At 44.1% G+C, this 129442-nt stretch overlaps 1 protein-coding gene across 1 annotated transcript; it reads left to right on the top strand.

Moving 5' to 3' along the window:
• Positions 1-47468: 47468 nt before the first annotated feature.
• PLCXD3 (phosphatidylinositol specific phospholipase C X domain containing 3) lies at positions 47469-128604 on the top strand. The gene is made up of 3 exons (XM_083576265.1): positions 47469-47844; positions 102507-103215; positions 121588-128604. Exons 1-3 carry the CDS (start codon positions 47742-47744, stop codon positions 121742-121744), a joined length of 969 nt encoding a protein of 322 aa, XP_083432391.1. The 5' UTR covers positions 47469-47741; the 3' UTR covers positions 121745-128604.
• The last annotated feature ends 838 nt before the right edge of the window (positions 128605-129442 follow it).

Genomic DNA, 129442 nt, shown 5'->3' with positions numbered 1-129442 from the left:
GTTGGGGAAGATTGCTATATTGCATATGACAGGGGTGGGGAAAATCTGCGACTCTCAGTATGTTCTTGCACCGCAACTCTCAGCAGCTCCAGCCAGCATGGCTAATGGTCAGGGATGAAGGGACTTGTAGTCCCAACAACATCTGAAGGGCCACTAGAAGCTGCTCTTTGAGAAGCAAGTCTGATGTTCTTCAGGCCTTTGGATCTAAATCCTAATACTTCATTCCTGTTTGGGGTAACTAGTGTCTGTTTTGGTTCATTAACACACCCTCTGTGGGGAATTGTTTCCTTAATAATATCATTCAGAGTAATTTTCCAAAAGGCTCTTGAGTACAAATAAAATGTCACCCTGTGCTCCTTTGTCTATTATGTTGCTATTACTATTTTTTAATGGATTAATCATAATGGGTTTTTTCTTTCTTTCCCGAAGTGATTATTAGATTGCAATCCTGAATTCATTTGCATCATACAAAGAGCCCAGACCGCTGAACTCTATTACCTGAATGCCAGGAAAAGAGCTTGTAGTATTATTTAAACACCCTCACATCTGATGGGAGTTGTTATGTTGGATAAATTTAAAAGGGGGTTCATAGACTGGAGGTATCCCTCCCTGAAACACAAAAGAAAAGAATGCAGGCTTCAAAAGAAAATATAGGCCTTTGCTGAAACACAAATGCACATAGTGACGGCCTCAAAAATAAAGAGGAGGCAGCAAAGAACCACATCCAAAGCAATGTTTTTTATACACTTCCAGATTACACACATGATTTCTACCCACCCATAAAAGGATCACAGCAACCTTAATAGCTGCAACCCAATGGCATCATCCTGAACCAATCAAAATCATTGATCAGCCCTCGTCATAATTTCATGTGATTACACATAACCATTTTTCAGTGCCTTTCCTCATGAAGACTTTGACTAATTTTCCTATTCATTAAATGTCTCCCAATATCCTCTTTCATCTGTGTACAAAACAATTCAACATTAATCACGATTGTGTCCTGGAATGGACATTCGCTATGTACAGTACCTAAAAGCAGCTGGTTTGTACTACAAAAAAGGCAGGCAGAGGGGCCTGTTTAGTTTAGCTAGGCCATAAGCTTAAAAGGAAAAGGAATCATCAAAATGATACAGTTTAAAAAATTATTATTTTCCCCCAACAGTTATATTCACCATTCAGTTAGTAGTTGAATATACCTCAAAGTGCTACTCCCTGTTAGGTTATAGTGCTGTGGATCAAAATGGCACTCCACACATGAAATTCCATTCTTTTCCCTACAATGTTAGGATTACTTACCCCATCTTGTGACATGATGTTGGTTTGCAAGCGGCTAATGACATTATTTGCTTGTTTGCTTATTTATATATTTCTGCATTCACATTATATTCAGTACATATTATATTCACAGGATGGCTAACGAAGTACAATAAACACAATAAGATCAACAGAGAAATACCAACGAGCGTGTTTGGGGGACAGGCCATAGCTCAACAGCAGGACACATGCTCTGCATGCAGAAGGTCCCATCAGAAACTGAGACTACCCAACTGACTAATAGTCTTTTCTTAGAAGGTGGGATTCCAGCAGTTTTATGAACCTCCAGGTCCCCAGGGTTCATGAAAGCCATAATCTATCTCAAGTAGGCTAGCTCTATAAATAAATGAAGATTGCATAGACAATGAAATACGCTTTGTTAGCCTTTTTATTAGGGATCTATATATATTCCTCATCTATTAATGAAACAGGATGGAGCAAGAGGAAGGCTGGATTAACCAAGTCCATCATCAAACCCAGCATCTTAATCTTAAAGCAGGCAGGCAGATCTGCAGAGCAGTGATATGCACATGTGTCAGATTCATCTGTCACTCACTTATTTTAAAAACCTTCCCTTCCCACCCCCACCCCACCCTGACTGCATGGAGAACTCAGGGTTACTTGGTTACTTCTCTCAGCCAGGAACTCAAGCCTGTCAGGAAAGGCTGGTGGTTTTCTAATGGGTAAGAGGACATATACGAATTATATTTAATCCTCTACAGACCCACATGTGTGGGTTAACTAACAAGGGGGGGGGGAAATGGCTGGTGCCTGTTTTAAAACTATGGGACTAGCACATAAAGATCCCCAGTAGCAGAGTTTAAATCCCATCGTTAGGGAGTTTAATGAAGCATAGGAATAGATTATCAAACCTCCATGATGTTCCATCTGCTTGAGGCAACTGGCCCCCTCTCTACCCTTATGCAATGAAACAGACTACACTTCGAAGTAAGTTTAAAATTGTTTTACTTACTTAATCCAAGGTCACAGTCATGCATTATCCTTTGTGCAGCAATATGAATATGTAGGTAAATATGTAGGTAAATGCTGCTGTTTAGGGAAGCTTTTAATGTTTGATGTATTACAGTATTTTAATATTTTTTGGAAGCCACCCAGAGTGGCTGGGGAAGCCCAGCCAGATGGGCGGGGTATAAATAATAAATCATCATCATCATCATCATCATCATCATTATTATTATTATTAGGTATAAAAATACAAAGGCAGCCTCAGATACATGTTTGAGGCAGGGAGCTAAATTGAGGCATGTCTGCCTCCATTATATGCAGAGAGAAAGGGGGGGGGGATAGAAAAGGAAACGAGCCTTACTTCCTCTCAGGAGAAAAGGGGGCATAGCATCGCTGAGCCTACTCTAGAATTTTAGAACTCTGTGATCCTTAACCCCTTCCCTTACTAACTAGCATTGTTAGGTTTGAATGCAGATCTTCCACCATTTCTACAACAGATGCTAAAAAAACACTCAGACTTGGCATTCCTCAGGTATCCCCATGAGATCTGCTCTGGTCATTAGCTCATCCAAATGGCGCCCCTCTGGCTGTCCTTAGAAACTGCATTTCTCAGGCAGGATCTGTTGTGGTCCTGTCTCTGAAACCCTGGACAACCACTGGAAGTCAATACAGCAGACTGATATTGAACTGAACGGTACAATGGCTCAAAAATGCTTTTCCTATACGTGAACCATCCATCTTACCCATTAGAGCTGGTTGGCAGGCCACCATTCAGATGACAACAGTGCAGAAGAAAACGACCTTTGCTGCTGGAAAGTGTCTATTGGTGTGCTCCTGTTTAAGATTAGGAATAGCACACTCAACCCCCCACATCTCCTGGTAAGGCTGGGGAAAGACTGAAGAGCCACTGCCAGTGAGTGTAGACCGTCCCGAGTTACATGAACCAATGGTCTGATGTGGTGGGAGGCAGCTTTGTTGTTTAGTCGTTTAGTCATGTCCAACTCTTCATGACCCCATGGACCAGAGCACGCCAGGCACTCCTGTCTTCCACTGCCTCCTGCAGTTTGGTCAAACTCGTCTGTAGCTTCGAGAACACTGTCCAACCATCTCGTCCTCTGTCGTCCCCTTCTCCTTGTGACCTCCATCTTTCCCAACATCAGGGTTTTTTTCCAGGGAGTCTTCTCTTCTCATGAGGTGGCCAAAGTATTGGAGCCTCAGCTTCAGGATCTGTCCTTCCAGTGAGCACTCAGGGCTGATTTCCTTAAGAATGGATAGGTTTAATCTTCTTGCAGTCCATGGGACTCTCAAGAGTCTCCTCCAGCACCATAATTCAAAAGCATTAATTCTTCGGCGATCAGCTGAAGGCAGCTATGACTGCTCAATTCCCCTTTCCCCTTTCACACATATATAGAAGAAACACATGTTTGAATGGATTCGCCTTGTTGCTTGTTTCATATTCTTATCTGCTCTTTTGTACTCTCTCTACTTGAGAGCTATATTCCCCACCCCACCAAAAAGGGGTATTTTGATTATGAGCATGTGTTAGGTTCAAATTAATGTTTCTTGTGTTCTCCGATAGATGTGCATTGCAAGAAACATGGCATTCCATATCTGGAGCGCAGATTGTCAGATTGTCTCCTCGTATCAACTTTCTGGAATACAAGAATCCAATTCGAGCTGCTATAATTGCGAGAGCATAAGGTTGCCAGGAATAGCAGCTGCCGGACTTATCTGTTGACAGGCATCTTACTTATGAATTATTGCATCTTTTGCAATACCCACTTTGGTGCATTTTAACCAAGCAGGCTGTTCTCCCTATTGGCCGGATTCTCACAGCTCAGACAGAGCGTTGGCAGTTGTCTCATAACTTGCACCCCTTTTACTTGCAGTTTTACCCGCAATTATGCATGGTGTGTTCCTTCATTGTTTTATTAGGATAATTTGTGTCCCTTCCATATATCATAAAGACACCACAGTCTACGCTGTGCCTTATTTTCCAAAAGGAAACACAGACCCTGGATAAGTGTGCTTGGAATCCCTGGAATCTTGCGCCGCTGTGGAGATTGGAGTGACATATCTACATATTTATGGAGGTAGATTCAATAAATAAAGGAGATTGCAATGGGAAAGTCAGGCCAATGACAGCATGATTCACAAAATTTAATGGAATCAATATAAACAAAACTGCATTCATCTGGTAGCACACAAGTGACTCTGATATGAGCAGTCCATCACGAGTGACTCCGATAATAAAGTCCAGGATGTTTATTGATAAATCATTTAGCCCACTCAAATGTTCTTATTTTGTTATGCACTCCCTACATCGAAGAAGTGAGTCGTTCTAGGGGAGGGTTAGGGAAATTGTGGCTAAGAATGGCCAAATCAGTCAGTGCCAGTTTCTCTCAGTTTTTCATTTATCCAAGCTTAAACTCAGTTCTGTACATTTCCAAGCCAGTCTGCAAAGGTTTTCTTAAAGTCCTCCCAAAAATTCACTGGCATTTTTGTTGCATTTATCCTAATACACATATTTGTATGCAATTTTGCCTAATAGAAGCCTTTTGCTAAGCAAAATGCATATTTTGTATGTTATTGTCATCACAACAGTGGGGTGTAGTGGTTAGAGTGTTAGACCAAGACCTGGAAGACCAGAGTTCATAATCCCCACTCAGCCACATAGCTCACTGGGTGACCTTCGACCAGTCACTGCCTCTCAACCTAACCTACCTCATAGACTTGTTGTGGGGATAAAGTCAGGAGGGTAGAATCATGCATGCCACCTTCAGCTCCTTGGAGAAAAAAGGTGGGATATAAATGCAATAAATTATATAAATATAAATATATAGTATATGGACCTTTGCCTACATCGCTTTGATGGGGAACCTTGCTGTGAAATTGGGGAAGGATTGCATTTTGGTTCCCATTTTGTAAAGTGTGAATTAGGAAGATTTTCCTTTAAGTGCAAACTGAATCAAATTTCTTGCACAACCCCACCTTGTTGTTCCTCATTGTTGGTCTTCCAACTTCCATACACTTAGTCCATCAGCCAATACTGATCTCAGAGTAATAATTTCCAAAGAAAGCTTCCAATAACAGCCAGCAGCAGCATTATGCACGAGCTATAATCCCCAAATGCTCTTCAAAGACAGCCCCATGTGGAGCATGTCTCAATACTTTATCCTGGACGTGACCAAGCCATGTGTCCAGGTTGGCCTTCTCTAGGGAGGGCCACACCTGGAACAATAGCCAGAGCAGTATGCCTTAGCATTCCTGGGCACAGCCACAATCTGGCTACCATAACATCCACACTGGACCTGCCATTTTGCTGCTCGCGCACCACATAGATATGTTGCAGAGGTGCAACACTCTAGTGCGGGGCACTGGTGCACCATCACAACCAGAGATGACATATTGTGTAAATAATAAAGCATATATCATAAAGACACCACAGTCTCTGCTGTGCCTCATTTCAAAAGGAAACGCACCTGGAACCCCTGGATTCTCACACAGCTCGAGATTAGGGTGGCATGCAACATGAGCATGGCACATCTCATCTATAAAAGTAAATGCTTGCAAGACAAACTCACCACATTGTGCTCTGCTGGATATTTTGTTGGAGGACTGAATGTCATAAATGTCTGGAAGGAAGAGTTGGCTATCACCTTTCAGAGATTGTTGATGTTTTTCCAAGTCAAATGATGATTTCAGATATAGAATCACTTATCTGCTATTTAAAATAACATGTTCTCCACATTTAATCCATGTGACGCACATCACTTCCCCCAGATAATATGATCTTCCATAATATGAATATTTGATATAGCATAGTTTAAGCAAGATGGATGGGGAACCCTTGGCCCTTCAGATGATGTTGGACCATTGCGGGTTTAAAATTTTGTAGCGAAATAATGTCAAGAGAAGAAAATGCATATATTCAAAGACCAAAGTGAGAGAGAAAAGGAAGCAAGATGGGTTTAGAGCCATGGTTCCCAACATGGGGCACATGCCCCACAGGGGGGAAATTTGATTTTTAAGGGGGGCAATTTGAGAATGAATTATTAACACATGAATAGTTCGCTTTTTGAATAATAAGAATTATATGTCACCGGGGAGGGAGGGCATCAGGATTTTAAGATGCTTAGGTGGGGCATAGGGACACTGGTGGCGCTGTGGTCTAAACCACAGAGCCTAGGGCTTGCCGATCAGAAGGTCAGCGGTTTGAATCCCCGCAATGGGGTGAGCCCCCGTTGTTCTGTCCCAGCTCCTGCCCACCTAGCAGTTCGAAAGCACATCAAGTGCAAGTAGATAAATAGGTACCACTCTGGTGGGAAGGTAAACAGTGTTTCCGTACGCTGCTGTGTTTCACCAGAAGTGGCTTAGTCATGCTGGCCACATGACACGGAAGCTGTCTGAGGACAAATGCTGGCTCCCTCGGCCTATAGAACGAGATGAGGGCGCAACCCCAGAGTCGTCCATGACTGGACCTGATTGGGGGGGGGACCTTTACCTTTACCTTTAGGTGGGGCATGGCCAAAAAAAAGGTTGGGAACCATTGGTTTAGAGGAAGTTGGATGGTTTCTAAATAGAAGTGAAGAAGAAGAAGAAGGTTAGAATGGATGCATTGATCTTTAAGTGACAAGAAGTGGCATGACAACCAGCCCTGAGCATGACATGCATACTTAAAATGTATAATCACGTGGGAGGAGCTAGGTGTGCTCAGCCAAATTTCAGTCAAGTCCAAATCTAAAGATGCTCCGTTGTCAGACACCATGCAAGATTCCTTTACAGGCACTGCATGATCACGGTTGCCAATCACAGGGAGTACCTGTTTGCATTCAGCCCCCAATGTGTAGACAGTGAGGTGGGCAGGATTGGCAAGGGATATAACGGAGGGGAGCAGCCTGTACGCACAGCCCTATTCTCTCTCATTGCAGTCCTAAGGATGCGGAGAGAATACTGGCCTAACAAGGCTATTGTCTGGATGGATGGCAGCAGGGGCGAGGAACCTCAAACCCAGGGGGCAAATGTGGCCATCAAGACTTCTCTACCTGGCCCTCAGAACTCTCCACAGCTACACCTCTCACCAGCCTTACTTCATATCCTCCTTGAGTGTTTTGGCCTAGCTGGAGTGTGTCCTTGAATTCTTGGTTGCCTGGGGGGAGGATAGAAAGGGGTGTGTGACTGTGTACAGCCTACTGTACAAAAGGAAAAAATTCTCCTTTTTTGAGTCACTTTTGCTTCTAGTGCTGCCCACCTGCAGACAACCCCTGGGAGGCTGACCAGAAGGGAATGCCCTCAGTCTGAAAAAGGGTCCTCGCCTCTGGATTGCAAGTTTCTTCCCAGGACAAGAAGCAACAGAGATCGTGACTCATTATAACTGTCGCATATCAGTTGCCTTTTTTTCTGATACCAGAGTCCCTTAGCCACATGGTGGCATTTGCATCAATGTCTGTCGCTTGATATATCGAAAAATAAAGGCGTCCATGTCAGTGTGTAATGCTCCTCGTAACTGCCTTGCCATTTACACATACCACCCGCAGAGACAAAAACTTGCGCAGGAGTTTCATTGCCTTGGCATTCTCTGGCCTCATTAAACCTCTGCTTACCTTCTCCAACGTTCTGCAGATGCAGCTGTCATGTTAACTCAGTCTCTGATCCTATTAAGCTGTCGTTCTGAAGGTGGCGACAGACGTTACCCCCATAGCAGCCTTTGCTAACCTGTCCCGTCCCCCCCCCCCCCGATGTACAGGCTGGGGCTGATAAGACTGAAATCCAAAATGTCTAGACAGCATTATGTCGGCAAAGGTTGTTCTTGGACTACAACTCCCATCACCCCCAGCCAGCTAAGCCAATGGCTAAGGATAATGGGAGTTGTAGTCTAACAGCATTTGGGAACCTCAGGTTGAAAAACAATGGACACTAATTGGCAGCACCTATCCAGGATTTCAAGGGACGTGGGTGGCGCTGTGGGTTAAACCACAGAGCCTAGGCCTTGCCGATCAGAAGGTCGGTGGTTCGAATCCCCGCGACGGGGTGAGCCCCCGTTGTTCTGTCCCAGCTCCTGCCCACCTAGCAGTTCGAAAGCACATCAAGTGCAAGTAGATAAATAGGTACTCTGGCGGGAAGGTAAACGGTGTTTCCGTACGCTGCTGTGTTTCACCAGAAGTGGCTTAGTCATGCTGGCCACATGACACGGAAGCTGTACGCCTGCTCCCTCGGCCAATAAAGCGAGATGAGCGCCGCAACCCCAGAGTCGGCCACAACTGGACCTAATGGTCAGGGGCCTCTTTACCTTTACCTTTATCCAGGATTTCAGCCAGGGGGTCTGTTTTGCAATAAGACCAGCGCTTCCTAAGAAACAGGCCATGTTTGACAACTCACTTTGTAGAGCCATCCACAGTGGAAAACTCCAGCTTCCTCATGAACTGCAGGAAGATATATTGATATCTCAGTCATAACTTACTTGAAAACTTAGGAGTAGGGGAAAAGGGGGTATTTCAATTTCCTCAAAGAGCGTGTGAGCAAGAGTGATTGAAAATATAGCCAAGGAGGTCTGACATTATGTGTCAGTGCAAAATAAATTTAGTAATAACCTGTCAAATGATCTTCCCACTGCACAGCAAGCGTTCTGACTCCATCATGATCACTAATGTACACAACACCTGGGTTTTTTGATTGGCAGTGGGTTTAAGCAATCTTACGGGGTGGGGTGGGGTGGGGTGAGACATAGGCAAGGAGAGGAAATTTGTAAAGATCCATTGAAGTTAAGGAATTGCCAAAGCAAACCCACATTCTGGATTTCTAAAAGAAAAGCAAAGAGGCTGAATGGTTTCTTTCCCTATCTCAGCAATTTGATTATGTCACATCTGGAGCTCAACAAGAACTGTCTTAATTCATGCCAGGAAACAAACAATTTGTGGACCACAATTATCAGCACGGATGTCAGGGAATAGCAGGACGCTGACGAGTGTGGACTCGGGGAAGGGGGGCTGGAGTCTGAGTTGGGAGAGGGGGCCACTGAGTTGTGGGGGAACTGTACCAGCCAGGAGGCCAGAGTCAGAGGCAGGGAAAGCTTCAGAGATGGAGGGAGGGTGGAACATTGGCTGAAGAGGCAGGTTGAGTGAGTGAAGGGCTGGGTGTTTCCTTACCCTCTCCTGCACCACTGTCTCCTAGTACCAGGAGGGGGTTGAAGAGGGATGAGCAGAGGACGTTTCCACACAGGCAAAGTCTCCAGCTTCATGTGTGCAGCCTGTCGGGGGGTGGGGAGGTACATAAATTGGTGGAGGGGGAGTAGCTCCCTGTCACTGCAACCTGGGAGCACAGACCTGGGAACAGCTGCCTAGACTGGTGTGGGGGGGTATGCAGAGCCATAGAAGTGACTGTGTCATCTTTGACAAGCGAACCTGATTTAGTGGTTTCACTTGTGTTTTGGACTGCAACTCCTATCAGCCCCAGCCAGCATGGTTATGTATATGGCTGATGGGAGTTGTAGTCCAAAACATCCGAAGGGCACCACATTGGTGAAGGATGGTGCAGTGTGTTATTTCTCAAATTTGGGTCTCCAGCCGTTGTTGGACTACAACTCCCATCATCCCGAGCTAGCAGGACCAGTGGTCAGGGATGATGGGAGTTGTAGTCCAACAATGGCTGCAGACCCAAGTTTGAGAAACAGTGCTGTAATGGAAGGACCCTTGGACGTGATAGAGTGGAGATCGGAAGATGGAGCAAAAATAAAGACCCTTTCCTGCCCATTGCATTTTGATTCCCACCATATTGGCAGATACTCCCATCAGCCCCCAGCCAGTATTTTCAGAAGCTGAAGTTCAGCACCACCTGGAGGGCTTCTGGTCCCCCCTTCATGGTCCAGAAGATGCTTAGGGCGACGGCTACTTATTTTGCAAAGATCAAATGTGGATTCTTCTATAAAAGCCTCATTTGGTCCTTTCATTGCTCTGGTCTTGATATTCGCCACTTGATCTTTCCAAACAATAAACAGCAGTGACAAAACAAATGTACGTCCAAGCTGCATCAGATATGGGAGAGAGGAGGAGGCAAGACATGCCCGCAAGTGAGTGCTCTTTTCATTATTCTGCTCCGCTACCTTCCCTTGGAAGCCGGGGCGCTCAGATCTCACAGCTTCTATTTAAAATGATAAATCAGAAGCATTAAGCACAACAGATCTCACGCGCAACGGACAGCATGAAACCGAGCCTGCTCAGCTGCCCAAGCAACCTTTCGGAAATGTCAGCGCCAGCAGAGTTGGAAGAGAGTGGGGGGCATGCGATGGCAATGGACTGAACTCCAGAGCCGTGGAGTTTTGGATGCTCCATCGTTTGACACCCTTCAATGCTGAGCTCTTGTCTAATCATGACAGAGGGCTGTTTGGCATGCTCCTTGCCACAAATGCCTGCCGTCTCGGAGAAACGGATTCCTCTCTCTTTCTCTGCAAATCAGGAGCAGGGGAATCTCAGACCCAGGGGACAACTGCAGCCCTGGGATAGCTCAGCTGGTACAGCATGAGACTCTTCATCTCATGGTTGTGGGTTCGAACCCCACGTTGGGCAAAAGATTCCTGCATTGCAGCAGGTTGGGCCAGATGACCCTTTTGGTCCCTTCTGACTCTACAATTCTGTGTTTTTCTAGGCTTCCCTATCTAGGCTTCCCTATCACTGGCCCTGATTCTAACCTGGGGCATTTTTGCTTAGCTGGGATGTGTCCCTGAACTTGGATATAGTGCCTCTTGCTTGTCTGGATGAAGGATGCAGAAGGGTGTAGAAACTAGCTCGCTGTAGAAATGTAAAATGCACATTGATTTGTCCAGCCACGTTTGCCTTTGCCCTTGCCTACTTCTGGCATGTAGGGACACGGGTGGCGCTGTAGGTTAAACCACAGAGCCTAGGGCGGAAAGGTAAACGGCGTTTCTGTGTGCTGCTCTGGTTCTCTAGAAGCGGCTTAGTTGTTATGTACACACTAAAGAGAGGAAGGGATGTGGGTGGCACTGTGGTCTAAACCACAGAGCCTAGGGCTTGCCAATCAGAAGGTCGGTGGTTTGAATCCCCGCGATGGGGTGAGCTCCTGTTGCTCGGTCCCTGCTCCTGCCAACCTAGCAGTTTGAAAGCACGTCAGAGTGCAAGCAGATAAATAGGTACCGCTCTGGCGGGAAGGTAAACGGCGTTTCCGTGCGCTGCTCTGGTTCACCAGAAGTGGCTTAGTCATGCTGGCCACATGACCTGGAAGCTGTACGCCGGCTCCCTTGGCTAATAAAGCGAGATGAGCGCCGCAACCCCAGAGTCGGTCACGACTGGACCTAATGGTCAGGGATCCCTTTACCTTTACCTTACTTCTGGCATGTGGCTCTCAGAAAGCTGCCCAGAAGGGAATGTGGCCCTCAGCTGATAAAGGCTCCCAACCCCTGCTCTAAAGCATACCTTCCTATAGGACCGCTCACTGTAGCAGAAATGCGGAAGACAATTGTATTTCAAGGAGTTAGATGGCATGTCCCTTTCCCTTTAACATCCCCAGTTTGAGGTCTGCTGAATTCTTGTGTTTCACACACCTGTCGGGAGTTTCTTGGGTTCTTCTGTGTTGCAGGTGCTGGCTGGATGCCCGGCTGCTGGTAGTGGGAGACTCTCAGCCACTCTGTATTAATCCCATCTCAGGGTCCTGGGCTAATCATGAGTAATGCCAGGTCCACTTGATTACATCAAGGCAGGCTATAAAAGCCATAGGTGGGAGGGGCCCGGGGACCTTCTACCCAGATCAAAGGACCTGATGCTGGGAGACCGACAGTCGGGGTCTTTCTCCTGCTGCTCTACCTGGGGCTCCGGGCAGCTGAAGGGGAGATTGGGTAGCCCCTGTTGGGTATGTTTTATTTTATGCTTTGCATGCCTGCTGCTTATTTGTTAATAAAACTGTTTTGGTTCCCCTTCCACCTCCTCATTCCTTTTGTCCTGATATCCTTGGAAAGAACTGCTGTATTTGGCAGCAGACTCACCTATCTTGGTGGGTGGTGTTACGGCCAGGCATCCAAGCCCTTGCGATGATCTGGCTCAGGGATGTGGGATAGATGCCCCCTTCTGCTCTTGAGCCAAGGGTGGTATCTGTTGTTGGCATGCAGAGGGTTGCAAGGCCAGCTGGCTAGCCCCAGCCGTCCCGCTGCGAAGACCCATCAGCCTCTGCTCTGATATAAATCAGCAACCCAGGCTTCAAAGCCAGGGCACACTATGTCAGCAGAGCGCACTGCACACACAGAATAGGCTTGAGGCTTGTGGAAGCGTACTACAACTATGGATTTATTAATCATAAATCAGGACAAAGAAACATGTCATCTCTCTCTCCGTCTTCTCAGAGAGACAGGGAAAAGCAAAAGCTATACACACAACGGAAGTTCCCAGCAAGCTGTGCTGGTATGTAAACAGACATGTGACATGCAACAGTTCTATGTCTGCAACTAAAGGTGGAATGGAATTTTCCAACAGTATCTGTGACACTTTGGGAGAAGATGACTAGGCGAGGCAGACAGCAAGCCTTGTCCTGTAACAAGAAAGCCTCACTCCAACCTCAGGAGAATGGGAGTAGCTGCGGAGCCTCAGGCGGAATGGCTGGACAAGAGAGATGATGAATGGTTCAAAGCCAGTCACAATCACCTCCCAGCATCAGCTGCCGGAAGTGGCCACCTCATTCTCTACCTAATGGTAGGGCTGGCCCTACAAATGAACCAGGGATGTTTTGCTCGCAAAGCTCCTGTTCTAGTCTTGTTCTGCGGCAAGAGGCTTCGTCCTTTTAAAAGGTGTTTTTCGGTAGCACACCAACTGCTGGCAAAAACACAGAAGTATTTTGCAGTAAATGCTTCGTACAACCACAGGCCAAAGCTTCAGTCTCGAACCGTTTGATGCAGAATAAACAGCCAGGGCAAAAAAGGGGCTTTTAGCAATGGGTTCATCCTTGAAACAATCATCAGGGATGTACACACTTGCATGTCTAAAAATAAGCTTGGCCCCATCCCAGTTTGCATGGTTCTTAATGGATTGAAACCGAGATACTTTAGGGACTACGCTACCTCTACAGACCGTTCAAAAATAATCCTGCACTTTCGGATAATCTAGCTGTGGTATAGATTTTTTTAGCTGTTGGGAACGCTGTGTTTCTCACTGCAGAACCTCCACCACAGAGGTCTTTGCTGGGCAGATGCTTTCCCTCCATGGAGCAATATCCATGAAACATCAGTATATCTGCATTCAAAATCTTCAAGGGTATCATGGCCAAACAACACATGGTTTTTGGGGTGCTGTGGGGGAGGAGGGATGTGAATTGCATTCAAGCCTTTGCCTCTGAATAGTGATGTCACAGTGCAAATATCCTTCATTCCTTTTTATTATCAATTTTTTAAAATTAAAATTTCAACAAAAATAAAAAACAAACCACTACAACAACCACAAACAAAGAAAATTATACACAACAATAATATCAAATCGATAAAATGGGATTCTCTGAATCCCATGACTCCCCTCCCCCTGTTTTCTTAAATTCCCTTTTCAACTGCATGTCACTTCTATTCCAAATTATTTTTTCTACCTCAAATTTCCTATATGAATTCTAAAATTACAAGTGTTCTTAAAATCCTGCCAATGTATTAACCTGTTTACAATACTTTTGCAAACACATAATAAACATTTCCCATTCTTTTTAAAACTTCTTATCTTGATTTCTCAGCTTTCCAGTTAGTTTTGCCATTTCAGCATAGTCCATTAACTTGGTTTGCCAATCTTCTTTGGTCAGGACAGCTTCCTCTTTCCACCACATTCCTAATCGCTTAGAAATGTTTCCTAAGACCCTGTGTTTTCAGCTGTACAGGCCAGTTGACTGTGTATTTCCCCCCTTTCTCTCTGTGTGGTATCATCTTCTGCTTCTTCTTCTTAATTTTAATTAATCCCTCCAGTGAGCTCTCTGGTGGGATTTCTCTGTCATCCGTCTCTCCATTTTATCCTCCTAACAACCCGGGGAAGTAGTTTAAGCAAAGAGGCAGTGCTCAAGGTCACCCAGCAAGCTTCATGGATAAGTGGGGATTTGAACCCTGGTCTCCCAGGTCATAGTTCAACACTCTAACCACTACACCACACTGCCTCTTCATCCTGCGGCTTCAGTATTAATCACCCTTCCCCTGGGGCTGCTTTTTGGGAGAAAAATTATATCCCTAGATCTCCGCAGTTTGCCCTTTAGTTTTCTGCCCGCTTGTGCTAACAAGTTCTGCAAAATCGATGTGGATTTTATGTTCTTGACACACATTATTTTTCAAACAGAATCACAGAAGGGACACCAAGGGCCATCTAGTCCAACCCCTTGCAATGCACGAATCACAGCTGACAAGTTGCCACCCAGCTTTTCACAAGTGCTCCATTTAGAATCCCAACCTACGGAGTCTTCTTTTTCGTGTGCCTGCTGCTGGCAATAAAAATGGGTCTTTTGCTCCTCATTTACTCCATGGAGGAAAAACGGCTGTGTTGAAACGAGCTGTTAAGAACGAATAACACTGAAAAGAATAGATGGTGCACACGGATGAAATATAAAGTAATATTGTAGCAAAAGAGCTATTGTGTGGAATAAAGTAAAGAGGGGCCATTATTTGCCTCTTTGATTGCTTTCTAATGGGCACTGATGGTCAGTTGATGTTCCTCAAAATAGCAAAGGATTCTTCTTCAGTGGTTTTTCCTAGTTTGAAGATGAGCTTTTAATGAGCCTTGGTTATTTCTGGTTATGACAAACCCCTATGTTCCTGGAAAGGATGTAGAGAGAAATAGTTGTGAGGAAGAAAGTAGCCAGTGACCGAGACCAGAAATCTGATTTTGATCAGGCTGGGTGCATGACGGGGCACAGTCCTAAAGCGCTCATCCTTTTACTGAATAAGTTATTCATTAATTGCATTTTGACACAAAACTGGTATCCACCTGTGTATATCAAACAAGACACAGCTTTCAATGAGATGAAAAGACTCATACTCACACATCGCCTAATCTTTAGCTAATTTTTTTTGTATTTTTTTTTTGTAATTGATTTCATCTTGATTTCATATTGTTAATGATGGTTTCATGTGTATTTGCTTTTAATTGGCTGGTGGATTTTAGTCCCAATTAGTCCCATAGAAACCAAGGGAACAAGCTCACCACAACAGAAATCCAGGTGCTTTTGATGGGACTTGCAACTTGATCCTGCACATGGGGTGGTATTCAGCTAAGTTTTACTCAGAGAAGGCCCACTGAAATTAATGAACATGACTAGATTAGGTCCATTAATTTCAGTGGGTTCTCTCTGGATAAAGCATAGCTGAATGCCACCCACAGTTACTTAAAGTCCCATTTATATACTGTAAATAGAACTTGATTTCAAGTTCCATTTATATTAGGGCCAGGATTTCGTTGCTGTCACTATATTGCCCCCATAGGACAAACACTGATGATCCATCAACTTTAGGGGGCTGAAGACAGCTCGTCCCTGTCAATATTTGTCGGAAGGGGGCCTGGCTCCCTCAATGTTGAGAGGACCTGGTGTGTGTGTGTGTGTGTGTGTGTGTGTGTGTGTGTGATGTCACGTGTGTGGTGTGCATTTCATGTTGCAGGTCCAGCGGCCAGCTCCTCTAGAGTGCTCGTCCTCCTCTGTTGCTCACGCATTGCGCATGTGATGTCTTTCACATACATGTGACATGCACTGGGCCCCCTCAATCTTGGAGGCAACCTGGTGCCTAAAGGTAAAGGGACCCCTGATCATTAGGTCTAGTCGTGAACGACTCTGGGGTTACGGTGCTCATCTCGCTTTATTGGCCGAGGGAGCCAGTGTACAGCTTCCGGGTCATGTGGCCAGTATGACTAAGCCGCTTCTGGCGAACCAGAGCAGCACACGGAAACGCCGTTTACCTTCCCGCCAGAGCGGTACCTATTTATCTACTTGCATTTTGACGTGCTTTCGAACTGCTAGGTTGGCAGGAGCAGGGACCAAGCAACAGGAGCTCACCCCGTCACGGGGATTCAAACCGCCGACCTTCTTATCGGCAAGTCCTAGGCGCTGTGGTTTAACCCACAGCACCACCCGCGTCCCCATCCTGGTGCCTACACCAACCCAATAGAGAAGTCTCTTTATTTCCACCTTGCATAACAGAACAGCCTAGCTCTAACAGTCTTAGCTGACATGCCTTGATGGTCCATCCTTGACCGCTCCTTCCTCCCCGCATGCCAGTTCATTAAAATGCAGCTACTGCTACCCAAGTCGCCCTTGAGAAGTTGAATTCCCAGTCATTCCGAGACAACCTCATTTTCCTTACAGAAGCCTCCGGCTTGGGCCTCATGCACCCCCCCCAAAAAAACCTAGCTATTCATCATTTTCTCTTTATATCCTTTAACTTCAGGAACTGTCCTTGACCACTATGTTTCAGGCACAGTCCCCTGTCAGCAGCTGGAGCGACATTTGGCAAAGAAGATCCTTAACCAGGTCTCCTTTTGCTTTAGATTCAGCTTTTAAGGCACTCGGCTAGCCGGTCTTTTTAATTGGCACCGGGCCGTGTTGATTTGGATTTCTGCAACCCTTTCAAAGAATGGTCTTAGCGGATCAGGCAGGTGTCTCCTAAGTCCAGCAGTCTGTTGCCAGGAGCAATCTCTCTGGCTGGAGAAAGGCAGTTGTTTTTAAGAGATAAAATTGAAGATGGTTTGGGAGAAGCATTGCCTTCTATGTTGTGTACACTTTTTTTTGTTCCCCCAGGCATCTGCAAGTCCAAAAGCTTCTGGGGGATTTTGAAATGATACAACACCCCTGCAAAACCTGTTTACCAGAGGCCGACATGGAGTGTGTCTGCTGCTCACCTGTGGGCTTCTGTTTCTAATTGGTATCCTGCTTTCTCGGTTCAAGTGTGTGCTGCCTCTACGCCCAAACACCCAGCCAGTTCAGTTTCTCAGCATGCTGTTAGGGCAAAAATCAGATCAGTAGAGTCAAATGAAAGTATATGCAGGTCCCCGCTATCCAAACACTCATTATACAAAAAATCATTACGCATTATACATACACACCACTGATACCCCAAACAGCCAGACCTGCAAGTAATACTGTAAACAAATAAGAAACCTTAAACAAGTATTACATTTTTTGTATTGCTGGTCTAAAGCAGTGTTTTGCCAGAAACCATGGTGTGAGTGAGTACAGAGGCAGCATTTTTTCCTTCCTTGTTTGCCTTTTGCAAAGTTTCAAAGGGTTTTCCTGGTTCTCCCCCCCCCCCCCATCATTTTGGTGTCAAAATTCTGTGGTATGGAACTTATTAGAAATTTTCCCGTGGGAAAATGGGTGACACCAGATGGGTGACACCTGGCTTGAGAGCAGTACATGTGAAAAGGATCTAGGAGTCTTGGTTGACCACAAACTTGACATGAGCCAACAGTGTGACGCGGCAGCTAAAAAAGCCAATGCAATTCTGGGCTGCATCAATAGGAGTATAGCATCTAGATCAAGGGAAGTAATAGTGCCACTGTATTCTGCTCTGGTCAGAGTACTGACCTGGAGTACTGTGTCCAGTTCTGGGCACCACAGTTCAAGAAGGACACTGACAAACTGGAACGTGTCCAGAGGAGGGCAACCAAAATGGTCAAAGGCCTGGAAACGATGCCTTATGAGGAACGGCTAAGGGAGCTGGGCATGTTTAGCCTGGAGAAGAGGAGGTTAAGGGGTGATATGATAGCCATGTTCAAATATATAAAAGGATGTCACATAGAGGAGGGAGAAAGGTTGTTTTCTGCTGCTCCAGAGAAGCGGACACGGAGCAATGGTTCCAAACTACAATAGAAGATTCCACCTAAACATTAGGAAGAACTTCCTGACAGTAAGAGCTGTTCGACAGTGGAATTTGCTGCCAAGGAGTGTGGTGGAGTCTCCTTCTTTGGAGGTCTTTAAGCAGAGGCTTGACAACCATATGTCAGGAGTGCTCTGATGGTGTTTCCTGCTTGGCAGGGGGTTGGACTCGATGGCCCTTGTGGTCTCTTCCAACTCTATGATTCTATGATTCTATGAATTGTTGATAATTGTTGACTCATTATGCAAATGTTCACCTAACAAACAATTTCTTCAGAACGCATTATGTTCATGTAGCGAGACTTCAGTGTATACCAACAGTTCTGAAACATGCCAATCACAGTCGTGATGAATGGTGGGTTATTTCTCTTAGTAAGAAACGCATGCCTGATAAGCTCTAGTTTCAACAAATATGACAGATCTCAAAGAGAGCAGGGGCGACTCCAAACTGTCAGTATTTTGTGAGAGGGATTCAAGCACATACTGGAAATTTAGGTTTGTGCAGCTGAAGTGGTTTAAATGTAACATATATACTTAGAGAGCCAGTGTGGTTTAGTAGTTAGAGCAGGGCTCAGCAAACTTATTCAGCAGGGGGCCGGTCCACTGTCCCTCAGACCTTGTGGGGGGCTGGATTATTTTTTTTTTTGGGGGGCGGGAAATGAACCAATTCCTATGCCCCACAAATAACCCAGAGATGCATTTTAAATAAAAGGACACATTCTACTCATGTAAAAACACGCTGATTCCTGGACTGTCTGTGGGCCGGATTTAGAAGGCAATTGGGCCGGATCCAGCCCCCGGGCCTTAGTTTGCCTACCCATGAATTAGAGTGTTGGACTAAGACCTGGGAGACCAGGGTTCAAATCCCCACTCAACCGTGGGTGACTTTACAGTGGTACCTCGGGTTACATACACTTCAGGTTACAGACTCTGCTAACCCAGAAATATTACCTCGGGTTAAGAACTTTGCTTCAGGATGAGAACAGAAATTGTGTGGCGGCAGCGAGAGGCCCCATTAGCTAAAGTGGTGCTTCAGGTTAAGAACAGTTTCAGGTTAAGAACAGACCTCCAGAACGAATTAAGTTCTTAACCCGAGGTACCACTGTATTTATGTTATTTCACAAAATCTATACACTGCCTGAATGCTTAAAAAAACACCTCAAAGCAGTCCATGAAGAGAACCAAAACAGTTTACAAATAGAATCGGGCCAGTCACAGTGCCTGTCAGCCTATCCTGCCTCACAGGATTGTTGTGAGTATAAATGGAAAGAAAGAGGAAAACATGTTCTCTACCTCGAGCTCCTTGGAGGAAAGGTGGGATTTAAATGAAATAAATAAAATAAAAATGCAAACTGTCTTTTGCCGTTACGGAAGTGAGAGGACCAAGTGAGGTTGCGGGGTTGGGGGAGGCAAGCTGCAAGATCGACTGCAGGCACAGGTTAAAAGCAGCAACTGAGAGTCTGGAAGGCCAGAGTCAGGCATGTATAACCCAAGGGCCAGATTTATTTTAGGGTGCGAAGGAAAGAAGCCCAAGATTTCAGAAGGCTAGATTTCAGAAGGCTGCAGAGGCGAGGCAGGTGGAGATTACCCACAAGAGCCTGGCTACTCTGGCAGCTAAGGAGCTAGGCCAAGCCTAATGTCATTCTTATATAACAGGCACATCCAACTTCAAAGAGACTGTGATCTACTCCCACCATAAATAAACTGGCAGTGATCTACCCATTGGATTGACCAGAGTTGTTCAGCTTTTTTGGGGGAGGATGAGCAAAAAAGCTGTTGAGATTTTTATGGGGAGGGTGAACCAAAGTTGTTGAGCTCCCCCCCCCGGTATTTTTTTTTTTGGGGGGGCGATTGATCAGGATTCCACAATCGACCACTGGCACCCTGCGATCAACAGGTGTATCACAATCAATAGGTTGTACATGCCTGTTATATAAGGTCAGAAGGGCCGTGATTGGCTCTGCAGGTCACCTGATCCCTCTGAGCTTACCAGCTGCCATCTCCTTTTCTGCCAGTATCAAGGTGATGCTGAGGAGCAGCAAAGCCCAGGCCAAACATTCTGTCTGCCTACAAGCTGTTCTGGTGGCACAGAACAGGAGCACACCTGGTCCCTGCTGTCAGATTCCCTGGTTCAAGCCCACCATCACCTTGCACAGGTCAGCAGATCTTGTAAAGACTACCACTAAATGTCATTTTTTCAGACACTTACCATGCCTGCCAGGGGTGTGCGCCCGACTATCCTGATACAGATACCTTAGTGTGGGTGAAGCTTTTAATATCATACAGGTTTTTTTTAATTTTAAAGGTTATTTGCTAATGATGAATCATCCCTACCTAACACAGAACAGCCACTTATATTATTCCCCTGCCTTCTCTTCGTTCCTCAGTTGTCAAGAATAACTACCCTCTAAAATGGCTGGCTATATGCCGAAGGCCAGTAGTTGCACATCACTGTGAACAATGTCCCTTTCCCCCCAACCACCAATCCTCGGTGGGTGGTGGAATTATTCCCAGCCTCTGTTGTATTGTAATAATTTACGCCAGTAATTCTTACAACACAGCACAGTATCAATACCGGGGTGCCTTCAGGGTTCATGCCCCTTCTATTTCACAACAAATAAAGGTTGTCTCAAGTGAAGCCCATTGAGCTCATCTTTTCACGCACTCTTATTTTGTTATTATCCCTTGTGTATTCATTTGCCACTCATTCAATACCGTGTTTCTGTGTGCATCTATCTTATCTGTATATCTGGGTTACTTTTTATGGCAAGCGGAACAACCGATTTTGGTGCATGCTATTTTATTTTCCCAGATTGCCTTGAATATTTCTTCATTCTTGGGGCGTTAGGCAGGGGGAAAAATTGGCCAGTAAGGGATATTATGGGGAAATAAAATGGTATCTGACAAAATCACCTCTGCTGTTGCCAGCAGCCACTAACCAATTTTATGGAACTGCCTTCCAGCTGAGGTTAGACAAGGCTCCTCCCTGCTGAATTTCCAGTGCCTACTGAAGATGACTTCTTCTTCTTCTTCTTCTTCTTCTTCTTCTTCTTCTTCTTCTTCTTCTTCTTCTCCTCCTCCTTCTCCTTCTCCTTCTCCTTCTCCTTCTCCTTCTCCTTCTCCTTCTCCTTCTCCTTCTCCTCCTCCTCCTCCTCCTCCTCCTCCTCCTTGCAGGCATTTTAATTAGAGCAAATTTATAGTTTTAACTAGTGTCCAGAGCACTGTGTAGTGCTGTTATGCTAGATGAGTTTCAGTTAGTAAGGCTCTAGGATGGTGACAACTGCTTGGATCCCTTGAAGACAATATGGGGGGGGGGGGACACGACAGGGACAGTCCTAGTAAGCAGGAACCGCTTGCACAAACATTATTCTTATCTTCATATTGCAGACTGTTGGTGGTATTGGAGGGGAGAGATGGCAGAGGCACTTTGCCAGAGGTTGTGCTAATCAGTTTCAGGGAAATGCTGGGCTCGTATTTTGTTTTTGTTTTTTTTTTAAATAATTTTTATTAACTGGCCAATCACATCAAATTAAATCACATCACATAAATTCCAAATTACAAAGCCAATTTTTTAAATTTTGTTGGGGGAACCCGTACTTCAAGATCCAAAGGGGGATTCAGATCATCTTCTTATTACTGCGTTAATGTCCAAATCAGTCCCAATCAGTCCAGACAAAGTTCATAATTCTATCCAGTCTTATCTTGGTGTTTCCACATCATATCTTGTTCATATAATTTCTATTTTTCCTTTATGATCTCTTCTGTTAGTCTCCTTAAGCCGATAAGCAAAATAATAATCCTGTGTGGATTTCCCGTTCCTCCACTAAGTCCAGATGGTTTCCATATATCTTCTTCGTAGATAGCATCGCTCTTTCCATCATAAATTTGGCATTTGTCGCTCTTAAGTCCCACCGAGGAGTTGATCCACGATATGTAAACAACTCTATTTCTCTCTTTCTCCTCCCAGACCCAAGAGCTCCAACAATGCCTCCCAAAATGGCGACGGCATTTTTAACTGCGTCATTCCAAAACTCTTAGCTTTCCAGCTTCATCTTGAAACATTGCTTTGGTTCGAAAGTTTATCTCCACACAGCCTTAAATCCACAGCTTAAGTCCTTAGTTTCTGACTCATTAGGGGAGGGGATTCTTGTTAAATCACATAAAAAAAAAAGGAAGGCAGGTTTTCCCCCCTCCCCCCTCAGTCATTTGTAGTACCGTATCTTGACGTATCTTCTCATATTTTATTCTTGTCTTGTTATCAGAGATCTCTTCTGTCAGCAGTCTTTACTCCCCTTTTTTCCTTGAAGCATGTGCAATTTATCTCGTCCAAATTGTTTCTTTTGAAGATGCTTGCAACTAGCAGCGTGAATCAGGGACGGCGTCCAGGAGTGCCGGAATCCCACAGGAGGGCTTTGTGCCTAGTGCCCCCACCCCCACATATTCGGGGGTGGTATAGGGCACAGCAGGCAAGGGCCGTCCCCCCCACAATCCTGGGGGGGTTAAGGAGGCTAATTACCCCCATCATAGCCTCCAAATTACCTCATGTGGGTCGGAGAGATGTTATTGTCAGCCATCTTCCGATGCGCCACCTAGTGGCCCCCCATGCTGGGCTTGTATTTTGAAGGCCGTTCTGTAAACTGCGACAGTGCTCTGCGCACCATGCACACAGATGTGGGGTGTGACTCAAACTTCATTTTACAAAGAAAAATAGCGAGGCCATAAAAAAAATAGTGACAAATGAAGAGAAGATGGCAAAAGCGGTCAAGGGCTGCATGTAGTCCAGGTTCAGAAGCCATGGCCTGGAGAATGAGGGCAGCTGTCAGGGACAGGTCCTTCAGCACCCTGGACAGATCCCTGAGAGCTAACTACACACTACTTTTTCTGGCCTGCTCCTAAATCTAAGTGGAAATGCAAGGTGATAAACACATTACAATTTAACATGGGTTCAGAGGCATGTGGGTGAGTGACTAGTCAAGGTCAACAGGCCAATGAGCTTTAGAAAGAAGAATCAACTCTTTTTTCTCTTCTTGGGGACATCACCTTTGCAATTTTATTTTTATTTTGGGAAAAGGTGGTCCCCACAGACAGTGAAGCTCCTTCCCTGTGGGGGACAAAAGAAATATGTCTGGGGACCAAAGAAACATATTAGTCACTGTGTTTGTACAATGTGTCATACCATTTCCCAGATTAGAGAAGGGTTTGTTATGTTACTGCAGCGCTTATGTTTCTATTTTCTCTCTTCGCAGCAATAGCACAATTTGTATTTATACTCTGAATCATATTTTCTCTTCACCTTTCTGAAGGGTGAAAGGAAGGGGGAGGGGACCGGAGACAATTTTGGAGTGAGAAATAAGAAGCAGGTATAAAAAGGCAGGAGGGGAAGCTGAGGTGATGAGTAAGGGGGGGGGAGGAATTCACGGGTTATGCCTTTTGATTCCTGTTTCTTGGCTTCTTTAAAAACATAATATGGAAATGAATAATGCCGGCATGTATTCTAGGTTTTGGGAATCCACGCTTGGCAATATGTACAATTTGCAAGGGAACAGAATAAGAGCTCTTCCGGATCAGACAAAGGACCTGTCTAGTCCAACATCCTGTTTCATGCAACTTTTTTTTTAAAATGCTTCTTGCAACAAGAGCATGCCAAATTTTAACATGCCACATTAAAAAAGACCCACTATTTTTGTTTCTTTCCCAGGAGGTCTGGCCTCCTCCACAATGGCACCTATGGGTTGGCCACTGGGAGAAGAGGATGCTACATGAAATGGGCCTTTGGTCTGATCCTGCAGAGCTCTTATGTTCTTCTTAGGTAAGAGCAAAGCAGAAATTGCAAATGTACACAATTAGTTGGTGTGAGCTTGTTATGATTTATTGGCTATAATTCTGTCAACGGGGTGACAGACCTGCTGTTGAAAGCTTTTGAACATTTCAGTATTTGGGTATTTGGACCACACACAAAATATGAAGAGCACCTGATATCAGCTTTTGGTTTTAAACCAAGCTATGGTCCTTTATTGTAAGGGGATTTTATTTGGCAATAGGTCAAGCCTTCTGTACGAAGCCTTCTGTGTGTGTGTGTATTGTCAAAGTTGTCATCTATCTCAGTACAGCTCACCAAGAGGATACTTTTCTTTAAGCTATTTTAAATCCCCGTTGAAGTTTCCCCATTCCTAGGCTGCTGAAAGAAAAAGGTCACTTGCCACAAACTGTATTTCTTCCGCAGCTCATGGAACACAAGGTGTTCCCCGTGAGATCTGACACTTACCTTTGCAAATCCCTGGCTGCTGCTATTTTCTCATGAGCAAATAAATAAGGACACAAGCTAGGTTAAAAAGCATGCATAGATAGATAGAGCCAGGTCTATAATTTGCTGCGCCAATTAACATACTGCTGACTCCTGGAGGGAATGCAAGAGAGCCGCTGTTGCTTTTTTTGCTTTTTGTGTGCAATCATTTATTGTAGGAAGGTGCTATAAATAGAGTGTGGATGGAATGTATGAATGATTTAATGAGGAGAAAGTAGGGTTGGTCCAGAAGCTGGGTCAAGTCAATGCTTGAGACTTTAAAAAGCTGTTTCATTCCACTCATTAAAAAAAAAGCAGCCTCAGCCTCACAAATATCTAAACAAACAAAGCTCACAAATAAGAATGCTAAATACTAAAATACACTTCTGATGTTGCAGGACTATAAATCCCACTATCCTTGGATTTTAGGTATGTTGACATGGGCTGATGGAAGCCCAGCCACACCTTGAGGCTCCACAGATTTTGTGCAAAAGTGACAATAGACCAATGCCTTTTAAAGGGCCAGCTAAAAACCACCCAAGAAATGAGCAAGAATGGGTTAAATTCTAGCATCTTATAAAACTTTATAACTTGGAGTGTTTTTTTTAATAGCTTTTCAGGAAAAGTGTTTTGTGTATGCGGGGGAGTGTTGCCTACTTTTTTGCCTATACTTTATTCTCTCTCTCTCTCTCTCTCTCTCTCTCTCTCTCTCTGTGTGTGTGTGTGTGTGTAGGGGCTTTGCTTGCTAATTAGAAAAAACAACAACAGAGCACTGCCAGTTTTTCTTCAGTGAAATGAGTATTTTGTGGTGCCCACATCAGTTTCTTAGATTTCCAGATATGACCTGGGCCCAAAAAGGGCTGTGGACTTCTGCATTAACATATAGAGAGAGTGCCAATCTAGCGTGGAGATAATTTGGACCAAGTGAATAATTCCTCCTATGGGGCTTTTTTCAGATCAGGAGACATGGGCAGCTGGGCAGGATGCAGAATGTTGAAGAGATCTTTACTGGAACGAAACACACACACACACACACGCACCAACCTTGGCCACCTTGCAACAATAAGGTAAACCACACATCAATCCAATTCCAAAGAAATGAACCAGGGATGATTTCAATGTTGCAAATAATTTCAAAGTGATAATTCCATCTGGGCAAACATTCCAGCTTACCAAACAGAAGAACGCGCCCTCTCCTTCCTCTACAAACTGTTTTAGGGGTTCTCCTGACCACCCCAAGCCAATTTTGTGGGTTGCAGGGGTGCATGGGGTGAAGAGAGGGGGAAAGCCCTGTTGCACCAGTGGCAGCCCTTGCATAGGGTTCCTGCTGATGCATCTCATTAGCTGACTCCTGCCCTGAAAATAATGAAGAATAAATGAAGAAGAAAAAAACTTTTGAAAAACCAGAGGACAGATTTTAGCAAAGCACTTGGAAAACAGGAGGGCGAGTGGATTCAGCACCTGGGTCAGCAACTTGTTATGGTAAATACAGTGGTACCTCGGTTTACAAACTTACTCTGCTCTGGAAGTCCGTTCTTAAACCGAAACTGTTCTTAAACCAAGGAGCGCTTTCCCCAATGATGCCTCCCACCACCGGTGCCCTTCCACTGTTCGGCTTCCGTTCTTAGACCAATGTAAAGTTTGCAAACCGGGACACTACTCCCGGTTTTGTGGAGTTCATAAACCAAATAGTTCGTAAACAGGGCTGTTCTTAAACCGAGGTACCACTGCACACCTTTTAAAAAGGTGTGCTTAAACTGGTCATTTTCATTCTGGAAAAAAAATGCAGGTGTAGAGCACCTAAACTGATGTGTTCCTGATCTTCATTGGGGCTCAGCATTGGCTGCGTGCAGAAATCCCCTCGACTGTTTCTTGCCCTCTGGGGGCAATAGCAGCACCTTCAAGGGGATGGTGGTAGCAGGAAACTGCTGGCCAGAGCAGATAATATCAAGCTAAGTTAAACCAATGGTCCTTCCTATGGTCCTCTGAAAACAGAACTACCACCTACCAATGTTCATTCAGGAAGCTCAGAATAGTTGGTCTAATTCATTCAAGCTCATTCAAGAGATGTACTCCCAACACTAACGGCAAGTTGGTTTTTGGCATGAATTTCCGGTGCTTCTCTCCAGATAGGTGAGCAAGAGAAGAAAGGCACTGCATGTTATCAAAATAGAAGAAGAGGAGGAGTTTGGATTTGATATCCCGCTTTATCGCTACCCTTAGGAGTCTCAAAGCGGCCAACATTCTCCTTTCCCTTCCTCCCCCACAACAAACACTCTGTAAAGTGAGTGAGGCTGAGAGACTTCAGAGAAGTGTGACTAGGCCAAGGTCACCCAGCAGCTGCATGTGGAGGAGTGGGGAAGTAGCTATTTACACATGTGAGTAAAGTATTTGCAGAGCTATTTCTTGCCGTTTTCCTACAGGCATCCGGTTGACCACTGTGACACTGGACTAGACTGGCCACTGGCCTGATCCAGCAGCCTCTTCTTATGTTCTTATGGCTAGTGGAAAAGCATACCATAAATGAACAAAATGAAATATGCAAACTTGGGCTTCATTTATGGAAATGAAGTAAAAGAGGGATCAAGAGAGGTTGCTATGCAACTGGGTGTTTTCATTAAATTAAAAAAAAGGGAAAGTATGCTCTTGATAATATATTTGACCTAAAAAGGAGCAAGTTTAGAACTGGTAGTAATGAGGGATTCCTGTAATAATTATATTATTTCTAGCTGAGCTGCAGAAAGATTTGGCCATTATTTTACAAAATAGGACTAGTGCTATAGTCTTTAATTACAAGAGCTTTGGCAGCCAGGAATGAAGCTAGCTAATGGAAAGGAAAAATAATAAGTGGATGTATTTAATCCATTGCAAACACAAGGGTAATAATCAGTGTGGGAAGTATCCATAGCTCTCAGCCTTTAAGATGGGCTCTTATGCAACCCTAATGAAAAATGGTTTTGAAATGTGCTGCAAAACCCTTTGGAAATGGGCTTGCAGCAGGGGAGTTCCCCGGTGGATTGGGCCCTGCGTTAATATTCTAGTCCTAACACGTTCCTCTCTGCCAGGAAGGTGTGATGTTCAGCAGATCAAAGAAGAAATAGCAGCTGCTTTGCATGAATAACAACAGTTTTAAACACGTTTTCATTCAAAAACTGAAAAGACTTATTTAGTATTCAGTTGCAGCTTTGACTATACAGGACAAAAAATGAGAAGAGAGGCAAGGGAATTAAAACGGAGCAAGGCTTTGGTGTCAAAAGCGGTCATGACAACTTTGCTGCAGCTTTAGATTGACAGACTAACAGCACAATCCAAACCGTGTCAGAAGTAATGCTTATTGGATTTAATAGGGTCTTGGCATTAAGGATTGCTGCCTATTTTAGCTGAGATGCTAAGTTATCCTATTGCCATTGGATCAAATGGAATAAAAAACAATTTTTCTAAAAAACATTTTTTATCATTGTGGGTGGGTGTGTTTGTACATTTTCAGAACTAGAGAAGAGTAATATTACTTTCTGAACATAAGAAATGCCTACTGGATCAGGCCTTTGGCCAATCTAGTCCAGCATCCTGTGTGGTGTAGTGGTTAAGAGCGGTGGACTCGTAATCTGGTGAACCGGGTTCGCTTCCCTTCTTCTCCACATGCAGCTGCTGGGTGACCTTGGGCTAGTCACACTTCTCTGAAGTCTCTCAGCCCCACTCACCTCACAGGGTGTTTGTTGTGGGGGAGGAAGAAGGGAAAGGAGAATGTTAGCCGCTTTGAGACTCCTTCGGGTAGTGATAAAGCAGGATATCAAATCCAAACTCCTCCTCCTCTTCTTCTTCTCCTCACAGTGGCCAACCAGATGCCTATGGGAAGCCTTCAAGCAGGACCTAGGCAGTCTCCCTTCCTGTGGTTTCAAAGCAACTGGTACTCAGAAACCTTCATCATAGCTAGGAGCTTATCCTCCATGATTTTGTCCAATCCTCTTTTAAAGCCATTCAACTAGGGTGGCCACCACTGTCTCTTGTGGAAGGCAAGTGAAATACAGTCATACCTCGTGTTGCGCTTGCTTCAGGTTGAGCATTTTCAGGTTGCATCCCGCAGCAACCCGGAAGTACCGGAAAGGGTTACTTCCAGGTTTCGCCGCTCGCGCATGTGCAGATGTGCAAAATGACACCACGCACATGCGCAGAAGCGGCGAATCGCGACCCGCTCACGCGCAGATGCAGGTTGTGTTCTGCTCATGTTGCGAACAGGCCTCTGGAATGGCTCCCGTTTGCAACCAGAGGTACCACTGTACTTAGAAAAGTCCCTTTCAGTTATATTCCTCCATTGGGTGCAGCCTGGAAGCTGCAGCTGGCGAAGAATCCCAGCTGCCGGCTGGGATGTCTCCCAGACAGAATAGGACACCTCTGCTGGGAGAATTGCACTGGCTGCCAAGATGCTCCTGGGCTCAGTTCAAGGTTTTCCTTTTAGTCCTTTACATCTTGGGGACAGGTTACTTGACAGGCTACCTGAGGGAGTACCTTTGCTCTGTGTACCCCAACCTGATGGGGTATATTAGGAGTTCTTTATGCCCCAGAGGTACGACTGACATCAGCTAGAAACCAAACCTTTAGGCTTGCACTCCATCTCGATGGAATCAGTTTCTGGATGAACATAGAGAATCACAGCTTTTAGACAGTGATTAACAATTTTTATGTTTGTTTTTGTTTTTTTAACAGGCTTCCCCTGAAGAAACTCAGCCATTTTGTATTGTATATGATAGATAATTTTGTAAGTTGATGCTTTTAAGATCTGTGTTTTAGACTGTTGCATGTATTTCACATTCTTTCTCTTTTGTGTGTGTGTGTGTGTGTGTATACTTGTTGTTTTGGGATATTTCTGTTGTTCAGAAACACTTGTTGGGAAGAAGTTTATAAATCCTTAAAATAGATTGATAGGCACACATACCATTATGCAGACTGCAGAGAGTTTTTTTGTTGTTCATATGTTTGTCTGGCTTATCTCTTGGCTAAGATGCTTAACACTGAATGACACCCCCTCAAGGAGCTGCAATATCATGTAATTTGTTGGGTGCCTCACATTCTCTCTCTCTCTCTGTGTGTGTGTGTCTGGGTACCATCTTATTCCATAAAGAGTTCCACCCTTGGCCCAGAAAAAAAAGGGCAGGGGACTGGTGAGTTCTGGGACCTGTAGTTCCTTAGCACTCTCCTTTGTCTGTGTGATTGAGGGAATGAAAAGACCCTTCTCCTTTTAATTCCTCAGTTGCTGCCACCACTGCTTCTCTGCCACTGACAAGGACAATACAATGCGTGAGGGGAGAGAATTCTGTGGACCTGGAAGCACTGCAGGGATGGGTCCTCTGGTGGTGTGCAGAAGGAGTGGAGACAGGGATTCATCCCTCAGTGCTACAGTTTTAGATCTGAGCAGGGGAGCAGTACCAGGGGTTGGGAGTTTGCCCACTCCCTTTGGGGCAGGCTTTCCAAACTCCCAGGGTTCTTCTTCAGGCAAATTCCCATGATGTTTCTAATTCTAAGATCCTGATGCTCTGGAATGGAGATGTCCAATTTAGCTACTCAACACGGACAAATCTATATTTGTCCTTTTAAAATGTGTGGTGGAAATGCGGATTATTGGGTTGTCTGTTTTTATTATGTGTTTTGTGTTTTGTATACTGTGATTTTATGTCGGGAACCAGCCTAAGATCTATGGGTATAGGGTGGTATACTGAATGAATGAATGAATGAATGAATGACTGAAAATATTTTTGTCAAAAATAGAAGGCAAAGACAGTTCTAAGATAGTGAGCATCCGAGTAGACAATTCCATGAAATGAAGAAAGACACAAACCTTGTGTGAATGATATTTTCCCCACTCTTGCTAGTAGAAATTTAAAGGATCATGTATTCACAGACCACAATAGCACAACATGACAACAGCTTCGTGCTGTCTTTCTTTGTTGATGCTAAATGCTCCCTCACCCAGCTGAAACACATTCTACCTGAATGGGGAGACTGCTTGTTATTCATCACTGTCAGCAGGGTATAGAGAATCCTGGGGTAAATTCTAAAGTGGCACCTCTAAAGAATGGCAAATGTCCTGATTTTGCTTTTGTGTTTGAGCCCAGGGAAACGTTTTCAAAGAGCAGTCCCCAAGGACAAGCATGTTTCTTGTATTATTATTAAATGTTTTTAAAACCACACTTAAGGGAAATTGCGGAGGGCATCCAGAGCACTGAAATTACCTTTATGAGTTGCATTAGGCTTGCCACTTGAAAGGTGACTGCCCTCTCCATGCTAGATTGACAAAACAGGTTTAAACAAAACAAAACAAGAAAGAACCCTGGCTCTTATATATGCGATCTGCACTGTTGTACTTCCTACAGCCGAAGGGACAAGCCCTATTTAGACTCTTCTGTGGCTTGCCTCTTCAGCTGCGGGGATTGCTCTGTCACCAGTGTCAACAAAACTCTGGCTATGCATGAGATTCTGCCCCATCTCTCACTTCTTTGGATTAAAACTCTTCTATTTTAGCCCTTGGGGTGCAGGTGGTGCTGTGGGTTAAAACACAGAGCTTAGGACTTGCCGATCAGAAGGTCGGTGGTTCGAATCCCCGAGACGGGGTGAGCTCCCATTGCTCAGTCTCCACTCCTGCCAACTTAGCAGTTCGAAAGCACATCAAAGTGCAAGTAGATAAATAGGTACCGCTCCAGCGGGAAAGTAAACGGCGTTTCCGCGCGCTGCTCTGGTTCACCAGAAGCGGCTTAGTCATGCTGGCCACATGACCCGGAAGCTGTACACCGGCTCCCTCGGCCAGTAAAGCGAGATGAGTGCTGCAACCCCAGAGTCGGTCACGACTGGACCTAATGGTTAGGGTTCCCTTTACCTTTACCTTTATTTTAGCCTTTGGATATCTTGACTCGAGGATTGTCCAGACATTACACTGAACACAAGCACAAACTGTCGTGACACATGTAGAAGCATTTGTGTGAAAGGGTGTACACTTGTTCATTTGTACAGCTCAACTATGGTGTGCAGACGCTGTACTTTTTTTGAACGTGACATGTAAAAGTACAAGGGTACAAGTGTTTAGCCATTTGTGTGCACTGCTTGTACACTCCTGGATGGTAGACACCCCACAAGAGATTAATGCTGCCATTACCTCTAGTTTCTGGTGGTCTGGCTGCATCCTAAATAACTATGTTTATTTAGTTCATCCTGACACCAGTTCTGTGGATTGGAATAACTTATTTTAAGAATAGGAAATGAGGCCAGGCAATCATGATTTGCTTATGGTCAGTTACTCAGTACACACTAGCTGTTCATGATGCAGACTCAATTTTAAAGAATTTTAGAGTTGGGAGGAACCACAAGGATCATCTAGTCCAGCCCCCTGCAATGCAGGAATCTTTTTGCCCATCGTGGGGCTCAAACCCATGACCTTGAGATGAAGAATTTCATGCTGTTACCAGCTGACCACAGATCCATAGCAGCTCTTAATAACCATGCAGCACGATTAGAAACATTTGATGAAGACAGGCTGTGAAACAGCATCTGCCAAAAAATAGACCTTTCTCTGGCCTTTTCACCCTTAATAAAACAAGATACCTTGTGATTCCATAGGGTATCGTTTGAATGTCTCTTGCGGGAGACATCTAAATACAGCAATGGCATCAATCAGTAATGGGCATCCATTGATTTGATTTGCTAAATGAGGATGTGCGTAACAGAGAAGGTAAAATATTAGCTTGGTAAAAGAATACAATGTTATTGACTACTGGGGCTAAGACTAATAAGAGGCAGCTGTGCACAGCTCTGTGCCTTTTGACGAGAGGATCAGAAAGGAAATTATTCCTCTCTTGTGTTAAAAGCACAGATAAATGGGCCAGTTTAGTGCATTTATGAAGGCTGTTAATTAGATGCATAGAATTACAAAGAAGGCAAAGAAGGATGCTTTAGTGCTGCCCAGGGATATTTTAAGCAGAGCCTCCATGGCCTTTTATTGGCTAAAGTTCTGCTAAGGGTCCTTGTTCTTACTATCACTAGGGGACAAGAAAACTAGGTGGGATCGGATTGCTGATGGCTGCAGAAAGCTGTAGCTGATGGATGAATTGACAAAATGCATATGGCTTAAAATCTGTCGCTGTTGTTATGAAAGTCACTGTTTATTCAGGCACAGGAGTCAAACCTTGATGAGAAAACCCAAAAGCAATTCACAGTCAGTGCACAAACAACAACAACAACAACACACAGTTAAGAGGACCCCGTGTGAGAGGCGGGTAAGGGGAAATCTCACAGGTTGAGAGACTGTGAAAACAGAGGGCTGAGCCCAGGTGAAAGATGGAAGGGTTTACCTTCTTCTGGAGAGGATGAAAGTGATGAGATAGGATCCTGTAGTTTCTTTTTCTTCTTTCTTTGGTTTCTTTCTTTTCTTTATTTCTTGTAGATTAGTTTGTTCTTTTACTCGCATTGTGAAAAAATCAACAATAAATTCTAAACAACAACAACAACACACCAGCTTCTACCACATTACTGAATCAGACCGTAATATTGTAAGAACCCTGCCGGATTATAATATAAGTAATATATTTATTTATTATACCCCGCCTTTTTCTCTGTCAGGGACTCCAAGTAACAGAACACATGGAAGAGATGCAAAAGGGGGTGTGGGAAGCGAAGAAACCATCTTGCAATGAGTTACCCAGACCAGTTGGGGGCAACAAACAGAAAAGCAACCTGCTCTTCGCACCCTGGCTTCCCTCCTTCCTTTCTTCATCAGTGTTAGTGTTGGGTCTTCCTTTTGTTCCCCTCATTGACTCCATGATATGGCCACAAGGAAGCTTGCGCTTGGAATGGCTTTCTTTGCCAGGAGTGGGGAAAAACCTTAAGACACTTTATCCTTTCAACCAGCAGTCTTACAAGACTGCTGTTTATACCAAACTCCCAACAGTGTTAGAGGTGAAAGTGGATGGAGCAACAGATGAGATTCTTACCTTTGAAGACTAGGCTACCTCCTAGCCATGAAAAAGCCATATGTTTTCTACACATGCACATTTCTCCATCCGGACAGGCAAGAGGCATTACTGCAGCTCAGCGACCAGCAAAAGCACTTGAGGGGGCTGGTCTATGGAGAGCTACTGAGTCCAAGGTCCTCTGCCCCTGCTTCAGACATTTGCTCTGGGCATACTGACGCCAGTGGGAGGGGCTGCCCTGTTTGTTTTCTCTCTCTGGAACCTTAATGTCTGAAAAGAGGCTTTTGTCTTATCTGGATTGAGCTCTACATCAGACCCAGTATCCGTGGAGTTTACTGCGCATGCTGCAAGCATCGATTTATAACTCCCTCGTGCGGCTTTCGTGTAGTTTAGGTACAAATCTGTTTTTATAAATATTTCACTCTCATCATAGCAAAATCCCCTTAACTGTCTCTTTCCACTATATCACTCCTTCCAAAACTCGGAACATCTAAAGGCGGTAATCCTTCAAAGCACGCTCTGTAAGCCTCTGTTTCAGTTTGGGGAGCTGTCCTTTACCAAAGAAGAAGAGAAAGGTTCTGAACATGGAGAAAAACTGTGTTGTATTTTTCCACATCTGCCAGCTGGATTAATAATGGAGTGCGGTGGCATTTTTCAGGGACCATGTGTTCCATGAAAGATACCACTAAACCATATCAGTCTGCCTTGGTGATTGAATTGTTGCTGCAAGTTTCGATCCAAGAGCATTTGAAAAAATGCTTGCAATTTGCCACTTAAATGGGCCAATACCATGAACAGTTGCTTTAAGATGAAGGCACATCATACATCAGGAAACCACTGATTCTCTAGCACAGCTGCAAAGACTCACTCCAACTTTCACTCTTGCTTATTACTCCTGACTTTCACTTTCACTCATGCCTTCTACGTATTGTCAGCCCAACTTCTGCGATGGGTCCAAGGCCACAGGAGGGCAGAAAATATTTAGGACAGGTTTCAGTACAGCACCGGGGAAGTATCTTTCCCTGCCTTGGCTACATAAGACAGCCAAAGGAAGTTTGGGTCAGGAGAGCAGCTAATGCCTCTCCCTTGAGGGAACTCTAGTTCCATCAAGCCTTAAAGTGCTCCTGGTTAGATCTTTATTGTGTAGACTCTCCATTTTGAAGAATTCCCTGCCAGTGTTGAGTCTTCAATTTTTGGACTAGGTGTTTGGCTATGTGGTAGCAAGCCATCTTCAAAGGTTGTCAGATGAAACAGATGCACATTCCAGTCCAGCTTCAGGAATGATTTTTTTGGGGAAAGAGACAACTTCAGCCATCCTGGTAGATGACCTCCGCTGGAAGCTATAAAGGGAGAAGAGAGCTGTTGTATTCTCCCTCCCAGTGCTCCCCACTTTTCTCATTTCCAACTGCATCGCATTTATTGGATGCAAAGGCAACATTAAGAATTTATGAAGGAACAAATGAGAAAACTTGAACACATAATTCTTAGATAAGGAAATGCAGAAATGAGAAAAGGGAAATACAAAGGCCAAGGGAAAGAAGGAATGCAGGAAACGGCCTTATTTCAAGTCCAACGCGGGTGGCGCTGTGGGTTAAACTACAGCACCTAGGACTAGGACTTGCTGATCAGAAGGTCGGCGGTTCGAATCCCCATGATGGGGTGAACTCCCGTTGCTCGTTCCCTACTCCTGCCAACCTAGCAGTTCGAAAGCACGTCAAAGTGCAAGTAGATAAATAGGTACCGCTCCGGCGGGAAGGTAAACGGCATTTCCGTGCGCTGCTCTGGTTTGCCAGAAGCAGCTTAGTCATGCTGGCCACTTGACCTGGAAGCTGTACACCGGCTCCCTCAGCCAGTAAAGCAAGATGAGCGCCGCAACCCCAGAGTCGGCCACGACTGGACCTAATGGTCAGGGGTCCCTTTACCTTTACCTAGGTCAGTAATGGCTGCACTGACCTGCTGTGGCTCTCCAGGGTTTTAGACTCAGCAGAGATTCCTAACCCTACATGAAGACGCTGAGGTCTAAGCTGTGGTTCTGAGGCAAGGTTGCTCTCTTCTGCCATTACTTCTCTGCCATTACTGACCTTCTGACTGGGAATAGACTTTTAAAGCGCCTCAGAGACATTAGGAACACGAACACAGGAATTTCTCTTATACTGAGTCAGACCGCTGGTCCATGTAGCCCAATATTGTGACTACAATAATTGGTAGCTGCTCACCAGGGCTTCAGAGCATTTCCAGCATTGCTTGAGGATGCCAAGTTTTGAACCTGGGACATTCTGCATCCAAAACAGATGCTCCACCACTGATCAATGGTTCTGAAGCAAGGGTGCTCTCTTCAATGCAGCCATTTCAGGACACTGCAAGATAGGTAAGTCAAATTATTTGTTCATATAGCCCAGTAACGTCTGCTCTGACTGACAGCAGCTTTCCAGGGTCTCAGGCAGACTTTTGCCAGTCACCTGGTCCTATTAACTTGTGGTAGCCAAGGTGGAGCTTCAGATCTTCTGCATACCAAGATAAATAAGTCTACAAAAATTCTGCAGGGTCAAACCAAAGGCTATCTAGTTTAGCATTCTGTGCCCATGGTGGCCAGCCAAAGGTTGATTGGGAGCTCACAAGCAGGATATGACCACAGTAGCCCTCAGTGCCCCATCACTTGGCTATAGTCTTTCCCATACCTCTCCCTTCATTGCAAAGGTTTGATTGATTGATTGATTGACAGAGGACCAACCTAGACATAGCATTGGGGTTCATTCTTAGGCTGCATGTGCACACACAGATTCAATGTGCCATCTCAGTTTGGACTGAGACAGCATTCAACTGCACTGCATCCTGCCTTTCCCTTTTCCCTTAGTGCAGGGAAGGCTGGGGATGAAACCTGCATCTGAACTTGCCTTGCCAAATTGGTCCCTGAACATCTGTTGGAATTTCTGATGTCTCAAAATTCTGCAGAGTATATTTATTGATATAACATGTCTGACACTTCTCTTTAGAGCTACACTTTAACTAAGCAAAGTACAAAGACATGAAAGACAGGGGGAAAATTCAGTGCAGCACTAAGGAGACTACTCCATTAGTGAAAATATTTCTGTTTGCCTGGTGGTGCGATCTTCCCTCTCACCCAACCTGCACCCTGTTCTGGAGGTTCCAGCAAAAACTCTCAAGGAGGCTGCATATTTAGACCAGTGAAGGGTGTGGCTTACATACCCTCCAACATTTCTCAGATGAAAATAGGGAGGTTCCATTTCACAACGATACTTTTACTTTTTATACCCCACACATCTTACTGAGTTTCCCCAGCCACTCTGGGCAGTTTCCAACATATATAAAACATAATAAAACATTAATATATATTTTTTAAACTTCCCTATACAGGATTGCCTTCAGACGGCTTGGGAGTCAGATAACTCCATACCTTCCAACATTTCTCCAGTGAAAATAGTGACATCCTAAGGAAAAGTGGGACATTCCTGGATCAAATCAGAAACCGGGATGGCTTCTCTAAATCAGGGATGTCCCTGGAAAATTGTATCTCGGAGGGTCTGGTCCTGAGGGACAGAAAAAGAGATTTGCAGAGCCACTTTTGTCCCCTTGGTCTGAGGTTCAAGACTCTCTGATTTAGAGCTTTGAAAAGTTAAGTCCAGCAGCAGCCATGTTCTACACCACCTGTAGCCTCCAGACCATCTTCAGAGGCAGCCCCACAAACGGCTCAGGCCATTATCCACTCTACATTATCCACTGTATCCAAACAAGTTTTACAAGTAACCTTTGGATGGCCGCTCTCTAAAAACACCCAGTGCCTCTTTTTGCACATGCTTCCATTATATACTTGAACTCTATGGTGGAGATGACATGGGCAATATAGAGACATTCAGCGTTAACATGCACTTAAGAAACTGAATGCCAAACAATGTGGCTAATTAAATGAAGGTGCTATGGAATGTCATTGTAAAGACAAGCCTTTTATTTTCTGCTGATTGCTACAGAGAGGACCTGAGCTTTTAAAACAGTGTGTTAGAAGAGTGGTTTAGAGTCTGCAAACCATCAAGGACGATGCTCTTGTCATTGTACAAGTTCTTATTAGAACTATCAGAAATAACAGGATTCTTCATTTGAATTGTTCCGAACTTACCACGAGCCATAAAGATAGAACTTTCTCTACAAAACTGAATAGATCTTACATCATCATGATGCGGGGGCAGGGGAGAGCAGTCTAACATTTTTTACTCTGAAATAAATACCGTATTTTTCTGTGTATACGCCCCCCCGTTTATAACACGACCCCTATTATTTTTGGGGATTCAAATTTAAGAAAATGGGGGGAGATGCCCTAGAGTTGTTGAGCTTTTGCTTTTTTTGGGGGGGGGAATGCCGAAGATCACTAACCCGAGTGACAAACGCTCTCTCTACTTTTACAAACTTTGAGGCTTCTCAAAGCCTGCTGATACCCCCTTTTTGGCATAGATGGTGCTGTACTGATCATTTAGGTATCCACAACTGGAGAATGAGTTTGCTGTTAGCTTAAGATACGGGTTCTTAGTTGACCGGTGCTGTATTATTCATCATGTAGCTGCTGAGTTCTATTGTTCTCCTTCTGTTATTTTAAAATTCCAAACAAGATTCTTACGCTTCCAGGGGAAAGCTGAAGATGTCTCCAAAGGTTAACTTCTTATTTAATCCATGCCTGCTAATAGCGGTAAGTTTACTTTGCAGGAACCGATAGCTGCAATTTGTAGCTCAAACTGAGAAACAATAATGAGATCCAATCCCATGGGGTCTGAGCTCTTTATTAGCAATTCATCCCTTATTTTGTACAATGTTATTACAGTTTCAACACCTAATTATCTGTATAATCCAAAACTATTCTGCATGTAATGAAAATATTTTAACATATTCATCGGAGCTTTTGCATATAATGACAACATCCCCCCACTTTTTTTGAGAAAGGCAAAGTTCAGTATGAAACATGCACATAAATTATTTTTAGGATGAACAGGCAAATGTTATTACAGAAAATAAATAGCCGGTTTTTAAGGAAGCAGGATTTAAAATTGAAAGAGTCAGATGCACATAACTTTATCATCAACCATGGTTCAGGAAACAGGGAACATGGAAATTTCTGCTGATGCTAAGAAGCAGAAGCTAGATCTGGTGTGTGCACGTTGGTGTGGTTGGTCTAATTTGTGCAGCACAAGAGATATGATGGCAACCACACAGATGCCAGTGTAGTGTCTGGGTTTAACAGCTTAACCAGGACCTGAGAGACCAGGATTCAAATCCCCACTTGGCTGTGAAGCTCACTGGGTAACCATGAGCCACTCACTGCCTCTCAGCCTAACCTACCTCTCAGGACTGTTATGGGGATTAAATGAGAAGGGGGTAGAACCATGTATACTGCCTTGAGCTCCTTGGAGTAAAAAAAGTAGAATATAAGTGCAATAAAATAAATAAAAACAACACCTCGATATTTCATTAGTAAATCCCTTTCTTTTTTTGAATTTGAAATACTTTATTGTCACTTGTACAACTTGTATACAGTGAGATTACACGAGCACCCCCCACTCAACTCTCTTAGTCTTAATTCCCCTTGTTTACAGACGCACACCCACCAAATCGGAAAGTCAGTTGCCCTGTTGTTATCTTTTCATTCAGCAGCCTAACAGCCCATGTATAGAAGCTGTTCTTTACCCTGTTGGTGCGACTAATCATGCTTCTATATCTTCTGCCCGAGGGCAGGAGATCAAGAAAGTGCCGGCCAGGGTGTGAATCATCCCTGAGGATTTTCCTCACTCTCCTGAGGCAACGTTCTTCCACTATTTCATCCAGCGGATTCATGGGACAGCCCATATTATCTTGTGCTGTATTCACCACCCTCTGTAGGCACTATCAGATGATGTCAAACCAGCGTACCACACCATGTTGCAGTATGAAAGGACACTTTCTATTGCTGACCAGTAGAAGGAGATCATCAAATGTTGATTGACATCATTCTTCCGCAATACTCTGAGGAGATGGAGTGTCTGTTGGGCTTTCTTAACCACCTGGGTTGTATTTATTTTCCAATTAAGGTCTTCACTGAGATAAACTCCTAGGAATTTTAAGGAATTTTAAAAGGTTTGAGAAGGAATTGTTGGGAAATGATGTGAAATTACTTTCTAAAATGTACAATTTTTTACTGGAATGGTATACTAAAGATGAAGAAGTTAACTCGGTAATGATCCAATGGGTGAGGTATTTTGGATATAATATACATCTGTCAGCATGGGAAAAACTATGGAGAGAGGATTTAAAATTTACGGCATGTTATACATTAAAAGAAATTACATGAAAATGATGTACAAAATGTCTCTAGTAAAGTGTAAAGTGACAAAGTTCATTCTAGGACAGAATGGATTCAAAAACTGGTTGAATATGCGGAGTTGGACAATTTATCGGGGAAAATGAAAAATAAACCAAAACATGTATTCATTTCTAAGTGGGAAGTAGTTTAAATATATTTGAAAAATAATTGTCGCAATCTAAACTCTGTTGTAGCATTTGAATAACATCTGTAGTAGCTGGTAGTAAGAATCAAGACCACAGATAAGTAAATATTTATTTATACTTTTGGCTTTGATAACAATTTGACAAGTTTTGGCAATAAGTTAATAATGAATATGTGAAATATGGAGTGGATGGGAAGTTGTATGTAAAGTAAGAAGATATTCTTTATTCCATTATATTAGATAATTTTTCTTTCTTTTAGTTGATTTGTTTTAGATTTTTGTATTAATGGATGGTGAAGAATGTTTCTTTTGTTTATTTCAATAAAGATTTTTTTAAAAAAAACAACAACAAGAAAATGATGTATTGCTGGTACTTAACCCCAAGTAAATTAGCAAAAATGTATAGGACTAGTTCAAATATCTGCTGGAAATGCAGAGAAAAGAAATGCAACACATCTTCCAATGCGCCCCTAGCGGCCCCCCAAGGGCTGTGGGCTTCCTATCTCCCCCAAAGAACAGGCGCAAAGTCTCTGAGCATATGGGACTTTTTTAAAGGATCCTTCCAGGACCGGCGAGGGCAGAGCCGAGCTTCTGGCATAAGGGTTCAGTAGTCTAGTCTCTGCATTCTGCACCAGCTGAAGCTTCTGTGCCAGCCCCAAGGGCTGCTGCATGCAGTGTGTTGCAGTAATCCAGCCTCGAGGTTGCCAAAGCACGGACTACAGAAGTCAGGTTCCCCATTTCCAGGAGTTGGATAGATGCATATATTAACCCCTCACCACCACAACAACAAACTACAGTCTTGCATAATCAACTTGATTAGGTCCCTCTGGTTTTCAGGCCTGCAAGATGTGCATTGTAGATGGTAACATAACCCGCAAACTGTGCTGTGGACCGAAACCAGCATATTGATTTAAGTAATTTTCATAAAATCTCATTAGGCTCATTGACGGCTCTCCACACCTTTGGGGAGTGTTTCATTACCATGTAAATAGAGATAGGTCCTTTGGGCATCCAAAATTAAGAAACAGTGGAAGCTCGTCAGGCGAGAAGAAAAGCTTCTGTGGAAAGGTACCAATAAACCAAAGTGAGATTTATTGCGGCAATCTGTGCTTCCCAGCATCTGCATGTGTTGCGTTTTGAATTCCCCAAACTCTTTACAATCTTTACGTTGTTTCAGAAGAGATAAGAAGGAGCTGTCTCTGTAATGTTTGATACACGTGGGTGAGAACTTCCAGGGAAGATCCTCAGGGGTCAGTTTCCTTTTGGAGGAGAGAACAACAGAGACTTGTCTTATTATATGATATACGGTATTTGTAAGAAGAAGAGTTCTCATGCAGCTGGAGCGAGAGAGTGAAGCAAGCAGGCTGGTGGCATGAGTGAGCAGGCCAGCAATGTGAGCAGGTGAGCAGGCAATTGAATGGCCCAGGCAAACTTTCCCACTTCCCTGAATGAAGATGAGAAAGTCTTTCTTCCCTTTGCTCTCTATCACCCACAGAAGGAAGTGTAGCGGGAATGGGGGGTGGTTAAAGGAGCTGTGAGGTGATAATGGGTTTGGGCGAGATATAAAGGGAGAGGGTTGTGTCGGATAACCAGCCTCATATAAACAACATGTTTAAGTCTAATTAATGCATGAAGGAGTTAAAATCATAGAGTAAGCTGTCCTGCCAGGCTTAGCTATGCCACTTCCTCTTACCTTGGGAGGAATTAGGTAATCAGGTCTATTGCTTACCGAGAAACACAGAATGTGAAGAGACTTGAGCTGCTTGCTCCAGCTCAGTCACATGGCTCTCACCCGCCACTCTTGAGTTCCTATACCAATAATCTAGGATTTTTTACCACTTTGTAACTAAGCTATGTTTTACTGCCTGTGCAACTTTTTTGACTAAGGTGTGGAATCTGACCTTTGGAGAGTTTGTAAGTAAACAATTTTTAACCAAAGGTGTGGTCTTTTCCTATGCTGGGAGGGAAATTTTGGAACTCATATTTTATAGGTCTAAAGCCTATATTTCTATGCTCTACTTTGCTGTATACTTTGTGACTTTAACTCTCTGCTGGGGCTTTTTCACCAAAGAGTACTTGCCCCAAACTTGGAATTTGGCATCTAGGAATTCTCCTTTCTTTCTTTTTTTTCTTTTTTACACCAACTGGTTGGTGGAGTGGGGGATAGGCAGCATTTCCTGGTTCTGTAATGTCTGTCTGCAGTACAGTGGTACCTCGGGTTAAGTACTTAATTCATTCTGGTCCGTTCTAAACCTGAAGCACCACTTTAGCTAATGGGGCCTCCTGCTGCCGTCGCGCCGCCAGAGCACGATTTCTGTTCTCATCCTGAAGCAAAGTTCTTAACCCGAGGTACTATTTCTGGGTTAGCGGAGTCTGTAACCTGAAGCGTATGTAACCTGAAGTGTATGTAACCCGAGGTACCACTGTAGTTGCCAACATACAGGTTGAGCAGGGATTAACAAGCAATGATAGTCCCAAAACAGCAACATCAAGGCCAAATAATGGCATCGCTCCTCAAGCCTTTAAGGCTCCTATACCTTATGCATAGCTGAGACCATTGCTGCCTCTACCTCAGTATTGTCTGCACTGACTGGTAGCAGTTTTCCAGGGTACCACAATCCCACTTCCTGACTTTTTTTACCTGGAGATGCTGGGGATTGAACCTGGAACCTTCTGCATGCAAACTATGTGCACTTCCACTGAGCTATTGCCCTTTCCCCCAGTGGGCTATGACCCTTCCCCAATCAATTGTCATCTGTAGTGAGAGCTTTCCAGCTTTTGTTGAGTGCGTGCAGCTGCCTGTAATGGTCTGCATCTATTTTTACCAGAGAGTTGATCTTCACTGCTCTGAAAAGTACAAGGCAGCCTTTTCATTAATGGACCTTCAATCCTGCCTCAAAAGACCAAGAAGAAAGAACAATCCATTTTGTTATTAATTAAGCGGCCTTTGGGTCTGCCATTTCATTCAATAACATTTAGTACGTATATGTGAATCCCATGTCAAGTGTCTTTTATTGGCAGCGCTGAGGCTCCATCTGGCTAAGCCTCCCTCCCTCCCCAATTTCACAACTAAGGTAATAAAACAAGGATTTCTCTGGAGGTTTGGAACTGCCTTTCCAATGACCCTCCAATAAAGCAATCAGAAATGCATAAATAATCACTGCTTAAGCAGCATTCAGCCTTAATTAAGATAAATTACAAGGTGTGGCAGCAAACATCTTGTGATAAAACCCACAATGGCTCTCGTATATCAAGAGTGCCACTTCCATAAATATGGAGAACATATCAATTTTGAGCTTAATTTAATAGGTTTATTTTGGAGGAGAGAAATCCTCTGTCCAAAGCAAAGTCTCTTCTTAAAGGACTTTTGTCACTTAAGCTTTAATGCTATAGATTACAGCTCTGGAAAAAGCGGCCCAGTGGATCAATCAGAGTATAGACTTAGGGCACCTGAACACAGACTTAGGGTAGTTCCATTTCCCTGCTGCTGCCAACCCAGGACGTTTTGCTGCCTGAAGCAGACCCCAGATGGCACCTGCCCAACACTTACCAGGACCAACCCTTAAAAAAAATAATTGAAGGACATCCAGGTACCAATTCCTGTTTTCATCTATTCATGGTGCAGCCTGAAGCACATCTCTTTACTGCATGGCAGGCAGGGCCAGCCCATCCATGAGGCAAGGTGAGATGAACATCTCAGGCAGCAGAGCCACAGTGGTGGCAGATCTGGCCTCCAAGGAATACATCGTCCACCACTGCTGCCGCAGTGGCAGTGGTGTCTGCAGCACACTCCTTGAGGCCAGGTCTGCCTCCTCCTCAGAAGCCCCTTCACAATGGCCTCTCGGTGAATGGGAGATGCTGCTGCTCTCCACCCACCCCTAGGGAGGAAATGGCAGGGGTCTCCCTCTTAGTCTCCTGGTGTCAGGGCTGCACTGAGGAGGAATGGTGGGAACCTCCCCCTGCTCCTAGTCAGGATCCCGAATCTTCCCAGGAGCAGGAGGACAGTATAGATTTGGAACAGTGGTTTGCAGAGGGGCATAATTCAGAAGGCAGAAGCTGGGAAGAACTGGGTGGGGAACAGCTAGGAGGAGAAGAACTGGAGGAGAGAGAGTTAACAGACTCACTGTCACTGGGAAGCATTCATCCGCTCTGCCAAAGGTCAAGAAGAGCAGATAAGATGGCAGCCATTTTGAGGGTGGCAGTGAAAGAGGTACATGGGGGAAAGAGAGAGAGAGAAAGCCTCATTGCACAGATAGAAGCCCTTGTGAACGGCTTCCGTTGATGTGGTTCGCTAGGTAAATCCCATCCCATTTATGTCTTCCCTTCCAAGGTAAATGGCAATTAAGAGTTGGGGATGTGTGTGGACTTGATGGAGAAAACAGATGACTAGGGAGGAAGTGGGTGGAACCCTTACTTGGGAGCACCTTCATTCCTAGGAATGGATTCTTTTCTCTCTCACTGTGATCATTAAAAATTCTAACTGGTAAGAGACTCCTTTCTCTTTGCTCTGCTTATCTACTGCCGGGGGGTGGGGAGGAAGCCAAGTCCCTGAAGCCTGCCACCTGGGCTCTGCACTTGCCCAGTGTGATTCAGAGTGCCCCCCCCCTGATTAGCTTTGATTTCCAGTTCAACCATCGGGTAAGGTTGATTTGACCACCACCACCACTGTTCCCAATGTAGATCTTTATTCCCCCTTTGTCCCCATGTTGATCTTCACTCCCCCCTTCTTCCCTGGTGTGTGTGTGGCACACACCCACACCCACACACACCATTTTATGGTTTGCCTCAGGTGCCAAAATGTATTGGGTCGACTCAGATGGCAGGGCTGTCCTGGCAGCTGTGAGTAGTAGGCCTGATCTGAATCAGGACCGTGATGGTGTGGGCGGGAGTTTTGACTAATGCCTCCACCAGTCCTGTGTCATTTCCCAAGAAAAATCAATGCCCCCCCCCCCCAGCTGCTTTTGCCTGGGAGGAAAACAACACAAATGACAACACCACTGGAGGAATTCAGGATTGTGCTATGTTGAGTGTGCAAGCATATCAGCTTTCCAAAGGGAATGGTTCCCCTTCCTTCCCTGCCGTTATAGGAGTTCTCCTGACCCCCTGCAGCCATTTTGGGGGTGGTGGTGAAAGGGGTACATGGGGGAAGGAGAGAGAGAGAGAAAGCCTTGTGAATAGCTTCCACTGCTGTGGTTCGCTAGGTAAATTCCATCCCATTTATGTCTTTCCTTCCAAGGTAAATAGCAATTAAGAGTTGGGGATGTGTGTGGACTTGATGGGGGAAAAGAGAGGGAGGAAATGTGAAATCTTCCTTCTAGCTGTGCCATGGTCCCAGACTGGATCCAGATCCCCTCTAGCTGATATATACAAATATTTAGAAGTCTAAAAAGACAGAAATGGAGTCACATATTTCTCATCTGATGTAGTTTGGCCCTCAGACTACAATGCTAAGGATGCTTATGGAAGGATGAGCAGATCTGGTATTCCAAGTAAGCAAATAGGCTTAGATCTGGTTTGGGATATTTAGGTGATTGCTTTAGTTGCCACCCATTCTCTTCTTCATGGCTTCCTTCTGCTGCTTCACTTAATAAACACACATTATTATTATTTTAGAGAAAGAAATCTGGAGTGAGCCAAGTGTTGCAAACCTACCTGAAGTATTGATATCAGAGTGAAAGTGAAATGTGAAACAGACAGTGGAGAGAAAAAACACACACAACCTCCTCCAAGTCCCATCTCACACATCCTCTTGGTGACTGTTTAAATGTGACACCTTCATGTTTAGCCGAACACTTCGGAGATAAAAATACTTCATTGGGTTCCTTTTAGCTGTGCTGAACAACACAGCTTTGAAAAAAAGGAAGGAGCTAGAGAAAGAGAAAAAGAAGAATTCAGCTCATTGTTTAGTAACACCCAAATGAGGTTTGACTTTGCCCCCAAACGGCAATGAAGACTAGCAAGGACTGGTGTTTTTGTCAGAGTCGCACTTTGCTGAGATCCATAGCATCTTCAAGACAGGTGCAAGAAGGCAGTGGCTGTAAGCGCAGGATGCAGCAACAATTGCTGAGGCAAAGCAGGTGTGGGTCTGGTCAGGGACTGGATGATGCTAGACCTTCTGGATACCCCATGTATATCACCCAGAATTCCATCATGGAATAAAAGTGGGGTATAAATGTTTAAAAGTTGAGGTGTTTGAAGTGATTCAGAGGAGAACTATGGACAGTGTAAGAGTTTAGGTTTTGAGAGCTGGTGTGATGTCGTAGTTAGAGTGTTGGGACCAGCACCTGGGAGACCAGGGTTCATATCCATGCTCAGCCATGAAGCTCGCTGAGTAAACTTGAGCCACTCACTGCCTCTCAGCCTAACCTACCTCTCAGGGTTGTTATGGGGATTCATTGAGGAGGGGTAGAACCATGAATGCTGCCTTGAGCTCTTTGGAGTAAAAAAAAGGTAGGATATAAGTGCAATAAAATAAATAACAAACTGGGTGCTATCAAAAGAAGCTGGACGCTCAAAGACTCAGAACAGGCAAAAGAAAGTACTTCATCAAGCAGCACTTAGATAAACTATGGAACTGGAGTGACAAATTCATGAAGGATAAGGCTATCAGTAGCTACTGGCTGCAATGAATATGTTCTTCCTCCATTACTGAAGGCCGTATACTCTGAATATCAGGGGATCACAAGAGGGGAGAATGTGGTTGGATGGTCATTCTGCTTGTGGGCTTCCCAGAGGCACCTAGTTGTGAGAACAGGAACTTGGACTAGATGGGCATTTGGCCCAATTCAGCAGGACTCTTCTTGTGTATTTATAGTGGCTGAAGGCCCGGTCTTGTGTTGATGTCAGATGAGCATTGCCAACTCAGGGGACAACCAGAGATGCCCCTACAGATGATCTCAGTGACTCAGCTGAAATAAAAGGGTTCAGGAGGTCCCTAAGGTATCTTTTACCTGAGTTGCTGAGGGCATGGACCTTAGACCTGGCTCAGTCATAGCTGGGAAGTTAGTGCAGATGCTTAAACAATTGTGTCACACATTTGTGGCTATCTGCTGCCATCAGTCGTCTAGCTCAGCCATGAAGCTCACAGATGCCCAAGGGAAGCCCACAAGCACGACCTGAGCACAAAATCACTCTTCCCACCAGCAGCTCCCAACATAGGGTATTCAAAGGCACACAGGCTATATAGCCACTGTGGCTAGTAGCTGCTGATAGATTTATCCTGCATAATATATTAAGCAGGCTAGAAATAAATGTCACGTCAGCACTGCACACAAGTCCCCTCAATGAGAAAACGGGGTTGAGATAGACGTCCTCCAACCTTTCTTAATGATCTCGTTGGAATTCCCACTCCGGGGCTGTGATTTGGCCCGGGGGTGGGGGGTGGCAGGGAAACAGGCTGATTGGAGTGGCTTTAGCCTTCGTTGTTTTGCGACCCGGGCCCTACTCAAAAGAAGAATGAAGTCTCCCATTTCCTGGCTGGGTTTCCTCCCTCCAGCCCAAAGGCTTTCGCGGTTGCTTTTGCAGGTTACCAAAAATAAGAGAGAGAGAGAGAGAGAGAGAGAGAGAGAGAGAGAGAGAGAGAGAGAGAGAGTAGCAGCAGCAGCAGCAGCAGCAGCAGCAGCAGCAGCGCGGCAGTCCGCAGCTTGTTTCTCTTCTTGCGCGCAGCCCGATTCGAATTCGTCTGTGCCTGCGCCATCATCGGGTGGGTGTGGCGCAGCGTGGCGCGTAAACTCCCGAGCGCAGCGGAGGCTGGAGAGGAGCGAACAGTCTGGGATTCAGGGAGTCAGGTGGAGGAGAAGGAGGAGGAGGTCGCTGTTCTTGGTACCGCTGCCGCCACCGGCTGGGACCAGAGAGCAGCCGCAGCTTGCGGGGTTGAGTGAGCGAGTGCGTTTTTGCGCCCCTCTCCGACCTGCAAGCATGGCTTCGTCGCAAGGCAAGCTGGAGCTGAAATTCGCGGACTGGATGGCAAGTTTGCCCGAGAGCATCCACAGCGTGCCCCTGACGAATCTGGCGATCCCAGGTAGGCGACTCGAGGTTTCGGATTTGGGGAGGACTGGTTGGTTTTGCCTCAAAAGTCCTTTATAAAATGTGGATGAGCTCTTGGGCTGCAACCAGACAAGGGAAAGGTGACATTGCCAGAGAATCTCTTCGCTTCGCCTGCAAGGAGATAATGGCTTTTCTTCTGGGGAATGGCTGGCGTGTGAGATGGAGGGCTGGGAGAAACTGGCTTGTATGTGAGCCCCTCGGCGTTTCATGTGTGTGTGCGTATTGCGTGCGCATCTGTGCACATGCTTTCCAGAAGGGTAGCTGGTATCAGTCGCGTTGCACCACGCAAACAACAAAGACTCTCGTGGCTCCTTGAAGGCGAGCGCATTTGCAACGCCATCTCGTACATTGTTTACTCAGGAGTAAGTTCCATTGTGGCCAACGGGACTTACTCCCTAGTAAGTGTGGTTAGGGGTTGCAGCCTTGCCGAGGCATAATCTATCACAGGCTGGAGACCGTATATAATATATATGGCATATGGGAAGAAAGTGGATTTGAATCCCAGAAAGCTTACGCCGCAATAAAATTGGCTTTTGCTTAGGGTGCCACAGGCATATAAAGTGTTACTGCAACAAGGAATTCGCCCTCTGGAAATGTGTGTGTAATACTAAAAATCCTCACCTTCTCCACCTGCCTCTGTGGCCAGAAGGTCTGTGTTTGACTTGCATTGGAAGGCTTATGGCTTTAGATAATTCGCCCACTGCCTGGCATCCAGGTTCTTAATATTCTCCTCAAGTCTCTAAAAATGAATCTCTAGTTCCAAGAAAAGGAGGGACAAAAGTTCAGACTAATGAAACCATTTCATTCTATTCTCTCCCTCTTCCATTCCACCTTCTGTTAGAAGCTCAATGGCACCTTGATGTGTGTCCCATAGATCATGTGTTTCCATGATCTAATACATGTGGCAGATCTATCTTGCTTGGTTCACCCATGCATGTCCTTCTCTTCATTCTCTGCCTCTGACTGCTGCATCTTGATGAGTGACAAGCAAGGGTCAGTTTAGATATTTGGCACCACCAACCTCTTGCTGTTAAAATCGGGCACACATGCTTGTTACTACATTATATTTTTTATTTGACTTTCCCCCAAGGAGCTCAAGGTTCTACCTCGCCCAGTTTTGTCCTCACAAACAACCCTGTAAGGTAGATTAGGATGGGACACAACAGCTGGCCCAAATTCAGCCAGTGAGGTTCATGGCTGAGTGGGAGTTTGAATTTGGGTCTTCCCAGTTCCTTGTCCTAAACCTTACTGGCATGCATGACTGACCCCATCCCACCACTCTCTGTTTGCATAATTGAGGTAGTTCTCATCTTCAAATCCACAGAATGGCCACCACAATGTCTAGTGGTCCCAAGCTTGTGAGCTGCCTAAACAGCAAAGCATTGCACCTTTCAGGTGATGTGAGATGAAACCAGTGTTTAGCCTGGGTGGTTTTTGCATCGTTGACGTTGCATGCATGCAACAATATGTTTCCTGGCGTTGCAGGGAAAGGGTGATGGGTGTTCATGCATGAGCTGACCCTTGTAGGCAGGAGTGTGTGCGTACATGTGTGAGCAACCATCAGAGAGCCATGAAGAATAGACAGTTCAAGACCAAGCGCTAAGATCCAGGGGTCAAGATGTTTGCATGCAGCAGGTAGAGGGAAGTCTGTTGGGGTTGATGTGCCTCACTCTGCATTGCTGATAGCCTTGCTCTATAATGGGCTGGGTAGACCTAGTCCTAACAGATGTTGGATTCTCAGCTCTCATCAGCCCTAGCCAGAATGGCCAATGGGCAGCGATGATGGGAGATGGAGTCCAGCAACATCTGGCCACAGGTTTCCCATCTCTGCTTTGTGGGAAACTCATCTATCATTTGAAATCTACCCAAGAACCGTTGACACAGTGCAACTTTTCAAAATGATCTGCCTTATTCCTCTGTTGCAGAGTCAATAGTTTGTAATGGATGGCAGAATTGGGGTTGTAATAGGGAGAACTGAAGGGTCAAAGCCTGTCTCAGCCATGCATCTCATCTGGGGTGGAGGGTGTATATTGAGCAAGTTGTCTCAGCCTTGACTTTGCCTCTCAGCATTGTGAGGATAAATTGTGTAAGTCTTTGATGTCCTTGGAGGAAACAGCCACTGCCACTACTGTAGAACACATGAAAGATTCCTCCCACCCCCCAAAAAAATCCAGTTTAGAAAAAGTACCTTTCGCATGAAAAGCAGAATAAATTTATTTATTGGGATTAATAATAAGCTTTTTTAAAAAATAACAACAACAACCCTTCATTGTCATTTACTATATTGGTGCTGTTTTCCTACACAAGACTTACATTTCCTTTCAACTTATTTCATGCTGTTCGTGTGGATACCTGGAAGCTTTTGTTGTGCAAGACGAAGCAGATGAGCATTCTAGCCAGGGTAGATTTCATATTTTCATTGCAAACTGAGAAGCAAGGAATGTGTTTAACCATTCAACCCTATTCCTATTCAGAAGCAAGCCCCACCGAGTTCAGTGGAACTTGTTCCCTAGTAAATGTTCCAAGTCTCATTGAACTCAGTTGGGCTTACAGAGAAGATTGCGCTCTAAGCCACATTTGTGAAAACGCTCCGTGTGCATGTTGCTAGACCAACATGCCAAATGCATCCTAATGCCTGTAGTCTTGGGATTGCAAGGTGTGTGTGCAAAGGAAGCAGTTGTGGGGACACCACTTGGCTCTGGATGACCTCGGACAAAGGACACAACTTGAAAATGTGGAGTTGCTTTGTGGAACAAAAGATATCTTCTAATTTTGGGATATTGTTGAAGCTGCTGTGCGAAGGAGCGCCTGTGCAGATTGCCAAGGTTATTTGGAATTTGCAAGAGCAAGAGAGAGGTGGTGCCTGATCATTGCAGGAATCAATGATCAATTTGTCTGCCTCTGAACTCCTAGCTCAGCCTTTGCAAACCTGGTGCCCTCCAGATGTTTTAGACTACAGCTCACATTGTTCCCAGTGAGCACAGCTCGCTGACTGGAGCTGATCGGAGTTGCAACCACAACATCTGGAGCATCCTGGTTTCGTGAAGGCTGCACTAGTGTCTAGGGTGTCAGCATGAGACAGAACAAAGGTAAAAATCAGGTGGCTTCTTGGGGGGGGGGGATATATTCTAATATGTTCTTTCCATAATTGTCTGATATGAAAATAACTTGCCCAAAATAACATTTTGGAGAGGAGGGGGAGAAAGGGAGGGAGAGAGAGAAATCCTTTGTATTCTCTGCAGTACAAAGAAATGGATTCTCTGCTAATTGCTAATTGAAATCTAATATATGCTAATTGAAAACTAATGCATGCAAATAGGTTAATTGCTCTGACATAGAAAGTGGATGGCTTGCTGATTGGAGATGTGTTTATCTGGCTAGTTAAATTTAAAAACAAAAACACACAATTATTGCTCTCTTTACACACACACACACACACACACACACACACTCAAACTGAGTTTTTCAAGCACCTTGAGTGCTGAGCGGATCTGCCATGGGAAGTGGGTTGGAATGCCTGTGGTTAGATAAGCTTTCCTGTTATACTGAGCAATTTAAAGGCAGAAGCCAGAACCCATAGTGTAGGGCCAAGATTATGGAACAGCGCAAACTGCTCTTGCAATAACAGATGATGGCTATCTGTGGGTGGATGGCATTTAATCCTGCTCTAGATGCTTCATAGCACAGTGGTCGACTGCATGCTCTGCATGCAAAAGGTCTTGGGTTCGTGCCTGAAACCTTAGAGAGCCTCTGGCAGTCTGCGTACAGTACAATAGTGAGCAAGACAAGCCAATGACCGCAGTACAAAGCAGTTTCCTAGAGCTGCAATGTAGGCTTGATCTGCCTTTGGAACAAAGCACTTTGCAGCTCATTGGTGATCTGATTTAGTATTGATAAGGGTGGGCGTGCGAATCAAGCAACATTAAATAAATACAGGGGATTGCTTACTAGTGCTTTGCTGTTGCAATGGGAGAAATGCTGTTTGCTTTCTTGTTCTTCTTCTGGACCAATTTCCCCAACCTTTCCTGCAGTAGGTGGATGGCTGGCTCCATAATTTCTGGGGGGCTTACTTTGGGCAGGTAACCTTAGGGAACATGCAATGTCCTCTTGTTGCATCGGCCAACCACATGCGCATGGGAAGGTCTGAAGCAGCACCTGAGCACAACAGCATCCTCCCCACTTGCAATTCCCAGCAACTGCTATGCAGAGGCATAATGCCTCCCAAACCAGTAGAGGTAGAACATAAACATCATGGCCGTTAGACATTTATAGTCTTGCCCTCCAGGAATTGGTCTGGTCCTTTTTCAAGGCCATCTAAGTTGGCGGCCATCACGACCTCTTCTGGGTGAAAAGCCTTTCCCTATCTGCTTTCCTCGCACCGTGCATAATCTTATGTGCCTCTGGAACACCCCCTCTTACTTTTTTCCTACACTGAACAGCCCCAAATCATGGAATCACAGAATTGTAGAGTCGGAAGGGTCATGTAGCCCAACTTCCTGGAAATGTAGGAACTACAGGTAAAGAATCTCTTTACATTGCAACTTTTTCTCTTGAGGGAGCTGCTCCACCCACTAGATCATTTTGGTTGTTCTTTTATGGACCTTTTCCATAAAAGAGAAAATAAGAGATTGGTGTGTGTGTGTACAAATGGATTCCCCCCCCCCTCATGTTGCCTGTGACATTGGGTTTTCTTTCCATATCTTGCTGTGGAATGTTGGGACCCCTCCTGCAATCCCAACCATGCTACCTTCTCGAATATAGAGGGAGTTTATTTTATTTTCAGTGCCCGCCACTAGGGTTTTATTTGCCACCGCTTAATCTGAAATGACCTTGGCAGTATTGATTAACGCACTCCAATTCCCTTTCTTGGAAGGTGGCAAAAGATAATATTCTTTTGTTGTAGGAGTTGCAAGGAGATTAGTATCCCCAAACGCTCAGAACTCTTGGAACTCCTGCCATTAAAATGAGAGATAAGGAGAGGAAAGGGAATTAGAAATACACCAGGGCTGTTTAGGCTGGGGCTGAAATCATATATACAAACTTCATGGAGCAGAGTGGCACTTACTTCTGAGTAAAAATGTACAGGATTGCTCTGCACCTAGATCTAAAGGCCCAAACATGCTAAGTATATCATTCTGATTTGGCTCGGATCCACTGAGTTTAAACCCAGCGAGAACCAGCAAAGGTTAGTTGACCAAACTTAGCAGTTGACTACTACTACTACTACTACTACTACTACTACTACTACTACTAATTTATTATTTGTACCCCACCCATCTGCCTGGGTTTCCCCAGCCACTCTGGGCGGCTTCCAACAAAGATCAGGTAAAGGTAAAGGGACCCCTGACCATTAGGTCCAGTTGTGGCCGACTCTGGGGTTGCGGCGCTCATCTCGCTTTACTGGCCGATGGAGTCGGCATACAGCTTCCGGGTCATGTGGCCAGCATGACTAAGCCGCTTCTGGCGAACCAGAGCAGCGCACGGAAACGCCGTTTACCTTCCCGCCAGAGCGGTACCTATTTATCTACTTGTACTTTGACGTGCTTTCGAACTGCTAGGTGGGCAGGAGCAGGGACTGAGCAATGGGAGTTCACCCCATCGCGGGGATTCAAACTGCTGACCTTCTGATCAGCAAGCCCTAGGCTCTGCGGTTTAACCCACAGTGGCACCCGCGTCCCAACAAAGATTAAAAATACATTAAAATGTCACACACTAAAAACTTAGTGTCAGTTTAGGAAAAGCCTTCCATCCTCATTACATAATTCTCCCAACTATCTCCTACATTACTTTTAATTGGTTAATTAATACACTTTTAATTTGTTAATTAATACACTAATCAGTTAAAAGCATGGCAGGGTAATCTCGACAGCAGTGTATATTTTTGTGGCTGGATAAGAACCAATGCCATAGTACAGTGTTTCCCAAACTTGGGTCTCCAGCTGTTTTTGGACCTCAACACCCATCATCCCTAGCTGGCAAGACCAGTGGTCAGCAGTGATGAGAATTTTAATCTGAAAACAGCTGGAGACTCAAGTTCTTCTTGGCCACCTGCCAGTGGTGGGTGGGGCCAGATGCAAAAGTGGGCGGGGCCTTGAGTATGAATGTAAGGTTGTTCAGTAGGCTAGTTTCTGCGCACTGATTCCCCTTCTTTCCTCCATCCAGCAATGGAAGTGTTATCTGAGTTCAAAGACACATTCCAGACAGGCAAAAATGTTTAGGGTTGGGAAGGGCATGGGACCTGGGTAGAGTTCAGACAGAGGGTCCCATTTGGCTCTTGGACCTGAGGTTCCACATCCCTGCCATCAAGGGTGCGCCTAGTGTGGCCACATAGCTTGACAGAGCTCTGACAGCACGTCTGTGTTTATTTCTCTCCTCTGCGGCCAGCTTGGTGAGTTGATTGCCAGGCCCACTCACTGCTCACATGGTGACCCTTCTCAAAATTGCTTCAAGGCACCATTTTGGGGAAGTCAGTGAGTGCTGTATATTAACTGGGAACACTGCATTCAATTCTTATGTGTAAGCCTTTCTCCAGAAATAAATACCTACGCGCGTGGGTAGATTATTTTTGTATAACTTGTTCTTATCACCTTCATTGAAATATTAATCAGTCTGGACCAATGGCAGAATTTAAATTTGTTGTTTTCTCCTCGCACCCTCCAGTAGGAAGAATGTTGATCTTGATATTGGCATAGCAAGAGTTTGAGCTCAGAATGTTATCTGCATCTGTTGTGTGTGTGTGTGTGTGTGTGTGTGTGTGTGTGTGTATTCATATAATAACTTATCTTCAGTTTCCTAATGGATTTGTCTTGACTGATTCAATATTGAAGATGTTCCTAGGGTAATCAGATATACTTGGTTTCCTGATAATTCACTGTGCTTACATGTTTTGCTTGTTCTTTGCACATAGAATGAGAAAGAGTCACGTGGCTCGAGTTAATGTTTGCTTTTAGGGGCGATCTGCTGCTAGTGACGTTGTGGAGACTCGTAATTAGCCCAGCCGCACTGCACATCTCGCCTTTTCACAATTCCCATACGTGTAACAAAACGTGATTTTGATGCGCCCAAAGTATAATAGTCTTGCAATTGAGAAATGAGACTTATCATGAAATAAATTTATTCTGTGCTCCTGTGTGGTTTGCTTTGTGACTGGCATAACAAAGCAGCCCAGGTAGGCCAGGCTGAGAGACAGTTGTTCACCTATGGTGAGCTTTGCGTGGCGAGTTCCTGCCTCCCCCCTCAGAAATAAAGACATGAGACACAAGAATTCGGGTTAATGGGTCAACTTTATTGATTACGGGTTTTGAGCGGTATTGGCTTAGGCATTGGTGCTAACGACTAACCAGCTTCAGCCCTCTTGCTTGAAGACCAGTAATGGTTAACCACCAGTAGGGGGAGTCCTGCTGATGCACATCAACTAGGAGCTCCCCCTGGAGTTACCGCTTGGGGGCGTGCCATGGGCCCACACCTCCATAGGCTCAGGACAAGGCCACGCCCCCCGGAATCCTTTATCGGACTACCCTTTCTTTTGGGGAAGGTGATGGCGCTTCCTTTCCCCCCTTCATCTGCATAACAATAGAACAATACGCCTACCAATGCCTAACCGCCAATGCCGAGAAGTTGTGACGGATTGCTATGAGGTAGGTGAAAACCAAGTGGCTGGTGCCAATCTGCCAAATGGAAAAAATTCCTACCAGGCCCCTTGACGGTGACCAACCGAAGTCCATAGCAACGTCAGAGCGCCTAGCCTAACGGGTGGGAGGAGGGAAAACCTGGCTAGCTGCAGCGCGGAAAAGAGGGAGACCCTCGGCCGCGCCAGACCTAAATGCAGTGAGGCCACGCCCCCCGGGCCAGCCAATTGGCTGACCTGAGGATGATGCGTCCGAGGATTCCCTGGTATCGTGGGGGCTGAAGCCAGCCCCCGCGAGGGTGGGGGAGGGGCATGAAGCCCGCAACCCCACCTCCTCCCTAGCTCGGAAGTGGCTTTGTAGCAGAGTGGAGTTTTGATCCTGGGCTTCCCCAACCCTAGTCTGATACTCTTGCTGCTACATCACACTTGACTTGAAATTCGAACTTTACCGCAAAAGAAGAAGAAAGAATATGTTTCATTCCACTTTTATGTTCTAGTTGTAATGATTACGCCAATAAGAACTACTTAGAGCCTATTTCTCCCCAACGTGTCCATTTCTTCTGCCTGTATTATCTGTTAATGGATCCATTTCTGTGATGTCCAGTACCTTAATTGCCCATTCAGTTGATGCAGATGTCAAGTGCTGAGCGGGAGAGGAGTAGATTTGCAGCTCCTAGGAGAGTTTTTTGTGCGTGTGTGCAATGAAAATAATTTGATTGGCTCTTGATAATCCTCTTCGAGAGAGTTCAATATCAAAGTTAATACATCAGACATCAGCCTTGACACTCATCATTGAAACAATAACCTCGGCAGTCTGGACCCAGAAGGAGGCAAGGGAGGGCGGGGGTGACATCCTCAGCAAAAGGTTAATTCAGTGCAAGGACCAGTCACTTGCCCAGGATTAGGGCTGTGATGCCCATTTGAAGGGGCTTGGAAGCAGGATGCAGAAAAATTGGGAAGTGGGCAAGTAGGAAGGTAAGGAAGCAGATCCTGGATCAGGCCAAAGAAGCGGGGGCTGGTACCCATTGGGCAGAAGTCAGAGAGCCCTACAGTAGGTGGACCCAGAGTCAATGACTCTCAGAGCTGACTGATTTGAGATTTAATAATAATAATAATAATAATTTTTATTTATATCCCGCCCTCCCCAGCCGAAGCTGGGCTCAGGGCGGCTAACAACAATAACATAATACAACATTCTAAAATCATTTCATTATAAAATTAATTCAAATCAAATTGATGGCAACCATTGGGCTAGAGTTCTGTGAAGATTGCCAAAGGAGGGAGTCAGGCTGTGACCTGGCCAAAGGCCTGGTGGAACAGCTCTGTCTTGCAGGCCCTGCGGAAAGGTGTCAAGTCCTGCAGGACCCTAGTCTCTTGTGACAGAGCATTCCACCAGATCGGAGCCACAGCCGAAAAAGCCCTGGCTCTAGCTGCGGCCAGCCTAACCTCTCTGTGGCCTGGGACCTTCACGATGTTTTTGTTTGAAGACCATAAGTTCCTTTGTGGGATGAGTCAGGATGGCCATCCATCAATAGATAAAGTTGGGTGTCATCAGCATACTGATGGCAGCCCAGCCCACAACTCCGGATTTGACCCCATCTTCCTCCCAGCTGAGTTCTTCAAGGGGCAACACTGAAACTAAGGAGAGGAGGAATGTGGCAGACAGTGCCCCTTGCTGGAAATGGTCGTAAGTAAAAAGACAGGAGTCGCTGGCTGAGGGTGGGCAGAGGTTGGTGGGGCAGTGCCCACTTTGCTCTAATCCACCAGCTTCTTTTGCAGAAAGCAAGGTGGTTGCTAACAGTTGCCCTGCAAGTACTGCTATGCTAGATAACCAGCAATGTAACAGGAGTGGGTGGAAAGAGGGTCCTGCCATGGGTGCCACCTGGACAGGGCAGAATGAGCATCAAGGATGGGTTTCTAGACTATCAGTTGATTAAAAAAAAAAAGATGTACATTTTTTTCTTCTTCTTCAGGGTGGAAATGATTACAAATGTTTTCAAGTTGGCTGATATCAGGCGTCAGTTTATTCCGGGGCTGTGTGGGGGCAGCAGGCCTGGCAGAGCGGCTTGTGCAGCTCAAAATGGACTCTGTGACTGCAGCCTGACACAGTAAAACACATTCAGGGTGCTATCCAAGTTAGAAATTTGGGGCAAGTTTACCTGCAGGATCATTTTACTCCCATATCCACCCACTTGACCGCTTCAGTCTGTGGAACTGACACAGCAACTGGTCCTCATAATACCTATTCTGCATTTGTAAGAAATCAATCTTTCAGTGTGGCAGAACTTACACTCCCTGCCTACTTACACCAGGGAGTTGCATTCACTGTACTCTTTTCGGTGCCTGATAAAAACATTTTTGTTTAGACGAGCTTGCCTTGACATGTAGAATGTTGGCGTATGTTTTTAATCTGATTTTGTCTTTTGACTGTTTTAAAGAGTTGTTTTTACTGATATTTTTATTGTTTTATGCTCTTTGAGTTCAGTGGGTCTTCCTCCTGAGCAGTATTGTGCTGTTTTCAGTCATTAAATACTGCTGACCGGGGGACAGGAATGTGGAATTCATTTTAAAGTAAGGCAGCCTTCCTTTCTGGAATGCGCTACATTTTTCAAGAATTGCTGTGTCCATGGATAAGATTATTGTATGTGTTTGCTAAACCAAAATGGGCATAGATGTTACTCATACGCTGGACAGCTTCGCGCTGCTGATTTTCAAGCAGGTTTCGCCTTGCTGCTATTGCAAACAAAATGAACCAGAATGAAAAACTGCTACACAATGTGAATAATGGGTTATTTGAATGCATCCTCTCATACCAATAAGTGTGTAATTTCATGAGCAGCTTGAAATGCCAGTGAAATGTTCAATTAGTCCCCAAATAGCAGCCCAGTGTTGTTGTTGTTGTTGTTGTTGTTGTTGTTGTTGTTTTGTGTGTGTGTAAGAGATTTCAAGAATGTGAAGCATGTTTGGAAGTCGTCACAAATCCCAGTATTGTTTGCATGGTATTAACAGCATTTTGGAATTCTTTCCTTATGTTATTTTCTGGCTGCATCTCCATAATAACATTTCAAACTGCGTGTTGTTTTGAGCAACTCCTCTTGAATGTCTGGGAGATGGGGGTAGGGCATCAGAATGATAATCCAAAAATTGAACAAACACGAATCGGTCACACAGATTTCTCTGAAAAGAGGCTGCATGAGATATGTTCCTGCAATTCCAGCATGGAACCACTGCTGTCTCTTCTGCAAAGCCCTCGGTCCTTGACAGAAACACGTTTGCTTGCACTTATCTCTTACTATTCTTCTCTCTCCATTGTCTTGCTCCTACAATTTCTTCTTCACTGTCTAAATTTAGTCTGTAAAGCTCTTTAGAGCAGGGACATATATTTGGCTTCTGTTACTCTGTAAATCATCATGCACAGTGATGGCACGATAAATAACTATCTCCACAAACTGAAGGGTGGCCTGTGGATATTCTTATTCTTATGAGCTCATTCGGAGTGGAGGTAATTCTGATCCAGGACACTGTGCCCTCACTCTCAGTTGCCTTTCTGACATAGCCAAATCTTATCGGCTCTGTAGTCTTGCAACGTTGTTCACTTCATTACATTTTAGATTGTGTTATGGCTGATGTGTTTGCCTCCCCTGGGCTCCTTTGGGAGGAAAGGCAGGGTATGCAATGAATGAATGAATGAATGAATGAATGATCCTTGCTTGTCTGGATGGATTAATCTTAGCAAGAAGGGCTGTAACCCAAAGGCCTCAGGTGCAATCCTTGGGATATCTTGGTATGGTTGGGAAACTCTCGTTTAAAATCCTGGGGAGCCAGATGAATCAATGGTCTTCTGAGAGAGAGAGAGAGAGAGAGAGAGAGAGAGAGAGAGAGAGAGAGAGAGAGAGAAAGTAGGTTTGAGGGAGTTCTGAAAATAGCCTCCCCTGTGAAGCATTGTTCTCTCCCTGGCCCCTAAAGGAAAAGGCAAATATAGGGTCCAGCCTTACATTTAATGTGGAACATTGTTTTGTTGGCATCCATCTGTCTCGAGAGACATTGGCGTGCGTCTCCAGGGGTGAAGTCAAACCACAGCATTAGCAGCACCAAAGTGACCTCTCTGGGATGCAAGCCTGGGCAATGTGTATGGAGGTCCTGGGTTGCCCAGACAACAAGACCCCTCCCTTGGCCTTGTTGATGTGGTCCAAATGAAAGCAGAGCAATATGTTTGGCACCAGCTTGGCTGCAGGAGTTGCTAGAAGGAGGCGTATAAGGTGCCATCCAACCATCTTAGGGACTCCACTCTGGATTTGTGTAGGGTTTGCTCCTTCTCCTGAAGATGTCCCACAAGCCAGCCGATCTCCTAGATGGGCTACCTCCCCAGGTTGACGAACCCCATCTGCTCCTCACGTCACTCTACAACATGTGCACAAACCCCCTTCCTGACCTTTGGACCCATTAGTGGTCTTGTCCACTCAATCCACTGGAGCCTGTCTTTGCTTGTGGAACATTAGAGATTTAAGAGCAATATTTGGCTGGTGATGCTGAATTAGTTGGTACGGCCCATGTTAAGCATGTACAGCATGTCTAATAGTGCAGGTCTGTGCTTGTTTACTTGAAAGTTAACTCCATTGGTCAGAGGAGTAAGTTTCCCAGGTAAGTGTGCAGTCTTAAATTTGATCTGTAATCAAGCTTGGTTATTATCATTGCCATTATCGTTATCATTGCTTACAAACTACTAGCAGTGCAATCTAAACATGGCTACTCAGAAATAAGTGTGACTAAATTAAGTGGGGCTTACTTCCAGGTAAATAGAATTGTAGCCTAAGGTAGGAAGGGAGGACACAATAGAGTTGTTTGAAATGATGCAATGTGTAGAGAAACCCAATAGGAAACATCTCTCTCTCTCTCTCATAAAACAGTGATACCTTGGTTCTCAAATGCCTTGGCACTTGAACAATTTGGAACCAGAAGGCTGCAAACCCAGAAGTAAGGGTTTCAGATTGTGAACTTTTTTCAGAAGCTGAACATGCTCCGTTTTGAGTGTATGCTTTCGATTTGAGTGCCACACTTCCATTTTGAGTGTTATGCTGATGTCTGTTTTTGCTATTTATTTTGTGTTTTTGTTTTTTGCAGCTTTTTTGTTTGTTTTTGTGACTGTGTGGAACCCAGTTCAGCTACTTATTGATTGATTGTGTGACTGCAGTACATTTTATGCTTTCATTTTATGGATCAATTTTATGGATCTCATTAGATAGTAAAATTCATGTTAAATTGCTGTTTTAGGGGTTGTTTTTAAAAGTCTGGAACGGATTAATCCATTTTGCATTACTTTCTATGGGAAAGCGCGCCTTGGTTTTGGAACGCTTTGGTTTATTTAGACAGACTAAATAAAGGACTATTCCGCACAGTGCATAGTTACTAAATGCCGGTGTTCATTCCCAACGGGAGGCAGCGATGGCCACTAACTTTGCAGGCTTTAAAGGCGGATTAAACAAGTTCATGGAGGCTACAACTATCAATGGCTCCTAGTCCAATGGCTGTGTTCTGCCTCTACTGTCAGAGATGGTATAACTCTGAATATCAGTTGCTGGATGTCACAAGTAGGGCAAGCACTGTTGTGTTCCTGGCTTTCTATAGATAGGTATTGTATCAGCTTGGCCCCTGTGAGGACAGAACGCTGGAACCAGGAAGGCCTCTTAATGTTCTTCCTGTACACACCTAGCGGTCAGTCTCATTGAACTCACTGGGATTTACCTCTGGGTAGACATGCATTGGAATTTCATAGAAAATGTTGCACATGCATTGAAATGTGCGGCAAATGTGGTACGTGGTGTGTATTCCAACACCTGTTTTCTATTGGCTTATTATCCTGCATATTAGTATAGCAGTGGAATATTTTTCTTTGTATAAAATCCTAGCATCATGACGGGTGTGTTTTCTCTCTCTCTTTCTTAATGACATGTTAATTCTAGCCCTCCTCTTGGCATCTACAAATTGCTGGTGTATATTACCTCTTAAGCTGACATTTCTATATGCTTATATTTGGCCAAGATCAAATTTTTTCTTGGAAAGTTTTAGGAACATCTGTTTAGCCATTTGGGGGCTATTGAAGCATGTAGAAATTATACCATTCAGCTGTTTAAATTTTGCTAAAGTACTTCTTCCTATTTTAGCATGGGCATGAATAGAAAATAGATCAAATGCAATAACTGAGAATTTCAAAATGGGCTTCCTCTGGGGCTCTTCTCTCTCCTTTCGCTCTATCCTGATTGCAGCTACTATTCTGCACCTTAGAATATTCCATTTCTGAGAGCCACTGCAGGTATGAAGAGACTGGCTCGGAGTGGAAAAAATTTGGTTCAAACTCCTGGTCGGTCATGAATCTTGCAGTATGACTCTGGGCCAGCCACTATAGGCCAATTTAGACATAAATGCTAAACGTTACTTTGGATCATGGCCTCCTACTTCTATCTCCAGTTTTGGTGTGGGCACAAGGAAGAGTTCAGAAGCTTAGGCTTCCATTTTCAGTTAATCCAAGTTTCACATTCTGTCTAAACTCTAGGCTGTTGTTAAGCTAATTATGGTTTACCACAACCAGCCAACTTCATAAACCACAGATAAAAGATGCCTGAGACTCCCCAGGACTGTTTGAAAACCTTTTTGACCGGACTTCCGGGTTAGCGCCATCGGCAATGGCGGAATTCCTCTGATCCAGAGGAACCCGCTCTGCGAAAATCGGGTCTTGCCGCCGCGGCGAAGGCGGAGACCCTTTAAAAATCCCAGGCGGAGGAAGCCTGGGAACGTGGGATTCGGCTGACACCAGGAGCACCCCCCTACATGCAAGGAAACCCCTTTTTCGGGGATCCGAAGCGACGTGGGGTGAGCGGCGCGGTGTTTTGAATCGACCGCTATTTTTACGGAGTGAAACCGCACAGCCGTTGCCGGAGAGTGCTGACTTTTTCCTGTGGACAATTGGACGCTAAACAAGTACCCGTGAGTAGAACGGAAAATTGGGCTAAGAAATATTTTAATTTGGCACTCAAGCGGGAAGGTCCTAAACAGGAAGTCCGCCTTCCGTTTTTGTAAACAGTCTGAAGCAAAAATTGTGCAAGCTAAAGTCTGGAAAGTTGTACATAAAGGTTTAAAATTCCTCCTGTTTTAACCATCTAAACCCCTCTTGGAGGCACGAGTAAAGAGGGGGAATTTTGACTGTTCAAGCCTGCAGGAGAGAGAGTAAAGAAAGATAATTTCCACCGTCTCAAATCTGGGAACGGGTGTCAGAGACAGAGATTTTTGGTGAAGTTCATTGACTGTGAATGGAACATCTTTTGACAGATAGTTAAGAAGAGAAACAAATTGATTCCAGTGTTGCCTTTTGCATTTAAAAGAAACAAAAAATCCGAATAATGAAAGTAATTTTCTTTTGTTGGACCTGCTTTCAAAAGATGGATACAAATAGAAATTGTCTCCTCTAGAGGGAGCTTGTTAAATTGTTGCTGGAGTCGATCTGGGGACTTTACAGCTGTGGAGATTAGGATCGTGGGACCAGACTGTGACCTTGAATAAAAATGTGTTTGGAAGATGTTTTGGTGCTTGCTTTTTGCAAGACAAGCGCTTTGTTGGAGCAGATGCATGAGAAGATGGATTTGATGACTGTTGCAGTCAAAAACTTTGGACAAACAGTGAATATTTATACAGAAACCATCCAGGAGCCAACCCAGGAACGTGTTTTGATAGAGCAAGTGCAAACGCAGAAGATAATGGAGGAGGCTGCTGTTGAACCTCAAGGAACACAAATGGAGAGGCCCGAGGCCCTACAGGAGCATAAGCCGTTGTTGTTGAAGGCTGAATTCGGAATGGGCCAGGGGGGGCCTGGAGTTGTGGGGGCCCTTAAGTTTGGAGGGGCTTTGAAACATGCCTTTAAATATTTCCTGGACTACACTGTTGACTGTGGGGAATGGGACTGTGGGGAATGGGCCGATCTGCTGAGGAGAGACGGGGACATTTTCGAGTTGGAACATCCCCGAGACCTACTCTTCAATGAGAAAGGAAAGAAATTAAGAAAGAGATCAACAAAAGACAAGGTAAAGTGCAAGTACAAACAAGAAGATCTGCAGAAGGGACATGGAAAAGACTTAAGAGCCTCGGACATAAGATTACCAGGTTGATGGACTAGATGGAATGGACAGTAAGGACTGACATAACCCGTGACCAGGAAGAAGAGACGCTGGAGGAAGATTGGAAGAAAATTATTAAAAATTTATTTTGGGAATTAGTGTAAAATTAATGAGTATTAGGAAAAATGTTGGAATGAAAATATTTGGCTTTAGTAGAAATTATATAAGGAATTATGTACAAACAAATATTAAGTTTTAAGCTTTAAGGTATTTTATGGTAAGATAAGGTTAAAATAAATTAAGGTAAACTGAATGACAGAATATAGTGAAAGATGGAAAGGATTTGCTGAGTTAATTAATAGGTTAGACTGTTAAGACAAACTACTCAATAAAAATTGAGAAAGATGGAAAGAATTTGCTGAAATAAATAACTAAACTAGAATACAAAAAGGGAGGTGTGAGGAGGTCGATGAAACAAGTAAATGAAAGATAAAGATATGGAATATTGGATGTGTGTTTTTATTGTTATTGTTGTATTGGCTTTTATGTTTCCCCCCCCTCTTTTTTATGTATTGTTATGTATGTTTTGTTAAATTCTTTTTGTTGTTTTCTTCTTTTTTCTTTCTCTGTAATTTTTGAAATTTCTAATAAATATCATTTTTTTAAAAATGAAAACCTTTTTGACCAGATGTGTGAGTTGGACAATGGAAACATTTCTGCAGATGCCATGAGGGACAACATCTGTGTTGTGCTACTTTCAGCTCTCCTAAAAGTTATTGTCTGTCTCTTGTCTTGGACCCAATCCCAGCCAGTTTCCAAGGAGGCACTTCTCTGACTTCAATGGCTGCTAGATTTTAATAATAGTAACCTTGGTGGCTTAACCTTGAGTGATTAATTGCTCTTCTCACATTTACAAATCCATCTGCAGCAGCACATCTGCCTGTTGCTTGTGTAGCTCTTGATTTTAATTTCTCCTGGAAAAAAGACCTGGGGTGCCTGTAAAGGTAGAACAAGGAGTGGAATTCAGATATGCAATTTACTCAGAGTAGACCTATTTGAACTAATGAACATGACTAAATTAGGTCTGCTCGGAGTAGGAATCCCACCCCAGGAGGTTGGACATCTGTTAGAGATACTGTAGATTCTTCTACTGAGCAGGAGGTTGGAATGGATTGAGCATCATCCATGTGGTGTCTGCATGCAGGTTTAAAGGCCAGCAGCTGTGAAGCTCTCACTGCAACATGATGCCCTTTTGTTGACTTTCTTAAGACATTCTAACATGATTTTCACCCTCCATTGACGCATGGAACTTTATGGAAAGGCGCTTTCATTGGAACTGCTTTTCTTGGAACGTCTCAAACTACAACCATTGGCTGCTATTTATCAGTCTCTTTTCTGTATTAAGCTCTGTATGAGTACATTTTGTTACTTGACTCTTATGTACTGAGTAGGATCCAAACTGCAGCAGTCTGATTGGTCCTAGAACAATAGGATCCAAAAGGCAGCAGTCTGATTGGTCCTAGAACAATAGGATTCAGAATGCAGCAGTCTGATTGGTCCTAGAACAATGCCGCAGTATGATTGGTTGGCAGGAACCACCCAATCATGCTCCAGATAGAAGTGAATCCACAACCTGATTGGCTTACAGTAGAATTCCGGAATTAGCCAATCATGTGCAGCCCATTGTGTAAATAATGTATATAAAGCAGATACTTTGAGGGGACTTTCATTCATTCCTCCTCACCACTATGAGCTGAATAAAGAGCATGAAATCACTTTGCGACTCTGAGTATATTTCACTGGCGAAGAGGATGGGATCCCGCTGAGCTGACTGCCACACACAGCACCGCAGCACCGCCACCTGCCGCACCGCTGCCTCGCACCGTGTATCCAGGCTTCAGCTCTGGGACACAAGGAACTCAGAATGGCAACCGACAGCAGCTTCTCGCCGTTCAACCCAGCATCTGGAGACTGGGAAGCGTACGCCTCCCGTTTCACCTTCCTCCTAGAAGCCAAAGGGGTCACCGATGAAGAAGACGCCAAGAAGAGGCAATTGGAAAGTACATGCCTTTAAAGCAGTACTATACCACTTTAATGGCCATGGCTTCCCCCCAAAGAATCCTGGGAAGTGTAGTTTGTTTTGAATTGCTAAGAGAACCCTATTCCCAATACAGAACTACAACTCCCAGAGCTCCCTGGCAAGGAGGATTGATTGTTAAACCACTCTGGAAATCATCAGGGGAGGTCTGTGGTGGGAAGAGGCGTCTCCTAACAATTCTCAGCATGCTTAGCAAATTACAATTCTCCAGATTCTTGGGTGGAAACTGTGGCTGGTTGGAGAACAAAATCCACACACATCCCCCACTTTTGCAAACATTTTTGGTTGGAGCACAAAATTCAAAGAAGTTTTTTTAAAAAAACAACAACAACAAAACCAAACCAAAAACCTGCATTTTCATTTGCATGTTGTTTCAGTGCAAATTAAGATAGTTTTGCATTGTCTTTCCCATTACTACTCCTTTCAATAAAATCCCACTGCTATTGATAGGTTCTATGGGGGACAAAATATATGGAATTATTCTTTTATATCTCTTACTTCATTCATTTCCCATATACCATTAAGTCTTGACTGGAAAACTTTCCCCATCTTCTCTCTCTCTCCCTGCAGCTACAAGATTTTCTAAATGCACCATGTAGAGACCGTTTTCTCTTTTACATTTCATCACAGACTTTCATAGCAGCCAAGACTGTATATCGGCCAAGAACATCCACTTGGCTAAACGGTCAAGGAATTTACAAAGGGCATTTTTGCTGTCTAGTTGCACAGCTGTGAACGTGTCATACCTGGAGACGCTTCAAAAGTTTGAGCTCAGGGCTTCCTGTGAAATTGTTGTTAGACATTCTTGCTTGTTGGCATTGGGGAAAATTGGGAGTCCAGCATTTATGTTGTATATAAGTAATAAGGAACCCAGCACTCTAGGTACCCCTTTAGTTGAGGTTCATTGAAGATAAAACCAATGGTGGCTGCTAAGCTACAAACTGCAGCCAACACACAATCATTACTTAGTTTGTGAACCACCCTGAGACCTGCAGGTATGGGGAGTAAAGATCACCAGTGTTGAAGCAATGATTCTTCAACATCAACTTTGTTGGACTGGACATGTTGTGCGGATGCCTGATTGTCATCTTCCAAAGCAACTACTCTATTCCGAACTTAAAAATGGAAAGTGTAATGCTGGTGGTCAATAAAAGAGGTTTTAAAGACAGTCTCAAGGCAAATCTAAAAACAAAATCTTAAAAAAATGTAGTATAAACACTGACAGTTGGGAAACACTGGTCTGCAAGTGCTCCAGTTGGAGAACAGCCTTCACCAAAGGTGCCATGGACTTTGAAGACACTCAAACTCAGGACGCAAGAGAGAAATGTGCTAAGAGGAAAGCATGTGTGGCAAATCCACACCATGATCAACTTCCGCCCAGAAACCAATGTCCCCACCATGTGGATCCAGAATTGGCCTCCACAGTCACGTACAGACTCACTGTTAAAACCGTGTTTATGGAAGACAATCTTACTCAGCTACGAGTGATTGCCAAAGAAAGAAGAAGAAGATAAATTTAATGAAAAATAAAAAAATAGTAACAATAGCCACAAATCTGGATTAAGCCCAGTTCATTATATTGTCTAGTTCCTTGAGAGTTGTTTTATACCTACTTATTTTGTTTTATGTTCCACCTTTCTTCTGTTGAATTCAAATTGCTGCCTAGGAGTTTCCAAGCAATTGCGGCATACCCTCCAACATTTCTTTGATTCCGATGAATCAGAAACCCGGACAGCTTCTGTAATCCAGGACTGTCCCTGGAAAACAGGGACACTTGGAGGGTCTGTTGTGGTTTCCCATCCATCCAGCCCAGACCAGATGCAGACCTGCTTAGCTTCGTAAGGCTTGCTGCCTCTTGTGCCTTCAGGGGCCCTTATGGTGGCTTGAAGTGCCCCCATCTTATTGTGTAAAGGTTGTTCAATCTTTCTTCCGCCTAACCTTCAGTACTGCCTATCTCCAAGCACTCTGGGAAGAGTAAAATACTCTCCACGGTGTCAATTTCAGACTAAGCTGCACTTGATACGTGGCACTACATCTGCAGATTAGCTGAGATGTATGACACACACACAGGCTGCTGTTGCTAGGGAGGGAAGAGCCTGTTGAGGAGGTTTATTGGATTACAAAATTTGCTCTTAAAAATGAGACCGGGAGGAAGTGGAGCTATTCCAGCTTTCGAAATAATTCCTGTAATACAATTTTCTGAAGCAAGGTGTAGCTGGAAAAAGAAACTGATTGTGGCTCAAAATCACCAGGGAGCTAGAATCTGAACTTGGGATCTTGGCGGAAAGCTAGGCTTTATTTTCCTGCCTTTTTACAGTATATATAAATCTAACTCTCATTTTGCAAGATGACCTTTTGTGTGAACAAGAGATTTGAGGAGTTTAGTGGCGGCATACTGTCAGCACAAGCACAAAACAGGACAATAAGCTAGGGTGGAATTCAGAACGGCTCATTTTGGGAAGTGAAATCAAGAGGGTTGTATCCTGCTGGGCAAGCAGAATTCCACTTCCATGCCCATGAAATGTGCTATGGAGGGTCCCTAAATCCATCGGAGCAGATTTTGAGGGTGCACAGAGTAGGGACTGCAAATTGAAGGAGGAGTGGGAGCTCCATTGTGCAAGAATAAGTCTATTGTTTGAGTGGAACAGCAGCCATGCTTACAACCGAAAGATTTACTTCCTGGAGAGATGTTCAAAGCAACGGTGAGCAAACTTTATTTTGCTGTTGGTGGCCCAATTTCCTTTGGCGTAGGTTAGGGGGCTCGTGATGATTGTGGATGGGGCTGAAGGCAATGGTGGAAATGACCAGAGCCCAAAGTAGGTGATGGCATCCTTCCCTCCCTCTCTTTCATTCTCTTTCTCTCCCTCCCTCTCTCTCTACCTCTTTCCCTCCCTCCCTCCCTCCCTCCCTCCCTCCCTCCCTCCCTCTCCTTCTCTCCCCTGTTGCTCAACCAATGGGCTGTTGCAGAAGGGACAGATCATTCTTTCCAGATGTCTGAGCAGAGATCACCTGCAGAGGAGTTTTCAAAGTCAGCCAAGGACTACATAAAATTTGAGTGAATGCCACATGCAGCCTGTGGGCCACAGGCTGCCCATTGCTGGTTTAAGGTAAACCATACATGGACAGGGAACCAAGGAGCTATTCGATTGTTAGGTTCGTATTTTCTCAAACGTAGACAGCATAATGACATAACAGTCCATAAATCATTTTCACGTTCAACTTAATAAAACAGTTTTGCAAATTATGGCTCATGCCCCAAGTGATCAATCTCCCAATCAATATTACTGTGTACAAAGACAAGGAGGGAGAGAGTTACTGGAGGTGAAAACATTCCAAAGGGTGCATGCACATTTTTATAAAATATTACAGGTTTTGGGGGGGTTTGGGGTACATTTTTCATAAGCTGCTAAGATACACAATTGTCCTAATGGTTCCCATTTGTATTTGTATTAAGCTTTCAAGGAATGTGTTTATTTCTAAAACTGATACCTGCTTCTTCAGTGACCATCACCATTCCCTGGATGGCTTATAAACCATAGAAGAACAAAGTAAACCTTTTTATAATAAGAAAGTTCCCTTGCATCTGACTTTGGTAGGGTTAAGGTAATCTCCCAAACCAGGAGGGAAGCATTATAAAGTGGCATGCATAAATGGAAGGGAACCATGTTACTATAATTTTATATGTACAGTATCATGATGGAAAGATGAAAGTGGGTCACAAGCTGGAACATGTGTGGAACAGGGTGACCAAGATGATCAAGGGTCTGGAAACCAAGCCTTATGAGGAACAATGGAGGGAGTTGGGTATGTTTAGCCTGTTAAAGAGGAGACTCAGAGGTGATATGATAACCATCTTCAAATACAGTGGTACCTCGGGTTAAGAACTTAATTCGTTCTGGAGGTCCGTTCTTAACCTGAAACTGTTCTTAACCTGAGGTACCACTTTAGTTAATGGGGCCTCCCGCCGCTGCATGATTTCTGTTCTCATCCTGAAGCAAAGTTGAGCTGTTTGACGGTGCAACAGTCTCCCACGGGTGGTTGTGGATCTTCCTTCCATGGAGGTTTTTAAGCAGAGGTTGGATGGCCTCTGAGATTTGTGGATCACTTTGTGGGGTGTGTTTGTGTTGAACTAGAAGACCCTTGGCGTTCCTTCCAGCTCTACAATTCTGTGATTCTTATCAGAAAGCTTAGGAATATGGGAAGCTCCTAATACTATCTGGCAGTGGCTCTCTATGGCTTCAGGCCCAGGGGCGTAGGAAGGGGGAGCAGGGGGACGGCTCACCCCAAGTGTCACCCTGAGGGGGGATGACAAAATGGCGGCTGGCCAAAGGCTACACTCACTGTAGGGTGGCCAAGGGTGCTGCTCGAGCGCTGTCTGTATTGGTGGTGCTTGATCGGCGCCGTCTGTATCGGCGCCGCACATGCTCCACCGGGTGGTTTGCCCCGCCCCTGTGGGTGGTTTGCCCCACCCCTCAACACCCTGCACCGGGGGCCAGAGAGCCTTCCTTCACCACTGTTCAGACCAGGAACATTCTCAGCTGTACCTGAAGGTGTTGGGGATTTAAAAGACAACGACCCTGTTTTGGGTTTTTAATGTCTGGCGCTGTATTGTTTTTAATATTTGGTTGGAAGCCGCCCAGAGTGGCTGGGGAAACCCAGCCAGATGGGCGGGGTATAAATAATAAATTATTATTATTATTTTGAACTTGGGAACTTCCACATGCAAGCAGTCACTCTGTTCCTGTGCTAATAAGATCCTTCCCACTGACCAACATACCTTGTGCCAGTAACACACATCAAGAAGAGCTTGACTCTGGCCCTGATAGGGATAACTGTTGCAGATCGTTTTGGTGTCACAGATTTGGCAGTTGTGAGAAGAGAGCCAGAAAAGAAAGAATAGGGAAAAAAGAGGAGTGAAAAGAGTGGTGAATCTCAACCAAGTGCCTAAAGAGAACGTATTAATACAAAGGATTGCTTAGTGTATCAACAGTTCTTTTCATCAGAAGCAGCTGCAGGTGTCAATGGACTGAAAGTAAAATCGATGTAAGAACAGAGCTATGAATCTGTCCCAAAAAAAAAGTACCGTAGTCTGAATAACAGTCACAAGGAAACCACCAGCGTACAACTTGCATAAAACCAAAAATTAATAATATGTTGCACATAATTATCTTGATACGAATGTCAAGCTGACATCTAGAATCTCTTAAAAAAATACTGTGAACAGCAGATTTATGAAACAAATAATTAGCTAACTATATATATGAGAGAGGGAGGGAGAGACAAGCCTGATAGTTGGGGGCTAAAATCTCCAGCTGTGTTCAGAATACTCCAACCCACTGACTACAGTCTGAAGCCATATTCAGTTGTTCCTTCATATGCATGCAAAAAAAGGGCTTGAGACTGTGTCCTCCTGCTTCTGCCCCCAATATTCCTGGACACTGGTGGCCCTGCTCTCATTGCCTGCACACTGAGGGGGGGGGGAGTTTGACTTTACCAACACCACTTTGTCCACCTGAGTTCCACCATAACCAGCAACCTCTCAATGGATGCTGAGCTAGACAAGCATATTGGCAAGGCAGCTGCAGCAATGGCTTACCTCTCTGAAAGGGTATGGGACAATGTGATTCTTAACATCCAATACCAAGATTAAGGTCTACCAGGCTTGCATGTTGAGCACATGGCTTTATGGTAGAGAGTTGTGGGCCACCTACAACTGCCAGGAATGATGTCTCGATGCCTTCCACAAGATCACCTCTCAAACTTAATTGCTGGGGTGGAAGTGAGAGTGTGGTTGTCTCTCTGTGTTTGTTGGATTAGGTTTAGGGTTAAGTGTCTGGTACGGAGACCCCTATCTCCTTCACAGAGCTCCAGTACTCAAGAGTTCCCTGGGAAGAGGGATTGATTGTTAAACTACTCTGGGAATCGTAGCCCTGTGAGGGAAATATGGGTCTCCTAACAACTACAAGCACCCTTGGCAAACTACAGCTTCCAGGATTCTCTGTGGGGAAGCTATGATGGCTTAAAATTGTGGTGTTGTTGTTTAGTCATCTTAGTTGTGTTTGACTCTCCATGACCCCATGAACCAGAGCTCTCACTTTCTTCTCAAAGCTTCTCCTTTTTTATGTCCATGGAGTTTTCTTGGCAAAATACTGGAGTTGTTTACCAGTTCCTTCTGCAGGTGGATCACATTTAGTCTAAACTCTCCACTATGACCTGTCCATCTTGGGTGGCCCTGCACGGCATAGCTCATAGCTTCTTGGAGTTATTCAAGCCCCTTCGCCACGACAAGGCAGTGGTCCATGAAGGGGAAAATGGTGTTACACCACTCTAAATGTATAGTACAGATGGAGTTTTAATGGATGTCTTATAGATATCTTTGGAGGACATTCTCTGATCAGTGGATTGAACCTGGAGCTTGGCTGTCATTACTGTGAACTTTTTTTCTTTTCTTTTTTAATGTGCTATGCATTTGTGGTGGAACATTTAAGTAATGAGCAAACATGTGATCATCTAATAGAGAAAAGTGGTGGATGATGCCCCAGGTTATTTTCCTGCTAGCCCATTGTTCAGAAAACAGAGGGAAACAATTGCAAATTGTTCAGCATGGAGAGGTTCTTTGCAAAATACCCTTTGCAAGGGTTGTGTTAGAAGAGCTGCCTCTCTCCACCTCCATTAGAGCTTTGTGCTAAATGTTTTTTGAGGCTGTGCCAAGATCTGGGTGACCTTGATGGTTGTCCTGCAATGGAAAGCTGAGACATGTATGCTCAGGAAAGGCCTTAATAATTGACTTGAAAGCTGGAGATTGCCAATCCTTGAATTTACTACAATAAAAACATACTATTGGGAATGTTGTTGGGGGTGGCCAGGTGTCAAGACTAGAAATGACCTGATATTTGGGAGACATTTCTCCCCTGCCCATATTAGGAAAGAGTGGGAGAAATTCAGTGCCCTGTGGCCTGTCGGTTTTTTTGCTGAATAGCATCATGAGAGAGGCGGGGGACTTGAGAATTCACTCAGACCTGGGAAATATTGTGTAAACTTTCCTGATTATAATGCTAGCACATTTTCTAATGTTCCTTTCACTGCAGTGCCTGTTGCATTATGGAACAGTGGCCCTTTGATCAATAAACTGGCATATCATGCTAAATTTCATTCATACCAGCGGTTGTGCTGTGACACAACAATGGGTGCTGTTGGACATTGTCGCTGTCCCCCCCCACCTTTCCACACATGCATGCTTCTTATTCCCCCACAGATCACCCAGGAAAACCTCAAGAATGAACTATATGTCAGTATGCCACCCCAAATTCCATCATTTTATTCCTGCAGTTTTCTAACTTAATGGACTTGCAGTTAATGGAAGCAATGAGCAGAGAAATGAGCACTAAACTGCCACCAGATTTCTGCAGGTGGCTTCTATTTTGTGTGAAACCTCAAGAAAAATGTGGAAATTAACAGTTAGGGAAAAGATATATAATACTGTGTGGATTCAGCCTGAATTAGGCTCGTGGACCAGATCCTTACCTCTCCTGCTCCTCATGAGGCAAGTTTGGCAGGGGGTCAGAGCCACTCATCTGTCAGTCACCTGGTATTGCAATGTGCTGATTTCCACGAATCACAAAACGCTGAGTGCAGGACTTCAGGGGTGCCACTGGTCAGCAGATTGTCAGTGCCTACAAACCTGCTTTGGTCCAGCTGCATCCTTGCCTTCCCTATCCCTGATGCCATATTTGATGTTAGGTATAGGGCAAGTGGTGGCGGCTTGGCTGAAACGGCCCTGGTGAGCAGAATGACTTAGTTCATTTGTTACATGCTGCCATTCCACAGTGAGCTGTGCCCCAAAGCAGATGCCCCTAAGCATCCACTTATCAAAAAAGCAAACATTAGGTGTAGCTGAGAGAAGCCAGCTTACAAAACGTATCCATAAATTCAAGCAGGGCAAAAATCAACAACGGAACCAACATAGAGTAAATTCCGTATTACAAACGAAACTCTTTCTCTTTAGTGATCACTCGTAGCTGGGTAAAATTGTCTTCCATAAACGCGGTTTTAAAAGTGAGTCCGTAAGTGACTGTGGAGGCCAATTCTGGATCCACACATCCTCCCACAGTGGGGACATAGGTTTCCGGGTGGGAGTTGATCATGGTGAGGGTTTGCCAAATGTGCCTTCCTTTTAGCACATTTCTCCCTTTCATCCTGAGTTTGAGTGTATTCAAAGCCCATGACACCTTTGGTAAACGCTGTTCTCCAATTGGAGGGCTCGCAGGCCAGTGTTTTCCAGTTGTTGGTATTTATACTACATTTTTAAAGATTTGCCTTGAGAGTCTTTGAAGCACTTTTGTTGACCACCAGCATGACACTTTCCATTTTTAAGTTTAGAATAGAGTAGTTGCTTTGGAAGACGATCATCAGGCATTCGCACAACATGACCAGTCCAACGAATGTAGACTTAAATACGTAAGTACTGAGCAAAGGAAACTGAACAGAGAATCAGGTTTCAGTTGTTGCCACTAGTCTTACTGAACTCCATGAGGCAAAACACTACTAAATCTTAGGTTACGTAAATACAATCCTGGTAACAACACACACAACGTAACAGGCTGTTTTTGACTATGTAACTTCTATTTCAAACACAATTCAACATATAATATCTCACAAAGTGTAATTCCATAGACCAACACATCATGCAAACAGAACATACCAAGAGAGATTAAAGTTCAATGGATGGTCAGGAGATAAAGTCCATTCGGTTCCTAAATTGGCACATTGGCAATAACCACAATATGGTATGCTTATCTTCTGATGTTCCACGTACAGTCATACCTCATGTTACGTTTGCTTCAGGTTGCGTGTTTTCAGGTTGTGTCCCGCAGTGACCCGGAAGTACTGGAAAGGGTTACTTCTGGGTTTCGCCACTCTCGCATGTGCAGAAGCGGCGAATTGCGACCCGTGCATTTGCAGACGTGGGTTGCGTTCTTTTCAGGTTGCGAACGGCCCTCCGGAACGGATCCCGTTCGCAACCAGAGGTACCACTGTATATATGTTCTACACTTTGTGAGATATTATATGTTGAATTGTGTTTGAAATAGAAGTTACATAGTCAAGAACAGCCTCTTACGTTGTGTGTGTTGTTACCAGAACTCCATGAGGCTGCAGTAGGCTGCCTTTAAGCACAGTTCAAAGGAGGAAGCACGGCAGGGGCCTAATTTGGCCGACAGGAAGGAGGTTCCCCACTCCTACATTGTGAGGTGGCTGAGTGGTGTCCTTCATTTTAATACTCGTAAAAGTTTCAAACCTGTCTCTAGTGCCCCCACAGCCTCCTGGAAGGACAGGACAACCTCTTATCCAAAATGCAACCTGGAAAATCACTCCAAGAGGAGGTGGCTTTGGGAGGGTGTGTGTCCTGTGTCCTAAGGCTGAGGAAAAGACCTGGAGGGCCACATTTGACCTCCTGGGCATGAGGTTCCTCGCTTCTTGGTGAAACACATCGCTGAGGAAATGGCTCACAATACCTTGTGAACCCAACTCTGGATTCTACTCTTCTTACGTTCTCAGCTGCCTAAGGTCATTTCAACTGGGAACATCAGACCAAGTCAGGGGTCTTCCATATGTTGAAGCTGGTGCTTGATCAGTGAGCTGCGGTGGTCCCTATGGCAGAGCATCACAATTCTAGGCAGCTCCTTCAGGCTCCTGGCTGCAACCTGCAGCTGCCTGGCTCTGCTTTAAGACTTCCTTGTTGCCGAGAAATTCTATGAGCAGCAAAAATAGCAATCTTTAAAGAACTTGCTCGCTTTGGACAACTCTTTTCAAAAATCTGTTCAAAGCAGGAATTCCCCGTGTATAATTTTCTTTTGAGTTAGAAGCCACTGTTTAGCACTCTGAGTGACAATAGTGATTCTTTGTGCCGTAATGTAGAAAACAGAGGTTCGGCGGGGTGTTGCTATCGTTTAAACACCAATTAATGCAGTAATTTCTTGGCTGCAGCAGTAAAGGATTCCTTTTCATTTTTAATTTGCACAGATTCTTGAAAGTGTGTACTGCTATGCTGGTGCTTAGCAGGGAGTCGTTAATGGGTGGGATCGCATTACCATCCTCCCCCTTCCCTCCCTGGTTTCGTATGGTAAGCTTCCCCCCCCCCTGCCTTTGTGGAAAATAAAAAGGGGGTAAGCCCCACCCAAGCCATTACCACTCCGCATGCGTTAATGTTCCTGCTATTCATCCTGCCTGCACAGACATGCTGTCCCTAGTATACTCCCTGTGCCTTGCAGATCTTGAAAAGCATTATGCATTGTGATGAAAGTTTGACATTTATGTACACAGGATGGCATGTTTTGTGTGTGTAAGAACTCAGTGATTTCTATTATTTGGCACTCCACGAGCACGATAATCTAGCTTCATAAGAAGAGTGTGTTAGAGCGCATTGTATGGCAGAGTGAAAGTTCATCTGCTAATGCAAAAGAAAAAGGGAAAGCAAGGACAGATCTTTTAAAAAAAGCAAAAGAAAAGCTAGGTTGTTTGAACCAGTGGTTATGGAAAAGGCCGCTTTGTCTCTCAAGAAGCACATTCCACAGTGAAACAAGAGTCTTGATAAGTGCACCAGCCTGAAAATCCCCCAGAACACTCGGGAATCCATCAGATTCCATCAGTCTTTGAGAGTGCACCAACTCGTTGAGTCTCTCCTGCGGAGTTGAGTTAGCTACATTTAGCCTAAACCTCACCAGGGGATGGTCTATCCATGACAAGTGACTCACACTGAGCCCCACCCCCACTCCATCCCAGTCAATGGAGTATTACTAGTCTGCTCTGAGGAAAAGACCAGGTCTACACCAGATTAGGTGTAGGGGAAGCAGCTGTGGTTTGGGGAATATGGCCTTATGAGTCAAATTGAGACCCATGCTGGGCCAAATTAGTCTGGAGGTTCTCCAACCACGCAGTAAATGAGCTATGCTGGATGCAGAAAAGCAGCAGAATGCTCCAGCTTTCCTCCTCCAGCCCATTCAATTCTCCAGCATGAAATTCAGTGCTCTCACCTGGATGGAATTCCCTGGTGCCTGTAGCTACCAGGTGAATGTTTCAGTACACAGCTGCAGTATAAACAGACTGCTGTGGTCAGACCACTTTGAATAGTCAATAAAATAAGCCATTTCCTACAAAAACTGCTTATCTCTGATGTGCCACCTGACTTTTCAGCTTCCAGACACATGACTTTGTTCTGCTTGGACTATGCCCCCTTCCACACTGAATTTTATGTATTGATTTAACATTTGTTCCCCACCTTTCCTTGAAGGTGCTCATGGTTCTCCCCCCCGCTGATATCATAATGCCGTGATGCAAATATGTGACCATGTCTGGAATACATCTCTGGTCCTCTTGCCTCAAAAAGGAGATTATAAAATTGGAAAAGCTTCAGAGAAGGGTCACTTTTGCAGCTATTGGGACTTTTTAGCTTAGAGTAAAGGTAAGAGGTGACATTATGCATGGCATGGAGAAAGTTGCTGGAGAAAAGTTTTTGCCCTGCTCCCATAGCACTAGAACTTATGACTATCTGGTGAAACTGAATGTTGGAAGAAGCTTCAGGGCAGATAAAAGAAAATACTTATTCACACAGCACATATTAAAATATTGAACTTGCTCCCACAGGAGGAAATGAAGTGATGGCCATCAACTTGGATGGCTTTAGAAGGGAATAAATTCATGGACAATAAGGCTTTCAGTGCAGACGTCCCCGGTTCCTGGGGACAGTTCCCTGATTTGCAAATCTGTTCCTGGTAAACATGGCAGCAGCAGCCTCAGCAGCCCGGAGCCAGCCTGTTAACGCACTTGGCTCTGGCTAGCTTCAGGAGCTGCTCGCTGCCATAGCACCTGCCATTTTCCTGTGCCACGGCAGTGGATGGAGTGGATGGAGCAGTCTGATAATGTGGAAAAAGCACAAAAGCAAGGGGAGAGGGCTGTGCAGAAAGCCATGTTTTAATTGCTCCCCTTATTAGCCTCCCAACAAAAGCAAAATAAAACTGTGAAAACAGATAAACAAACAGAATATTTCAGCAGACACCTGCAGTGTCATATTGTTCTGCAGTCAGGTTGGTGAATAAAAGAAAGCAGGAACCTGAAAACTTGGGGTGGGTGGGGAAGGGACACTGCTATCTAATTAAAGCAAGGAAAAAACCCAAACAGATTAAGCTGAAGCCATCATGTTTCCTACATGCTGTGCTGAGAATAAATTAAATGGCAAAGTTTCAAACATTCCAGGTCCTGGTGCAAAACTAAAATAGAATCATAGAATTGTAGAGATGGAAGAAACCCCAAAGGTCATCTGGAAATGGAGTTCTTTATTGCAGGGTTGGGAGGAGCTGTTTGAAATGGGAGATGTGAATAATAATAATATTAATATTATTAATAATAATGTGCACCCAATGTTCTTGCAGCATTAAATGTGCCTGGGTTTGGCCCCCATTCACTTTGCAGATCAACCATCATGATGCTGGTGCCTTCCAAGTGTTTTGGATCACAGTTCCCATCAGTCCCAGCCAGCATGTCCAATGATAATGGAAGGTGAGAGCTGTCGTCCAGTATTAGCTCAAGGGCACCAGGCATTTTTGTTAATATAAATTCTCCGCAGTGTATTTTTTGAAAAAAGAAAGAATAAGTTGTACGAACATTTAAGGTAACGTTTTCAGACAATTGCTAAGAATAAGCATCAAGGTTTCAAAGTAGCTTAAAATAAGTTGGCTGTATCCCAGTGCGTCTTCTTGGCCACATGCTACAGTTTTCTGGGACTTGTGGTACAAGCAAAGCTCTGGACTCTGAAGTCCCTTTCATCTCTTATTCTTTTAAAGATTCCACAGCAGGAAACTAGGTGGTTTTGACCTAACAGATGCTTGGTATCTTTGCTGAATACAGTTTGTTCCAGTATTTTTTCTTTGGGTTTCAGAAAGGAGGGGAGGGGGAGAACTAACAATTTTTGATGGCACATAACATACCCAACTAGGGACGCGGGTGGCGCTGTGGGTTAAATCACAGAGCCTAGGACTTGCCGATCAGAAGGTCGACGGTTCAAATCCCCGCAACGGGGTGAGCTCCCGTTGCTCATTCCCTGCTCCTGCCAACCTAGCAGTTCGAAAGCACGTCAAAAGTGCAAGTAGATAAATAGGTACCGCTCCGGCGGGAAGGTAAACGGCATTTCCGTGCGCTGCTCTGGTTCACCAGAAGCGGCTTAGTCATGCTGGCCACATGACCCGGAAGCTGTATGCCGGCTCCCTCGGCCAACAAAGCGAGATGAGCTCCGCAACCCCAGAGTCGATCACGACTGGACCTATTGGTCAGGGGTCCCTTTACCTTTAACATACCCAACTAGCTAGCTAGATACAGATATATTGTAAGCAATAGAGACTCTGATACGTTCTGGATATAAAATATTACTCTCTCTCTTTTTGGTGATCACTCATAGCCGAGTAAGATTGTCTTCCATAAACATGGTTTTAACAATGTGTCTGTAAGTGACTGTGGAGGCCAATTCTGGATCCGCACGTCCTTCCACAGTGAGGACATTGGTTTCTGGGTGGGAGTTGATCATGGTGTGGATTTGCCAAGCATGCCTTCCTCTTAGCATGTTTCTCCCTTGCTTCCTGAGTTCGAGTGTCTTCAAAACCCATGACACCTTTGGTAAAGGCTGTTCTCCAACTGGAGTGCTCGAAGGCCACTGTTTCCTAGTTGTTAGTGTTTATACTACATTTAAAAAAAAAAATTACCTTGAGACAGTCTTTAAACCTCTTTTGTTGACCACCAGCATTACGCTTTCCATTTTTAAGTTCGGAATAGAATAGTTGCTTTGGAAGACTATCATCAGGCATCCACACAACATGACCAGTCCAACGAAGTTGATGTTCAAGAATCATTGCTTCAACACTGGTGATCTTTGCTTCTTCCAGTACACTGATATTAGTCCGCCTGTCTTCCCAAGTGATGTGTAAAATTTTTTGGAGACACCATTGATTGAATCTTTTGAGGAGTTGAAGATGGTGTTTATAAGTGGTCCATGTTTCACAAGCATACAGTAAGGTTGGTAGTACAATAGCTTTGTAAACAAGCATTTTGGTTTCCCTGTGAATGTCCCAGTCCTCAAACACTGCACTTCAATCGGGAGAAAGCCGCATTCGCAGAGCTCAGGTGATGCTGGATTTCGGCATCAATTTTGGCCCTTGTTAAACGATAACTGCCTAGGTAGAAGTGACTGACATTTTCCAACGTTACACCATTGAATTGGATTTGTGGCGCTGCAGAGGGGTTATTTTGTACTTGTTGGTGTAGCACTTTGGTTTTTTGAATATTGAGTGATAGGTCAAGCTTTTCGTAAGCTTCTGCAAAGATATTTAGGATGGTTTGGAGGTCATCGTCTGAGCGTGCGCATACTACGTTGTCATCAGCATATTGAAGTTCTGTGATGGAAGTTACGGTAACCTTACTCTTTGCTTTCAGCCTGCTCAGATTGAAGAGCTTTCCATCTGTTCGAGATATGATTTCTAGTCTGGTGGGGAGTTTCCCTTCGACAAAGTGTAGGATAATGGCAATGAAAATAATTAATAGAGTTGGGGCAATAACACAACCTTGTTTAACACCAGATCCCACTGTGAATGGTTCACTTTGAGAGCCATTGTTATCTGCAATTGTTGCTGTCATATCATCATGGAGGAGCCAAATGATGTTTACAAATTATCTGGGCAGTCAATTTTCAGAAGGGCAGTCCATAGGGCATTATGATTTACAGTGTCGAAAGCCTTAGTCAGGTTGATAAACACCATATACAGGGGTTGGTTTTGCTCTCTCCATTTTTTCTGAAGCTGTCGAGCGGTGAAAATCATGTCCACTGTCCCCCTAGAAAGCAAGGGTAAAACAAGATGGACAGGATCCATAGAGAACTGGTCTTGTTGGTTGCTTACAACAGTAACCCTATTCAGAAGTCATACCCAGGGTGAGTGATGAGAGGATCTTTGCATGTTCAGTGTAATAGTGTGTTTAGTGTGTGTTTGAACATGAGTAGAACACCCTGTACTTTATCAGTATCCCCAACAGTGCTCACATTCCCGCTTTCTGATTGCTTAGCAACAGTGATTTAGGGACCAAACATCCTTAGCAGCACTAGAGCAGCAGTAGTGGCCCCATGTCTGCCTAATAAACCTTGGAACTTTCCTTCCACAGTTTGCTTTCTAACTTTCGTTATACATGTGTGATTGATTTACTTATTTTTAAAATGAAAGCTGAAAGTCCAGCCCTCCTGTTGGAGCGAAGGGGGCAGGAATGAATGTAAAGATGAACCAAACATTGTCCTACTCCAAAATGAACTTAAGTAACCTTTAGGTAGGTAGCCGTGTTGGTCTGACGCAGTCAAAATATAAATAAAAAAATAAAAAAATGTCCAGTAGCACCTTAGAGACCAACTAAATTTGTTCTTGGTATAAGCTTTTGTGTGCATGCACTCTTCTTCAGATACCTGAAGAATCTTCGGTATCTGAAGAATTTGTTGTTGCTATTTCCTGACCCACAAATTTAGTCCAGGACAGAAGTCTGAGCACATCTGCATATTAATGTACACACATTGGACCCCCTGCTTTTGACTTGTAACCCAGCTTTCCAAAGCAGACATTCAGTAGAAGGTGCATAGGGGCTTCCTCCCATCCCATCCTACATTAATTCACCCTGGCTATTTAAATAGAACTACCAGAACTCTACAGAGAAACTTTTCTAATCCAGCCATTTTGCAGAAGGTTTGGGACATTTTTGCACGATGTGAGTCTGAGGACCTGAGATTACAATGGCAGAGGGCTTGCGATTTTAGTATGCTTTGGTTTTAATTATTGTTATTATAAATTCCTTTATAGTCTGCCATTCTGAGCACTCCCCACACAAAGTGGCTTGCATATCATAAAAGCACAATGCAGTGTGCAACGCAGAACCGAAAGCCGGACGATTTCTAAGGCTGCGGTGCAAATGTTACTTAAGAACAATTAAAGGGCAATTAAAAGCAGGATAATTTAGATTTGTTTTGCAAAGTATAAAATGCACATACTGAGCTTTCTACATGTTACAGGCAATTAAAAAAATATCATTAAGAATTGAACACCTGTGTTGAAAAGATTCAGCAGTACAGTTTTTCTATTAGGGCTGTCAACTGATGAAATCCTTTTAACTGATTAGCCATCTGTTGGTGAATTATTAACTTTATGTAAGTTTGTATAAACACAGAGAAATGGGTATACATAGACAGGTGAAAGCCAGTATTTTAAGTATAGTTTTATGAGTTTTTGGGTGCTGGACTCCTCTAAATTCTTGCCTCTAGGAAGTTTTAGAGTTTAATCAAGGTTTGGGGTGTTAAACTGGGTGCCAGACACTTAGTTCCTGGATTCAGAAAGTATTCAGAGAACAAAGGGGCCATTAAGAAAGCAAGAGAGAGGGCTATGGACCAGATGACAAATGGGTGGGGCCCCTTCTCCAGTTATTAGAGAGTGAGAAGGACAAAAGCCAGGGTTTAGTGCTGAAAGGACGTGTCATGTGGCCTAGATGTAAAGGCCTAGGTTGTGCTTGATTAATAAACAAAACCAATTTTTTAAAAAAATAATTTTTATTTGATTTTACAAGTGTAAAGTTATAACAATACCAAATACATGTTCATGTTCAGAGATTTCTCCAGACTTCCCACCATCCCCTCCTTGGGTCCTATTGTCAAAACTTTCAACTGCATAATATTTCATCATCCATATTTTGTGTATCTCCATATTGTCCATAGTCTTTGTTACATTACAAGTGCTATTAGAATCCTGCTAATGTTTTCATTTGTTTACAGTGGTCTCCTAAATGAATTATAAAACTTTTCCGTTCTTTCTTTAAGTTTTTGTCCTCTTGGTTCCTGAGCCTTCCGGTCAGTTTTGCCTTTTCGGCATATTCCAATTCGGCATATTTGCCATTCTGTGTGTTTTCTGTTCCGAGACTTTCTGAGCTCTTCTTGACCTTGGGGAGGGCAGTGGAGGAATGCTGTCCAACGACTGTGAATCTGTTAACTCTCTCTCTTACAGTGTTTCTTCTCCTAGCTGTTCCCCATCCAGTATTTCCCAGCTTCTGCCTTCTGAACTATGTCACTCTGCAAACCACTGATCCAAATCTATACTGTCCTCCTGCTCCTGGGAAGATTCAGGATCAGGGAGAGGGGGTAGCTCCACCCACTTCCTCCCTAGTCATCTGTTTTCTCCATCAAGTCTACACACATCCCCAACTCTCAATTGCTATTTACCTTGAAAGGAAAGACATAAATAGGATGGGATTTACTGAGTGAACCACATAAGCGGAAGCCATTCGCAAGGGCTTCTATCTGTGCAATGAGGCTTTCTCTCTCTCTCTTTCCCCCATGTACGCCTTTCACCCCCCCCAAAATGGCTGCCACCTTATCTGCTCTTCTTGAGCTTGGGCTGAGTGGATGAACGCTTCCCAGTGACTGTTAACTCTTCCCCCTCCAGTTCTTCTCCTCCTAGCTGTTCCCCACCCAGTTCTTCCCAGCTTCTGCCTTCTGAACTATGCCCCTCTGCAAACCACTCTTCCAAATCTATACTGTCCTCCTGCTCCTGGGAAGATTCAGGAGCAGGAACAGGTAGAGGGGGTGGCTCCCACCATTCCTCCTCAGTGCAGCCCTCCTCAGCACGATCTCTGACAGTCAGTAGAGAATGATACTCATAATCTCAGGGTTGTGTGTTGAATCCCCATGTTGGGTAAAAGATTCTTGCATTGCATGGGGTGGGATTGGTTGAACCTCATGCTCCCTTCCAACTCTACAATTCTATGATCCTAAGGCCTTATTCTTATGTGAATATGTGTATAGAACCACTCCAGTCTTAGTCCTGACCAATGCTGGTTAGATATTCCTGATCATCTTGCTAACAGGGGGAAAAAATCAACAGCTCCCCATTCTTTTTTCCACCTCTGTTGGAATAACTTGGTCGTTGGAGCAGGAGCCTCAAAATTTCAGGGTCGTGGGTTCAAGCCCCAGGTTGGGGGAAAGGTTCCTGCATTGCAGGGGGTTGGACTAGATGACCCTCGGGACCCCTTTGAACTCTACAATTTTTTGTTCTATTCTACCTTTGCTATGAGTCACTGGAGAATAAACTCAGCAAGTTTATTTTTACCGTCTTAAATCTCTGTCTGCCTCTGTGTGTGTACATCCAAAAGGGTATATGTTTGTGTGAAGGAGGAAACCCAAAAATAACATGGAAAAGACAAGCAAACCCTAACAAGGGCCATCACCTGGAAGCCAGCACGTGGCAAACTTGAAAAAATGTGCCTAGAATTGTCTCTGGGATACTTATTTGCCTTCCAAGACTGTCTTGCTGTTAGCATGAATATCAAATGCAACGCCAAAAGCATTTTCACGTGCGTTTAGTTTCAGCTTGATTAACATAGGGCAGGTGAATTGTTCATTTTCTTCATTAGCACATTTTACAAGTGTATTGTTATAATTATTATTTCTATGCTTAATTTATTAATTGCCCTTCTAAACCACTGTCTCAAGGCGACTTACACATACTATAATTAAAAAGAGTTTAAAACGGAGAGATTTAAACACAGCTTCTGGAACCACCAGAAAAACCCCTCCCCCACCATCCACAATTTAGCTTAACACAGCGTAGATAAATCCGTCATTTTCTTCATTAGCACATTTTATAAATGTGCGCAAAGTGATCTCAATACAGCTGGGAGTGGAGATAAGTTCTTAGTTGCCACCAGGAAAAAAATCCTTCCCTCCATGATTTATCTTGATCATTGTTTTCTGCTGCCACCAGAAAACCCCTCTTGCCTATCCTTGATTTACCTTGATTAACACATTCTCTTCATTAGCACATTTTATAAATGCATGGTGAGATGGGGGGGGGGAGTGGGAGTAAGATCCAGCTAGAAGCAGAGCTAAGTTCTTGGCTGCCATCAGAAAATCCCCTCCTTCCCTTCTCTTAGCATTGCATCAGTCTAGCAATCTAGTTGCTTATTTATTTATTTATTTTTGAAATCATGTGTATCTAATCTTGAAGGACCGAAATCATTCTAAGGTGTCTTACAAGTCAACTCAAAATGCAATAATAACTTTTCAAAATGTCTAACTCTCTACACATGTTATTTGGGTGGAGATGGCAACACAGAGGCAAGCTCTCACATTGCTGCCTGCCTCCCTCTGCCCCTGGAGGTCTATGTGTCCCAGCAGCAGACGATGACATCAAGTGGAGGATTTGGAAAGTATTGGGGGGTGTCAGGCACTGGACTGAGGAGGAATGGTGGGAGCCGCCCCCCTTTTCCTCAACCTTCCTAAGGGCAGGAGGACAGTATTGATTTAGAGCAGTGGTTTGCAGAGGGGCATAGTCCAGAACGGAAAAGCTGGGAAATACTGCGTGAGGAGCAGCTAGAAGAGGAAACCCCAGGAGAGAGACAGCTGGCAGATTCAGTGTCCTTGGACAGCATTCCTGACCCCCCTTCGCCTAAGACTAGACGGGCTTGAGAATGATAGAACAGAGAGCATAGCGGCAACAAGCTCAGATTACCTGACATAGGAGTGACGTAGATTAATGGGGATGGAGGGGGTAAACCTTTACTGGGAGCAACGCCATTTCTAGAGAGATAAGCATTCCTTTGTTTCTCGCTGTGATTATTAAAGAAACTAACTGGTAAGAATGCTCCTTTCGTTTGATATGGTTATTTACTGCCACCAGGGGAAAGATCTGATTCCCCAAAGCCTGACACTGGGCAACTTCCAAGTCTGCCCCTGCTCTCCATTCTCACGGCGCATTATTTAAAAATTGGGCTTCAAACAGATGGCTATCATCTGTAAAAGTAGGTGCATGGCCGCCCTGGTTGGAAAGCACAGAACTTCCATTTCTCTCCATGGTGCTGAGAGGTCTCTCTCTTCTTTCAAAGTCCAGACTGTTGGGTTTCTGCAACACAGTAGTCTTTGCACAAAGGTTAAAATAAGTCTGAAGTTCATTTAAATTAAATTGCTGATTGATCATTGGATTTTTCAGAACTAGTGGTGGAAAAAAACACCTTCTGGACTCAGTGTGGGACAGGGTTTTCTGTCTGTCTGTCTGTCTGTCTGTCTGTCTGTCTGTCTGTTTTAAAGCTGTTTTCCTGAGGGACTGGAAAATGCATTGCTTTTTCTTAGCCCCAGTTGGAGTACATGACAGAGTCTCAGATTCCCCAGCTTTGCTTTGGTGGGTGCTGCTAGGCAAGGACAAACCAGGCCAGACCAGTAGGTAGACCAGATCAGGTAGTTCTTCCCCAGCTTGGATTAGAATTCAAGCCAGAGAAGGAGTGGGGGGATGGCATGATGCAGGATATAGCCATATTTGCATTTTGAGCCAGCAGTGCCCAAATTCACCAGTGTCACTGCTCAATGCTGCATAACGTTAAACCAAATGAGTGAAGGGACTCCATTAAAAAAAGGCTGTTTGTTTGAGGCGATACAATAAGTGGTATCTGTGGACCCTGGTGCTTGTATCTGAGCTGGCTGCGTTCACCCATGCAACTCGTCATATGATGATGCTGCAGTCTGTCATCAAGTGACGAACAGTGTCTGCGTAAACACTTTCGGTGGGTCATGCAGCAAAGACTTAAAGACGGTAGTCCTATGCCCACTTACCTGCCTTGGTTTACTCCCTCGGAGTTACCTCTGAGTAGACCTATCAAGGATTGCACTGCACAGGGGTTTGCTGACAATTCAGGTAGCGATTCAGGAAATCTTGCCAGGACAAAGACAGTCAATGGACACCATCTAGCACAGCCTTCTGCAAGCTGGCAACCTCCCAATGTATTGGACTACAACTCCCATCAGCCCTAGTCAGGGCTGATGGGAGTTGTAGTCCAACACATCGGGAGGTCGTCGGCATGGGGAAAGCTCATCTAGCGGGAAGTTTTCCTGCACAAAGTAGCAGATTATGCCCAAAGCCTTTTGAGATGCATTGCCTGTTCTGATTTCTGGCCTTGAGCTAATCAGCACAAATGTATGGTAGGTACAATTGGCAAGCCATTTTAACGAGGCAAACTCCAGGAATTGATATAAATAGATCTCAGTATTTGGAAATAGTTTTTTTTTTTTTTTACCCTCATGAAGATACACTCCATTATGCAGTGCATGACACACGCCCAACATCATTATCTGCGGAAGGCACAGTATAACAGACCTATGGATTTCTTTGAATTTCAGAGTTAGAAGTTATTTGTAACAGCACAAGTAGAGAGAGCAGCTTTATTCAGAAAGGTGGGGGTGGGGAGATTTGGCCAGCCAAGGATGCTACCCCAAATTTTGTCATGAGAGTAGTAGTGGCGTGATCATGAAAACCACTGGGACAAAACTGCCATGGTTTTGTGATTTAATGGGATTGCAATCAGAAGTTTTTCCAGCAGCAAATAACACAGAAATGAGCACCAGGCTTCCGCTATATCCTGCTAGACTTCCAGAAGTCGCTTACAAAAACACAAACACTATTAAATTTAAAAATTAATAATCACCAGACACTGAGAATTGTCTTTCAGGACAAATACAAGCATCAGTGTTATGTTCTGTATGCAGTGATCCATATGGCATCAAAGCAGGCTTGGAAAATCTTTCACGACATTACAGATTAAGCTCACATCCACAGGGTATGCTTTGATCTACAGCATTGAGAAGCGACTTTTGCATTGTGTAAAAGATAAAACAAAATCAGCAGTTTTGTAGCACCCTGCTTGTGGTTAACGCTTAGCTGGAATGAAATATTCAACGCAGCAATAGAGAAATTAAAATAATAATTTATTTGTCAGACAAATAAATGATAGACACAGTGGTATATGGTTACCAAAGCTCTGCCCCCTCCAGCCCTGATGGCCAGCACTTATATTTCCTCAGCCCAGCCCCCTTGCTCCTCCTTTGGCTGCCTCTGTCCAATCAGCCTGGTTGAAATTCCTATTGGCTGTTTGCTAGAACCAATCATAAAAGATACACCCATTTTTTTGTCTCACCTTTCATAAAAAATACACCCATTTTCTTTGTCTCACCTTTTATGGGAGACAAAGAGCTATATTTCCTTCTATCCATAAATGGCAGACAAGTAGCCATATATCTTACATTTGCCTCGACAAGGCACCTTAATTACCAGATCACCTTTTGCCCCTGTTGCCCCTGCATTCCAAAACAAATGGCTAAAACAGATGGCTCATGGTATTACATTCTATCTAAACAGAGATCTTGGGTTCACATTCTCACACACCATCAATGAAATAAGAATCTAACATAAGAATCTAACATTTCTTACTTTCTAAATCCTTTGCATAATTACATTTAAGCCAACAAATCTCATACATAACATAGATAGTTTTTTTAGAAGAAAAGGCCTTTGCAAAGTAAAAGAGGAACTCAGTAAAAAACAGCTTCAAAAGAAGCCTCTTCAGTTTACACCCCCTTTCCCATTAGCTCTTCCCAAAATTTATTGCCCTTTAACTCTCTCATTATACCTTAGACCTTAGGAAAATATGGCTAGAGTCTGATGGGAGGCACATGGTATTATTTTCTGTTAAACAATAAATCTTACTATTTACCAACTCTTAATTAGTGTTTTTGCAGCTTGGTTGTATTCTGTAATATGTAGGGTCAGTATAACCTTTGCTCCCAGCCTGTAATTCCCTTTTACAACTTTGAGAAACTTGTCTCCTGCTACTGCTATAAATCGGGGGGGGGGGGCTTTTCAGGAGGATAAACAACTGCCAAAGTACTTAGCCAGCTGCTTTCTGCCTGGCATGAAACATACAAACATTTGCAAATATATCTTTAAGCTCATTTTAAAATACAGGCCTTGATCAGATGCCTCAGTTTGAGAAACGTTGGGAAGATGGAATAAAACTGCCGTAATTTTAAAACATACAGAAAGTAACAGAAAGTTAAAACCGCAATAGGACAGACTAAAACCAATTAAAACTCACACAAACTTTATAAACCTTTGAGTAAGGTAAAGGTAAAGGGACCCCTGGCCATTAGGTCCAGTCATGACCGACTCTGGGGTTGCAGCGCTCATCTGGCTTTATTGGCCGAGGGAGCCGGCGTACAGCTTCCAGGTCATGTGGCCAGCATGACTAAGCCGCTTCTGGCAAACCAGAGCAGCGCACGGAAACGCCGTTTACCTTCCTGCTGGAGCGGTACCTATTTATCTACTTGCACTTTGATGTGCTTTCAAACTGCTAGGTTGGCAAGGGACCGAGCAGGGGAGCTCACCCCGTCGCGGAGATTCGATCAGCAAGCCATAGGCTCTGTGGTTTAACCCACAGCGCCACCCGCATCCCTTAAACCTTTGAGTAGGCTTGTCTAAATGAGAATGTCTTCAGCAGGTGCCAAAAAGAATACAGTTAAGGTGTCTGCCTGGCATCAATAAGCTGGGAGTTCCAAAGTGCCAATGCTGCCATGCTAAGCAATGTAGTGCCCCTTTAAAAAAGTAATGTGTAGTTTTGCTCAGAGATACATGCAGCTTGCCATGAGGCTAATGGCACCCATTCCTTTAGGGTATTGTGAATATAGATAAGAAAATCCTGTGTGCTGTGGACTGGGAAGATACTACATCTTTGTGGCAGATACTTTGACTGGCATTTGATTTATTCTTCGTTTTGTTTAAAGCTTTTGACTTTTCCTTAAAAACATTAATTTCACGCCTTCATCATTACATATTATCCATTCCCTGTCCTGGATTTCCCAACTCTCAAAAGAGATATAAGAAGTTACCAGGTTCCTCTTATTCGTGCTTTCTTTAAGCCTCCCTTCCTCTTCAAATATAGCTGTTATTTTAACCATATTTAACTGGTTGCATACCTTCTTAATTAGATCTAATTTATTGGGCTTCTGATATTTTCTGTATGCCTTTGTGCAAAGTTTTCTAGCTGGAGTGATGATATCTACAGCTTGATCTCGTTAGATTACTCTGAGGTTCTTTATTTACCTCCCAGCACCTCTCTCATTGTGCCATAACTGCCTTGCTATATTTGCCCATTGCAGGAAGATCCACCCACTTTTGAAAGCTCTGGATTTCAAAACATCTGTTTTGGACTCACCTGGCCTTGTGTGCAAGAGCATGTCTTCCTTTTGATTCGGCATCAAGCAGGAGAGAGAGAGAGAGAGAGAGAGAGAGAGAGAGAGAGAACCCCATTTCATCCAACCACATTGATTAAGTACTTTGATTCAGCAGATAAGAGATTGCTAAGTAAAGTTTGCATTCTAGCCGACGCATCAATCAAAACAGCATGTTCTGCAGAGAACTGCTTGGCTTAACAGCGTTTCAGCATGCCTATTATAGTAATTAGTCTAAGCATCATTTTTATGACGCACAGAAAGGCAATTTTAAGTACTGTATTGTGCCCCGCTCCCCAGTCTGTAGGTCGCCCCCCACTTCCCGGCGCCACACGCTTGCTGGTCTGCATAGCAACTAAGCTGGGAGGTAGAACTGGCAAACTTCTGCACTAGAGAAACGGAAGATAGTTTGATTATGCTGTGTGTACACACACATATGCACACATATAATACATTATGCAAATTGGGTCTAAATTATGCAATCTACATTATGCTGTCTAAATTATGCAGAAATTCTGCTATTTTCCCCAACTGATGTAAGGAAGATGTGTAAACAGTCTATATTAGAGCAGAACATTGCACTTAGATAATTACTGTGATCATATGCACCATAGATAGGCGCTTTGGGCAAATATATTTGTTTATGTTTTGGCACTAAAGCTGAAAATTGGAAATGCTGTAAAATGGAAATACTTTTTTAAAAAAACAAAACAAAACAAACCACACACCCCAAGAAACAGCAAGTTGAATTCTGTGTACAAAAATAAATGAATCAATGCAATATATGCATGTTTGGGGCATAACTGTTATTGCCATTTTATTTTGAATACTCTGAAAATTGGGCAATACTTTATACTGGAAAGCTGGAGAGCACACTCCTTACATTGCTTAGCTGAGAAAAGTCTCAGGAAGCCTTGCTTAATTTGCTTCTGCCTTTGCCAGTGATAAGGGACACAGGTGGTGCTGTGGGTTAAACCACAGAGCCTAGGACTTGCCGATCAGAAGGTCGGCGGTTCAAATCCCCGCAACGGGGTGAGCTCTCGTTGCTCTGTCCCTGCTCCTGCCAACCTAGCAGTTCGAAAGCACGTCAAACTGCAAGTAGATAAATAGGTACCACTCCGGTGGGAAGGTAAACGGTGTTTCCATGTGCTGCTCTGGTCCGCCAGAAGCGGCTTAGTCATGCTGGCCACATGACCCGGAAGCTGTACGCCGGCTCCCTCGGCCAATAAAGCGAGATGAGCGCCGCAACCCCAGGGTCGGCCACAACTGGACCTAACGGTCAGGGGTCTCTTTACCTTTACCTTGCCAATGATGCAAGCAGGCATGCTGAGATCAAGCTTTAGCTGTATCATACTATTTGACGCTGTAGGTATGTTTTGATGCTGTATTAGATTGTATGCTTTATTTGGTGCACAGGGCGTTTTGCAACATAATAACCATGCAACACAAGAACTTTAAAACTATTATTTCTGTATAACTCATATCAAAAGCCGCAGTGTCAAACCATTTAATGAATTACTGCAATCGCAGTCCCCTCATTCCAAAGCCTGCTGTGGAAGAGGTGTGTCTTTTACCTGTTTCCTAAAACCACAATAGATTTGAGAAGCAAATTAATACTGTAAGTAGTTGTTAGCTGGGAAGCAATTCCTTGCATGTAGAAACTCAGCATGTCAGGGTGATTCAGCCTAGACTTCTCCTACATGTCTTACTTCAACGTATAGGGAAGTGTGTGGGGTGTGCATGCATGCTGAACATTCAAACATTCAAGCAGTCCCCCCACCTTGTAGTCTGAAGTAGTAGTTGTTGTTTTGTCGTTTAGTCATGTCCGACTCTTCGTGACCCCATGGACCAGAGCACGCCAGGCCCTCCTGTCTTCCACTGCCTCCCGCAGTTTGGTCAAACTCATGCTGGTAGCTTTGAGAAAACTGTCCAACCATCTCGTCCTCTGTCGTCCCCTTCTCCTTGTGCCCTCCATCTTTCACAACATCAGGGTCTTTTCCAGGGAGTCTTCTCTTCTCATGAGGTGACCAAAGTATTGGAGCCTCAGCTTCACGATCTGTCCTTCCAGTGAGCACTCAGGGCTGATTTCCTTCAGAATGGAGAGGTCTGATCTTCTTGCGGTCTATGGGACTCTCAAGAGTCTCCTCCCGCACCATAATTCAAAAGCATCAATTCTTTGGCGATCAGCCTTCTTTATGGTCAGCCTGAATTAGTACACTGCAGTAATTATACCTTTAATTATCCTAAAGATATAAACTGGTCCTTCATAACACAGCAGCCTTGCACATCTGCATGTGAGAGGGAGACCTTCAGAAGGCTCACTCTGACAACTCAAGAACTCATTGTCGACACCGGTTTGGGCCAGGTATCCTCTCGTATATACCTGCCTGGGCCTTCAGATTATTACCACCAGAGATCCTTTTTAGGTTCCCCACTTAAAGAGATGACATTGGAGACAGGAGTGCCTGGCGTGCTCTGGTCCATGGGGTCACGAAGAGTCGGACATGACTAAACGACTAAAACAGCAACAACAACAAAGGACCTGATACCTACATAAACATCTTTTTGGCACCTGGTGAAAAACTTTGCATTTTCAGTCTTTTTGCAGTCATTGTCATCATCATCCCTCCGGCTGGGATTTAAATGCTGTTATGCTGCTTGTTCTGGTTTTTAGAAACTCTCATCTTTGTGGCTCCCATTTTTGTTGCATAAGGAATTAAAATGCCTACAAAGTCTCTCTTCCCTTCCTTTCTGGCAACAAGCCATTTTGCTAATTGTGCTACTGGCATGCGCTAATTAGCCGTAACTCATATTTTGTAAGAACTGTTTAGAATTTTTTTTGATGCACTCATTGTGGGGGGAGATTTATGTCTGTACCAGCATATATTTGTTAGCATGCAGATGCTGCAAACACACTCCAAGGGGTGTATCACGAGTTGGAGCAAGAGACAATTTGCAGCCCGGAGTCTTAGTCTGCTCTGTCCCTTTATATAGCTCCTAAACTGGGCTATCCCATGCAACAGGTTAGGGGTGGGGAGCCTTTTTCAGTCTGAGGGGGCCATTTTTCCTTGTATGCAACCTGCCGAGAGCTGCATGCCAGAGGTGGGCAGGGCAGAGACAAAAGTCAGCAAAACCAGAAGCAAAAGTGGTGGAGCAACATATGTAAAGATGGCTACCTTCCTTCCATGCAAAAGCCATTATCTTCTACACACAACCCACATGCTCATCTCTCCATTGCCCAGGAAGAGGTACCAACACAGTTCAACAGTACCTTCCAGCCAAGCAAAAGCACTCGCAGGAGCTCTCTTTTGTTGAAACGCAAGAGCAATCATGGCTCAATGCCTCTCCATATTGTAGCCGTGTGTTACAATACTGGCCAAGTTCTTCATATGATCTTAACCTTAATTGGCCTTGATCTTCTTTCACTAATTGCTGATATCTGACCCGTTTGCCTTCTGTGTTTTTCTTTTTAACAGATAATACCTCTAATGGTGATATCCACCATGGTGTTTTGGGCTCTAACAATCTCCGATGTCTTTGCCTGGGCATGAACATTATAAGGCACCGTGCAGTGCCCAGCTTGATATGTCACACACTGCAGCTGCTGAGGTATATTTTGAAGCATAGAGAACACACTGAAGGCAAATTCAGGTCCCCCCACCCCCTGCCCTGGGTATCTTTAGGCAAAAGAACAAGCAGCCTCTGCCAGCTTTTAAATGCATGGGGGACAGGTTATTGCAGAGTAAACAAACATATAGTATACAGAGCAGAGTCAGGTAGGGGGCTCTGCCAGTGGTCCTTGGTGTTAGGACTGGGGACTGGGTGGCTGAGTGGGTACAGAGTGGGGTTCTAAATTGGGCAGCATCCTGCACCCAACTGCAGCTTACAGATCAAGCGGGAGGGAAGCCCAGGCTTGAAGGAATCGATACATAAATTACTGTGGTCAAACTTTCCTGCCCCAGGAATGGCCATATCTTTCGTACTAATGGCAGTTTGTAAAGGTAGTTATGGGGGTGCAGGACTCTGTCCTCCAACAGAAGGGTATGTCCCTCCCTCCCAGGAGAAGCACCACTGCCCCTCTCTGGAATCTGCAGCCTGAGGCAGTGGCAGCAAACTGTCTAATGCTAGGGCTGGTAGGTTTCTGGTGGTTGTTTTTTTAAAGGACAGAATATGAAACTCCAGCATAGATTCTGGATTATTATTTTTTACAGTCTTAATAAAACCTATTACACAAGCAGCGGGTGAAAGTAACATTGAAAAAGTCTGCGGGGAGTCTAAAAATATACATCCAAGTCCGCCTTGCACCGAGGAAGGACTGTACGGATTGTACTGGGGGAAAATTATAGTGGAAAAATAAGCTAGCGATCCAGAAGGTTTCTTTTGCTGATGAGCTCCGGTAATTGGCATGAAGACTGCTTTTTCTTTTCTTTTTTCGTCCAGCAATCGTGTTAGTACTGTGAAGCACTGTACTTCAAAGAAAGGTTTCTCCCCATTATAAAAATCTATTAAGTATTGTTGTTGTTACAGATAACATCAATCAAGAGACTGCTCAGGGCTGAGAGGGAACACTTTGATTTCAACTTCCTTTTACTAGAAAGTGTTGCCCTCACTCACTTAATGCTGTGTGCTACAAAGACCTTTAACAGGGACCGTCTGGAAATTTCATCTTCTTCTTTTCTAATACAAGCGATTCTCTTTCTTAAATTGCTTTTATCAGTAGACGTGCCAGGATTATTCCGAACACAAATGATGATGGGGACGTCGTTGCGTAGAAAAGATGCTGTCTCTCATGTTCAGTAGCATGAAAGTGCTCGAGGAATTCTGCTTTATGGAGGAAATTGCAGGTGGGGGCGGAAATCAAGCCCCCAGATTTTGCCCAGCAATGTAGGCTACTTTAGACATGTTTCACCTGAGCATGCTGGTCATTGATTAAATTGTGTGTGGATCTCCTTCTTTGCATGGAATCCTATTCACTTTTCTCACAAGAGCTGCTAGACCATTTAGCTGGTAGGTTAATCAACTGAAGCTCAAGTTGATTAATAATTTGTGCTGTAAGTTAAGAGCTCACTTGCTTATTTTTGTGGCTGTTTTGGCTCTGGGGTGCTGCGTGCTTAATGAGAGGATCTGCTGGCAGTCACGTTTTTGGGGATCTGATTCAGTTTCACAGGGCTAGAAGCATGAAGAACGATCAATGGAAGCAACCCCAAGAGTGAAGGCCCAGTGGATTTGGGTAATGTAGTCCAAACCAGACAGAAGGTCATGAAGGTCAAGTTGCAGAATCGTCAGCTGAAAAAAACCCCATGGTTTAGAAGCAAGTAAATTCATCCAAGGCAGGAAGCAATATGGCGAAAGGGAACAGGAACAAATCTAGATAGGGGTATCAGGTTGAGTCAAGTGGTGAAAATGGAAGATAAAACTCAGAGAGTGAGGTGTGTTTCATCCAGACTGGTCCACTGAGCCACCTGAAGATGGGTGATGGGGATTGCATTGCAGTCCAAATGATACCTTTGAGCAGGAATAGCCAACGTAGGCTAGCCAGATGTTGCTGGACCACAACTCCCATCACCCCTGACAATGAGCCATACTGACTGGGGCTGATGGGATTTGGAGTCCAGCAACATTTGGAGGGGAACACGTTGGGTACACAGCCTTTGAGGAGCACAGTTCAGTATACGAGGCAAGTGCCGGTGGACTCCATAAATTGTGTGTTGTGCAAATAAGTTATTTTGCCTGTCCCAAACCTTCTGCCACTTGGTTTCATTTCCTCCCTCTGTGTTCAAGTCTTAGATTATGAAAGACAGAGAGAAAATTAGCTCCATCCATTAGCACCCAACTCCAGCTTTGTTCATGATCATAGCACAACACACCCAATATTTTAACATCTGTCTTTGTGCTGAATATTGGTTTCCAAATATCTTTATCTTTGCATAGTCGTTGCAGACTAATTTATCCTGGAAAGAGTTCTTTTTTAAAAAGAAAAAAGCTGGCTTCCTGTACTTGAAGAATGAGTTTTTAAAAGCTGTGCAGTCAATATGGGCAGCCCTGAGCAGATTAACTGCCTGGCAATGGATCTCTCTGCCTATATATATGTGACTTGGGAGAAAGAATTAGCTATTAACCACTGATTTATTTTTGTTTTGATGATACAATGCAAATATTTTACGCTGGGTAAATAGATTTATTTAAACCAGGGCTTTCATTTGACTGATGGCTTCTTTAATAGAAATACCATTTGCATCACAAAAAGGTCTCCGATGCAATATATCCTTCCTAAGTGCTCACAAGAGGTGGGAAGGGGGAAAATTGAAGCGTGTGCAAATGGTATCTCTCCCCACCCCACCCCGCCAAAAGCAATGCCATTGTGTATTTTGATATTGCAATAAAACAACTTTAGTTGCACCTCCTTAAGCTTGAACAAGAAAGTCTTGTGGCCCAGGTACTGGTTCCTTACACCCCGATGGTACCAGGTGTGGAAAGGAACTTCAACCCAGTTCATGCCAAGATGAGAACAGCTTGTTCTGCAGGGAGCAAAGAGCTCAGCCTGACTACAGTGGTACCTCGGGTTACATACGCTTCAGGTTACAGACTCCGCTAACCCAGAAATAGTGCTTCAGGTTAAGAACTTTGCTTCAGGATAAGAACAGAAATCGGGCTCCGGCGGCGCGGTGGGAGGCCCCGTTAGCTAAAGTGGTGCTTCAGGTTAAGCACAGTTTCAGGTTAAGAACGGACCTCCGGAACGAATTAAGTACTTAACCCGAGGTACCACTGTACTAGCAAAGAACAGCAGGTGGATGTTGCTTCAGCAACAGCCAGGCTTAGACTGAACCCTTTATAGGAGCAGCGATTGTCCTGTGTTCACCTGCACTGAAAGATTCCTCCTCAGTAAGAGGAGACCAGGTCCTTCCAGGAGTCTTTTACTCAGATGGAACAGGGCAGACCCGGAGAGGAATTCAGTAGCATGCACAGTGCAAGCGTTTGAGCTTGCCAGACAAATTGTTTCCCTGACTCCTCCCTCCATTATTTTTTTTTGGGGGGGGGGGGCAAACAGAGGGGGAAAGGCTGTTGCACAAGCGGAAGTCATTGCACATGGCTTCCACTGAGAGGACTCATTAGTTGAATCTGATCTCACTGGAGCACCTGAAATTTAGTCCTCTGAGCCAGAGGATGACATTAGGACAACCTCTAGGCTAGAGCATGGGCATAGCCAGGATTTTTTTTTTTGGGGGGGAGGACTTGGTTGTGGGGAGGGGAGGACTTTTGTGTGTGGAGAGGGAAGAACCAATGTGATTGGTCAGTTAGTTAAGTATTTCTATTGTTTTACTTGATCTAGAGGGGGCCACTGCCCCCCCCCACCCATCCCCCATTGGCTATGCCCATGGGCCAGAGTGGCACTGCTGCCCCATCTTGTGGAAGTGCAGCTGGGATTGAGGCTGAACTTCTAAAGGAGTGGGGGAGAGTGGTCTCTGCCTAACTCCTGCCCCTTAACTTGGTTTTTTTTTGGGGGGGAATGGTAGGTTTTTGTAGGCTCTAACTCTGTACCCACTAAATGCAGCAGGATTTCACATCTGAGTGGAAATGCAGACAATCGGGTTGCAACTTCGCTTTCCAAGGCGATGGTGGAAACGGTTCATTAATTAATTTTGCAGAGAAGCAGGGATTGCTTTAAACTTCAAAGGGGAAGTCTTTGCAGACCAAAGACTGCCATTTCAAACAGGACCTGCAAAACAGAAAGGGGCTTACTTTAGAGTAAGTGAGGTCTCCCATTGCAGTTCAGAAATGCTTGTCCATCCTTGCATTGCCGTGAGGACACAACATCATGAGATTGCAGTGAAGAAAGCACGTTTTACTAGGTGTGGGCACAGAACACCACATTCAGCTCATGATGAAAAGCAACATCTCATATAATGTAGTAATTGGGTTAGATCAGGGTTGGGGAGCTGTCATCATTGCTGGTCATTACCCGTTCTGACCAGGACATTCAAGTCCAGGAACATTTGGAGGGCAGCAACTTCCAGATCCCTGGTTTCAACATAGAAACTAGTTATTTACTTTTAATCAACACAGACATTTCTCTTAACAGGGGACCTCTTTTCAGTGACTAAGGCAAGAATAGATTGACAGAAGACAGTATTTGCACATGAATGAACAGACCTGGGTTTGCAAAACATAATGATTGTGGGTGTAAGAAAATCTCAGATCATCAGATAATTAACTGAGAGAATAGTGAAGTCTGCCAGATTATTTTCCACCCAGGCACAAATATATTTAACTTTATGTGCTTACATGGTTGCCTTTGTAGTAAGAACGCTTGCAGGAAACATCGAAGATTGGTATTTTTAATTATTTTTTTTAAAAAGAGAACTTTTTAGCAGGAACTATTTCAACGGTGGCTTAAACACTGGTGAAATTTGTTGTCACGAAGAAAGAGTGTCGGTTCATACATTCATGCTCTTAGCTAGCCAGCATTTGATGATTCACCATAATAAGTCTAATCCAACTCCAATAAAAGACACTCTATTTGAGGTGATGTGAAGTGATATCTGTGGCATTTTGATTTATGATGGCAATCCACTGCTCAGTGCTTCAGTCATTATATGACAAACATTCGTGAGTGAATCAGCCCTCAAAAACATTCTGAGGTCTGGATAAAACAGAGTTCTTCTGCAAGTGGAATTAGGAACATAGGAATCTGCTTCATTCCTGTGTCAAGCCATTGCTCAGGATCTCCCCATCTATCTGTAGTCCTCAAAGGACACACAGATGTTCTAAAGGTAGGAGACTTGGGTGGGGTGGAGTGGTCAGCTGGTTTAACCCTTTCTTTGCTATTTTTCTGCACGGAATCTTATCTTCCTCCTCCCCTTTACTGGTTTTCTGCCAAAGAGTTCAAAGTTACAGGTCCTCCCCTTCCCCCCCTTCACAGTGAGAAAACCAGATAGTTCTGGGATTGCCGCTAGTATAATTTTTATTTTATTTACCATTTATTATTAGGTTGATATACCTCCCTTCATCAGATGATTTCAGGGCGGTTCACGAGATAAAAATACAAGATAAAAACACAAATAAGTAATTAAAACAAAAACAGCAAAACAATGAGATTTTCCCTCCCTTCCTCCCCCTGCATGCCCCCCCCAGGCCATCTGTAGATCTGCCTTGGAGGATTGGGAGAACACCCAGAATAGATTTCGGGGTGGGGAGAACATTCTGTTGTGCAAGGATAGCCTTAGGCTTAGCACTGCGTTGAATGCAACCCTTTCTCTTGAAAAGCACTCTAGCCACTCAGATTCCTTTTAAGGATTGGGCTGGGAGCATCACTGCAAAGAGCTGAGAACATAAAAAGAGCTCTGTTGGATCAGGCCAAAGACCCATTTAGTCCATCATCCTGTTCTCACCTTGGTCAGCCAGGTGCCTATAGGAGGCCCCCATACGGGATGCCCATCTGCATTTCCCAGCAACTGAAAATTCAGAGGAATAATGCCTCTGATCCCGAAGGTCATATATAGCCATTGACTACCCATTGGTAATAAGTAGTAAGCAATGATAATGTTGTCCTCCATGAATTTGTCTAATCCCCTTTCAGTAAATGACCTGCAGGGTGGTGTGAGTGCAGAGAACAGAAGACGCTACACTTTAAACAGAGTGTGGCACATGAGAGTCTTTTTTTTAAAAAAAATAATTTTTATTAACTGGCCAATCACATCAAATTAAATCACATCACATAGATTCCAAATTACAAAGCCAAATTTTTAAATTTTGTTGGGGGAACCCATACTTCAAGATCCAAAGGGGGATTCAGATCATCTTCTTATTACTGCGTTAATGTCCAAATCAGTCCCAATCAGTCCAAACAAAATTCATAATTCTATTCAGTCTTATCTTGGTGTTTCCACATCATATCTTGTTTATATAATTTCTATTTTTCCTTTACGATCTCTTCTGTTAGTCTCCTTAAGCTGATAAGCAAAATAATAATCCTGTGTGGATTTCCCGTTCCTCCACTAAGTCCAGATGGTTTCCATATATCTCCTTCGTAGATAACATCGCTCTTTCCATCATAAATTTGGCATTTTTCGCTCTTGAGTCCCACCGAGACGTATGTAAACAACTCTATTTCTCTCTTTCTCCTCCCAGACCCAAGAGCTCCAACAATGCCTCCCAAAATGGCGACGGCATTTTTAACTGCGTCATTCCAAAACTCTTAGCTTTCCAGCTTCGTCTTGAAACATTGCTTTGGTTCGAAAGTTTATCTCCACACAGCCTTAAATCCACAGCTTAAGTCCTTAGTTCCTGACTCATTTGGGGAGGGGATTCTTGTTAAAGCCACATGAGAGTCTTTCTATGGTCCTTTGCCATGCAGATAATGTGCAGATGTTTCCTGTTTGTTGCTGGCGCTTTCACATGCGTGCTCCTTAAGAGAGCCTCAGCCTTTGTTGCTCTGCTTTTGGTTAGGGCTGGATCCTAGGATAGGTCGCTGGAGATCAGGACCATGGTCAGCACATTTGGGGAGCAAGGTTCCAACTCCGGCAGGAAACATGGCTCTCAGGCGTCGCAAACTTGGAATTCCGCTTCAGCAGTTATCTGGAGCAAACCAGAGAGGGCTGCTGTTTGCAACTCCACTCCCAACGAGAATCCTATCAGGGCTGAACGGGGCTGTGCCTTATTAGGCTTGGACTGTGATGGGACTAGGGAGCCTTCTGCTGCCTCTGGGATTTCCTGCTTCACCGGCAGGTTTTCTGACGGGTTGCTCAGAGTTCTAGAAGAGGGAAGAGCTACATCCTCAGACTGTGCAAGAAAATGCACTACTGTTTCCTGGGGGATGCCTCCCCCTGGGTATCTTGTGAGACAGGTAGATTTGAAGCTATCCATCTCCTGTAACAAACCTCCCTATCCTCTGTCAGATTCATCCTCTATGGCACTGGGGTATAATGTTTTTCAGCCTTTAAACAGCAATATTTTGTACCCGAAACAAAAAAGATCCCTATGTATATGCATGCATGTGTACTGGGCGGTGGTGCCATTCCTTGCATTTTGGGGGGAACTGGAGGGAATCTGGTGGCAGAAGTGTCCCAAGACTCTCTTGGATGAAACCTGTGATGTCCTTTATGATGAGCTAAACTTGTTGCCTCCATGCTCACACTGTTCTGTAGTCTTTTGAAGTTTCATTTTATATAATGTTACTGGTCTTCTCGTATTATCACTCAAAGCCTTCTTAGAATCATGGCAGGGCCCGTTTCATTTACAGCTGTTGGTTTTTGAATGTTATGCACTCTTCTCCAGCCCTGGAAACTGACGCATCATTTGCTCCTCCGAGGATGCGTGGAATAGAAATGTGATAGACCTGCCAATAAGTCAGTTGATTCATCCATCCAAATCCAAAGGAATAGTGCAGTTTCATCATCATCTGCGAGGGTCCAGTTGCATCATAGTGGTGCTCTTATAATTCTAGCATTCTCATCCTATGAGTCCATAATGACCACCATTCCTATGCCATCCTTCTGTCTATCTGGCATGTTGTCCCATCATCTGAACAGTGTCTGCACAATGCTACAGTTTGTGCTGCTGCAAGGACACTGTGATGGTGATGATCCAAATTGAGTGCACATTTGGGTCAGGGTTGGGGAAGCTTAGACCCAGGGACTGAATATGGCCTCACCATCCAGCCCTCATAACTCTCCTCGGGCTACACATCTCAGTGGCTTGTCTTCATGGAGAATAGAGAAGGGTGCATGAGTGTGTGTCAAAACTAGCCTGCTGCAAATTTACAGTGGTACCTTGGGTTACATACGCTTCAGGTTACATACGCTTCAGGATACAGACTCCGCTAACCCAGAAATAGTGCTTCAGGTTAAGAACTTTGCTTCAGGATGAGAACAGAAATCGTGCTCCGGCGGTGTGGCAGCAGCAGGAGGCCCCATTAGCTAAAGTGGTGCTTCAGGTTAAGAACAGTTTCGGGTTAAGTATGGACCTCCAGAACGAATTAAGTACTTAACCCGAGGTATCACTGTACATTTGTGGCTTTGCCTGCTTTTACCTCTGGCCCTGCCACAGATGTCAGGATTAGGTGTTAGGACTAAGCCCTCTCTCATATAATTTAAACAGGTGTTGGATTCATATATTTTGGCCTGATATCAGCTGGAGTTATTCCTCATTGTCAGCCTTCAAGACTAACAGTGTGTTTCCTTCAAGACTAACAATTGCTACTCAAACAGATCGAGGACTTGCAGAATGAAAACCAAACAATTGCCAGTGCCGAGTCATATTCTGTGCAAGAAGCACGACTCGGCAGGGACTCGGCACACCACTGACTGAGCCTGAAAAGTTAAGTCATTTCCCCCTCCCAGCTAACAATATGCTTTGACCTCCAAACACTCAACATAGTACAAACACAGCTATCCCTTTCATTGACTCTGCGAGGTGCAAACTAATGCTATCAGAACACCAGCGCAAGTGTGAAGCAATCAGGTGCCTTCTGAAAAGAACATATTTTGTGATTCTCTTGCTACACAGGTAGCCCATTTGGATACTACTAGCGACATCTTTCCAATGCTAAAATAACTGATATTAAAACAGTTAGAGAGGAAACAAGTGATTTGTGTTGTAATTTGAGCTCTGGAATATTTTCATGCAACCCTGAGTATCAGTCTTCAAATCTTGCTTTTTTTAAAAAAAATGCAAACGTGTTGTTTTGTGTTATTTTTAGGCTCTCATGACTCATTTAGCTTCTACATTGATGAGGCCTCACCCGTTGGACCTGAACAACCTGACACCGTCCAGAATTTTGTCTCTGTGTTTGGAACTGTGGCTAAAAAGCTGATGAGGAAATGGTTGGCGACGCAGACGATGAACTTCACAAGCCAGCTTGGAGCAGGCATACGGTATTTTGATCTTAGAATCTCCACCAAGCCCAGAGACCCCGACAATGAACTCTACTTTGCTCATGGTTTGTTCAGTGCCAAAGTCAACGAGGGCCTTGAGGAGATCAGTGCCTTTCTTGCTGACCACCACAAGGAAGTGGTCTTTTTGGACTTCAACCACTTCTACGGGATGCAAATGTGCCACCATGAAAAACTGGTCCAAATGCTCAAAGACACTTTTGGGAATAAAATGTGCCCGGCTATATTTGCTCACGAAGTCTGTCTCCAGTATCTGTGGGAGAAGGATTATCAAGTGCTGGTGTTTTATCACAGTCCAGTGGCTTTGGAGGTTTCCTTCTTGTGGCCAGGGCAGATGATGCCAGCTCCGTGGGCCAACACAACAGATCCTGAAAAACTGATCCAGTTTCTCCAGGCATCAATCATTGAGAAGAGGAAGAAGGGCTCCTTTTTTATATCTCAGGTGGTGCTGACCCCGAAGGCTAGCACTGTGGTCAAAGGCGTCACTAGTGGTCTCAGAGAAACCATCACAGAAAGGTGAGTGCCTTACAAATCCAGGTGTGCTTGGATATATGGCCTAGGATATACGTATCTACGGGCTGCCTCTCCTGGTACGCCCCACGGAGGATTTTATGGTCTGCAAATAATAACACCTTGGAGATCCTGGGCCTCAGAGAGATTAGGCTGGCCTTGACCAGGGCCAGGGCCTTTTCAGCTTTGGCCCCGGCCTGGTGGAACGCTCTGCCACAAGAGATCAGGGCTCTGTGGGATCTGACATCTTTCCACAGGGCCTGCAAGACGGAGTTGTTCCACCAGGCCTTTGGTCAGGGCTCAGCCTGACTCCCCTTTTCTTTTTGTATAAGAACCAATATGAAAGAGGCCTCCCAGCATTCTCACGGGCCAATATAAAATCAGCATAAACCGTTAGGCCGATGAGCACTTACTGTTCCCAACCCTAACCCTTCGGAAAGCCATCTAATTAGACTTTAATTTGATTTTGACCTGTTTTTAGGAGGTAATTTAATTACTGTTTGATCTTATACCAATGTTATATATCTTATGATCCCGACTTCGGTCAGGGAGGGTGGGATATAAATAAAAGTTTATTTATTTATTTATTTATTTATTTATTATTATTATTATTATTATTACATGGAAGTAAGATCCTATTAGAGTTGTCTTCTCTTATTAATTTATGTTGGACAAAAAATGCAGAAACAACAATTGTTACCGTTACTTGTGGACGGGAGCAATTGGCCAGAAATCAGATAATGACTGTTTCCCTCTTTTTTGGTCTGTATTTGTAAACATGCATGCTTATTATCTACAGGTGATGGGTTTAAGTATTGATTAATGTCCTTCATGCAGCTTGAGTCTGGGTCTGAATATTAGGTGTGGCCACCATGCAGAGAGGAAGGAATGGGTGACCCAGATGTAAATATGTAGGGATAGATTTGCAGTACACCCAACTTTGTGATCCTTTCTGAAATGAGAAAGGGAAGTGGGGACTGAGCATAAAAAACACAACACAACACAACAACACAACACAACACAACAACACAACACAACACAACAACACAACACAACACAACACAACACAACAAAACACAACAAAGCAAAGCAAAGCAAAGCAAAGCAAAACACAGTGTTCTCTTGCACCAAGGCAGAGCTAATCCATGACATTTTCTTGCCTGAAGTTGAGATGGGGAAGAATACCAATTTATTTCCAAAAACGATTCTTCCCAATAGTTTTTATTCCTGTATTAAGTTGCAAGCCACAATAAAATGATGAGAGCTAAAGGGCGTCCAACTTCAGAAATTTATATTGTTTATATTATATATCACATCAGTAGCTTTCACCCAAAGAATCCTGGGAAATGTAGTTTGGTGAGGATGTTGAGATTTCTCTATTAGAGCTCCCTAGCCCTTGACACAGAACTACAATTCCCAGAGTTCCCCAAAGAGAAGGAATCATTATTAAACTGATTTATTTTCTAAGTGTAGATGCATCTCAAGGGATGCTTCTTACCACATGCTTTACTTCTGTCAAAGGGGATTTATTTTCAAAACACTTTTCTTGTTTTCTTTTTCTTTGTTTTAGGAGTAATTAATTTTTTCATTGAAACAATTCACTTCAAGGAGTACTTTGAACCTGATTATTCAAGTAGTGCAAAACCCATCTCTGCATCTTCTGTTGGGAAAATACCTTGAAATATATTTCCATTCATACAAAGGTTGTTGGAGGGATTAGTTTTTTCTTACCATGGGGGATTAGTTTCCTTCTTTGCTCTTTCCCACTTGAAATATTATTCAAAGAAAATAGGGCAATGATCAAAGTTCAGCTGCCTAGCTTGGGTTGGAAAACATCTAAGCCTTAGAGGGTTTCATTGTATCACTTAATTGTATGTTTTCAGTCTGAAATTTGATCTTACTGCTAATGCGTGCATTACAAATCCTAATGAATATTTGTGTAACGGTTATCTGAAGACCTGGACTTGCTTTGGAGTAACTGATACTTCAGGTTTTAACTCTCTCCACCCCCACTACCCCTTTCTCCTCCCTCCCCACCATTCCCCAAAAGTTGTAAATTTGAGTCCAGTTAAAAACATATCTCAACCCTTTCTGTTCACCTATGGTTTTTTTTTTTTTTACATTTAAAGAAAAAGTGAAAGTTGGCTTGTCTCCTTTCCCCCTGTTCGGTACAATCAATATATTCATGGGTTTATTGCTTTATGTGTTCATAATGAGCACCTTTATAAAAAAAATATATCTTTTAAACTAATATTGTGTTACAGATGGAAATGACTCTTCTAAGATGTTGTCTGCTGTGAAACACAGCATGCACCATCTAACAAAGGAACGATGCTTCCCCCCCCTTTTAAAATAGGGGTGGCAAATCAGTGGATTTCAACTCTCATCGGCCTCAAATGATGGAAGTTGTCTTCCAGTCATATCTGGAAGCTCCAGGTTCCATAACCCATTCTAAATTACTGTTAAAAGCATGCATAAATTTGTGCAGATACAATTAAACAATGGATGCATTGATTAAAATGCATACAATTAATCAGCTCCAATTTCCTTAATTGGGTGATCTGACTCATATATGTGTATGTATATATGTATAGGTATATGTACATATACATGTATATGTACATATACATGTATATGTATATGTGTATATGTAGGGATGTGGGTAGCGCTGTGGGTTAAACCACAGAGCCTAGGACTTGCTGATCAGAAGGTCGGTGGTTCGAATCCCCGCGATAGGCTGAGCTCCTGTTGCTTGGTCCCTGCTCCTGCCAACCTAGCTGTTCGAAAGCACATTAAAGTGCAAATAGATAAATAGGTACCACTCCAGTGGGAAGGTAAACGGCGTTTCCGTGCGCTGCTCTGGTTCGCCAGAAGTGGCTTAGTCATGCTGGCCACATGACCTGGAAGCTGTACACTGGCTCCCTCGGCCAATAAAACGAGATGACCGCCACAACCCCAGAGTCGGCCACGACTGGACCTTTACCTTTATATGTATATATATGTGTGTGTGTGTGTGTGTATGTTTATATGTATATATGTGTATGTGTATATGTATATGTATATGTATATACACACACATACACACTTTTGGAGAAAGGTACATATTCAGACCCTAACCCTCCAGATGTTAATTCTTCTGGAGGAGATGTTCCACTGGTGGCCGGAAATATATGCAGCCAGCCATAAGGTCTTTGAAGACTGATGAGTTCACTGATGTGGCGCATGAGTGCATGCCCACAACAAAGCAGCTTGTGCTGACGCCGTACATTGACGCACAAACACCGTCTCACCTGCCACAAAGCTATTTCTCTAATGCAGACGGGAATTACAAGGGCGCAGTTCATCTGTCCTCCTCAGAATGAAAAATGGCTCTGCTCTCCTCCCCAGCCCCCTTCCCTCAAGCAACACAGCAAATGTACAATAAGGCAGCGCCGTTGTAATCCAGATAAAAGCTAAAGGAGTCTGCAGGCCTCCCCGAAAACACAGCTCAATAGCAAATACGCCATGTCTGCTTCTGGCTGATAATGTTCACTGAAGAACTCTGCTGCTTGATACCAGAGGCAGCTAGTCCCTGGTGTCTAAAAGAAGGTGGGGCGTGTAATAATGTCAGATTCCTCGAAGCTCTTTTCTGAATTCACAACTGCAACCTGGATTACTGTTGTATCCAGCAGTGGTTGGCATGGGTGGGTAAATGGGAAGACTCAGGTGGGCACTTTCCTGTTATTTTGTCATTTTCAGTTTTCTTAAGAAACATGGAAGGCTCGTGGCAACATCAGACTTCGCATGTTCTCCTGTACAGCATGTACATGCCAAGCTTCTTCGACTAGCAGGCAGCTTGTGCCAAATTCATCGTGATCCTGCTGTTCTTTCCCCTCACTTTCCATCCTGTTCTTTGCCTTTCTTCTCCCTTTTACAAATTCAACATTGGCTGGAACAAGAGGCTGGAGGATAAACAGCAGTCAGTTGTGTGTTCAGCTTTTCCATTCTAAAAGGGATCTGATGGGGCCATTATTGAAAATAAAAGCTGCTAGTAGTTCTTACTCTCTTAATTCATTTGAATGGATCCTCCTTAAATCTAACCAACAAAGTTTCACACACACACACACACACACACACACACACACCCTAAAACTCCCAGGGGCAAGATGGAGTTCCAGGTACATTGAGGCCCTCACTCTGTAATGCTTCATAATTTGGGATGAGCATTGGTCAACGCCCCTCCCCTTCCCCAGTCTGGTGGAGCTGTTGATGAATGCTGGTTCTGTCCAAAGGAAGCCATCTGTCATCTGATGAATGAGGGAGCTCTGACCTGCTGTGCAGAACTGAGACCTGGCCAAATGAGCTGGCCTGGCTTCACCTATGTACCTCCTATAGGTACATAGCTGTGTCTGCCTGGGAAGTCAACACAGCTCCAACCAAGTCAGAGGGGTGAGCCTAGGGGCCTGAACTCAGGAGGAAAACTCCATTCTGAAAGTAGAAAAACCCCATTCTGAAAGGCATCAAAAAATTGAAAGCACTTACCGGTACTTGTTCCCACAGATTTTCCAGGACATTACCAGGATTTCAAAGGTGGAATTGACATCAAGGGGTGGGGGGTGGACAATTTCTGAAAGGTGGCGCTTTCTCCTGGATCTTATTTTTTTCAGAAATTTGGGGTTTTTTAGTTTCTCAGATTGAAATTTTGCAGTCACCTATCCAACATACAACAAACAACAAGGAATCTCTTGGACTTCCCTCCTACCCTTTGTGGGTCCCACTGTTAATCATTTCCTCCTGCATCTTTTATAACAATCCAGATCTTTATCTCTCCATTGTATCCTAAATTCACCATTAAACTACAAGTGATATTCCAATCCTACTAATGATTTTAACTGTTTACAGTGGCCTTTAAGATAAGTTATAAATTTCCCCCATTGCTTTCTACTGGATCTTAGGCAAGTCAATCGAAAAATTGTGTTATTTTGGCTTTTTTTTTTTTTTTGTAAGCTCAACTTTGGAGTTGTCCTGGTTTTCACTTTTCGGAATATGGCGGCCCTACCATGGGTTTTCCCAGCTCTCGACTTCAGTCCTCAGGACACTGCTCCAAATGCCTCCTGGATATGTTGGAGCCTTCTTACAAGAACAGGCGGAGATGATCTCTCTCCAGAGGTATCTGCTCTCTGGCCCAGATTTTCTAACTTTTGTATGCACTGGTTTTTATCTTCAAAGGTTCTTACATCTCTTTGTGTTAGCTGCTCCAGGGTACGGCTGTATTTTTAGAGTTGGCGACGAGGATTAAGTAATGATGGCTCTAACTGAGCCAGTGAGTTAAAGGAGTTTAGAGTTGTTCTACTTGGCTGCAAAGCCCCCACTAACCTTCTAGGGTTTTGGGTGCTGGGGATAAAATGGAGAGAATTCCACACAAGCTATCTATCCTGAGTTGCTTGCAGCAGAGGCAGGAATTAAATGTAAAGTATCAGGAGTCATCACCATTGTGGAAGCAGTTGGGAATAGCTCTAGGCCAGCAGTAGAGTGGCTGCGACTGCCACTAAGATTTTGCCTGGCCCAAACCTAGACTTTAGAAAAAAGTGGGATTTTGAGGAGTAATTTTCAAGAATTGAGAGATGGCATGGATTATGGAGTCAAAGTCTCCAACAGGGATGGGTGAATATTGTGAATGTTGGTTTCCTTCATCTTTGCACTTTTACAAACGTAAGTTCGCTTTTCCACATTTCCACATCATTTTGTGATTTAAAAAACAACAGTGCAATCTAGGTATGGCCACACATATACACCATACATTTAAAGTGCTTTAAGCAGTCTCAGCTTCTCCCAAAGAATTATGGGAGCTGTGGGTTGTTAAGGGTGTTGAGAATTGTTAGGAGACCCCTATTCCCCCCCCCAAGCTACAGTTTCCTGAATGGTTTAGCAATTAATTCTTCTTCACAGGGAACTCTGGGAACTGTGTCTCTTTGAGGGGAGCAGGGGCCTCCTAACAACTTTCAGCACCCTTAACAAACTACAGTTCCCAGAATCCTGTGGAGGTAGCCATGAAAGTTTAACGTGGGGGTCATAGTGCTTTATATGTATGCTGTGAATGTTCTATGTGAATGGCCTATATCTACTCAGAAGTCCCAATGAGTTTTATGAGCCTTAGCCTCAGCTAACTGTGTTTCAGCTTCACAACCCAAGTCTATTGCAAGAAAAACAACAGAGAGTCCTGTAGCGCCTGGAAGCAGACTTCGCAAACCTGGTGTCCTCCAGGTTCAAAATGTTCAAAGCAGCAGAGCACATCTGCTAGACCTGTTCCTAATAAGTGACCCCCATTCTCTGCCCTAATTCCAGACCAATCAACTACTTTAACTCAGACTCCCCAAGTGTCCCTATTTTCCAGGGACAGTCCTGGATTTACAGAGGTCATCCCCATTTCTGATTATATCCTGGAATGTCCCGCTTTTCCTATTGTCATTGGAGAAATGTTGGAGGGTATGTTAACTGGCTTTCCCAGTAGTGATGTTTTCCCAGTAGTGATGTATGGAAGTGAGAGCTGGACCACAAAGAAGGCTGATCGCCGAAGAATTGATGCTTTTGAATTATGGTGCTGGAGGAGACTCTTGAGGGTCCCATGGACTGTAAGAAGATCAAACCTATCCATTCTTAAGGAAATCAGCCCTGAGTGCTCACTGGAAGGACAGATCGTGAAGCTGAGACAGATCGTGAAGCTGAGGTGTTGGGAAAGATGGAGGGCACAAGGAGAAGGGGACGACAGAGGATGAGATGGTTGGACAGTGTTCTCGAAGCTACTAACGTGAGTTTGACCAAACTGCGGGAGGCAGTGGAAGACAGGAGGGTCTGGCGTGCTCTGGTCCATGGGGTCACGAAGAGTCGGACACAACTAAACGACTAAACAACAACAACATGTTAACTGGCAAACTGCAACTGCTTCTTCCCCAACTTCCTGTCTCTCTGCAGACTCCTCCCGCCTCTTACCTTAACACATTCCATCCTCTCAGCAACTCCCCGGTTCCATCCAGTCTCACACCAGAGCACAGTTCATGACCACATACATCCCATCCACCATGACAGCAGTCATTTTATTAGCAAATCAATAAAAAGCAGGCAAGACAGAGACTCACATTTTGCCTCACTGCATTTGCCTCTCAGTAGTTCATGAAATATCTCTGGAGCCAGCGATTCACTTCTCATTTTCTTCCCTGTGAAAATTATTATAATACCTCATTGAGGATTTGTGAGGCTAAATTCATTAATGTTTGCAAAGCACTTTCCATGATTCTTCGCGGCTGGAAAAAGATGCAGACTTCATTTTGAGCAGTAGGATAAAACACAGTGATTTCATTATTATTATTATTATTATTATTATTATTATTATTATTACAGGTGGTGATGTTTTTATTCCTTTAAGAGCCATTATTCTGATTTGATTGTACTTTCCTTGCAAGGGGGAGAGGTGGGCAAATTCAGTGTTAGGCCTTGTGCATTCCCACTTGACTGTCAGAAGTCAAATTTTATAGCGAAAGAAATAAAAGGGGGTCTAGGAGGAGTTTGTAATGGAGATGGGATAACTTTGGGCTTGGGAAGACACAATACACTTGGGCTGAAACAGATGCACAAACTGCTATAATGCCACTTCCCCCAGACTTCATGATTTGAGCTGGTAAAAGAATGACATATCCTTCAGCATTTCTCTGATGAAAATGGGGCGTCCTATCCCATAATAATAATAATTTTATTATTTATACCCCACCCATCTGACTGGGTTGCCCCAGCCATTCTGGGCAGCTTCCAACATATATAAAAACATTAAACATTTTTAAAAACTTCCCTATGCATGGCTGCCTTCAGATGGCTTCCTAAGGTTGTACAGTGGTACCTCGGGTTACATACGCTTCAGGTTACAGACGTTTCAGGTTACAGACTCTGCTAACCCAGAAATATTACCTCGGGTTAAGAACTTTGCTTCAGGATGAGAACAGAAATCGGGCTCCGGTGGCGTGGCAGCAGCAGGAGGCCCCATTAGCTAAAGTGGTGTTTCAGGTTAAGAACAGTTTCAGGTTAAGAACAGACCTCCAGGATGAATTAAGTTCTTAACCCAAGGTACCACTGTATAGTTATACTTATCTCCTTGGCTTGGGGTTGCGTAGCTCCATACCCTCCAATATTTCTCTGAAGAAATTACGGATGTCCTAAGGAAAATCAGGACATTCTAGGATCAAATCAGAAACCAGGATGGTCTTCTGTAAATCCAGGACCGTTCCTGAAAAACAGGGACACTTGGAGGGTCTGGAATGAACGAGGAAGAGGTGGATGTAAAGATGGGTTTAATGTGACCGAAGGATGGAGCATACAATGGGCTTTGACCTTTGGGGAGATTTTAAAATTGTAGAGCCATCTAAATTAGAGTTCTGGTAGCTAAGCAACTGTCATGTAGAATATATTACTGCTTGATAAAGTGGCTTTAAGGACTGAAGCAAAACTGATTGGTGATGAGCAGTTTGGAGCCTTGGAGATCTGCCAGGTCCATCCTTTGTTTACTGAGCTTCATCAGAGAGGAGTGTTTCGCCTCAAGAGCTTTAAGACAATTGCAGTAATGCATGGTGTGAAGAATTAAACGCCCAAGACCAACACAATCTGGAATCCACCTATAAATTCACAACAGCTCCTTAATGTGGGATTGCCACAATGGGTTCCTTATTTTCAAAGGCTGCCTCTTTTTTGCTAGTTATACCTTACTTCGGGGGGGCGGGGGCGGGAATCACTGTTGGCGTTAATTTCATGGGGGAGCTATGTTCATGATCTCCATCTGGACACTTTTGATTGGACTGCCTATTTGCTACATTAGAACCTTTTAGATATGATTGCTAAGAGAATCACTTATGGTGTCTCAATCATGTATTTTACTTTGTAGCTGCTGTGGCATAACAATAATTATTTTGCTGTACAATGTAGGAAGGTGTCCTTCCAGAGATCACAAAGATTAATCTAACCCGGGTCATTCCCATTTCTAGCTGTCTTGAAGAAAATCTGTGCTGATTATACTTTTTAGTGTTATTTTTTCAGCTGCAATGGGGTGCAAGCATGTATTAAATCTAGCCATTTTTTACTGAGCATTATCAGTAATGATCTCTGAGGGAGCGGAGAGATCTGTGCTCTTATCCAACTTCCCAAGTTTACAAATGCTATAGTATCTATAAATGAAATATGCAAAATGCAGGCAGGGCAGCAGATTGCATTAGCAGTATTTTATATATTTAGGTCAGGTCAGTTTTGCCACGAGAAGAAAATCTGATTTGTTGAATTTGTTTCTTTTGTGTGCTAAATAGTACCAGCTTTCAGCCTGCGAGGCTGGGTTCATGCAAAATTGTTGCCAAGTTGGTGGTGACTTTTTACAAGATAAAACCTTTCTGACTGATGGGAGTTCAAGTCAGAAACATATGGAGGGCACCAGGTTGGGGCAAGGGTGTGCTAAAAAGGTGCCCTGCCCAGGGGAACTTATTTTTCCAAGTATCTAAGGATACTGCCAAATAATTAATGCTTTTGAATTATGGTGCTGGAGGAGACTCTTGAGGGTCCCATGGACTGCAAGAAGATCAAACCTCTCCATTCTTAAGGAAATCAGCCCTGAGTGCTCACTGGAAGGACAGATCCTGAAGCTGAGGCTCCAGTACTTTGGCTACCTCATGAGAAGAGAAGACTCCCTGGAAAAGACCCTGATGCTGGGAAAGATGGAGGGCACAAGGAGAAGGGGACGACAGAGGACGAGATGGTTGGACAGTGTTCTCGAAGATACAAACATGAGTTTGACCAAACTGCGGGAGGCAGTGGAAGACAGAAGTGCCTGACGTGCTCTGGTCCACGGGGTCATGAAGAGTCGGACATGACTAAACGACTAAACAACAACAACAAGGATACCAGCATGTCTAAGCATAATCAGAAAAGAGCTGTTTTAACCCATCGGCTCTAGCAAAAACAAGCTAGCTAGATTTTACCCAGTGGCAATGGCCCAACAAAGAAACTTAAGGTGTCTCAAGGGATTTCTTAATTGCTTCAAGATTGGTTCTTACATTGCAAAGAACCAGATTTATAGCACTGAAGAAATGCCTTGAGCCACCTTAAGGGTTTTTTTGCTGCACCATTGTCCCTGGGTAAAATCTAGGCTACCTTGGCTCTCCCTTTCTTCATTCATGTCACTTGTCTCATCATTCGTCCCCCTGCTGTTTCTTTATGTAGCTCTTGATTGCTCAGTGACATGTATGCCTCGGTCCCTGAGCTAGCTAGTTTCACTTTCCTGGATTCTCACATCAGTGCTCCATTTCACAGCTGCATGGTTAACCATGTCACTTTGGCTCCTACTCTTGGTTACACTCGCTGAATATTCCATCGGGGAAATGCATCCAGCAGCGCTGGGATGTATCAATTCATTACCAGCTCCTGCTGCAGAGAAAACGCTGCCTGTTCGATGTGGTTTTATTTAAGGAGATAACATATGCTGTGTACAGGAAGGGCAGATCAGGGCTATTGTAATTGCCTGGAGTTGAATTACCTCCAGCCGTGTTCTTGTCAGATATCATAAGCGGAGACAGAGGGTAAGCCTGGTCAGTATTTTCTTGGGTAATCTCCAGTGGATACACAACTGCCACAGGCATTGGTACTGGAAATTCAGCATCAACAAACAGCCTTTGTGATGGGGTAGGAGCTGTAAGGAATCTTGTGTTGCATAGGTAGGTCACATAGACTTGTGTGAGGATCATACACCTGCCTTTATGTTCCCTTATATATTAGAAAAGTGGGGAAATGTGCAATCATGGTGCTGTTACAAAAGCTGGGTGCCATACCTGCAAGATTCCAGAGGGGTCCACGCACTCACCCAGGGTCTGTGTTCCTTTGGAGAACCAAGGCTTCAGAGACTGTTGTATCTTTAAGAAATATGGTTTATTCACTATTTAGACCTTCAGTCTCCATGGAGGGAGTCCAGGTCTTACAGCATGGTCATTTCAAGAGGAGCTTGTCCCCCACAGCAGTGCAGCCATGGAGTCCAAGGCATCTCTCCTAGCCAGGCTTCAGCCAGCCTGCCCAAGATGGATCCCTGTCTTTCTTCCTCCTCCTCCTTCACAGAACATCCCACTAAAAACTCTCTTTTCCTGTCACCTTGTACCCAGTTATCCCGGCAACCTTCCAGACCACAGTCTCATACCTCAGGGCAAGGGGGAAAAGGACAGTTCCATTGCATTGCCAATGGCTCTCAATGGCCCTTGCTTCGCCAGGTCATTTCGCATAAGCTAACTCAGGGATTCATCTGCAGCTTGTATTTCTCCCTTTGCATCCCAAATTCCTTTGGGATATAACCTTTGCATATAACCAAATTCCTACCATTTATTAATTTATAGGGTTGGGGGGGTCCCTCCCTAATCTATAACATACCTTTAAAGTTGGAGTGGGCAAATTTGATGAACATTTCCTCATGACTGACAAGGAAAAATGGGGGCATGGAGGGCTAGGGGACAAATTCAATTCAGTCCACATTTAAATTATTAATTAATTCATCAGAAGATCACAGGGTGGTTTACAGCATAAAAATACAAAATGAAAACAGAAAATACATATAACAACAACAACAACCCAACACTAACCTCCCTCCCGCAAACACATTTAAAATACCATAGCATGTTCAATCAGCGAAATGCCTGATTACAGAGGAAGGTTTCTGCCTGGAGCCTAAAGTTACGTAGTGAAGGCGCCAGGCAAGCGTTCCACAAACAGAGCAGGAAAGTTGTTGTTCTCATGTTGTCAACCTCTGGACCAGGGGCCAGCAACCTAAGGCCTATGGGCCACAAGTGGCCCATGGGGGCCATTTAACCAGCCCATGGACCCCTGCCGCCCTCTCGGGGACCCCCACCGCCTGCTTGGTCAGCTCCCATGTGCCGCGCTAAACCGGCGCAGAACAGAGAGGGGACCGCCTTCTGCGACGCTGGCCGGTTTCCCATTGGCTGCAGGAAGCTCCTGCAGCCAATGGGAAGCTGTGCACGCCTCCTCCGTGCTGGAAGGAGTGCCGGAAATAGCGTTTGGGCATGCGCACTCTGGCCCACCATGGCGTCTGCAGGACCATGAACCGGCCCAAGCCACGAAAACTTTGCCGACCCCTGCTCTGGACCGTTTGTGGAGGGGGCGCTGAAGAAGGGCTTCAGATCATGATTTCAGAGTCCAGGTTGGTTTAAAGGCAAATCTTCATAATCCCCCCTTATACCACTGACTTGCCTTTTCCCTAAACTAAAGAGTCCCAGGTGCTGCAACCTTTATGTGGGGCTTAGAGGAAAAATAAATGCCACCTTCATTAAATCATCCTCTGAATATTCCCTGAATATGGATAGCGTATAATGCTTGTTACAACCTCTTACAATGGATGAATTATCTATCAGCAAGGCAGTTAAATAACTTTTTTAATAAGTCTGGGTAGCAGTGTCAAATGACCTCCGTCCCGAGGCCCACGGTGCTAGCTGGCTCTTGTCGGCGTCTACCGAACCACATCAGCCCAATAAATTGACAGAAATTACTGTAATTGCTCCACATGGAATTCTAGGACTTGCTGGCCTTGAATATAGTCAGCCAGCAAGGAGGCTTTTGATGCGATCTCTCTACTATAGCAGAGGCCAGTTCAAAGGATCCAATTAAAAGAGGGGCTGAGACTCCGTATGGGAGAGGAAGGCGAATTCCTCAGCCGGCAAATATAAATGGTGGGAAGGGTATCTGTAGCAGGAGTGCAGGGTTTTTCACAACGGCATGCAAATGCAATGTCGCCTCCAACGCCTCTCCCTCACGCCTGTGGGAGTTTGAACAGAGGGTTTATCTTGTCACCAAAGAAGGTCGATGGGAATAGACACCACAGAGTCAGGCCCTCTGTGGTCTCCCGTGAGACTGGCTGACTGTAACAGAAGGTATGCCTTGGCAGCCCATCTGTCTGGGAAACACAACAGACCTCGATGACTAGGCAGCTAGCCATCCTTCGTTAAACCTTTGGTGTGTTTTGAAGCTTCCTGCAAAAGCCAACCATTTCCCTCATGCGTAAGTAGACGTACTCCTGGCCTGGACCCTTCAGCGACACTACCGCTCGTCTAAATGTTCAGCTGTCGTTAAAATTAACAACATTAATAATACGACTCTTCTTTAGTCATGGAGAACACAGGCCAGTTACTGTAAGACAGCGGCAGGGAACACTTTCCTGCTTGGGGGCTGGAAAATTGTGGACACAAGCCAGGGGTAGGTGGGGCAGGAGCTAAAAGTGGATGTGGTTTCAACCCACACATACATCTTCATCCTGCATCCAAGCAGCAGGAGCTGTGATCACAGGTCAAAGGCACATTCCAGCCTGTAAAAAGGTCTTCAGGGGGGTCTGGAGCAGAGTCGGTGATAGGTGTGTCCTGAGAAGGGGTATGGTCTGGGGAGGGCATGGCCTAGAGAGAATCCTGAGGGCCATTTTGGTCCCTGGGCCTGAAGTTCATCAGCCCTGCTCTATGAACTGCTTTGGTCGTGCTGTGTGATGAAATCTGTTGGGGAGAGACAAGGGAAATGTGTCCCTGTGTGGAGCCAGTGGGGTATAGTGGTTAAGAGCGGTGGACTCGTAATCTGGTGAACTGGATTCGATTCCCCGCTCCTCCACATGCAGCTGCTGGGTGACCTTGGGACAGTCACACTTCTCTGAAGTCTCTCAGCCTCACTCACCTCACAGAGTGTATGTTGTGGGGGAGGAAGGGAAAGGAGAATGTTAGCCACTTTGAGACTCCTTCGGGTAGTGATAAAGCGGGATATCAAATCCAAACTCCTCCTCCTCCTCCTCCTCCCCTTCTGTTAATTCTCCTCAACCTCTCAGTGGCTTTTGATACAGTGGTACCTCGGGTTAAGTACTTAATTTGTTCCGGAGGTCCGTTCTTAACCTGAAACTGTTCTTAACCTGAAGCACCACTTTAGCTAATGGGGCCTCCTGCTGCCGCCGTGCCGCTGGAGCACGATTTCTGTTCTTATCCTGAAGCAAAGTTCTTAACCTGAAGCACTATTTCTGGGTTAGCAGAGTGTGTAACCTGAAGCGTATGTAACCTGAAGCATATGTAACCCGAGGTACCACTGTACCATCGACCATGGCATCCTTCTTGAGCGGGTGTCCGAGTTAGAGGTGGGTGGCTTTGAGGTGGTTGCTGTCCTGCCTGGATGGTCCAGGGAGTGTTGCTTGGGGAGTGTTCTTCAGCCCTGTGGAGCCTTCAATTTGGGGTTCCTCGGGGTTTGATTTTATCCCCTATGCTGTCTGACATCTGCATGAAATGACTGGGTGGGTTTATTCAAAGCTTTGGAGTAAACTGTTGGCAATTTGCTGATGACCCACAGCTCTGCTTCCCCTTTACATCTGTGGGTGAGGCAGTGGATGTGCTGGACTGTTGTCTTGCCTCAGTAATGGACTGGATGAGAGCCAACAAAGACTTGGGCACTGTTAGTGGGTGGTTCCCTAGACCAGATGGTTGGGAGGCTGCCTGATCTTGATGGGATTACACTCCCTCTGGAGGAGCGGGTACATAGTTTGGGGGTACTTCTGGGTCTGCTGCTTTTGGAAAAGCCCCCACTCCATTACAAAGCAGGACTTTGGAAAGTAATGTGCAAGTAGCTTCTTGGTGACATGGATGATGATGTTGGACTTCACCACCCATCAGCCTGAAATATACTCGGAGTCCTGTAGTGATTTATTTCTTTATTGCAGCTTGTAAAACAGTGATTGAATTGCCCCCCAAACCTCAGGCTTTTATATACATTATTTACACAATGAGTCCCGTCTGATTGGCTGATTCTGCTTCCCTCCTGGATTGGTCTTTTCCTGCAGATAAGTCAGTTATTGCATTCTACGATTCTACCAGCCTAATAGGCTGATTAACTTCCTCCTGGAGCCTAATTGGTCTTTTCCTGCAAGCCAATCAGTTGTTGCATTCTAGGATCCTACTTGCCTATTGTTCTAGGATCCAAGCTTAGTACATAACACAGCCCCATCCAGCATGGCCCAAATCAGGGATTATGGGAATTGTAGTCCAACAAATTCTTGAATGCCTCAGGTTCCCTGTCCCTGACATAGATTCTTTGCTGATCTCAGGGCATCAGCCATGGAAGTTCTGCATTCTTATAGGCATCAGGCTCATTGGAAACAAGTGGAAGTAACTTTTACAAATTTATGAATTCAGCTTTTCTAAATTGCCGCTCGGCAGCCGTGGAATTCATTCTGCTGAAATGCTTATCTATAATTCAGCACTCTCCAATTGCTGGATAAAATTTGGAAGCATATTCAATCAGATGGCACAGTTTAACATTTTGAGGCTGGATGAACATTTTAATATGATTGATCACTACCCGGTAGTTTCTTGGCAACAACCATGAGCTGATTACTTCCCCCATTCCTCGCCCCCGTGCGATCAGTTCCTTTTAATAAGGAACCACCACCGACTTGGAGGACTTGTGTTTCTTGGTGAGATACAACAAACAAGCTCAGCCAGTGGAAACCTGTGCAAGCACTTCCACTAACACAATGCCCCCCTCTCCCTCTCCCCCCCATGCCCCCTGCATCTCTCAAATAGGCTTCGGGAGGGGGGCAGAAGATCCCCTGAGCAGTATGCAAGGGGGAGAGAGGTCAGGTCATTCCACCAGCCAAGCAGAAGTGGTTCCAGTGATAGAGCAGTCTGCTAGCACTATGCTGAATTCCTCTCTCTGGTTGCAAAGACCAGGCTGAGAGATAAGCAAACGGCATAATATAGTGGTAGCCCTCCAGATATTGTTGGACTACAGCTCCCATCATGCCTGACCATTGGCCATGCTGGATGGGAGTTGTAACCCAAGAACATCCCAGGCTTCTTCAGTGGCCTGCCTCCTCTCTGCTTCTCTGCCTCACCTCAATTCAGCCTCTGCTTCTGCCTCTGATTCTGGACTGCTCTCCCAGCCTCTTCCTGCTCACTAGACCCTGTTGCGTCTTCGGCTTCTGACTCCTCCTCCTCCCAGTCTGCTCCCTCTTCTCACTCATCACTGTCCCACCACCAGTTCACTGGCTCTGAGCCTTTTCCCCCTAGGGGTTCCCCTGCTGGTGCCTCCCACCAATCCTCAGCACCCAGCCAGTCCATGACACTGGGTCACCCAGTCCAGGCCAAGGCCACAGTGTAAGGGGACAGGAGAGGTAACACTTGGCCTGCCATGGCACCGATATGAATCTCCCTACTGGTAGCTGTTACTTACTAGTGCTATGTACTGGATCTGGCTGGTTCTCAGATCCTGAACTGGAGTGGGCTGATTTGGGGCAACCCAGGATTCATCCAGATTGGGTTGAGGCAGCCCAAGACTGGCCTGGGTCATGTCAGGTTTACCTGGAGGAATGTCAAAAGAGCTGGGGGGTGATTGTGATGAGGAGAGGAGAGGGAGAAGGAGATTTGCAGTCAACCTGTGTGTTTCTCCTCTCCCCCTGCAACTGCATGTTTCACCATGTTTAAGTGGTCCAGGGGGGAGAAGAAAACATTTGTCTCCTTCTCCCTGTCCCTCTACCACATGACTGCCCAAGGCCCCCAAATTGCGTCAAGACTCAGATCTGCATACTCTAAGCTCCAGATTGTCTTGGGACAGATCAGGGCCACTCTGTAGCATTGGAACCACAGCCCTGTTATTTATCCCGAGAGGAAAACTGTTACTGGCGCTTGGGGTGGGTGGATATTTTGATGCAAACTTGAGGATTCATTAGGAACATTACAGGGATGATGATGAAGAAGAGTTTGGATTTGATATCCCGCTTTATCACTACCCTAAGTGGCTAACAATCTCCTTTCCTTCCTCCCCCACAACAAACACTCTGTGAGGTGAGTGAGGCTGAGAGACTTCAGAGAAGTGTGACTAGCCCAAGGTCACCCAGCAGTTGCATGTGGAGGAGCGGGGAATCGAACCCGGTTCACCAGATTACGAGTCCACCGCTCTGAGCCACTATACCACACTGTGATGGAGAGAGCTTTCTCTGACTCTCCAAAGGCCTTGGCTACCTGCAGGTTTTTGTATTGGGAAAGAGAAACACATTGGGCCAGACACATAATCCACTATCTCTCCCCCTCTTTTTTAACAGCTAACCAGAAGGTGTTTATTGCTAATGTCAGGGTGTATAATGTAGCTGTTTTATGTTTCTAAGAGCATTCAGCCATGTGGGTATCTGCCATGCCACATGGGCTGTGCTTTCGCTGAATAAACTGCTTAATGAGGCTAATTACAGGGATGGAGGCACTGGGAATTACAAGGAATGGTAAACAAGACAAGGGACAAGGGACAAATTTGATTTTGTTTGAATTCTAATAAGGAACCACCTAATTCTCACTTCTCAAGCCAATATGTGAACCAAAACACATCTGTCTTTTGAAATTCGCCCTTCTCCAAATTTTGCGATGCGGTTCTCCAGCCAAATAAAAATGCACATATTAGGGGAAAGTGTGCATAACATGCACATATTAGTGGAAATGACTTTTAAAACGCATAATAGTGAAAATTGATAGCAATCATGTGTAAAATTGCATACAAAATGTAGTTTATTGGCAGAAATTTGCAGTAAAATGTTAACACATTTACATGAGGTGTTTGGTTTCTAATTTTTTTTTAATTGCTGCAGGAATGTGAAGAATTGAATTTATGTTTGAGAAACTGAGAAACCCAAACTAATGGATCTATACGTCCTTAAACAAATTTGTCCATCCTTAAACAAGACACACCACCTCCAGCCCAGGGAAAACACCGACTTGGTTTTTTTCTTCTCGTTGCCATGTACATATGGAATATTTTCATTAAAATGGTTCAGATTTTGGTTGTGATTTGAATTTTAAGATTATCTGTGGAAGGAAAAATATACTTTCCTACCTGTGAACTTCTCCTCTTGAGGAGAATTAAATGAAGTAGACTTTTGTTAAGTTGGATTCTCTGCTGCAAGTTTTCCAATTGTATTTGCTACCTCCATTTTTATTCATTTTTGAGACCTGGCCCATCAGAGTGGGGAACCGTTGGCCCTCCTGATGTTTCTGAACTTCAGTCAGAACATCAAAAACCAGAGAGCATCCAAAATGAAACAGAAAACCAAAAAGAACATTTCTCAAGATGTGGAGAATAAAATCCTTTCTCTCTCCTCCGCCCGGTATCTTGAGGTACATTGATGGGTGTTGGAGCCCAGCAACACTGACAGGAGTTGTCACCATGTCTAAAACCATGGGAAGCCAATGCTGGTCATTGTAGATAACACTTAACTAGATGGGCTGATGGTTTGACTCAATGTAAGGTGCCTTCTTATGTCCCGGCACATTTGATGCTTTCAATGGTGGGTAATTTTTTTCTCTTCTTCCTCCCCAGAGCTCTCCCCGCCATGATGCAGTGGGTCCAGACTCAGACACCGGGCGAAAGTGGTGTCAACATTGTCACTGCGGACTTTGTAGAACTTGGCGATTTTATCAGCACGATCATAAAACTGAACTACATCTTGGCTGAAGGCGAAGCTGATACGACTTGATAGTACCGTAATGTGTCCGACATGCTCTAAAGTGGAACTTATCTCCCTTAGTTGTGTTAGGTTGTAATCTTGTGGCACAGATTTTGCAAGCACATGCTGAATATTATTCTTTTCTTTTGGACATGCTGAGGACTTAGAAAGGATATGAGGGGAGAGAAAGAAAATAGGTTGTTGTTTTTCTACTTGGTCTGATCATTTCTTGACATTGATTAGCTTGTGTCTCATGAAACCCAACCAGGTTTCATTTACACAGTTATCTTATTCAAGAAAGCCATTCATAAATATTTCTCCAACAACCACATGTGGTTTTGGCCATATTGAGGATCATTCGCTATGCTTAACTTGTAACTGGCATTCATGAATTGCCCTTTGTCCGTGCAGTAGATTCTCATTGTCTTTAGTAATTCTGCTGCTGAACAAGAACATTGTATAGTCTTATCCAGGTGCTCCATATATATATATATATATATATATATATATATATATATATATATAAATATAAATGTTTCAGAAATTGGTGGCATCAGGTTTGTTGAACTCAGGTGGGAGGGAAGGATATGGCATCGTAAAGAAAAGACCAGTCAAAAGTTAACAGTTGCAGTTACAATGCCTAATAACTTGCAGATTTCCTGAAATTTTTAAACATTTCAAATATATGTTGCTATCGCTTTTAAAAGAAGTTCCCCATTGTGAGTCTAATTCTGTCTTCTCCTGTGAGGGGCAGAAGGCCTGTCATAGACTTATGCACAGAGTTTCATTATGCAGTTTTAGAGGTTGACTCTACATTACCATTTGGAACCATGGCTTCCTGAGAAGTCAATTAAAAAAAATCATTATATTGATTTGTCACTTTAGTTAGTTAGTTATAAAATGCATTAACCGCCTTTGGGGAGTAGGAATGCAATGGAGCATCCAGGGAAAGGGCATGACTGGAATCTTGAATGGAAGCACTCCATGCTGCAGCGTTCTGTTGCAAGCCCCATTTGTTAAGCTAAAATAAGCTTTTATTGTCTGAATCAATGATTCCTTCTAAAGCAAGAGTTTCCAAAATGTGGTCCATGAGCTTCATTCAGGTAGTCTGCAGCATGTCTGTGGATTTGTGGTTCAAGATGGGAGAAGGCACACCTATCCCATTAAATACTGGTACTGAATTTTAATTGCGTTTTTGTTGCTTCTTTTATTCCTTATATTGGATTTTTATTGTACTACAGTTTGCATTCTATGGAATTCAAATTATAGTACTGTAAGCTGCAATATAGAAGAAACAAAAGAAGTAATTAAAAAATACAATTAAAAGCTACAACAAGTAGCACCACACATTACAGTTGCTACAACAGGCAAAAAAACCAGTAAGTGGTCCACGAGGAGGGAGAGAACCACTGTTCTAGAGAAAGTTACAAAGGAAGACTGCCCCATGTTGTTCTTAAAGAAATATCAAAAATGTTTATATACTTGACCATGTGAGGAAGTACCTCACACATAAACACATAAACATATCCTATAATTCAGAGATACAGTTGGAAGATATGTAATCCCCCCCTCGGGCATTTTCCCTCATAGTACTCACTGGTATGAAGTACCAGTACTTCTTTTGTGGCCCATGGCAGCCAATTTGGGCTGGCACCTATGGTACTTTTATCAATATATACCAGCACCTCTTTTTTTAACCCCCCAAAAGAGAGAGCACATGATAAGTACCTGAAATCATCATAAGACCTCATAACAGAACATGAAGAAGAGGTCTGATAATTTATTTGAATTTTCAGAGAAACCTGAGAAACAGCCTAGCTTAGTTGATCTACCAGCTGTTGCCCTGTCACGGGTCTTCTCAGACTGTGGACGCCATGCATAAAATCAGATCTTTCACAATCATAGCCCCACTTCAACTATCTCTACTTCTTCAACTCTGGATCCCACATTACTCTATAATCTCATCCCTTTTCCTCTTTTAACTCCCCCCTCCCTTGCTTCACTGTGACTGGAAAACCTCCAAGTCACTTGGATTGTCCCACTCAGTGGTGAAATGTTAGCTGTAATTCTAGATTCTCAGCTTAGTGGTCTTACAGGGATGTTGTTTAGTGGGGTAAGACATATTATTCCACTTATTTCAAAATGTCAGCTGGGGGTCCTACTTCTCATTCTGCTGAAGGGGACCCTAGATTTCTGCTCCAAAGTCCAGCCTTAACTGCACCTCCATTTCTGCTAGGACAACAGTAATGGGTGTGCAATATTCCCGTATTCAGCAAATTGTGCTCTAGGGTAGCAAGATTCCAAGTTTCTTCCCTCCCTGAGGATCCTTCTTTGAGTAATATCTCCAGATCTTGCTTCTATTCCCACCTGTCCCAACTCACTTGTGTGAGGGAGTATTGGGTGGTACCATTGGTCAGTGGCAAAGCACAGAATTTGCATGCACAAGGTTCCAATTTTGGTCTCTGGCATCTCTGGCAAAAACTTCCAAGGAAGTTTATCCCTGATAAACTTTCAAGGAATCCCATGGCTCCCCAAACCATAGTCTGAGAAAACCTTGGCCTTAGGTTAATGATGACAAGAGAGACTAGACGCTGAACATCTATGGGCTAATACTGTCAAATGTTCAAAGATGGCTAATCATCCAACATTGTCTGCTGAATGGAGCGTATGAAACATCTCACCGACATCTGACACCAATTTTTCATGGGAAGAAGTGATGGGGGGGTGGGAATCAGTTGTTGTTGTTTTTTTAAAAAAAACTATTGGGAAAAAACTTTCCAGAAGCAAGAATTATTCTGATCCAACACAGGCACATAAGCAGACTTCCGTAACAGTTGCTGACGCAGATATGCTACCAAACCTACAACTGGATGGATTTCTCCATCCACATTGTCATGCATATCCAACATCTACATTGAGACATCATTGGATGCGAATTAGGAATCTGCGCCCAGAATTATCAGGTGTTGAGCATAGCTAAAGCCAGGGCTGTTTTTCAGCTGGAACTTGTCAGAATTCAGTTCTGGCACCTCTCAGGTTGGCGCCATTGCCATTGTAAGAGAACAAGGGAGGCGTTCATGGTGAGTTCCAGCACCTCTTTTTCTAGAAAAGAAGCACTGGCTAAAGCCAATATGTTTAGGGATGGGTATCTCTCTTTGTGGTTGTGTTTGTTTGGCTGAATCCTGTATTTCCATTTTAACACCCATTCAAATCCAGTGTGATTTTTTTAAAAAAACTGGTTCAGTGGAATGTTCATAAATATTCCCTTCTGGTGTTGTAGGACAACAAAACACAGCTGCCTCTTGTGCACCTTAGAAGACGGCTTGGGGAACATTGGGCCCTCCAGATGTTGCCAGACTCTGGCTCCCATCAGCCCCAGACATCCCATCAACCCAACGTCAGGGCTGACTGACTCCTGACAACATCAAGAGGACCACAGGTTCTCCATTTCTGCCTTTGGCTGTGCACACATTACCAGCTTAGAACGCTGCCAGTCATACTTTTCCTCAATGTAGATTGAAGCTGGTTTGGGGGAGAATGCCTCAAAACACAGTATGTTGTTAGAAATGACAAGGTAGATAAGGATCATGTGTACACTGCTTCCCCAACCAGCAGTGGGAGCAGACTGAGTGCAGAGTAAAAGCAGGAGTGTGTACACAGCCTTAGAGCAAGCAATTCTGAAGATGGATTGTCAGTCTGCTTTACAGAACAGCTTCAGTGTACTTTATTTCAAATAGGACACCTGGAGGGACAAGCCCAGCTGCCTGAACGCTGTCCTTTGTGTGGACCGTAAGAGCTCAGCCAATAACTAGTCTAGCTTCTTTTACAGTGAAGCAAAAGCTAATTGTGTATTATACAATATGTGTGGCATAACTCTGCAGTAGCTTCTGTGTTTACATTGTTCTGAACTGTTCCCGTTTACCTGCCGACAAAAAAAGAAAGAAAGATCAAACGCGCTGTATACTCTGTAAAATGTATTGATTACCAATTTGTTAAGAGTTCAGTGATTCCTTCTTCCCCCAGCTCATAATTTTGAAATTGTGCCAGTGTTCCTGTAAGTTTTCACGTTTGTGTTTGTGTGTATGTATGTGTTCAGGGGTGTGGGGTGTGTACTACGTTGTACAATATATGAGAATTAGCAACTTCAGCCTCAATGGAAAGGGTAGTTGTGTTATCTTCCTTAACGCTACAAATGTTCCAGCTTGTGAAATCTTGAAGTTTCATGTGTGCTTGAGGATTAATGTATTTGGGCTGAGATCCAGAGAGCTCTTTAATAGAAAGACTTCTTTAAAAACCATTGAGTGCATGGATCTCTTGAAGCTCCCTAGATCTCACTCCTAGGGTTTGGTTGCTTTCCTTCTTAGTACGCAAGTTTTAATTGTAAAGATTTAAGAAAAATGAATGTTTGCTTTTTTAAAAAAAAATCAAAACAATGTCAAATATACAACCACAAATCTTACAATGGAATGAATTTGCAAGGATTGATTTGCAGGTTTCATGATAATTAAATTTGAAATTCAGCATAATCTGTGTTTCACTGCCAGATTTCAAACCTGGGAAGGAGAGAGGGAGGGCAGGTTTAGTGACACTGAAACCAAAGTCAGATACCAAAAATTCTAGTTTTATTCCTGACACTTGGGATATAATATTTTAAAACAAACATAAATACATGCCTACACTATGCTAGGTTTGTTTTTCAATGTTCTGAATATTATAGCTATTATAGATAGGGGGGATTTGTCAAATTTCAAATGGAATGGAAAAAATTACTTCCACTCTAATTTATACAGCCAAGTCACACAACCTCTTTAAATAATTCAGATGGTGCATTTGTCACAAACAATGAAGGGAATCACCAAAAAAAAAAAAAAAAGGAAGCAGTTTTCATTCTGACACATATCAAACACTGGTGTTCTGTCCTCATCATTGAACCCATGCCTCTCCTTCAGTGGGTGATAACCAACCAAGTCATATACAAAGTAGACCCATTTAAAATCAATAGATAACTTCATTGATTTCAGTGGGTTCACTCTAAGTAACACTGGGTATCCCACAGTATGCACTAATTTCTTTTTACCTAATTCAAGTACTCTAGCAACATTTTAGTGCCAACTGCCCCCCACCCAACGTTATCAAGTCTGGAATGGGTAGGAGTGGAAGTCAGTTGGCCAGCCATTTCACTGAAGTTCTGAGCAGAAGTGAAAAATGAGTTTGGTGTTTCTTTCACAGGGAGAAAAATTGATTCAGGCTATAATCCTAAATTCACTTACTCAACACAGTGGGACTTGCTTCTCTATAAACATCTACTTCTAAGTAGACATGACTAGGATAAGATTACAATCCTGTGCATATTCACATGGGAGAAGACTCTGAGATTTACTTCTGAGTGTAGGCTTGTGGTACACCTTCTATTTTTTGAACAACCCACTTCCCAAGTTAGGGGTAAATATAGTCCTGCTACCAAAATTCAACTGAAGATAATGCCATTCTTATTTGCAAATCATCATCATCATCTTTATTTATTGCCCACACTTCACCCTAAGGTCCCAGAGTGGGTTACAACAATTAGAACACAACATTAAAAACACCTTACAATCACAGAAACAAGATGAATCCTATTGTGAAAGCGTTCATTGAGGCCAATTCAAATTTCGGTAGGTGGCAGCAAGGTAAGTACTTTGTCACAAGGTAAGTACTTTGTGTGGGGCTGCGCACGAGTGCCAGGCAATCTTCTCCCCAGATATTAGAAACATATGAAAATAAAGGGATGCCCTGGCATGGAATTAACCACCACCACAATGGCTGACCACAACTGTAAGCTGTAGATTGAGGCCCCATTCCTGCACCTAGTCAGGTACCCTTGCTTTCAGTGACCTTAAGGGAGTCTTAGTTCATGCAGGGTGATGGCCTGGTTCTTAAATGAGTCTGCTTCATAAGCAGGAAATTATGTGGCGCTGCCACGCTTTTGATGATAGAATCATAGAACTGTAGAGCTGGAAGGGACCACAAGGGTCATCTAGTGCAATCCTCTGCCCAACGTGGGGCTTGAACCCACAACCTTGAGATTAAGAGTCTCACGCTCTACTGACTGAGTTGCCATCACTTTTCTATGGTTGGATTCTAACTCTCACCAGTCTCAGCCAACATAGCTGACGCTTGAAAACGATGGGACTATTACAGGCAGAAATACCTGCTAAACCACCATTCATTGCCATTAAGAACATTGGACCTGGCCAAGTTAAAGATACGTTGTATGTACAAGAACTTTGGGAGTAAGTCCTATTGAGATTTGCTTCCAACTAAATGTATCAGGCCACGTGCTGCATTGAAAGTGTCAGTTGCACATCTTGTGACTGGATTATTGCATTCAATGGGATGCAGCTGCAATGAACTGTAGCTGGGTTGGGGTTAAAATGATTGACACCATCATCAGTTTATTGCAGTCAACAGACCAGAAATAAACTATACATTGCACCACGCAGTACTAATTTTTGTCAACAAGAAAATCCAAATGGAGTTTTTTCCCCTGACAGGACAGCATTAATCCCTAAACCCCTTACTTTCCTTCTTTCTCCAAGAAAACACATGCTCAAAGCATCAGAGTGACTGGATTTTATTTGGATGAGAATTGTGGATGTGTTAAGTTGGCTCAAATTGCAAATGTGTACCAAAGGTTCACACGGCTGCACCTGATTTTCTCATTCTTTTAGAATCTGGGTGCTTTAGTAAATGTTGCATTTCTTAAAAACAAACAAAAAAAAACGCGCCTACAGTTCTGTATAGCAAATGTGGATTTTTATTAAAAGAATGTGTATTTAATGTAAAGACAATGGCGACAACCGAGTTTATTTGTATTCAGTGAAATGTTAATAAAGCCCTGGTACCCATCAGATGGCTTTGGGTGGTTTCTTCAGTTCTTAAACACAGCAAAGTCCATATTAATATATGATACACTTCACTTTACCCTGTTTAGACATTCTTGCAGGAGAAACAGCCTGTTCCACAGTCAAAAAGTCATTGGGATGTTTCTCTTAATGTTAACTTGATGTTTTTACTTCATCTGCAATTTCCACCTGTTCAATCTAGCCCTCCTTTCTGGAGCAATATGTTTGCGCCATATTCTACATGGCAGCCCCTCAGATATTGGAAGGCACCTCTCATGTGTGCCCCTAATCTTCTCTGTGCCAGGCCAAATGTTTAAATGAGTCCTCTTACTGACTGAGATCTTCCAGCTCTGTTTGAAAGGTAAGTCTACACCAGGTGATCTGCTCTGTATTTGTATTGTTTTCTTTCTTTTTTACTACCCAGACTGCTGCTCCAGAATTCTAAGAACCTCTGAAAACTGGGTTTTTTGAAAGGTTCAGTCCACCATTTTGATTCAAAATGGCGTCCAATTGTTCCTGTCAAATTTGGTTATGGGGTGTCCAAATGCCTAGCAAACAGATAAACAAAACAAACAAGTTTCCAAAATGCGGATAAAGATTTTGTATGCTGCATATATCTATCGTGCCTTTCACTCTGGGTGTTTTAAGGTCCTTTACCTTTGAAAATATGAATGCACCAAAGTCTTTCATATGCCTCCCTCTAGCAGACTGAACGCCATGGTTTCCTCATTTTTCTGTCCCCATACTTCCCAACTGACCCCCGCAATCATGAGGACTACAATTCGATGCACACGCAAAATGTGCAAAAGTGATGCTAATTTGCACACACAGGCTGCATGCTCTG

This window comes from Podarcis filfolensis (genome assembly GCF_964270895.1).
Source record: "Podarcis filfolensis genome assembly, chromosome: 11".
Lineage (NCBI taxonomy): Eukaryota > Metazoa > Chordata > Lepidosauria > Squamata > Lacertidae > Podarcis > Podarcis filfolensis.
The sequence above is the reverse complement of the archived record's forward strand: the minus strand, read 5'-3'. Positions and strand labels throughout refer to the sequence as shown.

What these genes read in the sequence shown, in the direction of transcription:
- PLCXD3 (XM_083576265.1), top strand. Translation starts at nt 47,742, where the DNA reads ATGGCTTCGTCGCAAGGCAAGCTGGAGCTGAAATTCGCGGACTGGATG. An exon ending in GACGAATCTGGCGATCCCAG is followed by an intron (nt 47,845 to 102,506) that starts GTAGGCGACTCG and finishes TGTTATTTTTAG; the next exon opens with GCTCTCATGACTCATTTAGC. An exon ending in AGAGAAACCATCACAGAAAG is followed by an intron (nt 103,216 to 121,587) that starts GTGAGTGCCTTA and finishes CTTCCTCCCCAG; the next exon opens with AGCTCTCCCCGCCATGATGC.